Source organism: Siniperca chuatsi, linkage group LG14, assembly GCF_020085105.1.
Source record: "Siniperca chuatsi isolate FFG_IHB_CAS linkage group LG14, ASM2008510v1, whole genome shotgun sequence".
In the NCBI taxonomy this organism is placed as follows: Eukaryota; Metazoa; Chordata; class Actinopteri; order Centrarchiformes; family Sinipercidae; genus Siniperca; species Siniperca chuatsi.
Window position 1 is genome coordinate 5,805,343 of NC_058055.1, and position 138,315 is coordinate 5,943,657.

Here is a 138,315-nt window from a genome sequence, read left to right on the forward strand (position 1 = left end):
CTTGAGATATCTTAAGATAACACAAGATTAGTTAAGAGATAAGATTTCATTTTAGATTTTATTATAAGATTTTTCCGAGAATGTCAGATGAGACAGCAGCAGCAGAGCACACAGACTGATTACACAGATTACAGATAAAAAACATACACAGGTATAATACTCGGGGAAATGGAAAGTAGTGGTAGTACTCAGTGACTCCAAAGTGTGAATATGCTACTGTGTGAATATGAAACAGGGTAGCTCTGAAAAAGAGCGTGCATGCTCAAAAATCTTTTGCACTTTATTCTTGTTATCTCGACTATCAGGGAAGAGAATATACAGAATGTAGCATCCAGGTCACAGCTGCAAACTTACAGTTACAACCAACCAAAGGTGATTTAGTTTAACACTCCCATTCTCTGGTGTGACTAAGTCTTGCTGCTGCAGGTCAAAGACAAAGACCCAGATATAGAAGCGGTTTGACAGTAAAGTCTATTTATAATCCCTCTATAATCCTCCACTCACGGCCGACTGTGATCCACTGTCTTCCCTGGAGGAGACGGAGAATACAGTCCTACTGGGTCTATCAGCTCAGGGCTATATCTGATTTACTATTGCAGCTAATTGGAGCTACACTGTGCTAATTAAATCATGGAGCCACCTGGCGTGTGACGTGCAGTGTGTGTCCTAACAGAGATGAAAACTTCCCACTCCTGTTTATGTAGACATTCCAGATGATATTCCAGTTGATTTTTTATTATCTCCATATGCACAAGCAGACTGTCCCATGTCTCATTTAAAGCAACCCATAACATAAGAGCATCGGCTGCCTGGGTGTCCTGAGCTCTCCGCAATCAGGACCATTTGAAAATGTCAGGCTCCCTTGTTAGCAATTTAAACAGGCAAAGAGGTAATTACACCATTTTCATGTTGCCACCCTTGCTGCCTCCGACACAACTCTGACACCGTGCCCCCGTGTTTTAATACGGCCGACAGGAACATTACATTCCTCCGCTGCTATGAAAAACTAACTGAGCCATATTAATACCCCCCTCACCAGCCTCCATTCCCACCGCCTCCCTCTCCTATCTCTCTCAATCACCCTTATCTCTCTCTCCAGCCCTCACCTCCTCTTTTATTTCCAAGACAGTCTATCATTTGGGAAACACGGCGGCATGATTGTGGCTTCCGCTGGAGGGGGAGAGCCGAATGCTATCATCACTCCCAGGGCCATAATCAATAGTGTCAGTAATGGCGATGGCGGGAGGAGAACAGTGGATTGCTGCGGGGTCCATATTGGAGGGCTTTGTCTTTTCTCTGGCTCTCCCCACAGCCCTGCTAAATTATTCTGCAGGCGTTCCCACTGTCAGCCTCACTCCACAGGGCTGCAGGAGGGGAAACACTATTCTGTTGTAAAGACTTTGGAGATCATGTTGCCTGTTGAAAGGCCTCCAAAGATATAGTTACTGGCAAGTGTGTGCTAGTATATCAAAATATGTGAATTTCTACCTCTGAGTAGTTTCAGCCATGCTATGTGTTTGGTCAGAGATGCATTCCAGATGTGCCAATGTTTCCCAGTTAAGTAATAATCTGCTACATTTCATCTTTCTATTAACATCTTCACTAATTGATGTAACCCTCTTCTTTTTACTGGGATTATGGGCATTTTGGTGCAGCCTGCAGTACTCAACCTGTACATAATGAGTTACTATTGCTCCTGTAATCATATAGAAATGCCCCCACTGGTGTTATTACCATATTTTTTAAGAGCTAGAATATTATGTTTCATTTGCAGGACAGATCCTCAGAAACATTTTCATGGGGAAAGGATTTATTGCACGCAGTATGTCTCACCAACATTTTGTGCTGCAGAGGAAGTAAATCACACATGAGAAAGACACCAGTGGGATAAGCTCACACTTTGAAAATCATTCAAGGCAGTAAATCAGACAAGCGATAATAATGATCCATGCTTGAGGTTGAACCTCAGTTTTAGTGCTGGTGAACCATCACCACAGAAAAAGACGACTTCGCTGTTGTGTCTGTTCAATGTTTGTGTGTTTTAGTTAACATCTGATGTCACCCTTTAAAGTTATAATCCTTAAGATTTTCATGTAACCAAACACGTTTTTGATACTATTTATGGACGCCATTTTCTCAGCAATAGCCATTCAATGTATTTACACATTATAATTTTCATTGTCAGTGGCAGGCTCAGCCAATCCCACACAGGATTCAAATTTTCTTTACACCCACACGAGGGATTCACAGGATACGATGCAGCATGTAATCCAGGATTACTGTTTATCTCATTGATATCTTTACTGGTTACTGTTTACTCTCCTACAGCCGTACCAGAGCTGTATTAAGTTACTGCTAAAGCCCCACATTTTCTACTCCTGCTAGTTCACATTGCAAACATTCAACAGGCAAAATACAAGGTGGCTTTTTATTGTGAAGCAGCCACAGGAAACCAAGGTTAGCACTGACAGTGATCATTAACAAATGCATCATCATATTGCAGGAAGTAGTGGAGCAGTCAGGAGCAGCCGCGGTGAGCTGTTAGATGAAGAGCTGCAGGCGACGAGCTGCACACCTCCAACTTCTCAGCCAGGTAACCAACTCCTTTCACTGGGCCCTGTTATTGTGTAGAAAACTACTCACACTGTGTGCAGCATGAAATCAGATCGTGATTGCTCATGGCATTATGGAAAAAGGCGAATTCAGGGCTCAACACTAACTTTAAAAGTGGTTGCCAGGTTGGCAACCAGGCATCAGCTTTTCATTGCCGAAGCTGAAAATATGGTTGCTATTTTTAGTCACCTTATATTTTGAGTAATTAAGATACTATGCAGTTATATGTCAGCTTAATAATGAAAATGTGACATAAAAGAATGTTGGAAAGTAACCAAACCAAAGTTTGTATTTTATCTGATACTTAACAGAATTTGAATCTTTAGTGTTATCAGTTAACGTGTCCACCCTCAATTCCTGGTATACAAAATACCAGCATTCGTTTGTGATGTCGACGGGTTAGTTAAACTTTTCACCCCACAGTCAAACAACTTAATTTGCTTCACCACTGTCTCTAAAGCTGCCTTGATAAGAAATTTGCTCTTCGTTCACCTCGAGGTAGAGCGCAGAGCGCAGTGCACACTTGCAGAGGCAAAGCGCATCAAAAAGTATACGCATCAAAAAGCTAAGCTAACTAGCACTTAGCTATGTTTGTAAACTATATGCCTATTCACAAACATGGCAGCCCCATCTGACTGCTGACATTTCGCCATGCATTACTTTTCCTGGCAAGATCGTGGTATGTTTATAAATGTTATAGAGCTCAGGGAAGTTTTTCTTCCATCACTCTCTACCTCCCCTGCTTGCATGCCCCCTTACTGATTTCTTATTTTTTTGCGTGTTTGTCACACTTAAATGGTTTAGATCACTATTTCACACAGGGCCATGTAGGTTTGGATTTTGTTTTCCCTTAATAATAACAACCTTCATTTAAAAACTGCCTTTTGTGTTTACTTGTGTTATCTTTGACTAATATTTAAATTTGTTTGATGATCTGAAACATTTAAGTGTGACAAACATGCAAAAAAATAAGAAATCAGGAAGGGGGCAAACACTTTTTCACACCCCTGTACGTCGCATACAGCCCATTGGTTGTGCTTTGAAATGTCAGTGGCAACAAAGGTCAAAGTTGAAATCATTTGAACTTTGAGTGCAGTGCTTGGTGGCAATTTCGAGCCACCACTCTCCCCATAGGAAAACAAGTTTTACCGCTGATCATGTGTGGGGGCCTTAAAACAGATGCCTGTGCGCGCACGCAAGTAAACGCACCACTGCAGCGTTGTCTGGTTCCAGTTCCAACTGTAACAGCAATATTTAAATATCACTAATGCCACAAATATAAAAATGTAATTATTTTGGGGTGCACGGTTTGCTGTCCTTATTTTTTACATGTTCAAAAGTAGGGGTGTCACAATTCGATTTTCGATTTAACACTGATGGCTATGCCAGTGTTAGACTATCGTCTGTCAGTACAAAAGTTCTCTGCTCAGTAGAGACTTTCTTGGTTTCCACTACTTTGCAGAATTGGAGTTCTGAGAATTTAGACAGCGTGAAACCTCTCTTCAGAGTTGCAGCTTTGTAATTTGGCCCAGTCCAAGTCCAGCGTTACCTCCTGTACTCTGGTCCAGACAAGGCGACAGGCTCCCTGGACGATGAACGCATGGTTAGTGGGTAATTGGCGTGGTGGGTGAAGAGAGGCTCCGGACTGTAAGGATGGGCGCCGGACACACACGCAAGTAGGCGTGGGTGGACAGAAAAAAAAATCCTGGGAGAATTACCCATCCTGCTTTTCTGCTTGAAATCGAAAAGTGGTTGCCTCTGATGGCAACCAAAGGCCAATAATTTGCCAAAGGCAACTTGGCAACTGTTACCGTCGAGTCCTGCAATTACTGAATGACTTCTTTATTAAAATAACGTGAGTTTGTTTGGGTGCACTGTAAACGGATACAACAGAAGAGCAACTGTTGCTGTTGTTTCACCCAGAATTCTGGGACCTGGAATATTAAACCGCACTTGCTGTTACCACCAGTAACCACGAGTGTCCCCAAATCAACCAGGACTGAAATCTTAAGGATTATAACAGTGACAAAGTCTCCTACACTCCCTGATGCATTTAGCTCAAATGTGATTTAAAGTTATTGTATTCTGAATGAGTAAAAGTAAATTAAGTCTCTGGCGTGTGAGGAGGAGCCCTCTGGGTTATGTATTCCAGCACTGTGTCATGTCATCATTCAAGCCAGCACTGTATGAGCCATAAAGCTCCAGGCAAACTGCTGCTCCCTTGCCCCCCTGGCAGTGTTGAGAGGTGTGGAAGAGCAATCTGTTCTCACAGGGGAAGCCACAGAGAAAATAGGGCATCACAGTCAAGACTTGTGAGAAGCCACAGAGGACCTGCGTAGAATTAGACAAGCAGGCCCCAGGCCGTCAGGCTGCACCAGCGCAACATCGCAGTGTGCACTTAAAAATGTGCTCAGACTACCTTGTAATGTTAACAGATGGCACATTTTTGCCGTGCTTTCATCACATCTGAATTCAAATGCCCCCAGATGGAGCTTTTCAGCTCTGTGTGCGATTCATTTTCTCTGAGTGCTCTTACAAGACTACTCGTGACAGTCTCGTGACAGCAGCGTACAGCCGTGGTACTGCTGCCGAGTCAAGGTGTTTCTGGGGTTTCTGATCCCTTCATTATTAGCTGCGAGAGAGCCACGCAGAAGAATGCACCTGATTATTCAGCTGTGGAGCAGAACAGCTTCACTTCAGCACAGGAAGCGCCGCATTATTTTGAAGCTTTTTGCCATCCTGTCGGAGGACGGGGAAAGGTGCTGGTGGAAGGGGGCGGAGGAAGCAGAAAAGATACAATTTCACAGCTGAGCACGCCTGCTTGGTTCTCCAGTGTGAGTGGGGAAGGATTTCACACCTGAGGTAATAACAGAGCGGAGTTAGAAGATGGGATACAATTTTTACACTGCTATCCGTCTGTTTCTTTTCATCAGGGAAGACGGTGTTGCCCTTTACAAGCTCTTAAACTAGCACATGCTTTAAAAGAGCAACACAGTGTCACTTAACTCAATTTGTGCTCATTTTTCTCCATTTAGCCCTTACTGATCTGGTGAGATTACTTGGTGCAAGGGGTTGATTTACAAGTATTTCTGTGTCACTCTGTAATGACTAAATTGAAGATTTGTGTTTGGATTTCAGGGCTTTTTGTAATCAAAGAAATTCTTCTACAAACTCTTAAAATGTTAAATATCATCATCTAATGATGAACTATTGTGATTTTGTTCATTTTACTTTCCTTCAACCTGCCATGTCTACCTGGACTATACTTAACAACCAGTGACCAGCCTGACCTTGTTGGCTTCTTCTGCTCTTTGGCACAAGGAAAAACTGATCAGTAGAGATCTTGTTCTCAAAATGACCACCAAGTCAGTTTTCCAGTCAAGAACAAAGTGTGGGTGGTACTTAAAACACATATCGTGGCTGCACTGCATGGTCTACTGAGGCTATTGTTAGTGAAGAAATTCATATCTCTGCCTCTTTCAGAATGGGTTTTTCCTGGTAAGATTGTTGAATGTCAGACAACCAGAGTCTACAGCCAAGTATAATGTTTACCATGTTACCATCTTAGTTTGGTGTGTTCGCATGCTAACATTTGCTCATTAGAAGTTTAAAAACAAAGTACAGCTGAGGCGGATAGGAATGTCATTAGCTTTGCAGGTATTTGGTCATAAATCAAAGTATTGGACAAATTAAAATTTTGACTGGATGATTGCGCTAGCTGAAAAGTTAAAGGATCACTAAGTGATTACAATTTATCATGAGGGGAACACAAATGCCTGAACCAAAATTCATGGCAATCCATCCAATAGTTTCACTCAAAACCACAAATGTCAACCTCATGGTGGTGCTAGAATAAAAGTCAGGGGATCACCAAAGCCATTAGTATTCACCGTCTGGGACCCATGATTGTTTGTGCCAAGCCATCTAGTAGATGTTGAGATATTTTGCAGAATAAATGAAAACTGTGCTAAATTTTATGACCATACATACCGTATATGTCCATACAATAGTTGTTGAGCTATTTCAGTCCGGACCAAAGTTTTGGACCGATCGACAGACTGACATTGCCATCCTTAGAACCACGCCTCTAGCGTGGCTAAAAATGACCAATCTAGTGGGAGGCCCTTGCTGTTTGATTTTAAGGGATTGACACCTAAACCACATGAGGACTTTTGGACATATCTCATTGTGAAAGTGATGCCTTCTGTGTTTTCCTCTAGCAATCTGGGAACATGAAAGCAAAAAACACAATCCACTCACAAATGCAAAGTAAATCCCTGTCAACAGGTACAGCTGTGACAGTATTAAAGTGATTTTGGGTGAATTTTCCTTTTAAATTATTGCAGTGCTGTAACCAATCAAGGAGGTTTCTAATCTTACATGTATGGTGAACACATACCATTTCCTTAGTTTAGTATTTCCACAACTGATGACTTGCAGTGAAAAGGACATAACCTGCTAAACTGATACTTTAGTCTGCCCAGCACATGCACACACAAACACACACATACCTGAACATCCATTCTCACCAACAATAATGCACTTACGACCATCTTCATTTTTTCCACTCTCACCCTTTGACCCCGCTCCCTTCCATCGTTATGCAGAAGCCATTTCAGCTCATTAGGTGTCAGTCAGTCAGGAGGCTGAACACAGTCCTCAGCTGAGGAATCAATCTGCCATACCTACCGGCAAAGCAACACACACACACACACCTTATAGCTGTGGCGGAGGATAATCAAAACCCATAATTGCTTTTTAAATCACAACGTTAATGACAAGATCTCTTGATTGTAATGCATTGTAATCACGCCATTAATATGGATATGACTGCAGCATTGGGAGCCATCTGTTTGGCTGAGGCAGTGCTGGACGTTTTTCAACAGACGTGCTCATTTCAAGGACTGTATTTTGGCCAGCGACCACAGGCAACATAATCAATGTGAATGCCACCACCAGCACTAGGAAACGAGGGACCCAAATTGATCCATCAATCACCTATTCAGACAATGTTTATTCAGCTTTGCCTCACTTCGCAGTTATTCACACTCGCAGATGAAAGCTCCAATAAAAAAGATGGCAGGGACTGGAGAGCAATAGCACGGCACAAAAACAGGCTCTGTTTACACAGGGCTTTAGTGTTCGCTTTTGGTGAGGTAGGTGATTGCCTTGGGTTACCTCTGGGTGGAATCAATTATACAAGCTTTTTAAAAAGGCCGTCTTTGGTCTTCACAGGAATGTGCGAAGCGAGCAAGCTCCCGAGGTATCTAGCATTATTCCTTTTTATGTTCTTACATCAAACTTTCTCTTTCCTCTCAAACTTTTCCGTACTTACTGCTAGAGTGGAAATGTGGGGCATTTGAGATGTTATTGCCAAACTTCAATTGCCCCCCTCCATCCCTTTCCTTCCCCTTATGACTAATGTATTTCCAGTACAAAAGCATATGTTGTTTTTAAAGAAGCTCTGCAGCAACTCCTGGGTGCTGTCACCGTGTTTGTGGTACCGGGGGGGGGCGACAAAAATACTCCTCATTTTGCCTCGGGGTATTTCTGACAGCTTCACTTTGTGCTTTAGCATTAAAGGAATGAGAGAGCCTAACCCTTGCTTTGTTGTGACATGGGTCTCTCTGCGAAAGTCTGGGGAGGCCAGCGGCTGGAGGAACGGGCTATATGGGTTATTAGTTGCATCCCAAGAGCGAGAGAAAAACTGGAGCCCACATTTGTCCAAAGGCTTCACAAGTGGAGAAGAGAAAGCATTGCAATTGAAAATTAGGACTCCAGAGCTTAATCAAAATATGAAAAAAGCATGCTCTCAAAGAAATCAACATATCAACAAGGAGATTTTGCCATTCACCGATGCTTCATTGCCTAATTTCTTTTACAGAATGTGTACTGTGCTTCGTTAATTCCAGTGATATAAATAGTCTAGACAGTGAAAACTGTGGGATGTCGATGTAACTGCTCCCTTGATGATGATGATAAATGCCAGACAGACTTTATGTGAGAGTGACTACAGACACGTTTTCCTGGTTTAGTCATATACATTGAAGAAAAGCTCATTTGGCGATAAAAGCAGAAGCAATAGGGGCCCTTACTTATTGCATACAGCACTTACAGTTTATGCCTTCCCTGCACCCAATTTGCAATAGTTTCCTGGAGTTACAACATTTTTGTTACATCTTCCTACTGTAGCTTGAAGCACAAGAATATGCAAACCACATGCTGTCTGTTACATCTCCTGCCAGGCACTGTAAATTTGAGCCTTTTTGTACCTGCTGAAACATGGGAGTTTTGGGTCTTTTTTAGTCTGTGGTTAATTGGCAAGCCTGCCTACACTCCCTCAGAGCAGAAGACAGTCTGTGGGGAGGAGGGCAACCAATGCAACGCATCTCATCTCTCTGCAGATTTCTTCATCTCTTGTAATTAATTGCATCTTTAAAAGAACAAAATGTAAATACGCAGCTGACACACTGCCAATTAATTTTAAATCGCCGTCTTCCTGACGCTTTCTGCTCAACCGAGGGGGAAATCAAAAGTTATAGAGGGTGTTATGAAAGCTTTAACAGTGTCCCTTTGTTCCTAGCAACACATTGTGAAAAAAGCATTCAGGCCTGACAAAGTGCTCCTGCTCCGTGTAATCAATTCCCTCAGCTTCTACCAGCCGAAGAAGACGGGGTGGAGGGAAGATCTGAGAGAAACCACCATCTCACTTGTCTCTCCTTGTTCTTTGATCAGGCATAACAAGCTTCTTTTCACATCGAGGAAATGTAGAAAAAAGACAAAACCACCTTATCTGCGCAAGACAAATATTCATTCGCTTGGTTATGTAGTTATGTAGTTATGTAGTTGGTAATTGAAAGGTCAGTAATCAAGGTCAGTAATCATTGACTGTGATCACTGTAAGGCTAGCAACCATTCCAACCAAATCTTACCAATAGTTATTAATCACCACACCCTCTGATCTATATTCACCATCACCCAGCCCATTCGCACTTTGCACTGCTGCACATACAGGAACCAAAATAGCAGGTGTGCTTGGAGATGCCCACACAGTCTGTGCGGCCTAGACCTACCGCTCTGCGTTTGTCGTTGCCTTTGTGCAATTAAAATAGGGCCCTAAGAGTCTCCAGTCATGCTGATGGCTCTGTGATAGCTGTGCTTTGAGCTAAATAAAAAAAGTCAGTAGCATTCATCCGCTGGGGATGAGTGTTTGTTTCATGGCAATCCCTCCAATAGTTGTTGAGATGTGTCATTGTGGACCAGAGTAGTGGACCGACTAACCAACTGAACAACGGACAGACTCCATAGAGCCACGACGACAGCATGGCTAAAGGACAGGCGGAAAACATAAAAGGCATTCATCTGCAATAAAAACGGTTTACTAAACCAACATGGGCAAAGACAGAAGCAGACAAATTAAATTATGTTATATGAAATTAAGTGAAAATGCTCCTGGAATATTCCGAATTCCAGTGTGGAAAAGACACAGATGAGACATCTGGTGCTTTTGTCTCTGTACTGTAAAAAGACTGAACTGTATGAGCAACCTTGCTTCCAAATTGAAACAGTAGGTTTGAAAAGTTAAATACCCAAAGAGCACTAGAGAGACAAACATTGTCCTTGTGGATGGCTAAGCAGTAGTCACAACAGTATGTGGGTGTTTTACTGCATTATACCTGAAGTGCCTTTCTCTCAAAGAGCCACTGGGGCCAACAGGGAAAGAATGCTCTGCTAACCTCAATGACTCTTGTAACAAGCTGAAGTGGGATTTTCTTCTGCCTCTTAAGGGCTCATCTTTTATTACTAGCAAGTAAACAGATGCAAATAGACCTGTGATGTGAATTGAAAAAGCTGGAGGTATGTTATACCTAGCTAAGTGCATTAAAAACACCAATCTAAAGAGGTAGAGGCATTGTTGTGAAACTCACATCCTTGGCTAACGTGCAAAGGCCTGGGAAAGAAAGGACAACACTGCAAATAAGAGAATCAGCCCAAAGTCCACAGACCCTGTGCACCACGTTGCACTGAATCACAATTATCATCATGTGTCTAAACAGAATTCTTAACAAGAAATTAAGGTCTGGTTACCTCTTTGGCCATCAAATAACACAACTCTGTTGTCTATAATGAGCAACACCAACAGAATTTGATTTTAAACAAATATCAAGTCAGTTTTTGATCACAATAGACATACTTTATATCCCTGTAGGATATTATCAGATCACTAGTACAATGTCTGTGTCTTTTACACTTCCTCCAAAGAGATTAATCTAATACAGTGACTCCAATTGGGCTGTGTGATGGTGTAAACAGCTAAAAAAGAGCTGTTGCCACTGTGCTGACATGATATCTTACTTTAATATGACAATCAGGAGCTGAAAAGCCACCTCATAAGATGTGATCCTCTAAACTTCTTGTTTAAAAAATATTCAAAAAGTCCTTTGTCCACATGAACTCAGCTATGTCCTGATTAGTATATCATTTGTCTGACTTGAGGTCATGCTTTTGTGTCAAACTTGCAGGATTCTCTCAACAGATCCATCTGGCTGTGAAATATCTATAGATCTGTTACTTACACTGTATGGATGAATGGAGCAGCTATGTTCACATTCACAACTTAATCAGCTTAGTCTGTTTGATATGAATACCATCGACTTGTTAAATGGTCTTTGCGGTACGAGAGCTTGTGCTGAATTACAAAATGAATGTCATCATCAGATCTTTCCAAGGTAGCAGCCATCACACAACAAGCTCAACATGTTTTGTTTTACTGGATAAACCTTGCCCTGTCTTCACACTAAACATCGAGTAAATATATCTCTTTCGCTTCCTACTGTCTCCTCCTCAGCACCTTTTTCCTGCAGTTTGCAAGGGGTTGTATTTTGGGTGCGAGGTGTTAGAAGCACAGTGGCGATGCCAGTGAAAACAAAACTGCTCTGTGATTTCACCCTCACTTGCTTCAGGCATCTCTCACAGCATTGGGAAACTGCAGCAGCACAACAAACTGGTGCAGAGTGCTTCATAAATGCCTCCACAACAGAGAGAGAGAGAGAGATGAGGAACTCACATAAGGTTACAAAACATACTGTATATTATGTACCAGTTTGTATTTTATATAGTATTACCTTTTTAGAATTTCAATAAAATGTATATCTCCCTGTGACAATTCTGTCTTATGTACATGATCGTTCTGGTTGCTCATGCATTAGTGAAATACTGTGAATACAGGCAGGGAAATACCTAAAATGTCAATAAGAAATCATTTTCACGCAGGTTAGAACATTTGATTGTTCATAAACACTGTAAATCACAGGCCACATTACAATGTAACTTCTATAACAGTGATAGTTTTATATTTCAGCATAAAGTGTGCAAACCTTGAAAACTATTCTCAGGTCCTTCACTGCCTACTCTTGAAGGTTTATATAATTAATGGCTTTAGTCTGATGGGATGGATCTGTTATTTTTAGTGTGGCAAGACTGCCCTCTGGTGAACTACCAGGATATGTCTATTAGGATATGATGGCACAGCTGCAATAATATGGATTCATGTGAAGTAATAAGTGCAGTAAGTGAGTGGTATAAAAGAAAAGAAGGCACTTGCTTCAACTGGGCTCTGTCTGTTTACAGTCTCTTTCAGTTATAGCAGTTATGGGTACTGGAAGACAGTGGAATTGAAAAGACTTCAGAAGTCAACGGTGGTTTTGTGTGTTATGTAGTCCACAGAATTGTGCAAAATGTATTCAATCAGGATACAATTCTTTCTTGCAGCAAAATATGCCAATGAAGAGTGCATAAGAGGATTTGCTACTACAGGCCCTTTAACAACCTTATTATAGTTATAGTGACGGGTAATGTTACATGTGAGAAAGCAAGTGCAACAGACTGATGTGTGCAATAAGATGCTTTTACCATGTAAGCCACAAAGATGAGACCGACAGAGGCTCCGTAATTCAAAATGTTCATCTCGCCACATGCTCTGCTGTGACGACAAAGTCTGTTCGGTTTTTTTTGTGTGGAATATGTACTGACTGTGAAAACACATCTTCCTCTGGGACAACAAAGACTATCTATCTGTCTTGAATATGACCATGAGCCAAACCCGTGAATGTCTGCTACTAGCAGGGACGTTGGCAATACCACCTAAGTGGAGTCCAAGTCAAGTCCAAGATTAACCACAGCCGAGCCAAGACCGAGTTCTCTTCAAAGTCTGGACAAGGATTTTAACAATGCCCATTCAATCTTGTTGTTATTCAAGAGTTAAGTGTGATACAACCTAAAGAATCACTCACTGGATTTAAATGTGCAGCATCAAGAAATCACCAGTGGCGTAGTTTACTCCGAAATAGGGAGCAGACTGTTGATATCTGCGAATGTAGCTCTACTTCCAAACACATTTACTGACCTTCCAAATTCAAGTGAGCATGCAGCAAAGGCGGCCATCTTCAGACAGAATCACTGCGGAAAGGCTTAAATGACTAACTCCACTTGGCCTAATTGGTTGCACTTTATGTCATCTTTCATAAGAGTTGTACACCAGTGGTGCAGTTTCCCTTAGCCACACGGTCCGCCTCCACTGAAATTAACTACTGCCATAAGAAAAACTGATCACACACATTAGCAGATATTCCACACATTAACCACTCAAGGACATACAACTACAAAATAACATTGCATCACACTTCAGAATATTAAGCCAATCTCCACAGACCCATCACACCACCTCTCGCTCTTTCACTCACTCTCTCTCTCACACACACACACACACACACACACCTCAATCTCAGTCAGGGACATAAGCTACCATTGAGGACACTGAGGTTATATCTTCTGTATATTTTCTGGGAACTTGGGAGTTTTTGCAACCCAGGGGGAGTTTACATTCTAAAATGAAAAACCTACATATGGTGGGTATTTGACTGGATCATTGCAGTAGTTTTAAACTCAATATACTTAAATTTGCCTACTTTACACAACAAATAAATAAATTATACAGTAAGTCTTGTTTTCTCAGTGATAAGTAATTCTGGAAAAGAATAGGACTTAGATTTTTTTTTTTAGTTAATTTACTTGCTTGTAATCTTTAATATGCTCAGTAGCAAGTGACACGTGAAATCAACAACAATGTATTTGGAACACTTTAATGTATAAATAGGGATGAAATAAAAGATATTCAAATTACTGGTAGACAAGGTACATCATAGAAAACATTTAATACGGGGAATTTAGTAGCACAAGAGGCCTTTTCACAGCAGACATTTTGACTTGTCATAGTAGGAAAAGCACAGGTGTCACTAATAACATGAACATGGCGCCGCTCTGTTGTTTGTACCGGGAAGTTAAGCCTGTGACAGTGAGCCACCGTGCACAGTACAGTGCGTTCGGACATCACGGCTTCTCGAAAGCAGCAGCAACTTTATACAGTTTATGCTCCAACTGCTATAGCGGCCCCTTTTTAAATGATATGTATTGCTAATCGGAGGCATTTATTTTTTAAAATCATGGCCAATGACATGTCGTAGTTATTCCAAAAGGTTGAACTCTCCTGAAGCCATTTTAGGACCCAAACAGAGTCACGACCTCTGGAGCTCCCTAAACTTAAGAGCATTAAGTCAAAATCAAGTCAAGATCTGCTATAGCTTTTATTAAGCTAAGTTTGTAAGTAGGAGTAAAGGTGGAGGGTGTTTTTAAATCTTTAAATTAAGTCCAAAATGTCACTCTTAGCAGTTTGATAAATACAGCCCTGGTCTCCTCTCACCTGACACCGGCGCCGTCTCTCCGCCCTGTCCGTACAGCAGGTATTTTAAGACACGTTAGCCCCGACAGGTCTGGATACATTTTCACTGGCTTTCATTTATTTCTACAGTCCCTCAGCCTTTAGGCTGCACCAGCCAGTGGGCGCCCATAACGTTGCCAAGGCCTCTCTTCTCTTCCTCTGGGTCCGACTCCGTCTAGTAGTCGAATAACGCGGGTTCGCGCTGTTAGCAGTGAAGCTAGCAACTTCGAAATTCTCTCAAATATCACTAATTTGCAAAAAAAAAAAAAAAAAAAAAAATCGCCATTACCCGGGTAGCGACTGGCGAAAATCCTGGACGTAAAATTAAAGCTATCAATGAAGTCGTCCAGACCGGAGACTGTAATGGGCAAAATAAAGTTTGAGTCGAAATATAAAACGTCTTGAGACCAGACGAGATTTAGATTTCCAACCAAGGGAATAGATGGACACAACACAAACTCATCAACCAAAATGTTCACCGTTTGTTCCAAATACACCGTCAATGGACGGGTTTCTTTGTTTTATTACAAACACATACAATATAAAAGCGCTACATACTAGTTTAAGGCAACATTTTCAGTTGCTGAGAAAAAGGCCACACTGCTTACAGCTTAAAAAAATATGCCTACAGAGGTCAAAAAATGGACCCATTTAACATTTTCAGTATTTTACTTTCTACAAACTGACAAAGCACATAAACAAACAAACACTTTCTAAATAAATTGCAAGTCATGATTCATTTACAGGGTGTCAAAAAGGAGTCTGATGGTAGAGAATGGATTTTTGAGTACTTGACTTTAGTCCAGATTAAACATAGTAGAATGGATACACAGTAGAACATGTCCCATCATGTGCACATAATGAGAGTAACCCACAACCTTACATTGTCTGAAAGCCCTTGACAGAGGTGACATCAGTCTGAGTCCATTTGTTAAAGATGAATGGGTGTGTGTTGACAGAAGCCCTCTCAGGAGTGTGAATGTCTTTTAGAGGCAGTGTTTAGAGTTGTTGGTTTAGTCCAGTCCCCCCTCTTCCTCTAGAATGCGTGTGTCTGGTCTATAGTCCATGAAGGGTGGAGCTGATGATGTCCATGAAGGTGGCCTCTACACAGTAGCAGAGCTGAACATCAGGGTCAGCTCCACCCAATTCCTCTGCTGTCCTCTGGGGTAAAGTCAGCTTGGAGGAACCTTCCCCTGGAGCCACAGCCCCCTGAGGCTTCTCCTTCAGATACTGCAGTCCTGAGGCAGGAAAGCAACAAATGTCTTGTTCATGTTATTACTTAAACATTGATAGATCTTTCTAACTATATTCTTTATCATCTGTCTTCATTACATTGTTATGGTTCCGACTGATCTACTACTACAGAGTTGTTTGCAGTTTCCGGTACGTACATATCTCTAGAAATATTCTTCATCATATGCCATATCCACGTATAAACAATGCTCTCGTTGCAGTGAGAATGAGAGTAAACAACAAGGCACAGGCACAATGTGCAAATTCTGTCCATGTGACGTCACCATGTAGAGGTTCTGAATAAATGGACATCACTTTTTAAAATCTACATGCTACATACAGATTATCTATAGTTAGAGTTGCCCCGAGTCAATCTGCAAGATCAGTATTTAAAGTGTGGGGTAGTGACGTATGCGATTCTAATCTAATACACGTCTTTTTGTCAGATTCAGCGAATATCTCCTCACGGTCCGCTAGCTATCCGTTCAGTGTGTGCACTGAAAAAAACAAAACACTTTGTTTGTTTAGCTGTGTACAAAGTGGCTCGGACTGAGTCACACAACACTAGTCCAGCCATGATCTGTGTGTCAGGTAACGTTAAATGACTTGCCCTCCGACATTCAGCTTACTTTCTAGTTTGCCAAGATCTGCTGCTGTTGTGATGTTAGCTACAGTAGCAGGAGAGTTGTGAGTATCGCTGTCTGGAGCTGCTGTGCTGGCTCTGGGAAGCCGTCTCGTCCTCTCTGGCTGTTAGCTTGTAGCAGCAACTGTAGGGACAGTTTGCTAACCCACAACCTAGCTAAGCTAACCCACAACCGAGCTAACGTTAGTTACATTACTTGCTGTGTCGTTGTTCGCGCTATATCATGGTATTGGATTTCTCCAGAATCGAAAGGTTTCAAGTTTTGTTTTTTGTTTTTTTAAAATTGGATGACATCTGGCGCCCTCAGGATGGGATGGCCGTATATTAATTGTGGCACCTGGATGGAGCAGGCCAACAAATACAGAAATGTCCAACATTGCAGGGGCACGGGTTAAATCATTGCCTGTGGTGCTTCCAGCCAGGCAGAAAACTACTGGCAGTATTGGTAGAATAGGAATCCAGTGAAAGATCCTTGTGTCCTTTTCCTTAACCATCAAAGTACATCTTTTAATGATGCATTTTCTTAATGTAAGTGCAAATACATAATACAAATCATGAACTGATGAAAAGTGTAACCTGAACAATGGCATTTAACAAATTGTTATAATGCCACCTAAGTGACTAACTATACTTACGGGCAATGAGAGGGTCAATGTCCCTGGCCTTGGTGGCAACATCAGAGGCACAAACCTGGCCCACTTGTACTAGCAGAGCTGCCACATCATCATAGAGTGGAGGGAAGGCCTGGCAGAAGGCCACCAGGCATGGCAGGATGGGCATGAAGAAGGAGAACCGCTTTGCACGAGTCAGCACTAAAAAACAGAACAGACACACACTTACAGTACACACAAGAAATGTGTAAACAATAAATACAATGGCTAATAAGCTGGTTCACACTGTACATTTATGTAATGGGAGAGAAAATGCTGCACTAACAGCCAAAGGCCAGATGGTGGCAGCCAAATATAGGGATAAAAATATCAAGATAGACTGCATGACAATAGCTGATATACTGTATGCAGGCTGCACTGTGATTTAAAGTATACAGTGAGTCTGCTGGAAGAAAAATCAATGACGGAGACGTAGAAGAGGAAGGGTGACTAAAGAAGGCTACAACCAAAAGCATGAATGTATGAGATGTAAAGACAGGAAAAACAGTTCACTGACCTGTGAGGAGAGTGCCCATGACACTGATGGCCAACCGGGCCACACTGAGGGACTTGGGTAGGGCGTACTGGGTACACAAGAACGACAGCAACTGGATTGCAAAGATCTGTGGGGACACACACATTCACAATGGTTACACATTTCCCCCCCACTTATTTATGTAGCAAATATGCAAACAATCGGCAAAGAGCACCCAGTAGAGCCGCTTAAAAATAAACACGACAGTGTAAAACAGGCTCTGGCGCAAGTCTAGGATTTAAAGCCAGGAAAAAGAGAGGGGGGAGATGGGAGGGGAGGTTTGGAGGCCTCACCTGCTTTTCCAGCTGGGGCTGGGCCAGCAGCTCTGGGATGAAGTCCAGACATATATGGATGGAGGGGATGCCTGCCACAGTTAGAGGCAGCAGAGCTTGAGGGTAACCCTGACAGAGAGAGCCACAAAGAGAGAGAGAACAGGAAACATAAATCTTATGATAAAAACCAAGAATGATAACGAAGGAATAAGGAATACACAGTAAATTCAATCAAGTAGTCATTTAAGCACTTAAGTACATTTATATTAAACCTGTGTGTTTACACAAATGCACACAGCAGCTTCTGATTGACTGTGTGTACAAGGGTGGATTAGTGTGACAGAGGAAGGATTGGTTTGATGAAGTCCACCATATGGCCATCTGTTACTTCTGGGAGTGCTGCAGTCACTTACCGCTAATGCCATGGCAGAATGTGATGACTAATGGGGTCAACATGACTTGGCTCTTCTTGAAAAACTGACTCAAAGGTATTTTCAGCAATATGGCACTATCCACTCAACTACTCACACAAAGGGTATTTGCATAATAACATTACTTTCTAATGGCACAATTTGGGAGGAAGCAAGAGAATCTAGTCATGCAGGAATGTCATTAAGAAGTCAGAATGCCATAAAGAGCCCAAGACCACCGCAGGGTCAGGAACAACACATGCCCCTGTTGGTCTTGGATTCAGACCTGTTACAACACTGTCTTTTATGTTTCTGACTCTGTAAACCTGCCAGTCGTCCCACTGTCACAGGAAAACAACAAATAGCAAGCGCACAGCCCACTCTTTTTCCCCATTGTGTTACCTGAAAGTGAACCAACTTGGCAATGTTGGGGTCGGCAATGAACATCTGATGCAGCAGACAACAGATGAGACATTGCACCTCCCTCAAGTCACTGAGCAGGCCTCCCTCTGGCTCAGCGTCCTCCCCAGTCCCCCTGGCTCTCGGCCCCAGGCTTCCCTTTTTCGATTTCCCTGGCAAGGGGCCCCTAATGCTCCTCAGCAGGCTCTCTGTGTTGGCACCCAGCTGCTGCTCTTCGGAGGTTGGCAGACACACCTCCAGGAGAATCTGGACTGCTGCGCTGTCCTGGGGTTAAATAGAAACAGGTGGTTACCATGGCTAGGTGTAAAAGGTCATCTCTTACATATTTGTTTTTGTGTAATTTCACGCCATATTATTTCTGCATTCATGCTTAAATAGACTGAATGGCGTAATAGACAGAGACAAAATGTGTGTGAATGTGTCAGTTAGTGGTTAAATTACCTGTGCAGCTAGAAGGGCGTTCTTCAGCTCCTCCCTGGTGACCTCGGGTGTGTCTGGCTGTCCGGACACACCCAAGTTTGACACTGTCTGGTTCTGCCGATCAAAGTCAGCTGTCTCCTTCAGGTGGCAGTGTAGGTAGGCTTTTGAGGCCAGCAGGTAGCCATTCAGCATGTGAAGGACAATGTCCATCAAAGGAGGACACCTGGCAAAACAAACAACAAAAAGTTAAACCTGCAATTTTATTTGCTTTGGTATGAATTGCAGGTCTGGGGTCGCCTGGAGCAATTTGGCAAAGGTTGCACATCCACAAAACCTAGGTTCTAGATACAAAAATCAACAGGAATACAACGGAAAGGTGCTAGCACGGTGGAATCAGAGCTCCCTTAAGCTTCTTTAATAGTTTGAGGGATTGTTTTCACCTGCCAAAACAAACCAAATTAAAAGAGTAAATGCTCCAGAGATCCAATAAATATACTTGATGGAAACACACCTTTAATTAACTACAAACACTTGAATGAAAATACATTTAAATTAAAAAAACACTAACTTTTATGCATTTGTTTAGGTAGGAGATTCAAAAATCTCAACATATACTGTCATACAGCGATGATTATTTGGTGATCCTTAACTTTAAAACACTGCAATAAAAACTGTTTCTTTCAAGCTATCTGACACACATCTTAACCATTCTTGTATTATTGTGAAAATAAATGTAGCTAATTGTGTCCTTGTGGTGTAAATTTCATCATCTGGCCATGTCCTCATGCATGCAGCAAAAAAACCTATGACCACAACAAATGTGTAAATGCAGATACCCAATGCAGCATAAACTTACATTGGCAGAACTGCATCCGTGTGCTGCATGTGTCCATATATGGCATTTTAGGCTATGTCCCATAGTTACCTGTACACCCTTTGATCACAGCGCAGCACAATGAGAGGGTCCACCATCAGGTCGTTCTGAGTGTACCTCTGCTGCCTAAGCAGCTTAGCTGAAGGTTGGAGGGCGTTTACTGTCATCACCCACAACCTGCAACACAGACACGTCAATTCTAACTTTCATATCACACTAAGTATTAGGAAGTGGAGGAAATGCACTACCTGACTTGGAAGGTAAAAGTATGTTTGCCAAGCTTTTGGAGCTTCATAACTAAAATAATTTCATTTCAAATTGAGATGTGTGACAGTTGTTGAGTCTCGAAAAGACTGATACCACATGAAAAGACATTATGGTACTTTTTAAAAGGATAATAGTAAAATTTCCAGTTAACAAAAATATCATACTTATCCAGATGAACTACTAACAAACTAATCACGAACTGTCCACATTTTTTCCAAAATTGATTTATTGTATTTTGTAAGAAAATTACTCAAATGCTACTAAAATATGACATGAGGCACACTTCAGTAGGGGTTTAATGAATTCAATTACTCACAAATTAGCCTGTGGCAGCATTTCACCCTCAATCTCTTATCAGACCAATGCTAAACTATAAACAGCAGGGCACTCCAAGTCTCCCTGCAGCTTGCACACTGGCATCAATCAGTGAATCTGTGTGAAATTTGACCCTGCTGCCCTTCTCCTAGATTCACCAGAGCTTCTCTTCTAGCCCTCTGCAATGTTCAATACTACGAGAGGGAGTGAGGAAGCGAAGAGGGGGCAACAATCCCTTACATCTCCCTCATGGAGAGTCTCCCTCAGTTTTCCTGCCCTGAGCTCTTCATGTTGCAGACCCCTTTTGGATCGATAGGATGTCTGCTCAGAGCTTTGGTTAACTGTGCTCCTGTGGGCCCTGGGGCAGAGTGAGGGTCACCCTCTTCTGTCCAGAGAGTTCACTCTGGCTGACAGAGTTGCCTGGCTCAATACCTCTGATCTATTCACACAATAATCATTGCGCAAACAGCTTGGGGTTAAGGGCAACAACTCTTGTTCCACAGGTCTTCCTTTAATCCATTTACTCAGTCTCACAGCAACTTTACACAGCCTTGGGATAGACTGTACTACTGTTAACCTTTTACTGAAAAGGCTGTTGATTTTGAGCCCCGGTACCCAAGTGATGGCATTAATTTAAGGCATACTAATAATGGCTTAAGGCAGTTGTGTACCATATCCACTAAGCATATCAACTATCTGGTTCTTATATGAAATTTAAACTTGAATAATATAAACAAATTCAATTTTAATATTCAATATTCCAATTACCACAATGTATTATTCCCATGTGACATTCAGCAGTATTTCTCACTTGAGGCTGTCACAGTAGTATTTTCTATCCTTTGTCCACACCATCTAATCATGTCCAAAGCATGTACCTGCGGGGCATTACGGTGTTGAGGCCCATCCAGAGCTTGTTGAGGGTCTGCAGTATTCGACGAGGCACAGCGGGCTCCAGCAGCAGAGCCATGCTGGCTGTAAGGGCCTCGGCATAAGGGATCAGGTCTCCGGGTGAAAGCAGCGTTAAATGTTCCAGGATCCGCATCAGCCTGGGACTGCTAGATGGTAACTTCTGGAAGGCTGGGGCAGGGGGACAAACAGCTGAATTAGTCTGTGGAGCCTTGTTGTATTCCCTTAACTGATCTGAACAAAATGTGTACATAGTAACCCAATAGAAATAGAATAGAAACCCAAAGCTTCTGGAGCATCAGATAAATCCAGTGCAAGACAGTAGCAACATCTGGCATTTTGATGTTATGTATTTGACATTTGTTTAGACTTAACGGTGGTGAGAAGAAAATAAAACTACATCATCATCATCCTTTAAACTTCACACAAAAAGTGTGAACCAAAGCTAATAAGTGTGAAATGAAAAAAAGATACTGAGTAGGTCATCCACTTGAAAGGTCAAGTTCCACACCAACGCTGCAGTCTGTTGAGCCTGTTGTTCTAACTCAGTTGAAACCCCTTTTCACCTCCTACCACCAAGTCCTGGGAGGCAGAGGAGCTATTTTTCTATTCTTACCATACTTTCCTATACATAATTAATCCATTCATTGTCTTTCTTGTCACCATTATTCTGAAGAAGGCTGCAATGCAGACAGAGCCTAAAAACACAACCTGGATGCATTACAACAACACATTTGTGTAAAGTTGCATAAATACATAAATCAATTTGTAAAAAGATATATATATATATATATATATATATATATATAAAACATATATACATATATATATATATATATAGTTTATATATATATATAAAAAACACTGTACATTAACTTCTGCATTTTGTCAAGGATCTTTATCAAAGAAAAGCCAATTACAGCCTAATCCTCTAAACCCTGAAGGATTAACCACTGATATAAGATTTCAGTTGGATAATGGCTTTCACCTGTAAATGTATTATACAATATTAGTATAATTTCCCTGTTCCACTCAAGACTGGTAACACTACTCTCTCACCTTCACAACCCTGGCTCCTAGGTTAGGATCACTGGTGCTGGTTTATTTCCAAATGAGATCTTTCTGGATTTAGTTTGGCTCGTTTTAATCTGAGGTTTTTCTTTTACTTTTTTCAATCTAAACAATGTCGGTTTACCCTTTAATGTCATCTAATCAACCCATGTAGTGTCATTTTCTTTCTATTTACCTTGTGAATACATGGGGCACTGACTGTTAAAAGGACTTTGGTAATATTTCTCACATTTCTAAAAAAATCTGATAATTTTAGCAGAAAGGCATGGGAGCTCTAAATTCAGAACTACCAGCCTCAACCTTCTGCCCCAATCCTATTTCTTTCATCCCTAATTCCCACCCTTCTCACCCTGGTGTAGCTGGCTCTGAGAGTATCTGCAGGTGTTGCTGGGGAGCATCATCCTCCTAAGCAGGGGCAGGGTACCAGTCACCTCCTCCTCACACACCCAGTCTTCCACTAGACATAGATGAGGGTAGTTGGTGGCCAGCAGCCTCAGCAGGGCAGAGTGCAGACCTGGGAACAGGGAAAAGAAGGTTATTTCTAAGTTTATTACCGGCAAGAATTTTGTGTTTTTGAGCTTTTTTAAATTTTCTTTTTTCCTTTTTTTCTAAAATAAAAAAATGCATTCATTTCCAACAAGGGATACTTGCTCACATTCTGGCAGAGTAGTGATATTTACTGTGAAGTGATATGTAATGCAGGGTTAGAACTATAATCTTTGTATGTAACTTGTGTGCTCCCAAGTATGTAATACCATATTAGTAAAATAAAATATGGATATAGAGATGTAACCAAACGTTAAGTTCATGTCTCACCCCCTAACTCCTGCTGCAGTCCCTGGGCCTGGGTAACCAAGTATTTAATAGGGATCTGGTCCATCAAGGCTGCTGAGTAGGACTTCGGCTTCCTCTGCATCAGCGCTTCAAAAAAGAAAAAGAAAAAAATGGTGAGTAAAGCAAAGAAACTATAAGACAGGAAAGAGAGAGTGTGAGAACATAAAGCAAGAAAAGGACAGAGCATAAGTGTTTTATTTGGCAGTGTAAGGACGCCAGAGCCGCTGTGCCGATGCGTTAGAGGAGCGGAGGTGATTTTTCACTGACGTGGGTTCATTACCACTGCTGATGGGCTTCATTACTTCTTCCTTGAAGGCTGCGGGAGCACTTGGGTAAACACAGCAATTAAAGAGATGGGCATAAACTCTCACATAAATCTAGCCTAATGAAGGGCAAGAGGAGAGCTCGTCATGGGAGAGAATAAACACTGACTAGGCTAACTGCTAATGCTCAATCTAACCTACAGCTGTCCTAGTTAGCTCAGCTCCCGAAGCCATTGTACTTGGCTCTTTGTCAGCCCTCCATTTATTCTCTATGAAGCGGCCAACATTCAGTGCCGAGAGAGAAAAGGATGAATGACTGTACATCCAGAGTGAGAGCATATCCTACAACTTCACAGAGGACAAAAGCTGGCTTTGTCCTCTCACTGCATGATAAATTCCCTCCATCTCACAATGCCTCCTTCAGTGGAGGAGGTGACAATGGATGCACTTTAGACAGGCAGAAGAAGAGAAACTAAGAAATAGAAAGGAAGTGAGTCAACAACACATATGGACACAATTATTGTCTTGTAACATACCCAGTTGTTTGGTGCTCGCCAACAGGTTCTCCTCATAAGACAGGATGTAGTAGAGGATAAGAAGTTGGGTGGTGATGGAGTAGCGCTGTCGTCCTCCTCGATTACCCTCCCCCTGCTAACCAATAGTGAAAGAGAGAAGCAAAACAACAGCTTCAGTCAGGGATGGGCAGCACAATAGGGCTCTGCAGCAACAGTGAATGTGGAGATGGATACTTTCAAAAGATTTATCAGTAATATAAAAACCTGGAATGCTTGTAGTTGGCAGTAAATTGCTGGTAATTTCCATTTCAACAACCCAATTTACACTGACTTTAACTAAAAATAACTTCAGTGATTATTAACAAATTTATTTATTTGTTATTTTTAAACACAAAAGGGTTTAAAAGACAAAAACGTTCTACAATTCTATATCTATAATTAGATGTTAATAGTGTAATTTACATATAATCCATAACTCCTGAACCCAGATAGCAACAAAGAGGTATTTAATATAAAGATCAGAAGCAATTGGATCAATCTGGATGAAAAAAAATAATACAATGTGCAGTACAATAGAGTGTTACTGAATTCCAATAATAATTACTGCTATAACAATAACTAAGGAAAGTAAATCAGGGTTGGCAGAAATAAAGGCAACCTTCTGTAAAGTGCCATTAAAAAGAGGTAGAAAACTCCATCAATTCTGGTAACTTCAGAGAAAAATGTTGCCTTCGAATACTCACACATACTGTCAGATATCATCAAAAAGGATATGGAAAGAACAGACCACAAAATTGAACCTCAAATGCCATTAATTGCCTAGGGTGCAGTTTTAGGTTTCTGTAGCTCCCCTGAAGCCCTAGTGCTGACTCACCCCAGCAGAGCTCTGGAAGACATTTAGGATCTCCTGCTCAGTGATGGGCTGGTTGGTGGCCTCTGGGTTGGCCTTGGATGCTGGAGTGAGGATAGAGTTGATGTAGGCGTCAATTAGGGGAATCAGTTGGGTGTGGATAGGGGTGGTTGTTTCACAGAGCTGACGATAGATCCAATCCTGGAAAATGCACACAAGGAAAGCAAAACAGACTTAACACTTAGCAGCTAGTCATCATTGTGAGCCATCTAGCGCACATTTCCTACCTTGATGGACACTTTATGCTTGGTGAAGGATCGGCTCCGAAGCAGCTGGTAGATACAGTGAATGGGGAGGAATCCTGTGATGTTGGCACTTAGGTTGTTGGTCACTGCAACCCTCACCGCATGGGCTGTAACCACCTACATACCAGAAATAATAAACAAGTTATCTAAACAGCAGCAATAGAAAATAGACAAAGAACACCTTTAAATATACATTTGGTTTAACGTCACATTATGAGAATGTGCACAACTTTGTTTGAATGGAATTTCTGTTATCTGGCTCCTTCACTAACAAGCTCCATCCTCTACTGAGAGTGTGGTAACATGAGGCTTCTTGATTGCTAATTACAATTAGCAACAGATGTGATGCATACTACTAATAGTGCATACATCTACTGGCACTACCCCACAAGTAACAGACAAGATATGTTGACAGAAAACAGTGTTGTGCACCATGACAGTTTTCCATGTCACTCTGATAAGTTTTGTTACATTTCTTTCTTCTGTCTGTTTCAATGTACTTTCTTCTTATATAAAAGGTTTTAAGATCACATTATTAAATTAAGCCACCATTACACCATACATTTTTGCCTGACAGTAACCATGATAACACTGCTGGGAAATGATAAATAATGTACATTAAAGTGATTTATGGCCAACTGAAAACTTTTAGGACATTTTATTTCATTTTTGACAAGTTGTTAAATTAAAAAGTTTCTACATTCCTGAATTAACAGCAGCTCTCAATGGGGAAAATAAATGAGTGTGGATAAATAAAAAGCCTACACAAATATACAAATAAATCATTGGAATTAGCAGGTAGAAAATGTGCATATGGATGGACTGGAAATGTACGTACCTGTTCTGTGAAGATCTCCTGTGTGAAGATAGTCTTCATCTTGCTTAGAGAGCTGGGTTTGATGGCAATCTATAGAAAGTTGAACATTGGCAAAAAATAAAAAATAAAAAAAGATAAAGAACATCAACAAGGTAGTCTTACTGTGAGTGAAAACAACCTGCAGGCAACAGTACTAGTATTTTGTAATTCCCTCCTTTTATATTTCATAAGAAAAATTCTACATGGCAGGCACAACATTAAATTGAGAGGATTGCCCTAGGGGTGCAACAAATAGGCTCTAAATCCAATTACATTACACATCTTAGTGGAAAATACACTGAGACAGGAAAACTACTTAGCACACAGGCAGGAAACAATAGTGCACTTAATAAGTAATAAAACAGCAAAATGGCCACAGGGTATAGTGTCTTCGTAGATATGTGTATGCTGCAAGTGTTTCATTAGTGATATAGTCTTCGTATGCGCCACTGCTGCAGTGGAAGAGTGGGGCCAGTAGCTGGTCAGCCAGACTGATGTATTGATCACGGCCTCCCTCCCACCTACCACCTTACCTTCATCCCCAAAGTAGAGCACACCAACTCAATAATGGAGCTGAGCTGGTTGCTATGGAAATACATGGCAACCAGTAATAGCATCTCTCCAAAAGAAGCAGATACGCCTGCAGCACTGTAAGGAGGAGGACACACATATGCATGCAAGGCAAGTAAGAAAAGACACTTAGACTTGTCGTCAATCCTACATCTTACAGGACAGAATTTAATAAACTGATTATGGTAGTTCTATCAACCCACACACACCTTCTATCGGCCTGTGTCCCTTTAGTCACCCCTAAAGTCACTTATAAGACTCCGTGATGATTTATGCTTTAGGAACTAGAGTCCGAAACAAACACACACACACACTCACATGGACTGCTGCAGTTATAATTTGTCAGGCCCATATTAACTTAATTGTAACATTACAAACAAACAAAGCTTTGCTGAGTTTATCACTGCCTATTCCAACAAAGAACAAACAATTACAGTGGGGACATCAAATGCCTCCAAATAGTGAACATGAACAAACACACATTCAAGTATGAATTCAGACATGATTTACCACGTTTAACTTGTCATTTAACTTCTACAGCTCCTTGTTTATTCAGTGAGTATTATTGTTTCTGCCCTTTTTTATGAAGTTTCAATAAACTTTGTAGCTGATATGCTCTTCTGGAGTAGAACACCAGTGACCAAGACCATACCAGTGTAGTATGGTAAGAGAGGATGGTGTACTCTATCTGACTCCTACTGTATAATAATCAGACATTTGCTGAGGTCAATAACATAATGCTATAAACAAGCTAAAATGATGTGAAATATTAAATGGAGTAAAACTGTAGAAATAAATATGATAAAATAAGGAGCTTTGTCAAAATAACCATGGCTGTCAGAATTACACATCATGTCCTCAATATATTTATAAAATGTTAATTTCTTATATTGGCTAAAGCAGCATTATAAGACCATCACTTATTCCGTAAAGGCAACCATTCCATCATGAATGATGCCATGAGATGTGAGCATAAATGTTTTTACATTACCGTTTTAGAGGTTTATAGTATTAGTGGTGTTTTATGATTTTAGAACAGCTTCTCAAGTTAGTAGACTATTTAGACTGGCAATATAATTAAGACGAGTACAAACACTTTTTGCTTTGATGCAAATTGCATGCTAAACCCAGACACACCTTCCAGTAATTTTAAGAGAGGCACTGCTTTTGAGAAATACATATTCATTGTACCCCAGGTGACCGCTACATAATCTCAGGTTAATACCTTAAACGATTACATGGTGTAGTCAAGTGTTACAATTACATGTGGGAGATATTGTGATAATTATCACAGCACTATTTAAATATTCAAAATTTACTTAAGTATTTAAAATCCCATAGTAAAAAGTTAAGCTTGTTTCATTCAAGTAAGTAAAATGGGATGAACATGACAAAAAAAACTCACTATTCATTTGGCCAAGAACCACAGTTTCCCATACAATAATGCGCCATTATCATATATAGATTCTCCTTACCTCTCAAAGTATTCCTCCTCTTTGATCATCCAGCTGAGCCACATGACCATCAGCTGTTCTTGCTCTGGAGTGCTGGACACAGACACACACAGAGGATAATGCTCACACTCCATTTAACAAAGACAATATTTAATGCCAAAAGATGCAGAGAGGACTTCTGGCAAGCAGCGTGCATTGGCAGAAAATTTAAACTCAAGACCACTGTTAGTTGAATAGGGTTTGTGATTCCAACTTATTTGTGTTTGCTGAATAAAACAAAGACTTCTAAAAGTAGGAGTCAATAAGACTAGCTTTATGTACCTGACCAGAGTAGGGAAGGCCAGCAGCTTGCAGAAGGACAGAGAGACAAAGCGAACGCCGGCAGGAGTGGCCGGGGGCCGGCTGGTCATCAGCTGCAATAGCTGCTCTGCCTCTTCATCTGTAGGTCTGTAGAAGAATCACATTGAGTGTATTATCTTTTACACATAAACTTATTAAAATTAAAACCTTACAAATTCAAGGACGTTGGAACATTTTTAATATTTGTACTGAACTAAATAAAGCATTCTGAGTTAAAAACAACAGGCAAAACACTTACTTTCAAATTTCAAAATCAAACTCTAAAACAATCAAATACACATCAAAATCCTGATCACATATCAGGAGGGCTACTGTATCATCTTTGACCTACCTGAGGCCCGCGATGCCCATGAGAGCACAGTAGAGTCGGAGCAGAGCGCTGGCCTTCACCACATGCTCCTCTCTGAGGCCAGAGTACCCTGAGCCACCCTCCTCTTCCATATCACCGTCATTGGGCATGTGGGTGCTGCGTGAGCGCGGCAAGATGGCGACCAGCTCCAGCAGCAGCTGTCTGCGCATCTGCCACAGCACTGAGCTGCTTTCTCTCTTTCGCTGGCAGTACAAAGAGAAAGCGAGGGAAAGACAAGAGTCAACTGCAGTGCTTCCCCCCAAGTCCTTACATTAGGGCTCCAACCAGTGAATATTTGACATTTTTTGTATGATAAACAATAAACAATTAACTTTTAACAATTAACAAAAGTGCCAACAATTAATTTTCTGTCAATCAATTAATTGACTAATCGTCTGAGCACCAACTTAGATGCAAATTGTAATGTACAAAACAGAAAAGGCTAAATATGGACGAAACATTCCAATACATTTCAGAGCTTTATTGTCTAAAAATAAATAATATTTATTTAATATTTAACAATTTAAAAAAGGGAAACAAACAAATGGTGGCATTTGCAGTGAAAGGCTAATTGTGGGAAAGTATCTGCCCTCCATAAACTGCCAGAAATGCCAGCAGATGGAAAGATACATGATTCCATTTATCTTTTGTGATATTTTAACTGTTAGCTTAAATGTGGGACAGTTCAATTCAAGAACCAACAATTGGGAAAGACAAAAGAATGCGGGTGACACAAAACAAAGACACTGTGTATGAGCGCATAGATGTGTGTGTGTGTGTGTGTGTGTGTGTGTATATGTGTCCATAGTTTTTACACTCAGGGTGATTACATTACATGCACATTAGAAATACAGACCTAATCCTGACTAAGGAGATGCTACTCCTACAGACACAGAACATGTTAACACCTTATTCTCAAGGTTAAATCATAATTCATGTAAACATGACCTAGTTTAACTTAAGTAGACTCAGATAAAGTGTTCGCTTTAACATGGTGAGACTCTCACACAGTACTTTTGCCTCAATGTCAGGTTTTTGCACCCTCATCTTGGTGCGAGTTACAGTCACCTTAAAGGCAGAATAAGTAGGATTTGTCGGTTGCTGTTTGAAAACACACGATTCAAAGTTGGTCCCTCCTCCCCAGCTCAGAGAGCGCGCGCGCGAGAGAGAGCTAGAGAATGAATGAAGAGAGGGAGTGGAGTTTGCGAGAACAAAGCAGTGAATCAGAGAAATAAAATGTTATTTTCAGATTGTTTCAGAGCGGTTACATTCTAAAGCACAAATAAAAATCACCCACACCTTCACACAACCCTGCAGCAAGGAGCCACATTGACAGATTTTGTGTGAACGCAAACGAAGCAACGCTTCCGCCTCTGCTCTTTCTGTCTTTGTGTGTGTGTGTGTGTGTGTGGCTCCGCTCTTGGTCAAACAGACACCTGCAGCTCTTTATACATCCATAATCTCACATAGCCAGACCTATCTGCACACTCATCGTTGGAAATACATCCATGACACAGACAGAGAGCAGAGACAGACGGAGACAGCGATATAATCTGCTCGCTGTTTTTTTTTTTTTTTTTTTTTAGAGTCCCGACCTCACAGCCTGCGCGCTGTTATTGGCTGGGGGTTACACACCACTGCCCAAAGGTTGACGCCCAGAAACGTCCCAAACGCAGCAAAATAATAAGAAACTACAGGCAGAGGGCAGCGTCTCTGCAGATACAGATACCGTCACACACTTCTAGTGGGTCATAAGTGATGATTGAGAGGGATTATTTTTACATTGTTTTTTAGGAAAATCCTACTTATTCTACCTTTAAACTAGATTATTTTATAAGCACAGAAGATTATAAATATAGGATTAAGGACTATTTGACCACTAAATGCATATGTCCTGTTACTGAACACTGCTAATTCATTGTGTGATGTAATTTGCCATTTGTTTTAAGTCTCTTGCTTACTTCTTTTATGTGAAATTTTTATGCTGTTTGTTTTAACTCTTTACTGTTTTGTTTTAAGTCTGTTATTATGTGAAGTTCTTATGCTGCTGTCTTGGCCAGGACTCCCTTTGTAAAAGAGATTCTGAATCTCAATGGGAATATTTCTGGTGAAATAAAGGTTACGTAAATAAAAAAAAAAGAAAAAAAAAGAAACGTCCTCTGCTCAACATGATGAGACAAAATGCTCACACCTTTTCAAGATGCCGAAGTGGATCTTATTGCATTACAATCTTCTCTTTGTTGACTTACCAAACTACTTCTGCAACCAGCTTTGTGTCTACTTGAACAAATTGGAGTGTTTGTGTAATTAAATAACATTAAATGCAATACAGAATAAACCCTGGCCGCTCACCTGTTGTCCATTGCGAATAAACATGCTGAACCAGGTCCGGACTTTGCTATTGGTACCCAGTAGTAGACCGCTGACATAAGAAACTAGGGGACTGACTGCCTCATCTGCTCTATCTGGTTTATAGTCCAGAGTCAGAGCCACACCCAGACCAGGCAGGTGACACTCTTCCACCTGGGAATACACAGAATAAACAAACATACAGTAAATTATATTATTATATTAGTAAATTATTCTGATGGCATACGTTTTTGTTGAAAAAATAAAAAATAAATAAATAAGACACTCCCACTGAAATTGGTGGTGTCTTTGTGTGTTTCATTCTACAACCCACTCTTACTTCTTAATGTCGTCTGGTATATTCAGCAACATCTTGTTTGAAATATTTGAAAAAAACAACCATTTTCAAAATATGATCCTTAAGCCCATGGTGACGTAAACATCTTACTTTGTCTGACCAACAGTCCAAAACCCCAAAATGTTCAATTTACAATGTTATAAAACTTGAAAAATTCATTTCTGTTGATCGACTAATCGTTTCAGCTTTACGCCATTCTTTAGCATCCTTTGTCACTTGTCCCTGCATGTTATCTGCTCGTTTGAACGTTCTCAGGACATTTTTTGGTATCAGTATGATTCCTGTAGTTGCATCCTTCAGCAAGGCAATGAATTTCTACTACCTCCTGGAGCATCGTTCGATAACTGACCTTGTGCTGTAACCTTCTTGAGAGCAGGGGGGAAGCAAGAAGACAACTTTCTCCCTTCAGGGATAGTATCACAACATGAATCAGTAAAGAAAAAAATCTTCTGTGTATTTAACCTCTATGAAGTGAGAGTTGGTGTGAAATAACAGAGTCGATATAGTCGATTCAATTGGGAATTGTTTTGGTGTAGGGCTGCAACTGATTATTGTCATTATTACATTTTTTTTTTTTAAAGATTATTTTTTTGTCATTTTTGCCTTTATTAGATAGTGACAGCTGCAGAGAGAGACAGGAAAGGCAGGAGAGAGAGGATGACATGCAGCAAAGGGCCTAGGGTTGGAATAGAACCCGGACCGCTGCAGTAAGGACTCAGCCTTAATGCCGGGTAATACCGTGGTGAGCTACCGGGGCACCCCCCTTTTTATTATTAATTAATCTGCTGATTATTTTCTTCATTAAATCGATTAGTCGTTGGGTCTATAAATGTCAGAAAATTGTGACAAATGCCCCTTGTAATTTCCTAAAGCCCAACATGAAGTTTTATAATGTCTTGTGTTGTCCCATTAATAGTTCAAAACCCAAATATATTCAGTTTACTATCACAAAATACAAAGAAAAATAGCAAATCCTCACAATTAAGAAGCTGGAACCAGAGAATATTTGGCATTTTTGCTTCAAAGAGGGCTGAAACGATTATTTGATTATCAACATTGTTGTTGATGAATTTTCCTTCACATGACTAATCGACTAATCGTTTCAGCTCTATTTTGGAGTCAAAAAATTGCCTTGTGTTAAATAAGAGGCCTGTTGTTCAGAAATAACAGCTCAGTGTGTTTGCTGGCAAACAATTCTAAATTAACAATGCTGTTCAACACGTGGAATGTAATTGCAAATGATTGTATCAAATATGTTTGGATTCTAACATTAAGATCGGGTTTATGACACCACTTATGTTAAACCTGCAATAACTGATTTCTTTTTTTGGTCATTTGGAGGCAGCGGAAACATGTGTGAACATTGCCATATATGGTGAACTTTTTAGCAAACTGTTGCTTATTTACACATGCAGCAGTTACATAGCAACATTATCGTTCATTTGGAGTCGTGTTTATTTCCACCTGATGAATGTAAGTTCAATACTTACTCTCTTTTAGCTCTGTTTTTGGTCTCCACCAACTCCTGAGGGAAATATCTGGCTCTTTAGCTGCTAAATGCTCCACTATGTTCACCAGCTAGTCACTAACTTTTGTCTCTCTGCTGTGCTGAGCAGGTAGTGTACAGTGGGTTTTTAGAGCTTTTTCATTGAAAACAACACAGAGCAGTGAGATTGAACCAAACCAGTAAAATTGGGGGCCGGACAGCTAAACAATGAGCTGAAACTCATTATAAAAGCTCTGTAAAGCTGAGGGAGCTGCAGATTCGGGTGATAATTATCTGTAGGTTCATCACTACCAGCGATCCCTTTCACATTGTCATTTGATACATTGTTATTATAAAAATATCAGGTATAGCTACTTTAAAGCCATAATGCTTAGCATTTGAAAATTCTCGACCTTGGCACTTGAAAGGAGGCATAGATAAGGCCTTAAATTTCTTAGATGTTAAGAGAAGCTGCAAAATCATTTAAGACGATGTTACACTGAATAATTATGTTGAGATCAAACTTAATTTTTATGCTACCACGTTCCTGCAAATTACTGGCAAAATTCTGCACAACCATCCAGAAACACAAACGTTTTGTCATGAAAGCATATCACACAAACTGACGAGATGCTAACTGCTGCTGTTCTAACAAGTATTAAATTTAGTTCACACATGTAACATGGCAGCTGTGATGAATTCTCTCATCTGAAATAGATAACCTTTGGGAGCTTATGGATTAAGTGAGATTCTGGTGTTAGTTTGGAGTCCTGTGATTATATTAATAGTGTAACTGACCACCATAGCTCTGATGTTGAGGGCCTGTGAGGGGTTCATCTGACATAGCTGCCTGAGGGCTTCAGTCCTGCGTCGACCACCCACACTCTCCTCATCCTGACGCTCTCCATTCTTGATCAAACCTCTACAAACTGCAAAGACAGACATGCACATTTAAGTAAACAAGCAGCATACTTAGTAGTCCAAACATAATTTGGACTACTAAATTTCCTGAAATTCTGAATCAGGTGATTGGCTGCCTATTAGAATTTTCCCACTAAATAAGGGAAATACTATACAATAAAGGCATTTTAATGTTGGATGTCATGTTTGTTTAATAATGTAATCCTTGCTTAAAGGTCTCATGGTTTTCTGTAGATCACTGACAGACAATAACACTGTATCGTTTCACCAATGTCATGGCCAAGTCATGTTCCTCCATAAATACCCAAACCACAGAATCATGACTCAGTGATTTGCCTGTAAATAAGATTTAACAGCCATCAGAAGACAGCCTTATCTCATTTTCCTTGTACTTTTCTGCAGCTGACAGTTTAAAAGGCAAACTGTTTATGGTTGTATGGTATTATGACATGCACTGAAATAATATTAGTTTCCATCTCTGCCACTTCTGGATTATTTCATGTCATAAAAGAGGCAGTGGAGTTAGGTGTGTTCAGCGTGACAGATCTTGATGCTTCTAGACAGATCCAATTCCCACACTTCACCCTTTGATCAATTCATTTCACTTTTAATTCAATGAAACAAGGTATTTTCCTGTTACAAGCCAAAAGGATTCCTTGATGTTGACTGCTATGTAACATACACAAATACACACAAAAGCTATTGACTTAGCCCTGACCCTCTGTGTGATAAGGAGGCACTGACGACAGCAGGCCTTTTCTTATAATGCATCTCTCTAAGCACACACAGCACGCTCTGTGAGCCAGAGCGAGACAATAATGTTCATCATCAATCAAAGATAAATACATACACCCTTGGGCCAGTGGCATGGCTAGAATTAGAGGGGAAACAGATAAACTCAGAAAGAAAACATGTGATGGCAACTCCATAGCAATCTGCCTATAATTATAATGAAGCTATCACAGAAAGCTTCTGAGGTAATGTGAAGTAAAGCCCTATTTCTGCCACAGCAGGTACACTCACTAACCATATGAAGCTAGTACTAGCAATTAACCAGCCACTCCATCTCACATTATCAGCTGACAGCATGTGTAGTGTTGTGAGACAGATGAATTACCTTCATTGAAGCTGTCAGGGACATTGGAAACCAACAGACACAGAAACCAGTCTCCATTGCGGACATGAAGCAAAGCCTCTGCTACATCCACAATGGGCAGCAAGGAAGGCAGCTCTAAGAAAAAGGAAAAATAAACACACATTCTAGACAACAATTTGTCAACTGCAGAGGACAACATCACTGAAGTGGATAATTTTCAGGCTGGCATTACAGAAATATTAGGTAGTTTTTCCTAATACTGCTAATGTTTGCACATATACATTTGCTCCTCACTATCATCAAGCTTTGTTTCAATTTATGATATATATTCTTTATCCATGATGCACTTTCTCAGACTCCATTCTATAATGTCACAAACTCATATATGAGCTAATCTTGCACATGCCACCTGTGTTATTGGGGTCATTGTGGGTCTTACAATTCTCATTCTTGCAATGAGCACAATTGGGTACAAAAGCCATTGTATTCAACACCATCCCACATCCACAGCAGCTCTAGGTAAAACTATTAAGAAGATTGAAGGAGTTGGGTACCTGCTTGTAAAATGCAGAGGACATCAGCAACCTCTTCCAAGTAAACAGGGCTTTCAAAGAGTTCAGAGGACTTCAAGAAAAACTCTCCATTTGAGTCTGCCACCTGAGAAACAACAAGGGAAACGAGACTGCGGATCAATCATCCTAATCATCCTGTTAGGTCAAGATGAAAGTACTGAAGGACAATTACAGCACAGAGAAATATATAATTTGTCAGTCAATGGGAGAGCAGCTGACAATTTGAAATTTTGGAATAATTTCCGATTCCAACTTCAGCTTTGATGAACAAGTAAAGGAAACCGTGCAATCTTATTTCTTTCATCCAAGACCCACTTCCATAAGTAAGATATTTTTAATCATTCAGTATTTTGTACAGTCATTCATACTTTAATTTCTTATATTTATACAACTCTGTCTCCTTATATTTAAGCATGAAAGAAGTCTCTTCCACATCTCTAAATTATACAAAAGGCAGCAGCACAGAGTTAGGCCTCTAAAATCACCAAAATCCCCCATTTGTGCAGTGTCTTGGCAACCTATCAACAATGCTAGTTATCTGGGTAGTTAAGTGTGGCATAATAAAGTACTATCTTAAAATGTCAATGTCCTTTGATTTACTTAATTATTTGGGGACCTCTGACTGTACCTTATTCATGATAGCCAACAGTTCACTGAGGGTCAGACGAAGTCTCCTGAGGGGATCACTGTGTTCAAACTCCAGGGTCAGGCCATGCTGTAGCTGTGACACCAGGATGCTTTCTCCATTAGAGCCACCTGCCTTGTGCCTGGTGGCAGAAGAGACAACACATTGTGTATACTGCTAAAATTAACTCCCCGTGGGTTTTTGGAAAACAGTGATCAGTTGTATTGAGTTTTTATGAAGAAAGCTATGGATTTGATGAAAAAAATTGAGGCAGTTAATTCTAATCATTACCAGACTGTAGCAATAATCATATTTCCACGTGTAAGTTAGCTATACCTAAGCTGCTGCTCCTTTCGTGCATCCTGCTCCAAGGCATGAAAGTCAACAGACAAAAGCGCTACAATGGAGTTGACAGCTTCCACTCCAGATAGCAGGCGGAGGATGAGCTTCTTGTCCTGTGCCCAGGACTGGCTCTGATCAGCTGGAGCACATAAAGCCATCCTCACCAGGCAGGGCAGCAGCAGCCTCAGCTCTGGGTCACTTAGGGCAGCCAGGCGCACCACATCCACCTTCTGCATGGCTTCAAAAGCGTAGGAGCTGACAAACTGCAGCCCTGCACTGTCTGCCATCTCTCTGCAACTAAACCTTGAGGGAACAGGCAAAACAAACTGTTTAAAGGGCAGAATCGGGTGCCATCTGGAGCAAATAAAGTGGACAGTCTTCTAGTCGGAGCATATTATGGGGATGAGCAGATGCACTGATTTAAGGATTTAGCAAACACTACAGAAACTACAAAACTATACAAAGCCACGCAAGTAGAGCTCAGCTGACTGAAGAAGTTTGAGTTAGTCTCACAGTGGCAGTGCATTTATTTGTCTTTTTACTGACGTTAACGTTAGTAAATCTTTGGCTCATTAGGAATGTTCTTGTTAGATAATTTATCTAGAGGTTTGGGTAGTTAGTTGCTACAAAATAATGTTACGGTTGTTATTATCAAGCTAACAAGACAGCTAACAAACCAAGGTAAAAGCTGGCTATCGCGGATAACTAAGGCTAATGTTAGTGCTAATGCTAACTCATACTCGGAAGATTACATATCGTTAACTTTAACTGACATGGGATTTACTTACCCTAAGTCGCAACATTATATCGATTTATGTATAACATTCAGAAGTGTTTAATATGTCTTTTTAAAGCACAAGCAATATCGTCAGATACAGCTAACTATAACTAGGCAGCTTATTAACGCTAATAGCTAACTGGCAGTAGCTAACACTCATTCATATCCCCATTGCTTTTGGAGCGACTCTTAGCATGCTACTAGGCAGCTAACAGCTAGGCTAACTTGTCAGACGATAAAACTCGCATGTACTGTCTGGTCCGCCTCTGCAGTGTAAGCATTCAATATAAGTACAATAATTCGACAGAATAATCTTACCTCACTTATTAGGATGATACTTAGTCTTTTAAAAAAATAAATTTCACCATCGAGGCCTTCAGACCTCGGACTCGGTTGTGTACCGTCAGCCTCTAACGTTATTGGGGAGTCCTTGGCCAATAACAGAGAAAGAAGCGGTCTTGTCCTAGCTGTTGTCGGTAGGTTTATGGAAATGTCTTTGTATTTTTTTTAACGCCCTGCTTCTTATGGTTTCCGCATATCCACTTGGATCTTATCTTTATCCACAGTGGTTACTAGGTCAGTGTGACAGTGAGGGAAGTGGTCTAGTCAGCAGCGTGGAGCAGCGCTGACTGACTGTAGCACTGACAGTTACTGGAGGCAGTACGATACTCCAGTCCTGCCCTGGCTGCAGGCAGTGCTGTGATGAACATGGGCTGGGCTGATAGACACATTATAGAAGTATGATGGAAATATTATTTCATTTGCAGAACAAAGCAGTGGCTCCAGCAAACTTTTTTTTTTTTTTTTTTTAAGTTGTTCGGTTCTTTGGATACAAGTAACGGACACCGTGTCTCTATGTGGGGAAATAGCTGAAACAGAGCTAATTCGCCGGATCCAAGAGTATACCTTCTACACCATCAATAATGAATGGGAAATAGACAATGTAGATAGCCACTAGCATCCGGTCTTTTGTCCAAGCCCTTGTGCCCGACAGGCCTGTTATTTATATCTGGTTAAGCTGCAGAAATTAATATATATGGATACCACAAACAAAGGGCATTATTAATGTGTTGCAATCTACAAGTAGCATGTCTAAATTATAACATAACAGAAAAATGCAGAAAAATCTCTTAAGACTGAATTGCCAGCTGCTACTACAAGACCCAGGGGCAATTCAGCAGTTTCTAAGTAAGATATCGACTCAAACTATTATGCAGGGTTATTCCATGCCTTTCCCTGCTTGCAGACCTACTGTTCAGTAGAAGCAGATGGTTACTGCAAACAACCATGATTTCCCAAAAAGAAAACATGGCTCTGGACTGACAATAAATGTTCAGGGTTTTATTAAATATTTAATGTATTTATCTACACTCAAAAGTCCAAATACATTTTGATGGTCAAATTTTTCAAGCCAACAAATATTGGCAAATAAGCAAGAGCAATACCAGTGGATTTTCAATGGTCAAAGTACAAAGTAAGTTTCCCCCTCAACAGGCGAAATCCAGACAGTAGATCTTCCTTTTTGCACAAACACTGCATATCCAATGGGCAGCCATCCATAGCTGGTTAAAGTTCATTTACACCACACATTTACTTTCACAGTGAAGTAAAATGGGATTGGTCCAAATGTATCCATAACCAATCAGAAATGGTGCCAGAAGTGCCAGACCTCAGCCAATCAGAGTAAGGAGAGGTATAGTAAACTAAAGGGATGTGCTGAAAAGGACACTGCATGTCTGCCATTAGGACAACTGTTCACACATTCTAGCTCTTTTTCTTTCTCCGGTAAATAAAATAAAATATCAAACCTGTGGTCAGCTACCTCCAAGAGATGCCAATAGTTATCCTTCCACTCCACTATTGGTGTCCTTGTCCAATTGCACATCACAGTCCCCCTCCCCCAAAGCAATAAACACAAGCACAGGAAAATAAGTTGACGCACTTTATTCCTAAAACAGAAGCCACACCACCAACTGCTGGCATGGCATTCATATATAATTATTTATATATATTGCCGTTTGGTTTTTGTGTCTAAATGTGTGGTATAAAATACTATATACAACAATGTACCTCTTTATTTGAACACAGTGAAGTTCATTGCTGTACAAGTCCTCTGTAGCTACAGCTTTGCTGTAAGTCCTTCATGCTCAAAGGCATGGATCATAATTCTCCACTCTATTTCTTCTGTACATTGTGACAATACAAATATTCTTTCTCCATTACAAAAAATAATACTCTAAAAGCAACCTACTGGGACTTTATTGAATTTTTATGGGGGTTTTTTCCTGGTTGTTTTTGTAATTAAGACCATTACATATATCTTAGACCAATTGCTTTAAAGCAGGAAGGTGATATAAACCTTCTCCATTTTTTATATATAAAAGAGGTTAAGAAATAAGACAAATTATACATTTAAAAACTTACAATAAATAAGATAGATGCAGGCATTTCATTTGGATACTATTTCATCCAAAGGAATAAAAAGGAATTTCAGGTCTTAAAACCAAAGATCCATTCTTGAGATTTTTCCTTGATCAAATATGTCCCTTTTCCTCCAATAACATTACAGACAGACTTGTCTCTCCAATACAGACTGGCCAGTGACTGCTGCCATGCTACATACCATGACAACCAATCTGTCATTCTCTCACGTTCATTAATTGCGATTCAACTTCTGGTTTCCCCCTCTTCTTTATTCCCTTGTCTCTATGTGCATGTCTCTGAGTCACACGGACAGGACTGTCTCAACCAGTAACAGCCACGGGGGACAGGACCGTCTCAGCTTAGAACAGCCGTCTAATCCCATTTTGGTGTAGCATCCAGCTCCGTAATCTGGTCTGGTTCTTGCAGTTTTCAAGAAAACTTAACCCTTCTTGATGAAACCCCCTTTGGAGTTGTCACTTTCCTCTTCTCTGAAATGTTTCCCCTACATCCCCCCCCTGTAAGCGTTGGTTACAACATGTTCATGATGAAGTTGTACATCTGGTTGAGCACCACAAAGTGAATGGGTAGACATGATCGTCGGTCCTGTGTAGCCGGGTCACACGTCAACCAGGAGAGGGCGTTGTACTGTTCCAGCACAAATCTGTTCAAGCATACAAAAGAAATGCAGTTACTCTTTAATTCAGAGTTATTTATAAGTTGACACACTGGGTTTAAATTTAAAAAAAAATATATATATATATATATATATATATATATATATATATATATATATATATATATATATATATAAAAACAAGCCTTTATTTTCCAAAATTATCCAATCTAGGGCTATAATTAACCAAAATGCATGAGAAACTAAGTGCGCACACAGCATTTTGTATATTGTCATCATTTGTATGCAAAAAACTATTTCAGTCTGGATAAAATCTACAAAAAAATCCCCCTGAAAACACAGTCAGGAGGGTGGTAATAGTATTTTGTGCACTTGACTTGCAGCTGAGTGTATCCTGTTGTTTACCTGAGTACATCTGAGGTCTGATTGGAGTCGAGTGGGTGGGAGTGTTTGCTGTGCAGTAGTTCATCTGATTGCACTGAAGACACATGGAGGTGCAAAGAGGCCTGAGAGATGGAGCACGGAGAAAGAGGTGGTGTCAGTGGCATTATAATTAAGTTATTAACCTTTTTGTTACATCTCATCTAAATAATTATAGCTCCTTTTATAGAGCAGTAACTGAAGCAGTGAGTCTGTAGCTAATTCCAGAAGCAAGGGCTATCAGTGCAAATTTTCATCAAATTCCCAAATACCATTTTTGGTTTACACACAAGGGTTCAGTTACAGCAGGCAGAGTCACATAAGAAACAAAAATTCTACAGAACTGCTTTGCAGTTCATAAAAAAAACAGTTGTGGTTTTATGGGGAGTTGCATGCTGGACTATTTCTTGGCTGGGAGCAGTGGCTTCCTGGAGTCTTGCTGTCACAGTGAGGTTTCCAGGCAATCAGCGGAGACTCCAGGAAGTTACTGCGCCCGACCTAGAAATAGTCCAGCACGCAACTCCCCATAAAACCACGTGTATCATTTTTACACTTCTGTATTTATACTAATTAAACAAATGAGATATAACATGTTCATTTGTGAGTTCTCAGAAGTGCTAATTTTGTTACCTTTTTCCAGTCTTTATGCTAAGCTAAGCTAAGCTAATCAGATGTTGGCTGCAGCTTCATATTTAATGGACAGACATGAGGGTGGTATCATCTCATCTAACTCTCTGCGAGAAAGCATATTTCCCAAAATGTCAAAGTATTTCTTTAAGGAAAAGTAATTAACATCCCTACAGTGTGTTTTTGTTGTACACCTAATGCGCTGTGACCTACCTTAACTGTTCCACTAAGTTGTCGCATTTATTTTTCACCATGCACTTGTGTAAAAAGGCAGCACTAAAAAAAAAAAGCCTATTAAATAAACATGTGAGAGAGGCAGAGCCTGGTACCTTGAGGAAGAGCGGACACTGGTTCTGAGCCTGCGGACAGGCTGACCAGAACCAGTCGGGTAGTGAGCCAGCTTTAGCCGTGGAGACAAAGTAGCCAAGGGCCAGAGGCTGCTGCAGGAGGTTAGGAACCTCTTCATGAGACTCCATACGGTCCGTACTCTGGCCCTGCAACAAGGTAGAAACTCAAGGTTAGCTTGGTTTCCATATGTTATATCACATATTGTACTGTATGTCTTTGACTACACAATCAGACCATCTGATGTTGCTATATTCTGACTCATTTAACAACGTACAGAGCAATGGGACACATGAGGTGTGACATCAATCAAAGGCTACTTTCAATATTGCAACATATAGGGTACACACCATGACCTGTGTGCATGTACATGTTGTCTCACCTTACTGCCGTCACCTCCGTGGTGGTAATGAGAGCCAGGGGAGTGTACGGGTGAAGTAGTGGGCGAGATGTTGATGATGTCTGGGTCCACCAACTCGTTCTCCTGGTCCAGCAGGTCAAAGATCCCGATAGCATCGGACCCATCTGTGGAGAACAGGAGAATTATTCAGGTTTGCAAGTGAAAGAAGTGGTAAGATTTTATTATTTATTTATTTTTTTTTAACTGATTAGCTCTCGGTGTCTCTGAAAATCCATCTAAAACGAAATGTCTTCTCCTTCTAATCAAATATTAAAATACATATTTTTTGTGGCAATAACTTGCACGGTATACATTTCAGAAAATGTAATTTGGACATTGGCTTTTACCTTTAATGCCACGCAGTTAATTTAGCTGTTTACAGAGTATGGAACGTGAGTGACCATGCTTCATAATTCTGGCAACAAATATTTGCACAAAGGAAACAAGCTGAAGACGCTTGAGGGTGCTGTAGATGCACTAAGTATGTAAGCACACACTACTGCAAAACCGATTCTTAATAGCCTGGAAAAGTAAACAGGAAGGATTTTGAAACCAACAGTGCATATTAAAGGGGAAACACAGTAATTGCTGCATTTCCCTTTAACATCTGTGACTTTGTTTAAGGTCCAGCAAATAGGATGAGCCACAGTGAATAAAAAAAAAAAAAACGCAAGAGAATCCCAGGGAATGACTGCAAGATCAATGAAAGAGCACTGCTGACCAGTGGTGGCATTAAGAATATCGATGTTGGGGTCGATGTTGGTGTAATTGGAGCTGGCCACTTGGACAAAGGCGGAGGTGGGGAAGACCAGGATGTGGGTACAGGAGGTGTCCTGTGGTGTGCTCAGCTGGGACGTCTGCATGTTCAAGGTGGTGCTGCGGCCAAACACTGAGCCTGTCGACACCGAGTCTGATGGGATGCACAGAGGAAGGAAAGAGAAAACGGGTCAATAAACAGTGCGGCTAAGGAGAATGAAACAAAATGGGAGTCCTTGTCACACTCCTTTTATCTAGTGTGGGTAAAATCTTGGTAACTGGTCTCTGACCAAGCAAATTCTCCATGTTTGAGCCAAGGGCATCCTAAATGTAAAAAAAAAAAAAAAAAAAAAGGAATGTAACCTACTCAAACTCTGTAGCATTCAGGCAACAGTAAACTGAAACTGATGAATACGCCGAACAAATCACTGAAATGTAACCCTCAATCAATTTTTATAGAATTGATTGTAACCATTGGTGCTATGTTCTATAGCCTTGTGATTTGTTTAGTTTCCCTCTACATAACTAGTATATCATGACATCTACTGTACTGTGTATCAGAAGGGAGTTTTGAGCAAACAGAGGCATCAAGGAGAGACTTTTTTAATGCCTCCACAAGGATCAAAGTGGAGACATTAAAAAGTGTACTGGAGCTTATTTTTATGTCAAGTCCTTTCACCGATTTTAAATGATTTAATCTCAATGCAACATACTAATGAGAATGTAAATAATATACAAGCCCCCTCCTTGAACCGCCACCTTAACGTGGTGGAGGGGTTTGAGTACCCGAATGACCCTGGGAGCTATGTTGTCTGGGGCTTTATGCCCCTGGTAGGGTCTCCCATGGCAAACAGGTCCAGGGTGACGGGTCAGACCAAGAGCGGTTCAGAAGACCCTTATGGATTATTTAAAACCAAGGCCAGTTACGTCGCCCGGATTGGCGCTACGGGGCCCCACCCTGGAGCCAGGCCTGGGGTGGGTGCCCGACGGCAGCGCCTGGTGGCCGGGCCTTTCCCACGGGGCCCGCCGGGCACAGCCCGAAGGAGCGGCGTGGGGCCGTCCTCCCGTGGACCCACCACCCGCAGGAGGATCCGTAAGGGGCCGGTGCAGAGAGATCTGGGCGGCAGTCGAAGGCAGGGGCTTCGCGACCAGATCTCCGGACACAGAAACTGGCTCTAGGGACATGGAATGTCACTTCGCTGGGGGAAGGAGCCTGAGCTTGTGCGGGAGGTTGAGCGTTACCGGCTAGATATAGTCGGCCTCGCCTCCACGCACAGCCTGGGCTCTGGAACCCGTCTCCTCGAGAGGGCTGGACGCTCCATTTCTCTGGCGTTGCCGGGCGGGGAGAGGCGGCGGGCTGGTGTGGGCCTGCTCATAGCCCCACAGCTCAGCCGTCACGTGTTGGAGTTTACCCCAGTGAGCGAGAGGGTCGCGTCCCTCCGCCTACGGGTGGGGGACAGGTCTCCCACTGTTGTGGCGGCCTCACGGGCCGAACAGCAGTGCAGAGTACCAGGCCTTCTTGGAGTCCCTGGGAGGGGTACTAGACAGTGCACCGCCCGGGGACTCCGTTGTTCTACTGGGGGACTTCAACGCCCACGTGGGCAACGACAGTGACACCTGGAGAGGGGTAATCGGAAGGAACAGCCCCCCTGATCTGAACCCGAGCGGTGTTCAGTTGTTGGACTTCTGTGCTAGTTACAGTTTGTCCATAACTAACACCATGTTCAGGCACAAGGGTGTCCATCAGTGCACGTGGCACCAGGACACCCTAGGCCGGAGGTCGATGATCGACTTTGTTGTCGTATCATCTGACCTCCGGCCGCGTGTCTTGGACACTCGGGTGAAGAGAGGGGCGGAGCTGTCAACCGATCACCACCTGGTGGTGAGTTGGATCCGCTGGCGGGGAGGAAGCCGGACAGACTTGGCAGGCCCAAGCGTATCGTGAGGGTCTGCTGGGAGCGTCTGGCGGAGCCCTCTGTCAGCAGGGTCTACAACTCACACCTCCGGGAGAGATTCTCCCAGATCCCGGGAGGTTGGGGACATTGAGTCCGAGTGGACCATGTTTTCCACCTCCATTGTCGATCGCGCGCGGCTCGTAGCTGTGGTCGCAAGGTTTCTGGTGCCTGTCGCGCGGCAATCCCGAACCCGGTGGTGGGCGCCGGAAGTAAGGGATGCCGTCAGGCTGAAGAAGGAGTCCTATCGGGCCTTGTTGGCTCGTGGGACTCCCGAGGCAGCTGACGGGTACCGGCAGGCTAAGCGTGCTGCAGCCCGCGGCGCGTCGCAGAGGCAAAAACTCAGGACTGGGAGAGGTTCGGAGAGGCCATGGAGGAGGACTATCGGTCGGCCTCAAAGAAATTCTGGCAAACCGTCCGACGGCTCAGGGGGGAAGCAGTGCTTCACCAACACCTTGTGCGGTGCGGGTGGAGAGCTGTTGACCTCGACTGGGGATGTTGTCGGACGGTGGAAGGAATACTTTGAGGATCTCCTCAATCCCGCTGTCACGTCTTCCGAAGAGGAAGCGGAGGCTGGGGACCGGAGGCGGACTCATCCATCACCCTGGCCGAAGTCACTGAGGTTGTTGGCAAGCTCCTTGGTGGCAAGGCTTCGGGGGTGGATGAGATCCGTCCTGAGTATCTTAAGTCTCTGGATGTTGTGGGACTGTCTTGGCTGACACGTCTCTGCAACATCGCGTGGTGTCTGGGACAGTGCCTCTGGACTGGCAGACCGGGGTGGTGGTCCTCTGTATAAGAAGGGGACCGGAGGGTGTGTTCCAATCACAGAGGGATCACACTTCTCAGCCTCCCCGGTAAGGTCTATTCCAGGGTACTGGAGAGGAGAATTCGTCCGATAGTCGAACCTCGGATTCAGGAGGAGCAGAGTGGTTTTCGTCCCGGTCGTGGAACACTGGACCAGCTCTATACTCTCCATCGGGTGCTCGAGGGTTCATGGGAGTTTGCCCAACCAGTCCACATGTGCTTTGTGGATCTGGAGAAGGCATTCGACCGTGTGCCCCGGGGCGCTTTGTGGGGAGTGCTCTGGGAGTATGGGGTCCGGGGCCCTTTGCTAAGGGCTGTCCGGTCCCTGTATAACCGGAGCAGGAGCTGTGTTCGCATTGCCGGCAGTAAGTCAGACCTGTTCCCGGTGCATGTTGGACTCCGCCAGGGCTGCCCTTTGTCACCGGTTCTGTTCATAATTTATATGGACAGAATTTCTAGGCGCAGTCAGGGGCCGGAGGGTGTCGGTTTGGGAACCACAGGATCTCATCTCTGCTGTTTGCAGATGATGTCGTTCTGATGGCTTCTTCAAACCGGGACCTGCAGCATGCACTGGGACGGTTTGCAGCCGAGTGCGAAGCAGCTGGGATGAGAATCAGCTCTTCCAAATCTGAGGCCATGGTTCTTGACCGGAAAAAGGTGGTTTGCTCTCTTCGCGTGGGTGGGGAGTCCTTGCCTCAAGTGGAGGAGTTTAAGTATCTCGGGGTCTTGTTCACGAGTGAGGGACGGATGGAGCGTGAGATTGACAGGCGGATCGGTGCAGCGTCTGCAGTGATGCGGGCGCTGTATCGGACCGTTGTGGTAAAGAAGGAGCTGAGTCGAAAGACAAAGCTCTCGATTTACGGTCAATCCCACGCTCCTGCCCTCACCTATGGTCATGAGCTTTGGGTAGTGACCGAAAGGACAAGATCGCGGATACAAGCGGCCGAAATGGGCTTCCTCCGCCGAGTGGCTGGGCGCTCCCTTAGAGATAGGGTGAGGAGCTCAGTCACACGGGGGGAGCTCGGAGTAGAGCCGCTGCTCCTCCACGTCGAGAGGAGCCAGCTGAGGTGGCTAGGGCATCTGATCCGGATGCCTCCTGGACGCCTCCCTCGGGAGGTGTTCTGGGCATGTCCCACCGGGCGGCCCGGGAAGACCCAGGACACGCTGGAGGGACTATGTCTCTCGGCTGGCCTGGGAACGCCTCGGGATCCCCCCGGAGGAGCTGGAGGAAGTGTCTGGGGCGAAGGAAGTCTGGGAGTCCCTGCTTAGACTGCTGCCCCCGCGACCCGGCCCCGGATATGCGGAAGAAGATGGATGGATGGATGGATAATATACAAGTAACATCTTCAACTGAGCACCAAGTAACAATTGTGATTAAAATAGACTTAATGTCTTAATTTTAAAATATTGATTGTACTTATTGCATAAGCTAAACTCACAGTCGTAGGTTTCCGCATATGAACTCTATAATCATAAAAGAAACTAGATTTAAAATGTCCCAACAGCTGTTAGGTTTAGTGCCAACAGCTCTCTTAAGTTTAAGTTCCATGTTGCAGTGATGTAAACCCTCGCCGAGTCATAGTCATTTGAGGCTAACACAGCCTTGCTAATCTCTTTCAGCTTGAAGAGCTTTTTTAGAAAGGAGCTGTCCTCAGCCCAGCATCGCTCAACACAATCCTGGTATGATGCACTGACAATCCCCCACTCGCTTCCCAAAATAAACCCATTGATCTGACTCTCCATCACACTGCTTTGAGATCAATGGGCATCTGAGAGGTAGTGCTTTATGAGCGAAAGGTACATCATCTTCCCTGCCATCAATCTGCTCTGGACAAGGAGGGGACATGCATTGTGATATGCTGCTGCCATCCATCACGCCCTCTCACACACACACACACACACGCACGCACACAGACAGACATGAACACAACTCAGCGCTGCCTTTCTTCGTAGAGTAATGTGACTCAGATGAGAAGTGTACATTAAAACAGATATTAAGTGCATTTGTAATCTTTGTCAAATGCACACACTGTACCTGGCATGATGATAAAGGATCCCTGGGGCTCCATGGCAACCAAGCACACACTGAGGATGCTGGGAGTATCTGAGGCGGAGATGCCACACATTCGACACATTTCCTTTAGACGGCGACTCAGTGACTGGAGGTTTCTCCTGCTCAGCAGAATACTCCAGTCTGGAACATCAAGGGAGGAGAGCAACAGGGATGAATGAACAAGTGACACTTGAATGTCTTGAATTTTCTATTTCTTTGGTCATGAAAAAGCATTTTAGCATGACAGTCCTCCTTACCTTTTAACTCTCCGTGTCCTATCCTGCCCAGTCGGCCAATCACCACCCTCCAGGGGACTGATGTCATCTGCACCAGTCCTAAGCACCAATCCCACAGCTTCTGCAGGCCGAGCCGCCGAACAGAGCCCTTTTTCCTCCGTGCCCTGTGGAACATGCATTGACACACATCAAAATCACTTTTCAAAGTATTGAGAACAAACATTAAAAGAAGTTAAGTGTGCATACATTGCGCTTAGCCGTTATTCAATAGAGCTGGTTACAATTTTGAAGCTCTTCAGGAAGGTGAATCTCTTCTCAGAAATGTGTGGGCCTGTGCAGACCATGCATGACTGACAGCTGTGTGCTTTCCCTCTCAAGCCTAATTTATACTTAAGCGAAAAGTGTCATTTGACAGCTAGCATGACATAACTGATGCAAAAATCACAGTTTTTATATCAAGCAGACTCATTTTAAGTGTCGGTGATAGCTGTCACGCACATTTTGTAAAGTCACAGGCATTTGTTGTGCAGCTGTGACTGAAAGTGAGATATTCACAGAGAAAAATGAGAAAAATTAACCAGTCAAGAATGTAGAGAATGATGGCAAGTCGTTCTCAAACATGTGCAACACTGAGTGCTATAGTGTTCTGACAAATGCGACGGACCAGATTGTTAAAATGACTTTCTCAGTAACTGCACTAAAAACAAAAACATTGTGTGACAGCTAGTTGTGTCACACCTGTTAAGGCAAGATAACTACTACTGGTAGGTTTTAATATCATGCAGATGGTGGTAGTCCTACCTGTTGGGCACATCTATGTTGATGATGCAGGTCTCCAGGAGCTCCCCATACAGGTCAGTGCATGTAGCCAGGAGCCAGCGTTGGTCGTGGGACAGACAGTATCCTACAAATAGCACGTTGTATTTCTGCGATGCCTCCCCAAATGTCTCCCCGAGCTCTGTCTGCTTGTCTTTTACCGGTGCAAGAATGAACGGAGGTGTATACAGACGCAGCCACTCCGGCCTCTAAAGATTGGGAGGTGAAGATGTCAAGATAAGGGATTTAGGATAAATGTTCAACACTTCTACACAAATGGATAAAAACTGGAAATGCTCCAGATAAGTAAATTTTGTGCACGCATGACTGGCTGCTGGACTTTCACAGCTTCAGGAAATCCTTTCTTTGAATCCTAATTTCTGCTGAGTTCACATTCTAGGTATCTTTACAAACAAAAATGTCCCTTGTGTCACTCCCATTGTCCCATTCATATCCTAGTTATCCTGGCAAGGCAGCCCAAGGTTTGTGTTAAAAGGGAAAAGGTAGCACTGGCTGCAAGGAAGGAAGTCAACTGAATTAGGTCCTGATCTAAAGCTTCCTTGTGTCTAAACTTGGAGTCGAGATCCCATAATGGAGGTCTCAGGGAGCTAGCCAAGCAGATAATGGAAAGAAAACTCTGGAGTAGCAGAGGGTTACAAGTTCTCTTGGTCCTGTTCCAGCAGAAGAAACTAGGAGGATGGTTAGCACTAAGAACTCTAAATCTCATTGGTTTCTTTCTTTTCAGTGGCAGACTGAACACAGCCGGGGCAAAAGGCTGGGTCAAATCAGGTCAGGTTCATGTCTGGTGGGAGAGCTGAAAGCAACTGAAATGCTGCTGCTAGGGCCACAGTGTCAGCCTCTGTTTGCTTGCCTATCGATCAGAGGACAACACTAGCATGTTAATGCCAACACACACAGCCGACAGGGTGCTGCTACTGATCAGCTAAAGATCTCAACTGGAACTGCATGCTGGGACACCACCTTTCTCTGCTTTACAAATGGATTATGTCAAAACAGAGTGCAACTGCTATAACTTGGCTATGTGTTGTATTTACCTCTGGGCTCTTCAGTGCGGTGTCAATGGCCAAGCCTGGGCCGAAGCCTGTCAGTGACTTGACATTGGTGGAGGTGGGCAGTGGCCGTCTGCACTGAGCGAAGACAGAGAAGGCTAGAGACTTGAGGTGCTGGGCGTAGATATGACGGTCTTCGCCTCGTACTGGTTGAAGCAAGTACTGGCAGGGGACAATCTGAGGTAAAAAGACACAAGTTGTTGGACATAGGCAACCTACTGTATGTATAACACTCCCTCTACACTCTCTCCAACAATGCTTCTACAAATGTATGATCTACTACTTAGAGAGAAGTGGCAAGTGAGCATAAAAAAGTAGGCAAAAATGTGATACTTTTTACGGTTAATTTTCAGTTGTGTAACTTAAAATACATTAATAATTTACATAAATGTACACTAAGTTACCAATATATAAAAAGCTCTGTACACTGCAACGTAATCCAACACAACTCGGTATAAATTAAGGCTGCCCCCTAAACGTTGATGATTCGAGTCAGTTGGGAAGCCCCCAGGTTGAATCTCAGCTTGGCAGTCGAATCACTGCACTTTTTCTCAAGCTGTGTCATTGTACACAGAGTAACGCAGGATAACAGCACAACAGGCTGTGAACTTTTGCAAACCGAGTCATGTCTCAAAATGACCTACTTACAAAACTAACTGTGATGGAAACAGAGAGGAGTAATGCAACAGAGGGGAGAGTGATGCATGACGAACAAAGGCATTAAAACGTTGAGTCTTACGGGCAAAACATAAGGAGTTGTTTAGTTTGGGGCGCCTGCTCTTCAGATGCGCTGAACTGCACTGTAACTGGGCGGATAATTTCTCAGAATTATAGGTAATGTGTATTGATGAAAAAACATTAATAATAATTATCGAGTATTTATAAAAACAAAAAAGTATCTATTCATATGAAAAAGCAGGAACCACAAGCACATGACAATTCTGATTCCGGTATAGCCCTAGTATAAATACTACCATTGTGAAATTTTGAGAGGTGAGAGGTGTGAGAGGTGTTGATTCTCTTTATGGTAATTTTAAGGCTGGTAGTAGTGTTGGATTGCATTATATTATCTTGTTTATGCCCCTTAGTATATAAAATAAAAGGTAGAGATAATATGAGAAACACCTTCCAACACGTCCAAAACACAAATAGCCTTAAATACGTGCCATAAAACTTTATATATAAACATGTTACGCAGTCGCAACAACAACTAAACAAAGACAGTATTTATTTCTATTGTATTACATTACATTGTTAACGTGTTTCTATTTGTCTGGTCATTCAGGGTACACTGTTAGTAATCATGAACAATTTACTGCTTCTGATGATGATGGATATGTTAGTAATGATGCCACTGAGTACAATCTGTTAACCATTAAGGAGTAATTGATAAACTGACATTAAATACACAATTAAAGCATTTTCACTTATGCAGTTACCTTCATGATATGGTCAGCGATAAAAATGTGGCTCTCCTGGTTTACTTACCTGTACAGAAATAGAATTGCGGATGTGTGGGGGCAGGAACTGAAGCATCTCAAGGTAGCAGCGTAGCAAACCCAGTGTCCATACACTGGAGTGGGCCGGCACTGGCCCCGGGCCACCGTCGGCCTCCTCGTAGCTAAAGGGGTCCACAATGTAAACAACAATGGCAGGTGGATACGTGATGGCGTGGGACTCCCCATCCGTGGGCACGCCTACCTTCTCTCGTTCCAAAGTGCTGGGGAAAGCACAAGATCACATACACATTATTAAATCAATCTTGTACTCGGTTCAGTTCTTAGTTTTTGTCCTTGGCTTCTGAATGACAGAGGCACACTCAAGACTACTGAAAATTATCATTACACAAAAATGTATTTAAATAGCAATGATCAAAAATATGCTCTCAAAATGGTACTCGAGTGTCGCCTCGCAACCTCTTTTCCTTAGATAAAAGTTACTTTATTATAGAATCATTAGATTATTGTTGTGTCAGATCTCACAGACAGAATGAAACTGAACAGTGATTTCACAACTTTGAAATACTTAAAATACAGTAGAGCAATGCTTGGTGTGACTTACTGTCACTTATGAACAGAACTAATCAAATACATTCTGCTTTTTTTTTTTTTTTAATCAATGGTGTGGATTGTGTGTCCTGCAGTACCTTTCAGGAGGCTCTGTGGGCCCCTGGGCCTGGCTGCTGGAGTTGTCCCCTGAGGTTCCAGTATTCTGGGTGCCAGCCTGCTGTCCCAGCTGTCCACTCTGGGGGCCACCTCCCGGGCCTTGGCTGCCCATGCTCCCAAAGGGGGGAAAAGAGCTGGGCTTGGCAGACGGCATCCCGCTGCCAGGCTGGCCTGAGGATGTCACCAGGCTGCTGGATGACGCAGAGCCATTTGCAGACCCACTGTTGCTGCTGCTGTTGTTGGGAATGGAGGAGCCTGTAGCGTTCATGGAGCCCTGCTGGCCCAGTGAGCTGGAGGCGGAGCTAGACAGTTGTGTAGATGATGACTGGCTGGAAGAGGGCGGGGGACTGGGCTGTGTGAGGAGGGAACTGTCCAATGACTGTGATGCGAGGTATGGAGCTAAAGGGAGAAAGCACAGCATTGGACTTTTATTAATAACATGAAACATGCTTTGAGAAAATGAAAAGACACTCCTTTTATTCCATTTCAACTTGACATCCTCCTACACTGATTTCAAGCTCACTTTCAAGAAGTCAAGGCTCTCTAGCTAGCCTTTTTAAAACTAAACCAAGTGGTGTCGAAGGTGGAAACACAGCAACAAAGAACTGACTGAGCCCAGCATTGAGCAACAGAAGAACCGGTGACCACGTAGAGTCAAAAATGCAGCAGTAAATCAGACGTACCGAGGTTGTGGCGGCACACTTGTGCATAGAGTTTGAGCTTAGTGAAGGCATCGCTGTTGCCGCTGGCAGCCTTGAGAAACCAGTCGCTGACGGGCTGATCCACGAGGTTCTTGGCTCCATTGCCGCCAACAAGGACTATGCCATCGGGGTAACCTTTGGAAATGGGCCGGTGCTGGCCAAGTCGACATGACTGTAGAAAAACACAGATACAGGTAAAGCGGCAAAGACCACGAGCATGTGAACTGGTACATAAAAGTAATTTCATGTGACAATAGTTGCAGTTGTGTTTGCAGTGCTTTTTTCATTGATCGGGTCAACAACAAAATATTTTTACATGTTCCCAATACAAAGTGATTTTTCCATCAGGAATAAGTCTTAGATAAACTGAAGTGTTTGCACACTTCTTCAGAGTATTTACCTCATAGACAGCGGTGAGGTCTCGGAAGAAGCTCTTGGCGCCGCTGAGGAGGGCCTCGTTGTCAGGACAAACCACCAGGTACCCAATGTCCCGCTGGGAGCCAAAGGGATCCAGCAACAGTTTCTCCCAGTAGGGCAGACCAAATGGAGACAGCACCACAAAGTCATACTCATAACCTACCAGGAAGGTGGGGATGGGCAGGGGCTCTGGGGACTCGTCTGTGCCTGTGGGAGTGAGGTGGAAGGAGGAGGAGAAAGAAAGAAAAAAAGACCAGTGAGCGAGTGCTGTTAACAGGTAAGGTGTCAGCGACCCTCCCTCCTTCGTCAGTCCTCCACTGTGCATCAGAATGTGAGGTCACCGAACAGAGCTGACAGCTCCTCCCAACAGAGCTGACATCTGGACCACAGCAGAGGGACCACATTGCCTATTGATCTGACAACATCCAGAGTTTTTCTACCCCAAGACACACACATCCCAAATGTCACGCACACAAACGCCAAATGTTGTTATCACCCTCACAGTCATGGATTTGACCAGCAATCATTTTGAAAGCCTTCACTTGCAGGGAGTTTTTCAAAGAATCTTATTCTTCGCAGAATAATCTGAAACCATTGAATATGTGGTGGAAAACAATTAAACTGGATGGTAGCAAAGCATCAGTCAGAACTATATATGGATAAACTTCTCCAGTTTGTCCCCAGCTTTACCGTAAGAGCCTCGTCCAGCCATCTTGTGGAACTGCTGCCAGGTGAGGGGACCCTGAACGCCCCACGACCTTACCGTCCTCTTCTTCTGGATTGCGTCCTGGAGTACGGGCTGGAGGGACATCAGCACCCGCAGCACGTCCTGGGAGCACAGTGCACTCACGTCCACTGCTGGAGAACAGATGAGTAAAGGGGAAGCGAAAGATTAATCACAACATGAGAAACTCAACACTGGCTGCACAAACCCCCCCCCCAAAAAACAAAAACAACAAACTCGAGTAGACGTGTCAGTGAGTCCTAAATATAGTTATTGGTAAATGTCCCAATCTGTAACGTTTTGACTATATAACTTACAAGTATGAGTTCGACTTATATGAATAATAAGCACTTGTGTTGTGTGTTTCTCAACTGATGAAGTGAAAGTAAAAATACTATACTAAATATTACTCCAATGTTTACAAACATTACAGCTTTGGAGAAATTACAGTATGAAAAAACAACAACTTTAGTTCGGTTTAGTTAGTGTAACACATGCTGTTTAATTTGTTTGAAGAATATTCTCAAATACAAAACAATCTAAGGTAGACTATTGGCACCACGAAAACAAAATGTTTCAAATACATTTTTGGAAACATTTTGCCATATGAACCCCGATAAATACATTTTTATTCTAGTTTGGTTTTCATAGTGAATAAATGTTTTGGATGAATGATTATTTGCAAACTCTTTCAACATTTTAATAGTTAAATAAAAACAGGCTAAAAAACTACAATGGCCTAAAAAATGTAATTTGGTGTCCAACTGAGCCAATTTGACAGTCTAGAAGGCCATATTTCTCACCGTTTTGTTTAGCCCAGTGGTGCAGGCAGGTGCTCTTGACTAGCGCCTCGTCTACCTTGCCACCTGACATGTTGTCCATGAACTGCCTGCCGTGCTCCAGGGCCATGTAGCAGTCGCTGTGGTAGTCCCTCTCCTCCACCCTCACACAGGGCAGTACAGAGGCCCCGCCTGGCCCCCGTGTCACTATGTCATGCTCCAGGGTTGAAATGGGCGAAAAAGGGTTGGTACACTGGTCCTGCAGGAGGAGAATCAGCTCATCTGGGACACGGTCACCCCTCCCAACTCCAGTTCTCTCCAGCGAGGAGAGCCGCAGCTCCTCAAAGCGCTTTTCTGCCTCTCGGCTGACGTCTGAGCCACGGCCGATGATATCTAGCTCATCCTCCAGGAAGAGGCCTGAGCCATTGCCGTAACGCCGGTTGACCACGGCGCTGAAGCCGCAGGTGCAGAGTTCCTGGGCCTCGCCGATGGGGTCGCTCAGGTACACGCCCACATCAGCTCCTTTTATGTTCATGTTACATACGCAGATGCAGCAGCTGTCAAAGTTGCAGTCCTTGAAGAGGTTCATGACTGACTCTGAGAGGATGAGGGTGACGTAGAGGCTGTGGGCCTCGGGGATAGAGGGTACAGTGGCCGGCTCTACTGAGTTCAGTGGTCGGCAGGTGGAGGGGGTGGACGCTGGCGAGTAGAGGTCGGAGTTCTCGTACTTTAGCGAGCCCTGGACACTGGAGGGGCCTCTAGGTGTGCGTGGGGTGCGTGGTGTACGTGGGGTGGGAGCAGAGAAACGTGGGGTGGCAGGTGAAGGCAGGATGCCAGCGCCACTATTACTTGGTGGAGCACTGTTCGACATGAAGGGCGTGTGGGTCTGAGGGGTGTAGGTCTGGCTATAGTCCTGGTCCATGGTGCTGCCCACACTAGGGATGTTACTGAGGTCAGAAAGACAAAAGAATATGAATTAGATAAAGGCACTAGAAAAAAAAGAAGGCACTACAAGCAGGGCTATTCAATTACAAATTCAATTGGGACAAATTTTAAAACCAGGAAATGTTGATGGTCAGACATTTTCAGCAGCTTTTGGTAATGACACATTTGAAACAAATGCAAATGAATGTAGTAAAAAATAGCAGGCGTTTGGAGATGGCGGTAAAATAAACTTTCCAGGCAGGGTTAACAGACAGTTTTCATTGTCAATTTCACAGAACTGATGAATGTCATTCAGGCTTACATAAAATCATATTGTGAATATTACAGTCCATGTTGGCAATTATTTGTCAACTAAGAAAGCTACCATGGCTTTTGCCCTGTAGGTCGACATTGTTGTTTGTTTTGTCACCTGACAATTACGGGGTTGCTGCCGCTGGCTGACAGATTACACTCCATTTAAACAGTTTCGGCCCTCGCCGTTACGTGTTAAGCAGTGCACCGGCGCACTGAAATGGAGTGGACCCACTGTCAATAGCCAGATGTTTTGAAAAGCTACTAAGTGTAGTCGGAACTCACATAAGAAAACGTTCATTTGTGAAAGATATAATTGGCGGTGTCACTACATCTGTAAACATCTTGCCCGATCGGTACTGCGCATGTGCAACTCTCAGGAAGCGAGTTGGCTCACTCGTGACCTACTTCCATACACTATATGTGTAGTTTACTTAAGTACTCAGAGGTTGCTTCTGGGCCGGATGGGGCCCGTGGGCCGCCAATTGAATAGGCCAGCACTACAGTATAAAATGGGGCCGGGGGAGTCCAGGGATGCCCAACAAAGCCCTATTAGACAATGAATAACTATTCTAATCACAGCTTCCAATATCAACTTTATTAATTCCACATGTTCATCACAGTAAAAAAACAAACAAAAAAAACCTCAAAAATCTCAACTGTGGTCTTGATTTATTGTACATCTAACTGTGGCATGAAAATAAGGAAGACGCCCTGCACTAGTTCACAGAACATATTTGTTTTCCCAGGTCTTTGCTGAAACCAAAACAGCAATGTTCAGTACATTGCTTCAAATAACAATATACTGTTATCCAATGGTCTCACTGCATTTGCGAAGATAGTTCAAGTAATAAGGCAGTAGGGCACAACAACATTCACTACAAAAGGAATGCAGAGTGGGCTTAGACTGCACACGAGAGAACAAGAATGCGGGAGAGAGAGAATGAGAAAAGGTTAGCAAAAAGAGGCAGAGGGAGAGAGAAAGACATTCAATAAACATTTCAATGAGTGTCCCTCTGAGGTAAGGTTTATTTTTGGGCTGGCAAGCAACACCACTGAGGAAGCAGGGAGAGAGACTGTATGAGAGAGCAGGGGAGAGGGAGAGAGAGAGAGGAGAGTGAGCACATCATGTCCCTAGCTCTATGTGGGAACAACTCCTGGCACAGACCCATTAGAAGGAAGTCCCAGCACAACTCTCTCTCCTGCAGCCAGGGCACGTTCAAGATGGGATGCAGACGCGCAGCACAAACACAACATTATAAAGATCTTTACCAATGACTCTTTGGACATTGGCCAAGCTTAGTCAAGTGCCAATGGCTCTCTCTCCCTGCACAGCCCACCTTAACCAGGCTTAGCACTCCAATTACACACTTGTAAAAAAAAGAGAAAGAAAATAATAAGCCCTACTCATATTAAAAGTATTTAAAATCTGACCACCTTTGTTGCTTGTTCTGCTCTACATTTCCTGTCATGCACCAGTGTACTCCAATAAGAGAGAAATGTTCTAAAAATAATCTTAATAATCAGGCAAAAGTATAGCCCCACAGCTGCCATTAGCTCTGCTGAAAAAAGAACGAAGTCAAAATTTCCAGCTCAGCCTGAACCTGCTGGATAAACTGTATGCTGATAGTTCACTTTCCAGTTATAACCAACATGTCTCACCTTTCTTATAAGCAAAAAATTTTCAATCACAACCATAAATGAGGAAATGCTTTGGCATTTGCTCCAGGCCAGTTTATTTGTTTACAGGGTTTGTGTTCTTTGTTTGAAACTGATTGGTTTGTAGTGCATTTCATGCAATAAAATTCAGCCAAACACACAAAGTAAGGTTGACATTGTTAAAAGCTGAGATAAGTGCATCATGGTGAAAGTTTCTGCTCAGAGTAGCAAGATTAGATATAGATCAGTGAACCCCTCAAGTTTGGTGAGCTTGCCAGATTTCATGTTCCCGGATCAATACAACACACAGGTATAATAAATTCAAGTCCATACAAATGTAATAAGGGTCGAGTGCCCTGATTACAGAAAAGCACAAATCAATAGAACAAAACACAGTTTGTTTTGGGATTTTGCTGATAGGAAATTCCCATGATGTGTGTGTGGAAAGCAGCAGAGGTGTAGCTGTGTGTAGTTAAAAGGAACAGTGACCGATATACTTGAGACTCCAAGCTGCTATGAGCAGTGAGGTGGCATGGAGCCGCTGTGGGGGCCCATCTCACCAATTCAGTGATGATCCTCATCTTCAACCAAGAAGGCATTTTACACTCATTTCCCTGCTCTGCCTGAGGCAGCCATGCATGGGAAATTGAGCAGCCTGCTAAGGGGGTGTCCGGGGACAGACCAGAGGGTGTGTGGACAGAAAGGGAACAGAGTATGAGTATATGCTTCCTTGCACACAAAAAGCAAAACCAGCCAGCACAGCCTTGGCGTTTCTTAATTTCTAAATTAGAATGCCCTAGTAACCTGCTGCCTAGATCATCATGATAAACTATAAGGAATCTTTGAAACAACCTTGATAGGAATTATACAGAAATAAGGCATGTAGACGAGTGTCAGCAATGCCCAGTATTAACACCACTGAAATCACTTGATGTGCTTCTGTTAAGCGTTAATTTAAGTGAATCATTTCACTAGTCGCATGGTACTGCCTACCCACAGTTGCGGTGTTACTCTCCTATTAAAGATCTCAGCTGTGTGATAACAGCAACACCTGAGGACTTCTCTGAACATGACAAACACCCACTCATTAAAAACCTCAGTGAAAAGGACTACAGCGGCATACCTGTCCTTGTTGAGGAAGGTCATGACAGGCACAGGGTTGAGCATCTCCCTGCCCATTGTCCAGCTTGATCGGTAGATGCAATCTTCTGGTATTTTGACAGGTGGGAGACACTGGCTGGGTAATGTCTTCAGAGGAGCAAACATGGAGCAGCCTACAAACACCTGGCACAGCTCTGGCTTGTACACAAATGAATAGTCCTACAAGATGGACAGAAAAGAAGGCATAGTAAGGTGGAAAAATAATTCCAATAATTACAGATCCTTGCAGAGAAAATCTGTTTTTGTTTCCTGTCCTGAACACACAATACATACTAAAGATAAATAAAGATTCCTTTAGTCTTTGCTACGTTATATTCCCATAAATACATCTGTGGGAGCTTCACCTCAGTTACTCCAAGTATATTACTCGTACCTGCTAACACAAACATTTTCACTATCTTTTTGGAGTTAAAACATGATGCAGAAAATGAAATATGATGTATGCAGTGATATCATCTACTCATTAGGATATTTCAAAGTGCTGGCAATTTATAGTAAGTTATATAGCCTGTATTAGCAATTCCTGTTTGCAGTGTATACATGGATATACAAACAAATGGGACAATAAGAAGCATCTTCTATGATTTCATACGTTTGCGATGGACATCAGAGACATGATATCCTCGGAAGTGTAAGTCACACTGCATCAAAAATATGTGTACCACAGTTGAAAACGTCTGCAGTGAAGCATAAACTGCAAAGCAGAGGAGAAAATTCCCTAAACCTCATATTATCCTCAGGTCTGTTGTAGGACTAGAGAACTGGTAGGGATTTAGTGCGTTGCTCATGGACACTTCAGCTGGACAGATGCATGTTGACATAGGGAAGAACCCTGTAATCTGAAGGGCAGTCTCATGTAACCCAACTGCCTACAAGTGAGCATGATGAAGAACATACTGTATATCCACCAATAATCATTCACTTTGACTTATGACATCCGCTGGTTCTGGCAGTAAATTAGACCTATTGACTCAGTCGGTTGTAACAGACACTTTAATACCCAACAGATTTACTGAGTCTCGACCCACCTTGATCTCAGATGGCTTGGGGCTGCAGAAGCTCTCCTCCACCTCAATCTTGAAGTGACCTAGAGATGAGGTGCCATCCAGCGTGGTCATGCCTGAGTTGGGATCCATGCTGCCGTACTCCTTGCTGCACATGTTCATGGGTGAGTAGCCCATGATGTGCTGCTCGAGGGAGGGAGGCGTGGGAAACATCTGGTGCAAGTCTGCTGAACCTAGTGGGAGAGAAGAACAAGGGGCCATCAGAATGACAGACTTCGATTAAAATGTGTTTGAAGAGGAGCAAGAGCACAAGGTATGTCAAAGGTCTATTCCAGCACAGCCTTTATCACACAGCGCACAACATGCTGATAATGAGATAAACTTAATTATGTTTTGTTTCCAATATCTTAATTGCCCTACAAACAGCACTTTGAGATACAAAGCCTATCTTAAGATAACAATTATGTGAATCATGTGGATGACTTCAGGTAAGATGTGTGTAAAGTGTTAGGAATCTGCTGTTAACAGCTTCTGTCAAGATGCTTGCTGATGTATGTTTTCTTGTTCTGCAACCAGATATGACAAGCAGCTATCTTTCTAGGCAGCTACCATGTAAACACAAAACAGATGAATACTTAATATACATGCTTTAAGTCTAACAGGCATCTCGCCCACGACTGATGAAATGTTTACATAGTTTGTCACAGTTACCTTGGCAAGTTCGTTCGCATATTTTTCTTCACATATTAGCAACCATATTTACAGGATCAAGCAGAGCTGTTTATGCAAAGTTGAAAGGTGGGTAAACACAGGAGCACCTGCTTTAAGACTACATTAGAATCACAAGTTTCCTTAATAGGTGAAGATATGTATATCGCTATGTAAAAGATAGCCAGAGACTGTTTGGTGAATATCCAAAGTGCAAACTCTCAAACCATTTTTGTAATTGCAAGATGCTTCCAGGGGGCTAACAAACACAGTTCATGGTAAATGGGCAGAGTCTAGCACTGTGCAGTATCTGTTCATAAAACTAAAGCAAAATGGTTGATCTGAGACCAATTTGCTTCACAGTAAAATATAGAGTATCCTTAAATTCTCATTAGATCTACATTAGTGTCCCTGAGCTCAAACCTAAGAATAAATAACTAAACGGAAAAAACAAATTCAAGTCAACAAATTGGGTGTAATTTTAATGCAAGACTCTGGTGCTCACAGCATAGTAACAACAGAGACAAAGAGACAGCAGCTACAAGATGACTCTAAGCTCTTAGTTGTGAGCTAAACACTGATGCACTGTGAAGTTAATTACAGCCATATTCACCACCACTAGGTGGCAAAGCCAAGGGTGAGCATCAATGATGCTTGAGTAGCAAAAGTCTTAATTTTATTTAGTGGATTAAAAGGATAGGATGCCATTTCACTTCGCTGAAATTGTGAGCTAAGGGAATACTATGTTTAAAACTAAAGTGGCTTCTGGCAAAATCTCAGTGTACCATTCTTAATTTTCAAGGGGCTCACAGGGATAACGAATCTGATTCTAGATTAACACTTCAGGTAAATCCATCCTTGAAGTTTAAGGAGACACGGCACACATCAGTGCTCAGGGAAAAGAGAGACAGACATCAGTAGAGACAGATGTAGAGATACATACTAATGCAGGATACAGGGTCCAAAGTGGATGGCTTTGGTTCCTTGCTGCCAAACTTCTCGTCCGTTCCATTCACTGGTCGCCTGGAACCAGGCTGTAGACACACACACAAAAAGTATTTTAGCACCTGACCATTTTGGTAACTCCAAGTTCCAGTCAATAATACTGCTCTAAATTTATTCCTGTCATATTTCTCACACCTATGGGGCCTGCAAGTCACTATCACACATGACATCTTAGAGTAACCGCAGTGGGTAGTGAGAATTGTCAGCTGATGATGGGCAGAGTGAAGACACTGCTCTGGCACATGAATGGCAGTGGAAACACACGCAAACACACACACACACACACACATATTGTGCCAGACCATGCTGTGTAACGAGATATTCATTGCAGTGTGAGCCAAAGAACTAACCGCCAGATCATCCTCGTCCGAGTTGAAGAGGTTGTCCAGGTCGTTGATGGACACCACCAGGTCTGTCTCGTGGATCAGGCTGGTTGAAGCCATGCGGTTGTGAGCAGCCGCCCGCTGAGCATCTGTACAAACATACATACTTACTGTTAATACTAAAATATCTGGATTCTAAATTCTTAATGTCCACAAGTAGATTTTGGATGCTTTGGAACTCAACGAAAGGCAAAAATTTTGCCTCGAGCTATGATTGTTTATGCTAACTGACTACACGGATTGGCTTCAATTTACTCTCTATTCAATCAATTCAGGAAGCAGATTTTCTTCTACATTCAATTACTGAAATGCTCATGGCATGACAAATCTGTTATGAGATATAAATTAAAAATAACTGAGAAAGAATGTTCCTTATTTAGTGAATGAATGTAGTTTCAACTGACATGTAAGAAAGACTCAACTAAAAGTGTAACTGACAAGTTTCATTCAGTATGCTAACTCCTCGGATCTAAACACCAAGATACAACGTGCACCCTTAGGCCACACTGTCTAGGTCTTGTGAGGGTGGCAGTATGACTACATGTGTTTGTGTGACAGCAGCGAAGTCACAGAAAATAAATAATTTAATGGCCCCTTACCATCTGATGGACCTGCTCCTCCATCTTCACCCTGTGAGGAAAAACAAAGATGGGAAGGTAAGGAGGAGGGACAAAAACACACATACCCGTGGAACCAGACAGATCCACCAAACAGTTAATATTTGATTAAACAATGCTCAGACTGTACAATCCAGACAGATACATTGTTTATAATAATATGACACTGATCCCATGTCGATGAAGCTTTTTCTTGTACTTAATGAGGGCCCATGGCTGAGCAGATTTCATTACTGTGTTGACATGTGGGTGTGTGAAATCCTTTGAGTCCATAACTGTGATTAAGAACTATACAAATAAATATGACTGGGCCTGAGATCGGATACATCACAAAACAGCATACGGAAATACACAAAAAAAATAACACGTGTCACTGAGCAGCCAGATTTAACTTGGGGTTCCTTTCTCCAATCAAGGCAATAAATAAATAAATACATAAGTAAATAATAACAATAATAGTAATAATAAAAGAGAAAATTGGACAGAGGGATTGCTTGTCTCTGCTGTGGCAAATAAGATTTCCAGTGCAGATCATAGTGATATCATGATTCAAGGAATGACCTCTTAGGCTCCAACCCAGACAATATGTGGGAGGGCTGGCCTTCTGTGTGTGTGTGTGTGTGTGTGTGTGTGTGTGTGTCAGCTCTTGGGTTGTGTGTTGTGTGTGCTGAGCAGTTCGAGCTAGGGAACAGGAATGTTATGTCCTAGCCATTGATTTCATTACGCTCCAGGGTTTTCCTCTGAGTAATGCAGGGTTTAATCTGTCTCCCTTAAAGGACCAATTCACAGCAGTGCACAACATCCGCACCAAGGACACAATCTATAGGTGGTAATAATGCCTTAACCCCTTGTCAATAACTGTCCTTGGGTGGGAAAGCGGGTATGTGTGGAGTCTTTACATATTGCAAAAGTTTGTTTGACTACAAGAAAGCATCCAATCACATTTTTCCTCCGTTTTTCCTCCACCTGCCACTTGCTGTCCTCATTTATCTGAGGCTTTTTCCATGCATGCATCTTCTACTTCAGAATTCAGCCAGCTAAACATAGGCGTACCACTTCTGTGCAGTGGTAGGGTCATCAGATGATGGTCCTTTACAGCACGTGTCACATGGCCTGCAACAGAGTCAATATGAAATCTTCAAACTGGAGAGTTGTCTGATCGATTGAGATGCTCATGTACCGTTCACACTAGGACTCAGCACTCTATAGTGAGCCACCAGTCTCACAATAGTCTAGTGAGCACTGAATGAAGATGATGTTGTGAATGAAATGAAACAGCTTGTTGAGCTCGACCCACTCACAAAAAAACTGGGTAAAATGGTTAGGAATAATTACTACTGGAATTATAAACTTTTATCTTGATATACTAAATTCATCCATCAAGAGGAAATTCTCTTGGTGCTGCAGGTTACATTCCACATCAGCCAGGAGGTCAGGTGTGCTGCAGCTACAAAGAATGAAAAAGATACTCAAGGAAAAAGGCCCCAACACTATGGTATTATCCATCTTAAGTAAAAATCGGGGAGGAACACCCACATGTATGGGGTGGATATACACACACCACATAAAGCAGACAGTGGAAGGGCTCCATTGCACAGATAGCTCTTCTGGGACACTCCACTCCATGGAGAGCTGCCCATACCCTTACATTCCAGAACAGACCGGGGGGACAGAAGAGAAGGAAAATATTTGAGTGCGCTTTTTAAGCTTAATGGTTCAGTGAGCCAGGTTTGTTGCCGTGGTTAGACTCCAGGCTCTGTGAAGCTTTGATGCAAACATGCAGCCAAGGAATGAACACACACATTAAATCTCCCTTTCAATGCTGGGGGCGATCCACAGCTAACAGGTGGCCCTTGTCTGGAGCTGCAGCCAATTACCCCAGAGGCAGAGGCAGAGCAGAGGAATATGGTGGGAAGAGAGAGGAGGGAGAGGGCAGATCAAATAGGAAAAACATAACTTAAAAGGAAATTGGACAGGCTAACTATTTGGTGTTCCTCTGGCCTCAACTAACAATGGGGATTCAGGGATAGCTTCCTGTTCAGTTAGACTTGGGCAGTGAAAGCGGATGTATGCGGAAAGGGGTTGCACCATTATTTTTAGTGCTGTATTGCTGAGGATGCTGATGGCCTATTTTCTACCTCGCCTGCTCCCTGATCTTAAAACGAGCCCTCTTGTCCCCTTTTTACCCCGGGCAACTAGTGAGGAAGGCGTGGATGAAGTGGTTACTCTCCATTCTGCCTTTTATGAAGGCTTCACACCGCTAAGCATTTCACAAACTGTCACTGCCTTTTCTGCATTAAATCCAATGGGGTGTGGCTGCAAACTGGATTGAAAGCAGCCAACTTGGAAAAGGCACTGTGCGTGGCTTATTTCTAGGCAGAGCGGAGTTCAACGTGGACTGTTTTTCAGGTCAACCAGTCACAATATAGAAATGGCAGGGTGTCAAGTTAAATAGAAAAGTTGAAGTTTATGACAAGAACCGCCAGTATTACAAGTGGTAGCAGAGCTGTATAAATATCCCACCATAATACTAGCTACGCTAGTGGGTGATTAATCTAAGCTGAATCATGATGCTTAAATATCTTGTGGGATAATCTACCCTTAATTGGGGTATTTGTGGTCTGAAATATGAAGCTTTTATCATAAATTATTCATGACTTGCAGTCCCTAAAACACAGACAGACAGAGGCCATTATGACAGGATGTCCTGAATACCATGTGGCATGTTGGTCACTGTGATCAAGGTTCCAAGTTAAGTTTAGTTGTCATTTCAACCGTAAAAATTACAGTTAAAATGAAAGAACATTTTCAGGGAACAGCAGCAAGACAAAAAAAAAAAAAAATCTAAAATGTATGGGTACATCAAAACTTGAGCGCAATAACAGATCTGAGTATGTTCAAATAACATGCATATAGCAGAATAAAGAGTTGGTGTGGAGTGTATGTTGTGGGAGAAGCAGTTAAATGTTTGTTGTTATGGTAACAGGCTAAAAAAAACCTGTTTTCAATTTATCTGTATACCATTTAGTTGATAATGCACATGTTGGAGAAAATATAATAGTTGTACCATGGCCTTACATTTTACCTGGCCTCTGTCAGATGCTCTTGTCCAGAGCAACAACAAGCAAGGAAGGTACAATACAGCCATTAAATACTAAATGACGTAGTCGAGTGATACTCCAGTTCACAAACATTCCTCGTGCCTTGGCTGGCCTTACCTTATGTTTCTTGCCTGGCTCACGCTCCCCGCCTGCCTTATCCTTCTTGTTGGAGAATGTGAACTTGACGTCTCCTTCCTCAAAGGCGTAGGGGTCCACCTCTGGCTCGTGATCTCCGTCGGTTATAGCAGCAGACAGGTACTGGTTCCTCCTGGCTCGATACATTTGAACGCGTTCTTCAGACACCTTCAGTGGCCATTTAGATGTCGACATCACCCTGAGAAGATGGAAAAACTGAGGTGTGAGGACTCTGGAGTAGCGTTAGATGACCATCAGAGAGATTTACAATTCACAGGCAACAGACACCACCTAGTCATTCCAATTTTACATTCCAAGAGCTATATTTCAATTTCAGACAATTTTAAAAGAGCACTCTGATCAGTTACAAAATAACAAAGACGAGTTGTATGCGAGTAGAGAAGTAGAAAACTAACTGCTTCAAATGATTCTCTGTTTTACATTTTGGCAATAGGAACATTTCCTCAACTGCTCTGTTTTGGCCTGATGCTGTCTGATATCATATGTCATAGTTGCTACCATGTTTATCTGCAGAAACAGAAATGGCAGCAACTGCAAACCATTCTGACAGCTGTCTTGCAGCAGAACTGAATGCATCATGTTTGTTGTCAGACAATTACATTTCTAGCAGATTTATGGAAACGTGGTGACTGCAGCACTGACTGCTCATACACTTACAGACAGACACATTTATCACTTGTTACTGGTCACTGTGACATGGCTCGCCAAAATCTCTGATGTGGCTATGACTGTGGCCTACTTGTTCCTTATATGTAACAGAACAGGGAGGGAAGGAAAAGAAGAAAACTACTGGCTGATGGGCAGGAGAGGAGGGGCTGACCCAACTTATGTGTTATCCCTCCTCTTCACTGCCTCCTATATTTCCCTGTACTTCTGTCCTCTCGTCATGCCTGTCCAGCTCTCATGTGAGGTGATGGTGTGCAGTGGCCTGGGCCAGAGATTAGCCGCCATTCAGAGCTGTGGCTGGAAGGATTACAGCTCACTACAATAGCCCGTCCAAGCGGCTGGCCCCTTGGGATTGCATAACCCCGCTGATAATTCCCACTACGGCCACCCTACTGTCTGCTGGTCACTCTGCCTGCCTTCACACTGGACAAGCCCCCTTGCTCTGTCCATCTGTGATCCTATTCCTTCCTAGCAGCTTCTTCTTGGTGCAAGTTTCCCTCCAGTGCCTGCCAAACTGATAGCTAGCAGACAGCATTTCTTTCAGCTTCAACTGTATAACAATAGCAGAGGTTTATCTTTATCTAACCCTATCATTACTCTTCCTCTCTCCTAGCTCCGGGGTGTGTGTGTGTGTAGGAATCAATGAGTAGTGCTGGCCAAGCACACTGGTGATGTATGATGTCAAAAGGGCACATAGCAAGAGATTAACATGCTGTGTACAACTAAGCGCTATACTGAACATTCTGAAGCCGAGAGAGGGGGAGTGAGGTGGGGGGATCTGAGAGAGAGAATGAGAAAGGGGGAGAAGGTGGGTTTTGCATCATTACTCTTTCAAAAACTACTAAAAGTGCTCCAAAGCGTCCTGAGGCCACTCTGTAACAGGGGAAAAGGTGGGAGGGCTTGGATGCCTAACTGCTTAGTCAGTCTGCAAATGGCTGACACCTTTAATCGCCGTGTGTGTGTGTGTGTGTTTGTGAGTGAGAAGGCAGTGAATAGTGATTGTTAATTGGCAGGTGTCACTCACTCTGTGACAGACACCAGGTTGTCCTGTGATGCTGAGGTCTCGTCCCTTAGCTTGTCCCCTGGCAGCAGTGGCGTGGGCAACTCGGCTTCTTTCCTACGGGGTAGGTTGAATAACCTCCATGGTGCGTGGGGGCTGTCCTCCTCCAAGTTGACCGCTGCTCCCACGTACAAAGTGGGCTCAGGAGGCTCGGAGTAGGTCGAAGCGCTGGGGTGGGAGTGGGGCTGATGGGAGTGGAAGTGCTGATTCAGTCCCTCTGGCTCCTCGCCACCACCCTTCACCCCGACTAGGCAGGGCTCCGGGGGTGGCTGGTAAAAGTGTTGGCTGTTGGGGGTTGAAGGGTTCTTCATGCCTTCCCCTGACTCCTCGCTACGCTCACAGGGGTGGGGGCTAAGTGGTGGGGGTTGGGGGGAGTTAGCCTGTTCAGATGGCCCAGCGCTGACCCCCCCACTGTGGAGCTGGGGGGCTTTTTGGATGGCGGACACATCCGCCGAACGTATACTAGGGAATCTTCCTCCATCCTGGCCCCTCATGGCCAACCTTTGGCCTGCTGACGCCTCTGTCTCTATTGAAGCGTCGTCGCTGGTCAGGCTGCGATGATGGAAAGGTGTCTGGGGTCTTTTCTGCTGCTTGTCACCTTTCTCTGGCTTCTCTCCCCCAGCTTTGTGCTTGGTAGGAGGCTGGGAGGGCTGGCCTGCTGACTGAGCTTGGCCTGGGGTGCTGCCTGTTCGCTGCTTCACTGATTTATATCTGCAGGGGAGAGGTAAAACAGGGAAATGTGGTGAGACTATGAGGCACTGGTGACACTAAGCAAAACGGCAGCAGAGACAGAGATAATCTATCAAACCATGAATATGCACAATGAATTTTTAATTTTCATAATACACAGAGATCTTGTGCAGATTATGTAAAATCTCCCTCTAAACCCTCACATCTGCTTCTTCTACAAAACATCAATTAACTCAATTACTCTCACCTGCAACATAGCAACCCCACTAATTCATCTCATATCAATTAGCAAAAAACACTTACTTTAGACAACAATTAAGTTGAATGAGTGTAAAACAGCAATACCTAATCCACAAATGTTATTGCATAATCATAAGTTTATTTATTATTTACACTCAAACTCATGTCATGAATAAAACGCATCTTCTGCAGCCTATACATTAACTCAATAGAGAAAATAAACCAAGTGCTGTCAGTAAAAAAGAAACAATATCTTACTTAGCTCTACTGCCTATTTGGCTAGTTCAATGAGGCTGATCAGGTGATGCATTACACTGGAATACACCATACCAAGGCTCCACCATGGTCCCTGCCCTGTGGTCCTACCTGCTCTGAGACCACCTGACCTGCCCACAGCCAACCAAGCCATTTCACACACCTTCTCTTACCACTGCCACTGTATGTCTCTTAGGTCAGCATCAGTGTTAGCTGGGTTACCACTCAGCCTACTGCTGTGGTTATACATTTAGGTGTTGACGGGGGGAAGCAGTGTCTCTATAATGGCCCAGGGTACTAGGTGTGTCCTGACAATTAGATGTCAAGATAAGCAGACACACGGAAGGCTTCCATCTACAAAGCAAAGCTAATGGCCATTAAACCTGGCAATGCACAGAGGTTCCCATTTCTGTGTCGCCAAAGTGCTGGGTGGCTTCCAACAAATTAACATGCTCCAGCTGACTGGCCCAATCCACTCTGCTCTCGTCTGCGGTCCAAGCCAGCTCTCTCCCTAGGTGGAAAAAAAGCCTAGTGCAAAGGATTCCCCAATGGACGTATGCCCAAAGTTGCAAGGTATCAACCTATCAAAACACACACAAAATTCAGTTTAGATAGTTCTTGCTCATTAACCATAAATCTGAATTTTCTTTCTATTAGATAGATAGATCTATTAGATTAGGTTCAAGCTGCCCCTGTGGAGGCCAGTCAAACATCCAGCTCACTGATTGGACCTGCAGTCTGCAGTGGATGGCACAAGCTTGTGTTTACATGTACCCTTGTGAGTAAAACAGCTGGTTGCAACTGGGGTTGGCCGGGACAGAGGATAAGCTGAAGACTGAGGGATGCAGGGGACAGTTGATTTGCTGTTTAATTAAAAAAGAATGAGGCCCCAAAGACAGGCATTAAATTAAAATGTGATGAACAAGAACATAAACAATCAAGCTTTTCATGAGGCTGAATTTAGAAAATAGTCAGACAAGAAATAATACTGGTGTGCAGATATAAGCATGCACAACAAACACAAAGAATATCATTGACATTAAGGTGTCAAACAACAAATCATATGCCTGCATGTGATGAGGGCGTTAGTGTATTCTTAATGTGGGTGCTTTTGCAATTGAAATACAGAGGGGTTCATGCTCACTGTAGCCTTTCCCTGCCTATGTCCTGACAATATGCATCAACTGTAACGGTGCCTATCTGTCCTAGTAGATTAAAAACTACAGTGACATTTAAACAGATACATATGAACTAATTCGCGCACGCTCCTTTTCCCACCACAGTATCCCTTACGTGTGCCATCAGAGCTCAATCTATTCTTTCTCCCTCAAATTATTCCCATCAATGTTGGAATAAAAATGTCTGACTAACAGAAACACACAGCAGAGGTTTCAGCCCTGGCACAGCTGTCACTTAGACAAAATAGTGATGAATTGAAATATATGAAGAATAATATGCTTGTCATAGTCTAGTCGTGGATGTAACTTGCACATATTTTGCTGACTATAGCTCTCGGCTGCCGCTGTTCAAAGCGCCGTACTCTGTATAACCACTTTGAAATGTCTTTGAGCGCACATATATGATACCTGCACATACTGTACAACCACATGGAAAGTGACTGACCTTGAACAGCTGCAGTATGACCTCTGTGAAGGCTCCACAAAATCCCAGGCTCCCACTTTCTCAGTTAGCTCCTCCTCACAGGTACCGTTGGTTGCGGCTGAGAACTTCCGCCTGGGGAGAAAAAAAACACAACACAACTTTGAGAGACAATTCTACTGAGGGCTAATTTCGACTGGGGGTATAGCCACTTCCTCAGCTCTTTTTCATACAGCGTTGTACATGGGAGAAGACACATCCTCTTTTTTCGGATAATTTTTAAAACACAAATCCGAAAATTATGACACAAATCCTATAAAGTGCACAGCCCTTTCCTTTGGTTTACAGAAGCGAATGGTAAAAGCTTTGTGCTGAGGTTGATTTCATCGCCCTGCTTGGAACAATAATATTTTGGCTGACAAGCCAACAGCTAACTCCAGCCGACAATCTGTGCTTGGTCAAGGGGCGACAGATCCTGGGTTGCTCCCAATGTGTCAGATTCACTGATGGTGAATAATACAACAGACCATGGACAAAACTGCAAGCTAACCCTTACTTTAATAACTTGTGATCATTATCTCCATCTAGGTTTTTCTGGTATTTTTGTAAGATTTATGGATGAATATCAAAGCATTATTTAAAACGGTTTGACACTTAAGACATCATTGTAGTTATATATGACAGATGTGCAGTCAGAACATCCAGGAAAATAACACCAAAAGGCAAACGGGTCAGAGAAAGTGGTTGTGCAGATTTAAAAAAATAAAACATTTAACATCATTAGGGAATGTTCAAGTATTGACCAACTTCACTCTAATGCCAAGCACAAAAGCCTGCTTTCACACATCATTCACAGTTTATTTTAAATAATTACCCAGGCATGGCATCTGGGCCTGTGTAGAGCCTTGAACCAGTTGAAATAGTAGGATTAATTGTATTGTTTTAAACTGAAAATGAGATTTCCAACTTTCTAAGAATACTTGAACACTGCCACACAACCGTGCTTTTCTTTCCTCTGCTTGTTACAGCAACAACTTGTGAATGCTCATAAAAAAACAAGGAGTACCGTCAGGAGAGGCTGACTGGTTCTCCCTACTGAGATGAAACAGTCAACAAATGGTTTGAGCATACTATTGATTAGTGCTGCACAATTAATCGAAATATTATCAAAATCGCAGAAGCTGCAATTTTTTGATAAAGGTAAAATGTGTGACAGAACAGCATTAAAATGTAGCGCAGCACAGATGCCCTGGCCTGTAAATCTTGTTCTCCAGATGTTTGTTTGGTACAGACCTCAACAAATGTCACATCATCATGATTTTAGTAGTTTTTTCCAGAGAAAATGAAAATTGTGAAGCAAAATCGATCATTCCCACTAATCGTGAATCATATCACAATCGTAATATCTGTCAAAATAATCGCAATATGATCTTTTGACCATATCGTGCAGCCCTACTGTTGATGATTTTACAGAGCACAAGATATGTAGGAAGACAGGTGAGTAGACACTCTTATGGAGGTTGTTTTGGTGTCTTATTTGTATGCTTATCTACTTAATTTACATAAACTATTACCATCCCACATCATTTCTTAAACTCTTAACCATTGTTAGCACCAATCTATTTGTGTGCAGAGATGACAGCATTGTCCAGTGGCCCAAAACTAATGCCAGAAAGTTGACTCTTTATAGTAAGTAAGAATATATACTTTCTTCCAGGTAATACCCTGCTTCATATTCAAACACCTGCATAAACTCACACCTTGGAGTTGCAAAAAGTCCTTGACTGTTGGCACTTATGTCAGTAGTTGATATGATGAACTGACTGGTTGAGAAGCAATCCTCTTCCCTCTGATGTTTTCCCAGTATCAGGGAACTCTCACGGCCTTTTTAATCTACCGCTGGCCCAATCAATACACAAAGAAAATATTTTGGGTTCTGGCAATTTTCATTTATAGCATGGCTAATAAATCTATGCTACTTTCTAGAAACAATAACAGACGTACTTGTTCTGGGCTCGGTTGATATTGCACTCTTGCCAGACGCGCTCCACCACCTGACTGGCTAGCCGGCGTGGAATCTTGCCTCCATGGTGACTTGTTCTGTCCACACTGAACGCGTCAGTTGACGAAGGCATCTTAACCCACTTCTGGGCCGAGTGAGAGTCCACTGGAGAGGGCAAGAGCAAGGTTAACAGACATTTGACAAAAAACTACCAATTTAATGATACAGAACAATTCAAAAGCAAGCCTCGCCCTTCAGACTTAACTGAAGTCTTAATTGTCAGGTCTTATAAATTTACACTGTGTTTATACTGCTACCTGTCTGTGCCTCCTCAGGCGATGTGGGAGGGGTGAGGGTCACCAAAGACATGGCGGGCTCTCGCTGGGAAGCAGGCACTTGGTGGCCACCCGAGTAGACGGCAGTGCAGTGGGAGGACCCCACAGGGGCCACAACAGGGATGTCTGACTGGGGTACCAGCACCAGGCAGGCTGGGTACACCATCCGCACACCACCTGTACACACAGAGGCGGCATGTTCAGAAGCCAAACCAGTCAAAACCAAAGCAGTCAACTCTACATTTGAAACAGGTAATCTCACAAAAGATTGAGTTTAATAACATATATTTTAAAAACTGACCTACAAGGACCTCCACAGAGGCCAGAGAATCATCCTCCCAGTCCATGTCCTCCATCTTGTCCTCTAAAACACCCTCCTTGGCTCTAGGGCTGATGGGATAGAACTGGTTCCACTCCTCAATCAGCTTCTGGGTGGGGGGGTCTGACATCTTGAACGACTGGCCAGTAAGTGTCCCGTTCAGGCCAAAAGGACTCAGGATCACTAGCCAGAAGAAGGAAAAGGGTGAGGGCAATGTTAGTCAGCATAAGGACATCTTCAACTCTGCATCATTTGCACAACATAAATCTTCCCTCAATCTTCTTTCCATTACCTCTGCATCCTTTTTCCTCCCACAATTCCCTTTTCGGATTTTTTGTTCTTACTTTTATTCCTCTGACCTTTCCTCATTTCCTTGCTTCTCCTTCCAGCTTTATCCATTTTCTACACCCTTACCCTACTTCCTTTTTTTAATAAATCATCCAACATTGGTTCCAAATTTTTTGCTCAATTTTGAACCTCTCATTTCCTAGTCATTTGTCTCCTCTTCACCAAACTTAATTTCTACCCTTTCGCTCTTCATCTCTTTCCTTCCTACTCTTTCCATCCTACACCCCCCGCTCCTATCTTGTCCTAATTCCTGTTGATCATCAGTCCTTCCTTATGCTGTTCCTAGGTTGCAGCCTTCAATTCATACTTCCCCTAATTGCCTGTATTTTGTCTTCCTATTTTCACTCTTGCAACAAACTAAGTCTTCGTATCTTGATCATCTTTCCTTTCTTTCTTCTTCCATATGCTTTCCTTTCCCTGTCATTCTACCATCTCCAGCCGAATCAACAGTGCTCTGACCTTTCCAGAGCACCGCTGGACCAAGCAGGCCCCGGCTGACTCGCCAAATACTTATAGAGCAATCCCAACGCCAATTATTGGCAAGCAGTGGCCTCTCAGAGCCCATAAACAGCGGCTTATAAAAAGGGCCACTCCTCTGCAAACACACTTGACTGCACAGACATATGAGAGTCACACAGAGAGGCCGTAAGTCTGCTTATACAACAGACCTACATCCATCAGAGAATGCAGATAGAACCGTAAACTGGCATGCATAATGCAAACGAATGAGCATAGAAACCATATGCATATGAACTTCACACGCATTTATATCCATTCTCTTTCTCTTTGTATATCATACATTTGAATGTGGAGAGGTGGTATAAATGGTTATACAAACAGACTGGCTGGCTGGGTGGGTGGGTGTGTGAGTGAGCATTAGTTAATATCCCTCTCTGCTATGCTTTTCTAGTGTGTCATTACTAGACTGGATGGCCCCTGTCCCCAGGTATTGATCCTGCAGCTGGACCAAAGAACAGTTTCAGGATGGGAAAATGGCGGCAGACAATGGAAAGAGTAGGAAAAGGAAGATGAGATGCATTAGCAGTGTTTCACCTCATAAATCTTCCAACACTCAGTTTTAATCCTTAAGATTGTCAGGAAATTAAATTCCATTTTTTATACTATATCATTTATACTATTTATGGTGCACATTTTATCTGCAAGCAGCCAGTCAATATATTTACATTTAGTAATTACCTCTCTATAAAGTAGTTTTTATTGGTAGTGGCCGAGTCTGCCATTACCACGCAGGATTCAGATTGCCTACCTACGAAGGATTCACAGAACAATCTAGCATAATTTTATCTGATTGATATCAGCCTCAGTGTTTACTGTTTACTCTCTTTACACTATCTAAACGCTGTTATTAATGCAAACCAAACACTTCCTACTGCTTCACATGAAAAGCATTCAACTGGCAAAACACAAAACTGCACTAACACGGGTGGCTTTTATTGTGAGGCAGGCACAGGAAACTCCATGTATTTATCACTGCAAATGGCGCTGGGTGCCATCGTGCATTAAAAATGCATCTACAAAACAAGTTATTTTTGGCATTTTTTCATCAGCTGATCAATTTTTACAAGGGAGTAATGTAACAAGGAGGAGCTGTTAGATGAAGAACTGCAGGCGACATGCTGCAAACCTCCAAATCAGCAAGCTAACCAACTTTATTGTGTCCTGCTGTTGTGTGGAAAACCACTCGCGCCATGTGCAGCATGAAATCAGATCGCGGTTGCAATTATTACTGTCTGACTTCTTTATTAAAACAAGGTGAGTTTGTTTGGTTGTGCTGTAAACATATACACCAGTTGCTCTTCTGGTGTATTTCTGAGAAAGTAGCTGATCAAGGACTGTTTGCAGTAGTATTAAACAGCACCTGTTGTTACCGCGGGTTTTACCAAATCAACAAGGACTGAAATCTTGAAGATTACAACTTTAAAACGGTCAGGTTTGGAAATTAATGGTGGTTTGTTTGGAAAATCTAATATACAGACCCAACACTTCTGGATATTAAAAGGTAGCGACTGGCAGGTGGTGGAGGAAGCGAAGTAACAAAGTAGAGGAGTAAGAGCACTGTTTGGTACTTGGAGAGATAATATTTTTTACCCTGTCAAATGAACCTAGGTGGTATTCAGAACACTTACATACTGAAACATTTTTCAAAGCTGAAGCATGAAACATGTTGTCTAGACACAATGTATCCTAGATGCCCCTCAGAATAACGTTTCACCTCAGCCTACAGAACATTACCCTAGAAAAAATTACCCCACAGAGGGGAGAACAAAAAGGTTATTTATGTTGCAGTACACAACATCATCCAGCTATGGTTGATCATATTAACCTTAATTAAAATGAACCCCACTCCTTTTCCCTTTCATTTCTGCATTTCTTGATGCACACACACTCAGACCTGAGGCCAGTTGTGGAAGAGAGATCAAATTCAGCACAATTATGGAAATGGTTTACCATTTTCCCAATCACCACCCCACCGCACCCTCCCCTCCATCCCTTCTGCCTCTCTCTCTCTCTGACTGTGAGTCTATCTCTGGCTCCCTGAAGACATGTCAAATGTGCTCAGATCAGTGTAATGGGCTGAGAGTTCATTACATTCGCTCTGCGCCCTTTTATGAGGTCACATCCTGGAGAGGTCTGTCTGCCGGAGCGCTCTGCCGCACAGAAAACCAAGCTTGGCAGAGGTGAGGGGAAGAGAGGGGGAGGAGATGGATGGATGAAGGGGGATGGAAGTTAGCCCTTCCTCGACGTTATGCTTGGTTAGCCAGGAGGAGATGCACTGCGGCGGTGAAAACACACACCTGCGCATAGACACACGCTGCACTCAAAGACTAAACACGCAGCCTGTGCGGATCGTAAAATACACACACACTATGGAGACACAAGTTTACATATAAATCAGTGGTTCTCAACATGGGGTGCAGGTACCTCCAGGGGCGCTTCAGGGTGCTTCCAGTGTGTCTCATCAAAATGAGAATTAATATAATTAATAGTTCAATTTCAAGATAATCTACAAGAATTGAGTACACAATCAATTTAACTGAAGCAATGTTATCTCACAATGGACAAAGAGGTGTGTGTCTGTGTGGAGGAACTTTTTTAAATTTAACAATTTTAAGTAGTCCTGAACTACATGACTGGGAAAATAGAAAGAATGATAATTGGGTAAAGGCAGACATTCACTGAACAATAAAATTAGTCATAAGTAACTATCTACTAGGTGGTGGCAAAACCCATCAACATCCCTATAGGAACCCATACGCCAAGTTCCAATAATCATTTTATTTTTATCGAAGACACTAGTCTTTAACTAGATGGAACATTTTCACCTCCCTTCAGAAGAGCTCCAGAGGCAGTAAAGGGGTTGGCTATACAGGAATTACTGTGGTGAATGGAGGAAGTGATCACTGTTATTACTCTGGAGGGGGCGAAAGGAGAGGGGAGGGCTGAATCACATCTATCTAACTATATATGAGAAGTTAAAAGAGGAAAACTCCTCAGGGTTCATGTGTCACTCAACTTAAATTTTTGTAGAAAGAGCAAATTTTAAGTTTTTGATAGTAAAATCATTGTCCGACTCCTGTCAAACTCTAATCAAAAGTATCACAGAGTGCTCTTTGTCAGTTTTCTGGGCAGCACTCATTTCTATTCGGAAACACGTGGGTTTAAAATGTGTGTATTATGTCAAGTCAGATTCATGTGGCATCTTATTAACTAAACAACAGGGTCCATTTATGTGACATCTGCTAGAGGGGGAAGGATCCAGGGAAGATAGCAAAGTACAGATGAATAATCCTTGATACAGATATTCATACAAACTTCTTGAAACAAATACCAACAGAATAAGTGTGTGATACATTTGTGAAATAATTGCATTCTAATAGTGTTGTTCAGAAAGCAGACTATTTCCTTCCCTCTTCACAAAATAAGTCAAAATGTATATAATAGGCATTAGATTAACATTTCTATTTGTGAGTGGAAATACAAGCCAACAATGGCTTTGGGATTACATAGTGTTTGGATTAGGGTGGGGTAATACATTTAGAGCCAATCATTAGAGCCACACATTATTATAACTACACTATACTATAATTTAAAGTGACAGATGTTTTTCTTTTTGAACTGGCTACAAGCCAATCTGTAATGAAAGACAGCCTGACAGAAGACTGTATATGCATCATCTTGGCAACAGCACCCAACACAGCACACACACATCTTACAAATATATTTTATTCAAACAATTACACTTAGAATTTAACATTTACAGGAAACTATTTTTTTGAAAAATGCTTTTGAGAGCGTATTCCCCTTATTTACTCTAGTAAACACCACCTTATCTCCTTGGGGCAACCGGCTGGGTGCTTTGCTCAACAGCCTTAAGTTATTTTGAGCTAGGTGAGGTCCTGAAGATTAACTTGTGTTTTAGTAGATGCTATTTCTTAGATAAATCGCAAGTAGTAATGCGTGTACAAAAGCATTTTTAGATATTTTGTGGTTAAATTGGCTTCCTGAAAGTAAAAGCAGCTGCAGCACATCCACTAGATGTAAGAAAATGACCTTTCAATATCTGATTAGTATTGCCAAGTTGTTTCTTTGGCTATTCTTTCATAAATGGGACCAAAGAAGACTTTGACTCCTTACACTGGCCCAGTGATACATGGTGCTGTTGTTGGTTGACAAATTTATATAAGCTTTTTGTTTACCCTTCACAGCAGAGATGTAATGTTTTGTAACTGTGAGTGTGAAAAAAAACTTCTCTCTCAGCCAACAATACAGCATTATTCCTTTTAAAATAAATATTTAGCAAGGCAAAGCCAAAGAATGCACAGTTGATTTTTATTAAAGTTTTAAACTCAGACAACTGCTATAGTGCCATGAGGAAAAGACAGGGGCATTCTGCAGTTTGGTGCATTTTCATTGATTAGAAGGCTAATGTTTGTCAAAATAAATAAATAATATTATTTGGTAATTTATCACAAAATGTATTTTTACTAGGCTGCAGCATATAAAACATTCTGATCAGCTGACTACATTTTGGATAAAGTTGCAAAGCAGAAAAAACTGCACTAACAATAGGCTTCCAGTCCTTCTGTCCTTGCTGTCTGACTGCACAGGCATGTGTACAAACGTGCAAATGTCACAGGGTTTCTACTGGATTCTGTCGGCTAATTGCAGCCTTTTGTTTTAGAATGAGAAATTCCAAGGCAGTATTGAAGCAAAGAATCAAAGAGAAACCAAAAAGCAAGACATTGTAGTAGTATTTATTTCCTCTGTCTGTTCATCTGTCGCATGCAATATTTCAGACACCACTGATCAGATTTTGACAAAACTTGAGGGTAATAATGTGTCTCACCAACTGCATGGCACTCCACTTAAGGGTCAAATGAAAGTGACACATTATAGCACTGTACTGTTCATTTGTTTATGCAGCTGCTGAGCTACTGATCAGACTTTTCAGAATCAGAAATACTTTATTGATCCCCGAGGGGAAACTGTTTCGTTACAGCTGTTCACTGTCACGTCAATGCACACTTGAGAATAGGAACAGAGGAGGAAGGAACAGAAGTACTAAGCAAATCAAAATATAATACGCTATAATACAGGTAAGATAAATTAAGTACAAAGTGAATATAAAGTATAAAAGCTAAAATAAGTGTTAAGTGCCAAAGTGGATTTAGAGGTTGATAAGTATGTACGGTATAATACAATGTAATAATATAAGTAGTAAGTAATAGTGCAATAATGAGTACTGTCCAGTTAAGTGTAGCTTATTAAGATGATTATGAGACGATGGATATTGCGCAGCAGTAATAGAGGTATGAAAAAATATCAGTAAATAGGGAATTTTAAGCTGAAAACAGAGTATATTGCACAGGAGTATTAAACAGAGAATATTGCACAATTATTTCAAGTACTGCAGTGATGTTAATGATCCAATGTCCAGTTTAGTGACTTAATCCTTATTTTAGGAAACATGTGTGTACCAGCACCAAACTTTTTAAAATGACGTCCCAAAGCAAACTTGCCACATAATTACATATCAGGACAAGGTTACATTCTGTCTTGTTTCTAAATGGCCCAAAGTGGGTTGCGTCATTCACAAAGGATGCTTCCTGTTGTCGTGTAAGATGTTTGCTTTAATTGTTTTAGCTCAAACAGTGCCTTTGAACTTTTCCGAGTGCAGTCTGAGCTGCTCACAAAACTGCCAGGTGTAGTGGACTGGAGACCCACCTTGGAAGGGGCTGGAGGCCTGCTGAGCCAGAGTGAGGTGCTCCTCCGTCAGATGGTAGACAGGCTGGTGCTGGTTGATCTCCACACTGGTGCATACGTTGCTCTCACCATGCAAGAAGAAGGTGAAGGCGCAGGAGAGGTGCTCGCTGTGAGGAAGGAGAGAGAGAAAGAAAGAGGGAGATGAGTCGTTTGGGATCATACTACTTTAATATGCACCTTTGAAAAGAAGTATTGCTTGCAATGAAATAACTCCAATAGAGTGTGAGGTGGAGAAGTGCCTGCTGTGGGGAAAAGGGAGCAGATCAGATAGTCTAGTTCATGTTCCTGTTCACAGAGTAAGAAAGAGAAAAAGTTGGCAGGGAGAGGAAAGGTAGAGAAAGAAAATATGATTATAAAAGCCTGTGGAATCTCTCCTCTCCCTCATATTCTGCTTCAATATGACAGAGAGTCTTGACAGAAAGATGAAGCCAGAGACCGATACAAGGGAGTAAAAGAAGAAGTTACTAATCTGTGCACCCTCTGGTGATACAAAGACGCCTTATAAGCCTGTAACAAATTGTTCTGATGGCTGGACAAGTCCATATTCTGATATCGCTACAGACAATAATGAAGTGTCATCCTTCCAGCATAATGTTAAATCCCTTCAATAAATGGCACATATGGGTGAGGAATTTGAGTTCAGAGACTTAAACAGCCTGCATAGAGATGAGAATGCAAGTAAGTCAACATAGCGATGCTCACAGGTGGTATGTGCGTGCAAGTGTGCTTCTGTCCATCTAGTGTGGATAGCGCTGTGTGTAAAACAAAGGGGCAAGCCCTGACTAACCCTAGCTTTCTAGCCAATACGTTCAACTACAACAGTACTCTCTCTCTCTCTCTCTCTCTCTCTCTCTCACACACACACACACACACACACCAGTTCTTCTGCTTACAACAATGCCTGCCTGTGCCAGTCTGACCTCAACAGCACACAACAAAAGTGACAAGTTGAAGAATAAACGGAAAGCAAGGAAGAGGCAGACGGAAGGAGAGAGGGGCAGAGCAAAATGCAGGCCATTGTCTGCAGGCCTTCCTCTCTCTTTCAGCTTGGTCTCGTCCAACATACACACACGCAAACACACACAAATGCAGACGGTACGAGAGACAGCGCAAGTGACGGATGACCAAATGAAAGTGGACGCTGTGAATTTGGAAGTGGATCAAAGAGGGTTGCCTCCTCCGAGGATTTGGTTAAGCAAATATCAGTCTTCACTCCCTGTCTCTCTCTGGCACACCTACTCTGCAGAGGATTAAAGAGAAGGAGCAGAGAGGGAGAGCAAGGCAGATAGAGAGATGGAGAGAGAGCACTTCAATAAGATAATACCACCTACGTAGGGAAGAGCTGCCCTAAGCCCCCCAGAGCTTTCATTCGTCTTACACTTATTTTTTTTTTCTGTAAAAATTAGGTGGTGCTAGTTAGTGAATGGCTATGTATGTATGATATTAAAATTCTACAGCTGGAAGCAAGTAGGCAAATGAAGGTGAGTCAGAGCAAGAGAGAGAGACGTCCTCAGCAGAGCTACCAAAACATGCATGTATTCAGGTATTGGACTGCTATCGCCATGAAATTTAAGGATAATATAATACTTACATGCGTATGTGTACATTGAAAGCGCTATTGGTCACTAATCATTCCTCCTGTTTATACTGAGCAATCCCTTCCTAACGTGACTACAATGGAAGTCATGGTGGGGGGTTGGGCGGGCAGTTAGTGTGCAGTGATGTTGATGAGGTTTTCAGTGTAGCGAGTCCCCGGGACCCACAGGTGGTCATTTGAGTGAGTCCCATGGAAATTGAGTGGGTCCCCAATAAAATTTCTGTTTTTTGACAAATTGTAGTGTTAAACTTGGGTTTGATGTTATATGGTGATAATTATGGTTATTCATGTATGTTGAAAATGTAATCGGAAAATTCAACAAATAAAATCCCAAATCTGTAAATACAGTGCAGACACACAGCAGCGGACAGAAAGAGGAGGTCATATTATACAGAGAAATATTTTTTAGCTTTTTCTGGGTGAATAAATGTTAAAAAGGGAAGCTTAAGGGCAACTAGAATGCTGAGCTTTCAAGTTTTATCAGAAGTCATAACACTGTCAAGCACATCATTATTAAAGTAGTTTAAAAACACGCACACAAAGGGCAACATTTACTGCATACTGCCGTTAGAAACTGAGTACAATTAGCTGAAAATTAGCCTGATCAGCCACCGTCAGTAATCAATACAAACACACATTATTAGACTGTAAAACATTAATCAAACCAATAACTAATCGCAGTCAACGTCAGACAACCTTATCATACGTTAGCAGTTAGCTCCTAGTGTTCAACGTTAAGGTAAAAAAAGTCAATTGCCCAAAATCAATTTTCACTTGCCCCTGTCCAAATTGTTTTCATTTATTAGCGGTCATCAAATAACAACAAAAGCCACAGTTAATTGTCATGTTTAATCTTTATAAATAAAGTAAATGAATCAGAACAAGGACACAGTGTGTCATAGATGCAAAGAAACAAACATTCTTGCATCGAAAATGGTACGACAATCCCCTCTCTTTTTCCCCAGAGATGGACTCCTTAACTGTGAGTGAGTGATAAATTATCTAAGTTAACTTTGTCTTTACCCATCGCCATTTTCTCTTGAGTAGGATGGGTATCGTTAGGATTTTATTGATACTACTATTCTTATCGATACTCTTATCGGTTCTTTATATTACTAAATAATTGCGTTTTAAAAAAGCTATTTTTAAAAAATGAATAAATTCAGAACAGGATTAGAATTGAATATATTAAATATACCTAAATGTTGTTTCTAGAGCAGCAACAGTAACGTTTACATCAGCAAAGTCACTATATAAACTATAAAGAAATCTAAAATGTCAGTCAAATAGATCTTATTCCTGACATCAAAATACTGAGTGATGTTCTTCATTCTTTCCAAATTTTAGAATTTAGTAATCTCCACCACGACCTGTCTGGCATGCTTACCGCAACGCGTGCGTGTGGTGTGCAGCGAGCGTGAAAATACTGCAGTCTTTAATGATTTAGCCCCGGGGGGCCGTTTACTACTTATACTTATTTTGACGCCTCAACTCGCTACCAGCCTCCGTTGCTCCAGTCCTGGGGAAGGGCATGGAACCCAACCACCTGGAGGGTGTGTGAGATACAGCAAGCAGAAAAATAAAGATGGGGGTTAGAATGGTAGCCAGGCATGAGTCCTCATCATTTACACAGCATGGAGCTGAATACTAGAAGCAGCGGCAAACTTGGACTGAGACAAGCTCGAAAGGAGTGTTGGGGTTATTTTGAGGCTCTCTTGAAAGGAATAAACCATTTTTTTAGGAGATGGATGAGCTGGTTAGCCTGTCAAGCAATGAGAACGTTGTTTATGTTGTCATTACGAGAATGCATAAACTGACAAACAGGCCATCCTGCTAATATAACACTGAGGTGTATTTATGTACATGGAGGAAAATAGGGGAAATGGTCTAGAGAACGACAAGTGGAGGAAAGGAAAAGCAAGTGAGAGATAGACTATAACGGAGTGAGACAAAATGCGTTGTTGTATTCTGCAGATGTCAACGCAACTGCAGTCTACCATTCTCCTTTCACACGCAAAGAAAACCTGACACTACACATTCACACAGATCTTTGTTTGCAAGGCACTTGTAAGCTTGAGGTAGAGGGCTGCCATCTGTGGCTCAACAGACAGAAGTACAACCCAACTCTCACACACTCACACACACACACACACAGTATCATACCAGATTCAAATCAATTCTTTACAAATGTGATTGTACAGATTGCTCTGTTGGTGTCAGCTGATTGGTGAAGAAGATTAGCAGACATGCCAGCTGTTGCCATTAAAATTGTCACATGCTAAATGATCACATTACTATCCAGTAGTGATTAGAAGATAACTTGTTCTATATGTATCACTTTACATATTTACATGTCATTTAATGGTTCTGAAATCTGTCTACTTGTATAAACATCAAATACACAGTTGAGGCACAAAAAAAGTTTCAGTGATTTTTTCAAACTGGAAATAATCCTGTATGCCAGCCTTATTAAATGTTGTGATTTTCAAACACTATTGGCCCAACTGAACCCGACAGAGGGACGGTTCAAATATCAACAGGTGCTTGGTTAGCACTTGGCTAAGCAAGCACCAAAACGTCAACAAAAACATCAACAGCACATGACACATTTGCTCACCACTGCGTCTCTCACTGACACACACAAAAGGAACAGGATTTAGCAAAGCTTGTGCTGTGACAAACTGCAGCACAAGACTATTGGATCTGTCTGTCTGTCTGTCTGTGTACAGGAGTGTTCACTGTCCTGTCCACACATGTGACATATGCAAGCACACAGCATTGTGCCAAATTCAGTTCTGCAAACATCCATGGCCTGCTGGTGAGGCAAACACACACACACACACACACACACACACACGCCCCAGCACGTGGGCTACACATACACTGGCAAACAACAGCTGCTAAGCATGGTGGGAAAGTGTGTTTGTGGTGAGCAGGTCAAGTGTAGGCATGGGGAAGCCAAAACACTGATTCAACATGTATTTTCCTATTTATTTTTACAGGCCGATGTTTTCAAGACATGAATATAGGAGACTATTTCAGTGATTTCTAAAGATTTATATGTTGAGGCCCTAAAACTTTTTAACTCAAGATAAAAACATACACGGTTATTTTTGGATATAATTTAGTAATAAACTCAATTGTTATGAAAAAAAGGTGAAATCTTGAAAGGAATAGTTCAACATTTTGTGAAATACGCTTATTCGCTGTCTTGCTGAGAGTTGAGATGAGAAGATCAATAGCACTTTTGTGTCTGTACAATAAATGCGAAGCTACAGCGAGCAGCCAGTAGGCTTAGCTTAGCATAAAAACTGAAAACAGGGGGGGAAACAGCTAGCCAGGCTCTGTCCACCTGTAACAAACTCCACCAGGCAGCACCTCTAAAGCCAACTAATTAACATGTTATATCTATCTTGTTTGCTTAATCCGTTCAAAACCCAGAGTGTAAAAACAACAAGATGCAGTTTTACGGGGGGGTTGTGTGCTGGACTATGTCTTGGCCTGGCGCAGTGACTTCCCGAACTGTTCTTTTAGATAAACATAGAAATCCATATAACATTCCTTAACTACAAATTAAAATCATAATGAAATTATGATTCCATTTGAAAGCTATTTCTTATTTTGCCTAAGGGTCCCCAGGAACCCCCTGAGGAACCCCTCGGGGGCCCCTACTCCATGACACATTGTGTCTGTTAAAGTAGGTCGAATCTGCCTCAAGACTCAGGTTCTCAGGGATTTTAGAATGTCACCTCCCCTTAAGCAAGATACTGCTTGCTCCTAAAAAATTAAATAAATAAATAAAGCCAAAACCCAGGCCAGTGTTGAGTACCACAGAAAACTGCATGTGTGTGATTAAAACACCACCTGTCAGCAGCACACTGTGCATGAGCCAATGGACACAGAAATCCCTCTTTAAACGACTAAATATTTCTCATCTCGTTTGTTTAAATGAAGAATGGAGAGAAAATATAGCAGTATACCCAAAATACTGAGTTTAACAGCCTTCAAAACAACTAGATACTTGTCAGAATATCATGTTCCTTAACTAGATGTGTGGGATCTCACTTCACGTTTTTATCTCCGTCTCTCTCTTAGTCATGTTGAGAGAGGATAAGAAGGAGGGAGGGCTGCCGTTGTAGCCTGACAAAAAGCCACAAGATCTTTTAATCATCTTCTCTCTCTGTCTCCACCTTTCCTCCCACTCCCCTCTCCTCTTCATCTATAAGTGGCAAAAAGACGGGGATGCTCTCTGATCTGCTCTCCGTTTCCTCTCCTCTGCGCCACACACAGCGTACGCTCGCTCGCACGCCACTGTAGGCACTCCCTGCTCCACCTCTCCGATGCAAATGGTCAGTGGCCTTTGGCTCAGCAAGGACACAATAAGACAATTCAGTGAGGATTTGAAGCAGGGCCACATACAAAGGAGGGCAGGTGGGCACATTTGCCTTCAGCTGGCATGCCATGGAAATGAGGTGCCAAAGGCCGGCGGCGACCTGCGCAGCAGCAGCAGGGAGTGAGGGAGGGAGCCAAGTTGGACTGACAGCCTCTATCATTGTCACATAGATGGTCTGCTGCGTAGCACACAAACAGATGATCAGCCATTTTACCATCCCAAAGTTTTGATATAGCATTTATCTACAAAAAGGTATGTGCATTACAGCTTATTTCTTGGCGGTATACAGAATAGGCCTTTTGACATTTTACTTTATCCAAAAGCTTATTCACTGTACCTGCACCGACTGACACACCGAAGCAGAACAGTGTCCTCCCATGTCAAAATTCAGACTGCTTTTCAATTTCCTCAAACATTTCTAAACGGCACTGGACACTATATTACACATTTTTTGCCACAAATCTCAAACTATCTAGGGCTGCAACTAAGGTTTATTTTCATTAACAATTAATCTGCCGATTAAATTCTCATCGATTAATCGTTCAATGTACAAAATGCCAAAAACATTTGAAAAATACCCATCAAAATTTAAGTTTGAAGACGTCATCTTGGCCTCTAAGTTATATTAACTTAAACTTTTGTTCTTAAAATAATTATTTCTTATCTACGGAAAACATTTTTTTACTATCTGACAAAAATGGTGGACAACTGCAATGATGGAAAGAAACAAGATTGTTCTTTCTGAATAAAACAATGACACAACCTCATTATCTTCTGCGAGTTATCTGTACCAAGGCTTGCCAGCAGATTCATTTATGGCTTGTTGTTACAGCGAATGGCAGCAAAAGCAGTTGTCCATGTAAACCTACAGGGACAGAGCATCCCAATTCATTTACTGTCTGAGCTGCTATAAATGAATGAACACTATAATTTTTGTATCACAGGATTATGATGTTCCTGCCAAATTTTCATGGATTAGTGGAATTTTCATTGAGATTTATTTCCCTGATCCTGTCAATTTTTCTGCACTATTCTAAAATATGTTGGTTCTGTTCTTTAGATATTGTTACCCAACACAATTGTGCCTCAGCTTGACATGATTTTTTGGTTGTCCTCTTTTGTTTGCTTCAAGGTGAATTGTTTTTACAAGCCTCTCGGGGAGTTTTACTGACATAACTTAAAAGGGATTGTTGCAGTATTTTAATCGCTATTTTTTAATCAATCAGTTAGTTTTAGCTAGTTGGTGCACCAAAAAAAAAAATCAACAACAAATCATTGTGTCACAACTGAAAAGGATGACAGAACTCTATCACTGACCATTAGCTACTGAACATATTCCAGCTGAAGAGTTGCACACTTCTTTTCAGGCATCAGATGAATGCATGCACACACACAGTTACAAAGGCAATATGAAACGTGATTTAAGGTGAATCAAAAGTGAAAAAGAAGCCACGGAGCCTGAAGTATAAAAGGACGGTTCAGGGAAGATATGAAAATAGAGAGGGGAGAATGAGGAAGGAGGCTGCAGAGCTGTGACATTCCACAGATGTTTGTTGGGCTTGGCTGGCCACGCTCTAAGAACTGAGCTTCCGTTTAGCTCATGTACACTCCCTCAGCACAACAACAACAACAGCAGCAGCAGCAGCAGCAGCGGCGGCAGCAAGTGTCCCTACTGCTGGGAATAGTCACCCGTCCATCTCTGGCCATTCTGCATTACTGGATACAGCAGTCACCTCTGGTTGTTGTTACAATCTGTAGCATATAAACATGTTTTGACGGGCCATGTGCAGCTGAAGTGACGTGACGTGCTGGCATAGTTTCTGGCACATTATTAAACAATGTTTCTGGAACTAAAGCTTACAATAACAATCAGCCGCCACATGAAGGATGAATTGTTTTGACGATGGACAGTGACGTAAAAGAGCCTTGCCCAGAAGCCACGGTTAGTTATTAAAGCTTTTTCTTCAAAAGGAACAAGGAGGCCATTTTTCTGAAAACTGGTACTGAGGAGTTTGCATTGTTGTTTACATGATAGTAATAATTACACATCATCAGAATATTTCAAGGCGGGAAAAAAAGAATGAAGGTGGTAAACAGCATGGAATTAGAGGACACATTTCCAGGGTGATATAATCTTCCCTACTGTCTAGCCACCTGACCACTGGGAAACAACAGCACTGTCTGCTGCCAAAGTAACACAAGCACACAAACACACAGAGCCCTGAGAGACGCACCAGCACCGGCTTTAGCACACAGTTCACACAGGAGACTAGGAGCTAGAGAAAACACTAAACTAAAACTCTTAAGGCCAGCACATTCACTTACACACACTCAAAGCTCTATTACTTTGAATTGATTTCCCTCTGCCAGAAATGGAGAGGGGGTGAGCCTCTTTATATATGTCAGATTAAACTTGGAAGGGAGAGAGAAATGGAAAGAGATAGAACGACAGGTTCACAAAAAGAGGAGAAATCCGATCCTCTGCAAGTCTATCATAGCCACATACAGATACAGCCGGAGCCGACTAAAGATAATACTGACATAACCCTGACAACAAGTCAGGTTCCAGCTCCCTCCCTGTTTAGGCTATATCACACGCACACACACACCCCAGGGTTCCTCTAATACACCTGCTGTCAGCTAAAAAGCAACTGTCTCAATCTGAGCCAGATACCTTTGCTCTTCTGAAAAAAAAAAAATTTCAGTAATTACGCTCATTACCATGTTCACATAATCACTCTGCAACTGCATCGTGATTGTTACACGACATCTGTTCCTTCTTGTGAAAGAGGCACTTATCACTGCTGTGTGATCTGCATTTAATTGTCAAAATATGCACTCTATTCAAAGAAGATAATATACTTGCAAACAATCCTACTCTTTAACTGTGTAGCATAAGACATTCTATCAGTGAAAAACTACAGTTATGGTATTATGTAAAAAGGATGGAATTTTAAGCCTGTTTCAAACCATGCTCACACTGAGTCATTAGGTCATCGTGCCCTTATTAATATGAGTTGTGCAGTTGTAATAATAAAAGGTTCATCACCCAAAGACATGGCCAATTAGTCAGCCTCATCCTGGATTAAAGCTGGGCTTCTGCAGTTAACCCACAAAGGCAAGGCCTGGTTTGGCCTTCTTCTCTCAAATTAACTGATATGCTTTTTGAAAATAATGTTACACTGTAGTTAGTGTGGTGTAAAAAAATTTGACAACCAGCTATGACACATTCAACACGGAAATGTAACTTAATGCCATGACCAAATTTTAGGGTTTTCTTAATTGTATCCCAGAGAAACAAAGAAAGGTCAACAGGGCGACTTAATCTCTTTGTTTTACTGAGCAAATGAATCCACTTGCAGGAGCTCTGTGACTGAAATTAATTGACTTCAATATCAGGTTAACAGCTAAACCTTGATTGAACTAGAAATTACTTCAAATTAAAAACACAAAAAGTGTTTCTGATCATGGAATCAAACCTATTGCACTTTTAATACACTGAAAATGAACCACATTAAACCAACTGAGCTTTGAAGAAAGAGGATGAACTATGAGTTGCTTTAGCTGATGGCTGCACGGTGTTGTCTATACAGTGAGAAGAAACAAAGACAGGATCACTTACAGCCCCCAAATCTTGGGCTCTATTGTAAGGATTACGTATTCTGCAACCCTCAAGGTTGTCTTAAAGGTCGAATTGGTAGGATTTAGTAGCATCTAGTGTTGAAATTGCAGTTTGCAACCATCTGAATAGCGCTCAGATCATCCTCCCTTCCAAGCGTGGAGGAGAAACTTTGGAGGCCGCGAAACTCACGAAACTTGCAAAAGGCCCCATCTAGAGCCAGTGATTGGTTTGTCCGTTCTGGGCTACTGTAGAAACGTGTGTGCGCAACATGGCCACCTCCGTAGAAGGGGACCCGCTCCCTCTGTACATAAAAATGGCTTATTCTAAGGTGATTATAAACTAATGAAAAAATACTTATAATACTTATCCATTTCTGCCAATAGCGCCTCCTAAATGTTACATACTGGACCTTAGTATGTAAGTATTCTTTGGTATCATGATTAGCCTATGCAGTGAATTCAAACAGAAACTTCCATTTGGCTACTACAGATCTGTTTGGAGTAACTTTATTTCAAGGTTTCTCTGGAGTTCGCCATACCCTGTGGTGAGGTTCCAGTAAATCTTTTAACATTTTTGGCTAGTTCAGTCTATAATGCAGCCACCTTGTAGTCTACAGCGATGAGGTGAAAGGTCTAACACCATATAAGGTATTAGCGTTAAATGTGGTCATCTGTCTGAACCTCTGGATTAAAGACAGTACAGAAAAGGACAGAGAGGAATGGAAGAGGAGACAGGGAGGGAGCGATGCCTGACGGATTAACTATGACGACTTCTTCAGACCTTTGCTTGGCCCTGTACTCTGCCATAGCCTCTGGTCACATGGCAAAATGTGGAGGAATGGGAGGAATGCAGGGTACAGCTGCTGTGGAGGCAGGAGGGTGTAAAGAACAGGGGAACTGAGAGGGAGCAGAGGAAATGTAAGGACACAGGATTCCCTCCATGAATAGGGAAATTTGTCCCTGCTGCTTCACTTGAATTCCACTGCAGACACAAATACGGGTTTCCTTAGTGCTACAATACATAAAAAGACGAGGACGCTTGTTAATTTCAGTAATTAGAGATAAATTCTTTGTTCTCTCAGGGCGTCTAGCTGGCATTGGAAGAAATGACAAAGGCATTCAGGAGCGGAAATTGGTCAAAAAATATTACAATAAAAGGTGCTATGAGTTTTCTGATGGTCTCTTGTTTCAAGGGTTTTGTTCCCTGTGCATACAGTGTCATGAGATATGTTAATCAAAGTCATACTGGCTTCTGTAAACCATAGATCTCATTCCCTTGGAAATGCTATACCTTGTTCAAAATGCTAGAATCTATCTATCTATCTATCTATCTATCTATCTCTATATCTATCTCTATATCTATCTATATCTTGATCGATAGATAGATCTATCTATAATCCATCCTTGTCGACTGTGTGATACCAATTTTTTAAAAGGAGAAATGGTTTACTTATTTTTATCAGGTAATAACTTCATGAATAAATATAGTTTCAACCAGTGCAGTCAACATAAATACTATGGTTTGCCTTGAGGCTGACAGTTCAAATGCGGGTATATAGTTAAAATGGGTATATTAGCAGACAAATTGTAGGGTCTTTGTAAGGTCAGTGATGCTAAATACTTTGATTTAAATTGTAAAACTGAAGTGTTGCAATGGGAAATGGACTATTAATAATATATGATTGTGGCGCAATTAAGGAAATTACCCATACCAATGAAAAACAAAAGTATTTTCCTTTAAGAGCCATATTTATCTTCTGGACAGGATCTCTCCAGCAACATAATATATCCAGAGTGCCGGGTCACATGGTCCCACAGCCCAGTCTCCCTGGAGTTCCTGTTGCTAGAGAGACTGATGAAGTATAGGGAAGCCCAAGGGGTAGAGGGTTGAGTGCTGGGGGCTGGGTACTTAGGAGAGGTGCTGAGTTGTCCTGTAAATTTGTATCAGCAGTATTAGTATATATACAACATGTAATATATGCAGTTTTTTCTTGTGTCTTTCACCAATAATTCTATTGAAAAGCTTGTGTGCCAACTCCTCCACTGCCATCGGTGTGGACTGGCTTGCATGCCGATTGTTGACGAGCATGTTTGTGTGCCCGTCTCCCTGTGTGTTTGTGTTGTGCTGGGAGCAGGGAGGGGATAAATTTAGCGCTTTAGCCCCAGACTGGAGGCAGTGGCCCTTTATCCTGCACTGTCCTACTTAACAGAGTGCTGCTCTCTGCTTCCGCCTGCCACAGCGCACCAGGACTCACACACTCACCTCCCAACATCAGGCCAAAGCAACAGACGAAGAATGTCCTCAGCCACATAACACACAGTCATGCAGAAAATGTTTGTGCAGGCATATTTGTTATCGTATAACTATGTTTTACATTAATTCATTATCATTTGCTCTTGAAATATGAGCTGATGAGCTCATTTCATAACAGCTTGATTTGTTAATGATGCTTTCAGTCAGACACCAACAACTAAATGCACAACAGAATACACATATTTAAATACAGTGGAGTAGTAATCTAACACTCTCCTGATTGCAGTGCAGTTTGAGTACATTGCAGATCTTGTAAATGCTGCTTTTAATAGTGAGTGCAGAACAAGCAGATAAAAAGAAATGTTATCCCCTTTGTCCTGATCAAATTGAAACATCAAAGCAGGCTGGATTTAATGTTGCTCTGAATTTCAGTATTGCAGCCAATTAGGAGCAAGTCAACGAGTTAGTCTGCCTTAAACTGACCAATAGAGCGCGAGCATCCCGCTTCACCTTGGAAACACACAATCCCATGGTGCATTTTCCTGCTGCCATGACAACCAAGAGGAGCTCTCCCTCCTTCCCTCCCTGTGTGTTCTCTCCCACTCTCTGTTTCCTGAAGCCAGTCTACCTAGCAGCATAAGGTTCACAGAAACAGCCACGCTGCACAACTTGGAGCCGCGTGTACTACAGACAAAGAGAATTACTGTCAGCTGTATCAACACATACTGCTGCATTTGCAGTTCACTTTAAAAACAAAGGCTTCGACCAATCAATGCGCGGTGATTTATTTTTTAAAAATATTACAAACAGTTAAGTTGTTTTCAATATTTTATTTTAACTTCATTCTTGACATATTTCTTTTTCTTGCAGGCTCACAAAAATTGGGAGTCTCTGGAAAAAATATGGTTAATTCTTCATAATAATAAAATAACTACTAAAGAGGTCATCGTTATCAAAGTTTGAAAATTCAGTTTTTCACATCAGGCTAAAATGAGAAAGGAGGTGGGAGGGGGGTGCTTGGTTTAAACATTTCAACACAGGCGGAGGTCTGGGGCTGAGGTTACGATTAGCGATATTTGGCATTTTGAAATAACCGGCATCGGCCGATGTCTGCGCTCATGAGGCCGATTTAAACAAAAAAAAAAACACATCCGCAAGCAGCCTCGTCAGTGTGGCTGCTGTGTAACGATGTTAGCGCTCCCCCTTGCGTCAATTTCGCCATTCTACTGGCAGACGTCAGTGAGTGCTGTGATCCCGTGGGAATCGTGCAAATGCTGGATGTAACTTTACCTGAGAGAAAACGGTAAGACTTAAAATTCATAGCTTTCAAAGCTCAATATATTTAATTGGCCACTCTCAATAACATATACAGTGTTTACCGTATGTATAATTAGATTGATTCCGGTCTTTTAGTGAGAAAATGTGAATAACGTTAGTTGGGAATTGTAACGGCAGCAAACCTTCAACCAGCTGAACTAGCTTACAGGACTCGAAAAACTACTGTATGGGCGTCCCAAGTCACCACTCCTTCTCTTGACGAGCCCGGGTCGTAAAACATTTCAGATTTGTCATTTGGGATGGTTGTGGGATGGTAAGCAAGTGTAACTGCGAAGCATGTTATTGATGGTGAGCCTGTGGTCTGCCATTGTTAAGCACGTTACATAATCATCAATGGCGCTCATATACATGATCATGATAGAGTAGACAATATGAGCAGGGTGTGCAATGTGAGTGAACAAAGTTATTATTTTTTAATGTGTTTGAACGCTTAGATTGGCTATTTGGCTTGTAACCGAGTCTGTCAACAAACATACAAAAGTATGCTTTGGGAAGTGGTGAAAAAGTTAGTTTCGAGCCCTGTGCTATAACTCTGCTATAAATGCTTGCCTAAATTTCCTCAGGCACCATCATCTTTTCTAAATGTTAACATGTTTCTCCCATCCTAAATGAAAGCAAATCTAATCTAAAACCGTTACTGGCTAGATTTAAATATAAATTATGGTATTATGTATAGAATAATGCAGTTGAATGACGTCGCTTCTGACATACTGTACTCCGCTCTCCCTTAAATACCATTCACTGGGGCTGCTCGATATATCGTTTCAGCATCAACATTGTGATGTGTACATGCGCAATAAACACATCGCAGGGCGTGCGATGTCAAGTCAGGCAAATTAACTCAAACACATCATGCTACAACTTTTTTGCTGCTTGATCGAAAAGGAAAACTTGCAAGGTTCTCATTTTCTATGGCTAATCTACAAGAGAAGTCTGTCTGATATAACATAATTTACATTGATTTAAGACTGCGACTCTGACACCAGCATGGACAGGTGGAGAGGTATTTGGGGAAAACAACATGTTTCTTAATAAACTTTTTGACCTGTGTGTCGCATGTTATTTACATGAAATGTGCCATTTCTAACAATGTTCAAATGTATGCTTAATCTGCGTGGTGGAAGATGAACAGGCCTCCCGGCGCAGCCAAGGATGGTACAACTCTCAAACTCAAGCAAGTTTGTGTGTGTGTTGTGTGCGTTTCTTACATTAGGGCACAGACCAACCCTGTGACAGTAACTTTTTAACCAGCACCGGGACAAGGTGCTACTGATAACGGGAATGTACGTGCTCAAAAGCCGCTTTGCATGCCTGAACGCCTGCTTTTAGCATCCAGGGACATTATCTGTGACAGCAGCCGCATCGCGTGCATGTTTACAGGCAGGTGACATGCAGACTCTACATGCACCGCGATCAGTTCGCTATGTGATCTGGTGAAGGGGTGCACTTGATCAGTTTATCAAACCACCAAAAAAGTGTAGGCGACTAGGAGGGCCTGCTTTGGTTGTTTGAAAAATTGATTAAGTGCACCCCTTCACCAGAGCACATTGAGAACTGATGAAACTCTGTGTAGCCAAGAACCCTTAAATCGGACCAAATATCAGACTCGGACTCTGTAATATCAGATGGACTTTTCTTGTAGATTAGTCATGGAAAATGAGAACATTGCAAGTTTTGCTTTTGTATCAAGCAGAAAAAAAGTTGTAGCATGATGTGTTTGACTTAATTCGCCTTACTTGACATTGCGCGTCCTGCAGTGTGACTATTACACATCACGATGTCGATGCTGAAACGATATATCGAGCAGCCCTACTGTGTACTTAGCATTACTTTGTCCCACAGAAACAAAAACCAACATTGCTTGAGCCATTCAATAATTACAAACACCACAGCCCTACATCAATAACAGCACTGGAAACGTTTCACTGTCAGACCAGCTGGTCTGGCCGCAGTAGAGACATCAAAAAAAACATAAAAGGGGTCTAGTAAATTTCCTTCACAGTTTTGTGGTGCTTTGTTTGTCGAAATCCCAGCGTGGCTGGAGCACAGCGGAACACACCAAAGGGAGAGGAAAAACATCCTTGACGACAACTAAGATTCAGGGTGGTTGCACCACTATTTATAACCTGCCCAGTCTGCTCCGTGACAGTAAGGGGGGGTGGAGGGAAGGGGAGCGAGAGTGTGAAGAGAGAGAGTAAAGAGAGAACCAGACACACAGACAGAGGGTGGCCTGTGAATTCCAGAGCAGAGGAAAAGACCATTGTTTTTTTTTTTTCCCCTTGACTGGGGCCCTCTGTGATCAGCGTACTGGGTAAAGGGGCAATAGAGCTAAAAACAAGCCATGAATATAGCTTAAAAGAGAAGTAGCTTGTTCTTCAGTATCATTTTGCCTATTCTTTTGTCTATTATTCTGCCAGTTAAGTGAAAATCTATCATACTTGTCCTGAGAGATGAGCCATTGTCTACAGATGCAAGGTTCTGAAAGAGTCTGCATTAAAGCTGGTAACTCTGATCTGCCACCCCAAATTATGATGAAGACAAGCTGACAGCAGATAGCAGAGTTCTGGCCGTTTCTATCCTGGACAGAGCAACAGGCCCGCAAACAAACACACACAAGTCTGTGCACACACAAGATTATGTCGCTGCGTGGCCCCCGTGGTCACCTGACTGGGAAATCTGGCAACAACACCACAACTACTCTAAAAACAATAACACACTGACACATAAAATACAGCTTCAAGTTTGCTAGCTATCAAATGCATTAAAAAAAAAAACAAGCTGATTGATTTTTCACAATTTAGAGGCTAATGTCTGCTATCTCATCCAATACTGCCCTGCAGTTGTTACACATGCAAGCATTAATCAGTCACACCTTACACTACAATTCTAATTTTCACCCCCACTCAAAAAAAAAAACAACCTACATTTGAGCTAGCAAACAAGCTGCGTGTTAAGCAGGGTTCAACATTAAGGTTTTTGTCTAGATGGGTCAGAAATCTACTTGCCCCAAGTCAATTTTTACTTGCCCCTATGCAAATTGTTTTATTTATTAGCGGTCATCAAATAACAAAAACCACAGTTAATTGTCATGTTTAATCTTTATAAATAAAGTAAATGAATCAGAACAAGGACACGGTGTGTCATAGATGTAAAGCAACAAACATTCTTGCATGTCGAAAATGTCAAATCTTATTCCTGGCATCAAAATACTGACTGATGTTCTTCATTCTTTCTAAACATCAGTCAGTATCAGTGCTTCCTCCTGTCCTCTGTCCCTCTGCTGCTGCGATTCACTGCAGGTAAGTTACAGCTGGTAGAGGGAGGAGGGCCAAATTGTAAGATTCGTGGCAAACTAAACTAAACAGTTACATACATAAGTGTGGAGACAGGGTGAGGGAGTTGGCGGGGGTGCTGGGCAAAAACTGCTACAGTCATTTTCTCCTCACTACCCTGTCTTATCAATAAACCCAATACCAAGGGCAAGAAATCCAGCTCAGCAGAGAGGAAAGAGGAGGTGGAGGATGTTTCAGTTGTACACAAACATACTGTGAGAGGAGAGATAGGAGACAGACAGTGCTGGCACTCCGGCACAACAGCCCCTTACAGTATTTTTTAAAACTCGCATATCACACCTGTAATGTAGTGTACAATGCAGGGATGTCCTGAGCTGATCCACAGGATTGGGACTGGGGCCAATCCAGACATTTTTTTGATACATCAATAATGTTATATAAAGTCTGATCCATTTAAGATCCTTTGTTTGTTTGCCTTGGGTACAACAGCTGTCAAAAGTGCCCAATTGCTCTCCATACAAAGCAACCTGCAAGCAAGCTGAGCCGCTTAGGGTTTAAAAACAAGTTTATTTTGCATATATTTGAGATACAATTCGAAACTCCTACTGTTGATTGAAAGCAGCTTTTTTAAGCTGGAGATAAAGAATCACTGTAGAGCACCACACAAGGCGAAGCATGTACTGTGCAGCTTAATATTAAAGAAAGAACAGAAATGTGCTCAAATAAAAATTGAATTGGATAAATAAAACATGAGCAGGAAATCCCAGGTACAATATATGCTATTTCATATCTGCCTCTATCCAACGCAGCCATATGAATCCATAAATTTGAATCAAGTGCTGCCCAGTGGGAACCTCTAACCCTGGACGTGTGGGTTCAATACTACACACTGAACTACATACAAAAAACTGTCAAGTCTGTGTCTGTTGGCGCAGTGCTCGGCCTGAACTGCACCACACCACATCAAAGCCTAACAACAACAGACATAACATGTCTAAAAGGGCAACGGTAAGAAAGAAAAGCCAAGAAAATACCCATTTACATAGCGCAGGCACTGCCATAAAAAGGAGAGACAACATGGATAAGAACTCAGCAGAACAAGTGGTGCCAACGTACCTCTTGTTGATGGGCTTCTCATCCTTCTCGTAGGGTTTGACAAACCACTTGCCGATGCGCACAAAGCTGCGATTCATGAGGCAGCGCTCCAGCAAGTTGTGGATGGCTTTGAACAGCAGTGTGCGACATTCGTAAGAAAGGCCGTTCTCCCACAGCCCATCGTCCTCGGCTGGAAAACAAGAGGATAGAGACAGAAAAAGGTGAGGAGAGTGGAAAGCTTTAAGAGTTTTTGTGCCGTTTTTACAAACCTTCAAGAACTCTCCAGGGCAAACAATGTCAATCTTGACAGCATAAAAACTCCATTTACAATTACAGTGAGAATGGTACTGCTGTGGTTGGTAGAAGCATGGCATAAAGCAGGGTTACACTTGTTTTGATGGCACAGTCACTAATGGGGATATTCATCAATGTTTGCGAGATTAAGTATGGGAGCACCAACTGTCATACCAAACATATCTGTATCACCGATATCAAGTGTTGAAGTTAAAAATATTCAATTTTAAAATCACCCAGCGTTACTTTGTTTTAAGTTTAAAAAGTGACTCATAAAAGGTCTCACTGGTAAGTGTTTTTTTTTTTTTTTTTAAACAGCAAACCGCAAAAACTTTTTGCGATTTTTTCATTTTGAAGAACACACTTTAATTTGAGAAAATTGCTAGAACACCAACATACTATAACTCTCCACGTACAGTAGGTAGTTCAAGAGGAACTGAGGCTTAAGCATGAATATGTATACACTGTTTGTGTTTGTTACTAAACATTCCATGAATTCAGTCCCATGGATTAGATTATGAAACACCTTGCAATTCCAGTCTTTCTAATAAACACACAGAGCTGTGAGCAATTATGTTTCTAATGAAACACATAGGAAACTCAGAATAGGATCTTGTGCATTCACTTGTAAGAATAATCACTGAAGGAGAATGACAAGCCATCTTGAAGGACCTGCCAGTTAACACTGGACACCTTGATACAGAAATTGTACATTTCCTGGAATGCAAAACAGTAAGTCATATGTAAAGTGACATCTGAAAATCACATCACAAAAAGATGGCAAACAGGCAATGAAAATGCAAACCGTAGTGTTCTCACTGAGACACAGAGAGAGGTTAAGTAGAAACCTGCTACTGCCTGCTTTCAGGCTGTGGAGGTTTCAGGTGCTTTCTTCTCCTCTGCACATTCAGTTTTAATACCCAGATTTAGGAGTGTACACAAATTCACAGTTCAATAGTACCCTGATTTTGATTTCGGTGCGGGGGGAAAACCCAAGATTTAACTTCTTTCATTTTTCTGTCTTCTACGAAACTGTATATAGTAACATATCAGCTGCAATAAACGTGTAACGTCCCTGTCACCGTCATTGTTGCTGTTTTAGCTAGTCGGTGCTTGAGCACCATGGGAAACCATGACGATGCATGATTTGTGATGGTCTTCTCTGGACTCTCTTTTGCGTTGTTATGCAGGCTGGGATAACCAAGCAAGCACAATTTAGCTGACAGAAAGCAACTGACACACTGCCAACACTCTCGGGTAGAACTTGCACTTTCGAGTTTCTATTCCACACCTGCAGTTGGACTGTAATTAAAACTGTGTTAGGCTCACAGGGCTGTAATTATTTGGTTCATATGGCGCACCGAACCGAGACGAGTCACATACCAAACTGGGTGTCCTGTAGCAAGCTGTTCAGGATGAATAAATGTACCGTTACAACCATATCAGAGTTGCTTTCTGAATCACATTCTGCGCTGGCCTGAATGCTGGTCTAATCTCATTAACAGCCACTGCTCACATCTAACAGCACTTAAGCTTCTTTCAGTCAAGTCTCCAGCAAACATCTCCCCAAGTGTGCTGTCTCTGCCTGAGAACAGACGAAATAAATACCGGGTGTGACCCACCCTTCGTGTCAGCTTGGCATGCACCAGGGAGGCACAAGCCAGCCCAGAAGCAAGTTAATCAAAGTTTATTCAATTATTAAGTGAACCCTTGGCTTGCTGTTGTAATGTGAAGGTAGGTGAAGATATTTTAAATTTAAATGATTCCAAGGCTATCAAAATACGAAATTACATTGATTTCCTTCCTTAAACAAGAGAGACACCATGGGCCCTGTGCCAGCCTAGCAGGTCTGAGAAGCTTGTTTAAGGAGATGCTGAGAGCTTTTATGCTTTTCCTGAAATTAAGCAAACACCCAGCTATGTTGCATGGATGTAAATATAAACATCTGCTGGGCAAAAATGTAAAAGGAGTGTCAATTTTAATTCCTAAAAAAGGAAAATAAGGTATCGCAACCCCATCAAATCCACTTTCAAATGCCAGCACTCCACTAGACACAGCAAGTTCAGCTAGCATTTAAAACATTACATTCAACCAAAGGAAAACAACCTCAGGCTAGCTGCAAAGTAAAGGGGCCTACATGCCCAATGAATTTGAGAGCAACAAACTAATTCATCAGGTTCACACACATCTTGAGGGATCAGATCAGGAACACAGAAAAGTAGGGCAAAGGCAGGAAAAAGGAAGGAAAACAGCAATTTCCCATTAGATATTAACAGCAACTGCAGAATAAAAATCAATCACCAACAGTATGAAGCCATTTAACTTTCTAGAAAACGTAGATGTGAGTATGCATGGGATCAAGAGCTCTTTTCACCAATTCTGCTTTGAGTAATTTAGCAGCTGGTCTGGCTATCCTGAGAGACATGGCAGGCAAGAGGGCAAAAAGTCAACAAGAAAAGAAAGCCGGCCCACCGAGGCACGGATTAAGAGAAAGGACAGGAAAAACAAAAATACGATTTATGTCAAACTCCAATGCTGAAGAAACAGATCAGTGTGACTGATAACGTTTGAAAGAGAGAAAAATGAGGAGAGCAGTAGGGCTCAAATCTATGGCAAGAGAGACATCAACCCGGGTGCATTTTGCAGTGAAACCTGTAGTCCTACTTCACTTCTCTGTGGATGATGGCTTCTGTAAAACTGGCAGAAACCTCCCTATACCTACTTTTACATCAAGCATCATGGCAATCCCATCTGCTTTACTCTGCCAAGACCACATCTGCCCCGTACATCCTCCTCCTCTCTGTCGCCTGCTCCTCCTCAGTCTCTCCCTCGAGCGCCGAGCAGCTCTAAAACAGGCGTCTGGTTTACATCAAGTGTTCCTAACGACTTGATGTTCATCATGCAATGTCTGCTGAAACACTCCCCGCTTCAGACAGACACAAAAAATTGCAGTTGAAATCTAGTATCCATCCATCCAATAATTTTCAAAACAAAACCAAACATCCAGGGCACGGGGGACTCTGCTCCGGGACAGACGGGACTTGGCTTCGCCATTTTTAAATGGAGGAATGCCCATGACAGATGCCTTTGAACGCAACCTGCCACAACGACACAGTAACAAAATCCTTGTTGCACTTGTCTTCCCTAGCCTTGGTTGAGACAAAAGCAAGAACAGAAGCCTCAGCTCTCAACATTGCTCCACATCAAAACAACATCTAAAACAGCAGCATCTTATGACATTCCCCTGATTGGAAAAACACTTTTCACTACCGAAAAATAAAAGATAATCAACAGATGTAGTCAACTGAAAAGTGAGTGGGTCATAATTTGTAAAAGAGCATTGTTTGACACTTGATTAATCCACAGAGATGCAAGCTGCAAAATAGCGAAACATTGCACAGAACTATTGAACAAACAGCTTGTTTAAAAAATGTATTTTCTCTTACATCTGTGACCCAAAATTCCAGCTTGGTGACAGATCTGTGAGTGCACATGTGATGGGGAGCGGGGAATGGTGTGCGGTGGTCAGTGCGCAGGGCGAAAGATGAGTGGCCTCATTTAAACACAGATTTATGAGCTCAGCTGATGGCTGGGACACTTTCATGTCTCTGCCTCCTGTGCAGCAGGCCCAGATGAGCTGACCTTTATAAGAGCTCTTAAGCGGGTGCACAACGGTTCTATCAAGAATATTCACAAATACCTCTTGCAAGGAAACACCTTTTGACACAAAAGCACACAACACCTTTCCTATAACATTGAGATACAATGCAGCATCAGTACGCTGCTGATCCTAAAAACATGCCTAAATATCACAACACAACACTTGAGTGTTTCTAGGGTCCATATAAACTGATGAGAAAGTTAAGGAATTTAGTAAAGGCTGAGGAACATTTTTCGGAGGTCCCCTCCCCAGTTGCTCATCTGTGTATAAGCAATTAGAGCAGCAGTCGGTCATTAAACAGCAAGATTAATGCCTTGTGATCGACTATGCTCAGGGGGATTCTACCAAGCCTGGCCAGAAGGTTTTCTTCTCTCCTCCACTTCCTCCTCCTCTTCCTACTTATCTGCAAGGAAAGAGGGAGAGAACCAATGGTGCTCTGTAAAGTCTCCATTACTAATTAATGAATATTTCTTGAGCAGAGAGGAAAAAGAGAGAAAGAAAAGAGAAGAGAGGGAGACGGCACCCATGGGCCAGAGTCCCTGCACTGTGCCAGTCAATGGAGATCCATCAGAGGGAGCGAGAGAGGAAGATGGAGTAGGAGGAAAAGAGGAAAGCGGAGGGTGGTTCACAGGCAGGAGATTAGCCCTGGAAAATTGATCCCCAAGCACAAAAGCCATCGGCCTCCTCTACTTTTTGCTCCTAAGAGCTGGTCTGGGTGTATCTATTCATCACTCTCTGCGTTGCACACTGAAGTTTAGAACCATCTTTGAAGGGAAAAAAAAGAGAAAGCACCACAAATCCTGAGCCAAGGTTAACCACATGTATTACTGACTGATTATCTTTGATACACATCCACAGCAAACCAGTGTGTAGTCCCAACAAACGTTCACCAAAACGGAGTATTTCCAGTGTTGTTTAAATAGTATAAAAATTGCGAATATGTCATTTGCTGAGACAAATTAAAGAGAAAATACAGCTTTTACAGTATTAAGAGGATGCTTAAATGTCATTCCAGAAAGCAATGTTTTCTGTCCCAATTAGTTATTCTAAGTCACTTCCTTAATTAGTTTTAGCCATGGCCAGTACTTCATGGCCCAGACTATTCACTTTATAGCTTTTGGACACCCTTTGTCCATGTTTACAGCTGAAGTGCAGAGATTTCAATTTTTTTTTTTTTTTGACTTTCACAGGCTGTCCAAGTCAATAACATTTGGAAATTCTAAAGAGTGAGTGAGGCATTTCTCCTTTCTGAATCCTTGCCTGGGGCATCCACTGGGCTGCAGTGCATACAATGGGCCTTATATCCCTGTGGGACTGTATCTGTATCACATTCATTTTTGTGTGTCATCGCTCCTGTCACTATCCAAGAAACCAAATATGCCATTACAATCTTTAAAATAGGATTGCAAGTGCAACAACAGTCAGACAACAACATAACTGATGGCTTGACATTTTGCTGTAAGAATTTGGCTCTGTAATAAATATGATCCTACATTTTAATATTGTCAAGTCATAAAGATTAACGCTTAAAATTCACAGGCATGTTTCTCAAAGTGGGAAAAAGCTGATACTGGTCAGGGTTTGACATTAACCATGCCCGATGGCCACAAAAAGCTACTCTGTGGCCACCAAATACTCAATGTAGATGGCCCCCTGTGGCCTATACTACGAGCCTTCTCCAACGCAACATTACAGTTCCACAAACATCCCGATTCATTTGCGCCTTTTAGTTCAACATGCTATTATTTGATCTGCGTTGAGTTTAAATTTTACCTCAGCAGTAGCCAGCGAGCAATACTCATCACCGGCTAGCTAGCCGTCTCTGTCGAGGTTACTAAAGTATGGGGTCTACTAAGCCTACTCAAACTGCTAATGCAATCCTTACAGACGAACCAGAAACACAAAAGGCAGACATTTTGGATATGCAAAATGGCACGGTTGGTTTCGTTCTAATCTAGTTGAGCAATCTAGCTCGCTGCTCTACTTACTAGCGTTTGCAGTAATGTTCTGTTAATTTGAAGCTATCTACCTCTTGCTCATATAAACCTAATCAGATAGCTAACGTTAGCTTCCCTTCACAGCCATGGAGGTGGAGGCAAAATTTAGCCATGGAGATGAAGGGAAGCTAACGAATGATGTTTGGTGTCACGCACACTTGGCACCAGTTTTATCTGTAAGAGTTTTATTTTAGATTCAGAAACTGTTTCCTGTATTGGATACGAGTTTGCAGGAATAGTCTTATGATTATATGGAGAGCAGGAAACGGGTCTATTTCTTTTCGCTACAGGCTCGCTGATGATCAATGCAAACTTGTGCCACAAAAAGTGTACACTCCATACTCCACCAACCACATGTTGGATGGTCAAATAGCTGTCTTTTCTGGCATAACCCGACCCTAAGAGTACCAACTTGCCAATAACTTTGTTCTGCTCATGCTGTTTTTTTACCCCCCCGGAAAAAGAACTGACAATCAACAACATCTTTCTCTGTTTTAGGGTTTACGTCTATTTTACAGAAAATCAACAGTAGATCGAATCTTTCACCTAGGTCAGGTGGCTTATCATAAAGTCACTGTACAGACAACAAAAATCCAAGGCACTGAAAAAAAGCAGACATAATTTCAACAGATGTATTGGTATTTGAATGCTGTGGAGATTTGTTGTCAACAAACATCTGTATTCTGCAGGTAGTGCTTCAAACAGAGCATCTCTCACAGATATGAGGGCAGTTCAATAATTTTGAAGTTGTGAGATCTCCACAGAAGACAAGAAAAAAATAGTCTGACCGGTAAAACAGTGAAACTTTCAGCCAACGCGGCCCTTAGAGACTACTGAAATATGCCCTTTGGAACTGGATATTCTGCCCTGAGGTGCAAAGCAGGGTTGTTTTTATTTCACCCCTGATTCAAATAGGCACAGAGGAGAGTGGTCAAACAAGAACAAAAAAAAAAAATCCTATGAACTTGGCAAAGCTAGAAATATTTCACAGAATTACTGCACACCAGCAAAAACCAAAACAATTGTCAGATCATGGTAGAAAACAAGCTCACAAGTGCTGCTAAATTCCCTCAAATCACTGGATAGATCCCAAACAATGTGTTCATCATCAACTGGTGGAGGAGATGGACATTTTAAATGCAATCCTCTTCTTCCCTCCCCCACCATTTCTCTCTCTCCTTCTCTAGAGATCTGACAACACCCAGTGATGAATAGATGCGTAAGCTCCAGGGACCACGGTGGCGATGGCTTGCTGATAACCTGTTCTGGACAGCAGTTGACCGTCTCTCCCCATTTAACCTTCGCTTTACAAAAAACAACAATGTATTAATTTTTGCTTTGATTTTTTTCACCTTCAACTTAATCAGAAAAAGTAAAGAATGACTGCAATGTGAGGCCAAGCACTCTAGAGTCACATGCAGCTGAGGGAACAGTGAACTAGGAAGACCCAAGAGGGAAACGCGGTGCCAGACTGCCAGCAGTGGAGGCCCCAGAGGGACTTCGTCGTATAGGGGAAGGACGCTATGGAAGGTGAGAAATGGGACCGGGACAGACTAGTAAGAACTCTGTGGAGAAATGTACCACAGAGCAATTACCCTCACAGATAGACATCCACTAATTTCTATGCAAAAAAAGATCAGTGGGTCTTTGAGGGGAGGAAAAGGCAGCCATTTATCTTTTGCTTTGGATGCTTCTGGTCAGGATATTCCACCCGCTTTTGAGGGGAGAGGACGATGAAGAGAGCAATGTGTTTGCATAAGAATACATGCCTATGCTGGGAGGGTTGGGGGGTTAATTCAGCAATTGCATTCACTTGTTGGGAATAATTTCTGTGCATGGCCAGGGGAAGATTAGAATTGGTTTTCTCGTTGTGTTAGAACTACCAAGGCGGGTTGTCCAATGGTGTAGAGTAGGGGCCTGGTGGTTTCCCTTACGTTCCTTCAATGGTGATTAAGTGTCAGACATTAAAAGATCCTTCAAGTTTTCCGCCCTTCACTACTCTCATCTCTGTAGCTCACTCCTTCTCTCCTCATCTCCCTGGAGAGAAGGGATTACTGGCACACTGGTATACAGAAATGGCACTTGCTCAAAATTAAAGACTTTCACAGGCCGCTAATCTAATGAGGGTGGAAGGGGGTGGGGGAATGAGCAAGCGCCATTTCAGCTTGCCGAAATGAAAAGAAAAGAGCGGATTTTCATGTTTACCGCCAACATTGCACTAAAGACTAAAAAGAGGCTGAAAACACAAAAAGAAAAGAAAAGCTTTTAAAAAAATCCCAAGAGAGGCTAGGGCCAAAGGCAAAAAAAACTGAGTGTGGCGGTTAAAAGGCAACAACAGTTGTGACATTCCAGTTGAGTGCACGGGTTGGGCTGGTCCTGCCATTGTCTGCCCTGCCAACGCTAGCTGGTATTTGTCGAGTCGCACCTCCACAGGCAGAGCACCCGGGAGAGTCCACAAACGGAACAGACTGTCAATCATCATCCTACTTCTTGGGCTACACACACACACACACTGACAGAGCAGTGATCTTTTTTTTTTTTTTTTTTTTTTTAATTCTATCAGCATTCACATGATATCCTCTTATTCCCAATTAGATGGTCAGAGCGAAAACCAGCAGGAATCTGGGGCCTTAGCAAAAGGACTGACAAGTCCACTGCACTAAGGGCCAAATTATGCAACGACATGTTGTTTGAGACAAATATCAGTTTCTCCTGGACAACATTCATAGTGTTGCACTCTGTTGTTCACATGAAAAGTGACAGAAATAGCTGTTTAAACAATGAAAAGAGAACCAGAGAAGGTGTGAAGTGGGTATAAATGCCCCCCCCCCCCAAACGTGGGAAAGGTGTGGGTGACAGGGTTTTCTAAAGCTAGGAAAATGTTCACTTTCAGGTAAAGCCATCTAGACAGAGGTCCCGTCATCCCTCCAGTCTCGACTCAGCTGTGTTATCAGTTCTCAGGACACACCATCTTGAACACACTGATCGGAGGTTGGGGAAGGAGGACGAGAAAAACAAGCCCTCTGGCTGACTTCAGATCCATCTAAAGAAGCTGCTCTGCTTCATTTCACTGGCAGAGCCCCACAGCAGCTACAGGAGGGGGAAAGGCTCAAGGAGGAGGAGGAAGACGTCTTCCACTAGAGAGATGGGAGCAGCAGCTTCCAAACAGGAAATACGGATTACACCGCCCATCTGGGAACCATTCACACCATGACACAGTTGAGTCAGGGTCCAAAAACACTTGAGGAACATGGGGAGTGGGGAATGTGAAACGTTTCATCTGGTGCTCAGGATGCATGTTTCTGTGACCGTCCACGTCAAGACCATTCTCAAGAGGAATAGATGCCCTGTAAATGTGTTTTGTTTGTTGTTGTTTTGTTTTTGTTGAATCAAGAATTCAAGGAACACCACATCTAAAACAAGACCTGCCAAGAGTCCTGCCAAAACATGATTCATCATTTTGTTTTAAAATACCTGGAAGGAAGATGCGGCGCAGATTTTGTGGTCAATATTCATTATCTAATTTCTATCTCCTGATACAGAAAATACATATTACATTTAATCTCCCCAAAGCCAGTGTAAGAACATAAGACAGACTCCAAAAATTTCCAAATATAGAGTCTCCATACCACCCCCTCCTACTTGAAATGTAGCACACTCCATTAGAGGGCCTGAGCCAGACGCTCCAGGTAATTACCAGGACCCGTTAAGCCTGAATGAGCTGCCCATCGTAGCCTTCAGCTCCCATTTTGAGTCCACTTCAGGCACAATGTCCCATAATGAAGGAGGGTCACAGACGGTATGTGCTTGGCTTGGACTCCAAAGTTCAATCTACATGGCAGAGAGCATGAATAAAGATGGCCTTTTCCATCTTCCACCTCTAATGCTACTGTTACTGAAGAGGGAAAAGAAGAAAGTGGGGGGTGGATGCATTTGCCTCGTTTCTGCATGGCCGCTCCCGCATGCTGTGTTTCTCACTCAAGTTATAATCAGAGACGGAGCTCAGTTTCCTATACCTTCTTCCTTTCTTGTTCATCCTCTGTGGAATGGCGACTTGACTTTAGATTACTTGTTCTACTTCGTCAAAATAAAATGCAAGGTGCTCCTTCATTTGCTGTAGGGCAGCGGTCACTTAGATATGATAACCTCTCTAGATATGATAACAGCGTGATGCCCAGTGTCTCCAGGGAGAGGGAGCAGCCCTACAGGTGTTGGCACTAACAGCCTGGCTGGCTAACTTATCAGTCACAGGAGGGTAATAGGGGGCATTAGGGAGGTATCAGATCACACAGATTTTAACACTTCCCTGAGGCTCTCACTTACAGAGTATCTCCCCTGTGCCTACCTGACAATCAAGCAGTGAAATCGGTATCATTTTTCATTGTACAACCAATAACGTATCTTGACAAGGTGAATGTTCAAGTTCTTTTACAAAAGCTGAGAGCCCTCTACACTTCCAGCTATCTTTTACAGCCATCACTCTTTCAGCTATATAACCTTGAATGAATCCAACAAAAGATGCATTGGTAAGGAATTTCATATTCAAACTATTTTTCTTGCTAGAGCAGTGACTCAGAGACATAGAACAGCAGTCCTCTCCTCTCTTTTTAATCATCTAATTTGCCAAAACAACTAGAAAGACTAATGTGGCTGACTATCTGCCTAACTATCATGCAGCAGCAGGGTAAATTAACTGCGTTTTAACTATAAGAAACACCTGTGTGTCAGAGAGCACTCTCCCTGTTCCCTTCAAGTCAATCACTGAATCCATACAAGCACCCTGGGTGTTGTTCAGTAGCTGACCCTGACCTCTGACCTCCATGTAGTGAGGACACAGCATAAAGAGAATGTACCTCAAACCCCCAGGAAGTGTGCCGGGCTTTGAAGCCAATTTGACACAATGGCCAAACCGTGGACTTACAACTTCCAGGTCCGTTACGTGATGCACAGGGGCCCAAAAAGACTTTTTACGTATAAGAGCGGCTGTAAAACGATAGATAAATTTTTTCAGTGTCACAACCACTGCAAAATTACTCGTTTCACCATCAGAATTTGATCCATTTGGTCCGATAACATTTGGAAAGTCTCGAAGAGCCGCACGATTAAATCATTTTATTCCCATTCAAGTTAGCGGAGGGCTAACCCGGAAGTTAGCTGGCTCGGCTGGTGGAGTCTCTAGTGCACTTGCTCTATGGGCCCCAAGATGCGGAAGATCCAGGTAATTTTCTACAGGGAAGTCAAACTTTTTTGGCTTCATGTGTCACTGAGCAGCTTTCATAGCAATGAACGGGGCCCCGCCTCCGACGCTGTATCCAGATCTCTTTATACATCCGTTATGTACCTGCATAGCTTAATAAAACATACATTAGTATTTCCAATTGACATGCCCTTATGTGTATGCCAAGGGGCCCCCACCTGCAAGCTCGTGGTGGATGAGATCGGCGAAGTTTGGGTCATCCCCCCACCAGAAGAGCCAAAGCTCCCTCCGGCCCTGCCGCTGGCTGCGCCGCCATACACTTAGCACGTCGGCCTTCAGGCAGCGGCTGAAGCTGCATAGGATGGGGTCCTCTTCTGTCACTGGGAAGAGGATGGGTGCAGAGGTGGGACCCTGCCACACAAACCTCTTCCATTTGATCCCTGTCAAGTCAGCCTGCAAGACAAGGGAGGGGGAGAGAGGGAGAGAAAGAGATTTTTAGCGTGCAGAGTCGCTGCTTCAGGATTCACTCAGCACCTCTGAGTAAACGTGCTGAGCAGAGTGTAAAGAGTAGGTATTAATCCTCTTTTATGGGGCAGTTCTCCCACCAACTACTTCTGACAACAAGACACCCAGGCTGTCAAAATTGAAGAAATAAAAACAAACAAAAACGGACAGAAAGGGGAAGACTGAAAGATACACAGTAGATGGCAAGAAAATAGAGCACCACTGTGTGTTGATACAAAAAAGAAATTGCCCCCAAAAATTGGGACATTTGTTTGTTTCTGCAAAGTACTGTGTACTTGTGCTTCAGGTGCTTTCAATATCACCATGAACAATATGTTCGAAACACAAATAGGAAAAAAACTAATGTTGGTAAATGTGGTCTCACCACCTTAATCCTCATTATTGGTGAGTGCTGGGGGGATGCTCTGCCTTTCTATAAACGCTGTCTGGCTTTTATAGAGAGAACAAAACACACAGGAAAAAGCCTCACAGGCAGTAAATCACTGGCGGGGTTATTAAGTGTTAAAGCAGAAACATTGCGCTCCACTGCTAGCTAACACTGCTGTTTATCACCCAAGCGCGGACAGACTACCCATGTCTACCTAAACACACGCATACACAGTCTAACTACCACAAAATACACCAAGGATGCCTTAGGCGTACATCCCCATTTCCACTGGCAATCTAGTTCCTCTATCTATCCTTGTAGACATTTCAAGTAATCTGTGCGAACATGGAATGTTCATTTTCATGCCGTTTAGTCCTATGCCGTTCAGGCTGAGTTGGCAAACTGTCGCTCTGTATATTCAACCAATTAATCCATTACAATTCAGGGGATATCTTAACTCAAGTGCAAAGGCGCTGAGCCTGAACAAGTGATTACCCGTGGTTGTGGCGAAGCGGTGGTCTTTCGCCTGGCTAGGGATAAGCTGGGAGATTTGTGGTGTTAGTTGTGATGGTGGTGGTGGGGGTAGGTTGGGGACTGTCAAAACAGAGCATTGTGTGGCATCAGCCGGAGCAGAGCTGGATCACAACAACACGTTAGTAAGCCATAAGACGTAGTGAGCACACACAAGTGGACAAATCATTTCTAAACCTGAGGTTTAACATAGTCAAAACTATATTTATTAGGGCTGCCCCCTAATAGTCGATGAAAGGAGTCTTAGTCGACAGAGTTTTTATTGGTCGGTTAGTCGCAGAAAAAAAAAAAAAAATATATATCGTCAAACTCCATTCAGGAGCTGCGCCTTGTCGTTAGGGCCGGGACAAAAGTATCAGGGGGACGGTTGCAACACAGACCTTTTCTCTTGTAACACACAAGTCGAGAACATGCTGTGAAGTCCAGTTCTCTTTATACATCCATGTGAGCATGGCATAGCTCTTCAGTTATAGCTGTAGACGGTTTTCACCAGTTTCCTTGTAACTTTGGGAGGATGTTAGACATCTGTTAGACCTATCCGTAGGTTAAGTATAAGTGACGGTTTAATTTAACATACTAGCCTAGCCAGGGTAAAGTTGACAGAGACAGGGGAGGGATGAGGTTATACTGTGTTGAAATAAATTAACAAAATGTTCAGTCTCCTTGCTGGTTTTGTCGTTAGCATTGTCGTTAACAGGCGGCTCACTTTGTGCATGCGCTTGTAAAATCTGTATTATAAAGGCTCATTATTAAGTTTTGTTGGTTGTTGTTTTGTATTTCTCTGTAATGTAGAACAGTGTTAACAAAGTTACTTATAACATTCTTTCTCAGCCCTGGAACTCAAACCATTTTCTAATGCCCCAAAGAAATATATTTAAATAATTAAATTAATATCATAAATGTGCAACGACAAGTCGACTAATGGCTTAACCTAACGACTACTAGACTAGGAAAATCTTTGGTCAGGGACAGCCCTAATATTTATGACTCATGTACATGTCCAGGTAATACACCACAGCAGCATACAGGCTATATTGTTATTCCACAGTTATGGAGGTATACACTGTATGCTTCATCAATAAACAGAAAACGTGTTTTAATTTGTTCTCCACCACTAACTCAAGGGAAAAAGTGGCTGGTAAGCATACAAAAGCCCAAGGTTGCATTGTAGTGTCATCATAACTTTACAGCAGTTGTCGAGATGCATGATCAAAACATCATGATCGCTGATGAACAATCTGGCTCCTAAGGAATTCAAAAGCTGCTACACATGCTGAGAACAAGGTGCAAACAGCAGAGCTAGGTCTGTGTGTGACGACAGAGCTAGAGCAGTTAGGCTGCTCCTTCCTGCCGGAGTGTGAGAAGCATTACACCTGCATCTTGCTAGGAAACATCTGTGCACACAATGCAAAGGGAGGGTGGGGACAACGGTTAACTGTGAAACCAGATCATAAGCAGTACAGATAGGCAATTAGCAAGTGAACACCCCCATCATCTTACTGACCGGTCAGTCCGCAATGGTATTGTGTGTTTCACTGTATAAAAAGGTTTGTTCATAAGTGCCCTACAGATTTTATTATGGGCCTCTCTTCCTCATAGATATTGGTTTCACACTTTTAGACGTGATTATGTGCTGCACACAGACAGCCAGGCATCAAGCTGGTGACAGTGCACCGATACCTTGATTTGAATTACATGACTCTTATTCAAATAAATGTTTCGGTAACTCTTGCCCTTTTGTAGCCAACTCCACACTTAGTTGTGCCTAAAATTATTTTATCTACATTAATTATAATTACTTGCATTAATGTTGTCTTCCTATTATCCAAATTTGCTTGCTCTGTCTGAAATACCCCTTAGAAATGTACTTCATGTTTTAAAAAAAAGGTGGCTCACAAGCCTTATGAGACGACCTAACTGTAACCAACAACCACTTAATACAAGGGAGATGTACATTACCATTGCTCTTACAGGCCAGATCTAATACAGTAGTGAACAAAAGTGGATACAGTTACTACATAATTCTTTGACACTGTTATTGTCAAGGCAGAGTGCATTGTCTTGTATTTGCGTCATAGAGGGTTAAAAGGCCTCTCAACCTAAACATTTCATACTGTATCTTCTTCTATGTAAACGTTAGCCTACATTTACAAGAACATTAGAGGCAAGGCAATGCAAACTGATCTCTATCCAACCAAATAAAATTTGAGAACAGCAGTTAAGCGGTTACAATCTGTTCTCAAACAATTAGCCCATTAATTGATAAGTCAATGAAATGAAAACTAACCAATGACAACTATTAAATAAGTTATTTAAGAAGTAATAAAAAAAAAAACATTTGCAGGTTACAAACTCTCAGCTGACAAATACAGGTTTAATTAGTGTATACTGTTGCACAGATAATTTACAAAAAGTAACAGTTGTAAGGCATTCTTCAAATTCAAGCAAACAAGCAACTCCACGCACATGTGGTCATGAGAAGGTTAAATAATTTAACAGCAAGCCTGGTATCAGGCGACTTTTAAAATGGCATGCAGAGACAACACTGGCATGCTTCTTGTTATTAACTACAGTTACTGCAGTACAACTGTACACACGGGGCAACTTAAACCAACTGACCACATCTGTGGCACTGAAACTTTGACCTGGTTCATTTCTGAGATTTAGCTACTGTAGTAGCAGTCACAGCTAAAATACTGATTAATGCTGCTGCTGCTGCTGTGCTGTTAATGTGTAAATGAAATACAACAGCCTACAAGACTCTTCATCTTACATTACAGTTCTATTCATCACCTTTTTTACGACTGTTTCTGTCACTATCAGGATGTTTGCATCTATGCTGCAGTTTCTCTGCCTGGTAGGCAATTGTATACATTATGAATCTTTTCTTTAGAATATATATCACACCAAAACATGTTCACTACAGCAACTGTGGTATACAGGAAAAAGTGTGATCAAATGCTGTGTGTTAGTGTCAACAAGCAATTATCCTCAGTAATGAATGACTTATTGAATGTATTGTGTTTATTATTTTAGGGCTATATGTGACATCTCCACCCTCACTATAAAAACATTATCATTAACAGACACTACATTACCAAACTGTCATACATACCTCAATTCTTTCTAATCATTACTCTCTGCAATAAATGATCACAGCAGCTACATCTCACACAACACTACATTATGATAGTTTAAGACAGATCCTTATCTAAAATATGAAAATAATATCATGAAATCCATTCAACCACTAAGTGCTATTAGTGACGACTATCATCTGTAAGAACACGATTGCTAGTACAATCTGTAGTTTGGTTTCACTGGAGAAAAGAAGGTGCTGCAAACGTTTGTTGTAGTGCAATGACAATTTATGCGATGCATAATGCTGACCAGATGCAATGTGGAGTTGAAAAGTGATTACTGACATTCAGAACTGTCTTTTTTCTCTTCTGCACTGTTTGGATGCTAGAGAGCACAAGGCCAACAAGTTTTACCTCGAGTCCTCACATTTCCAGTGAAATGCGTAGCTTAATACTGTGTGGATGTGGTGAGAAGGTGGACTTAAACTGGACCCAAACTGAAACTCCCATCAAGTTTTAAAGTGACTACACTGACTTTTGGGAGGTTTTGGTCTGTTGGTAGTCTTACCAAATATACAGTATGACTACACGTTTGAGAAAAGGAAGAAAGTGAGGATCTGAAGCAGCTCTAGAGCTGGATGAGTTCATTTTAATAAAACACGTCAAAACCTGCTAAAACTTATTTGGGAGAATCAGACAAAAACATCTGACATCAAACAGGTCTTTCCCAACAAGACTTCAAGTAGAATCTGTTTTGTTTACACAGAAAATATTTGTACTGCTGATTCATAATGGAGGTAACAAATGATTAAGTCTGAAAATGTGTTAATATAATCTATCATTCTACAAACGGAATAAAACCAAATGTCCCTGTTGAAAAACTAAAAGTTTATCTTTCAATTTGCCCATTATCAACTTGACACAGATGTTTTGTTAAGGTTTGACAACATTCTGGGTTTCAAACAGAAAAACAAAGACTGATTTCAAGCATTTCAAGAAATGTTTGCCTTGCAATTAACTCTAGCAACAAAATGCATCTTGTACAACTTCACCCCAATAAACATTTACTAATTTTTAGTTGAACGCTGTAAAAACCTTTAAATAGGATTTTAGAGGTCTTCGAATGGACTACTTCTTAAACAAGCAATCTCTCTATTTGCACAGATGTACAGTAGGCTATATTATTTAGGAATTTAAAAAAATTGCATTTTCAATAGCATTTAAAAAGTTACGGTGTAGAGACAATGTAAGAGTCACACTGTATGGAGTTTGTACCTCTGTTCCGTTTTTGTTGTCAGAAATGTCACAAACCAGATTTTGCACAAACTAAATGATTGTGTATTAAACCAAACTGTGGACTTAAGACAAAACATTAACTTCTGTCCCTACATATCCCTGAGCTTGAAGAGGCAGAACTGACAACTCTGACAAAGACTAGACACATCAGTAGTCCATTCCTCATCAAGGCAACTATCTATCAAGATAAATGTGCCTTCTGCAGTTGTTCTGTCTGTCCTTTCAAAAGAAATTAGTGGCAGCCTGTGTGCAAAACAAAGGGTGCCACAGATATCTGTGTATATCAGATATTGTTCATGCTTTCCAGGCTGTGCGCATGAGTGTGCCTCAAACACTTGATGCGCTGCTATGAATCTACAAGGTTTTCCCCCTGCCTGTGTCTTAGTAAATGCTGAAGTATGTGAGCAACTGCTTGTGGGTCATGAGAAGTTTTATCTTTGATATGCTAAAGCCAAAAATCACACTGCTGCATTAGCAGGGAGTCTAAGACCAAAGCCACTGGCTACAGGCAGGAAGTTTTCCTGAGGTGCTGCGTACTCTGGGGGTTATGACCGCTGATTTTGCCAGCTGCTCACCTTCCCTCTGGCCACTTAGGGTTCTGGGTCTCAGTAGGGAACACTGTGTTCAAAACAGCTGCCTTCCTGCGTTTCAAGACATGAGACAAGCAACAGGTGAAGCTGCTCAAATCATGTTGCAGATGCCCCTCTTCTATCAAGTTTCTTTTCCTGTCTGTCACTTCTTTCCCTCAGTTAACTATGTCATGGAGCAAACATGAAACTACCAAGTGTGTGTTTGCATTTGATGCAAATTCATCCGTTTCATTTGAGCTACTTGATACACAGCTCATTAATTTAGTGTATGCCACATTCAATGCAATGACCAAACTCAAGATTTTTGCACAGTTTTTTTTAAACGTTAGAACTTACTCCGATGCTGAAATGCATGACAGCTCAAACTGCAAATTTCATGAAATGCCAGCTACATAGGTGCATAATTATACAGGAACAAATAAACTGAATTTACACCCCCAGTTCATTTCCAATAAGCCCCCTTTAAAATACAAAAAAAAAAAAAGGGGGAGTATGCAACAAGTAGTATCATACTTTGGAGAAGACTATCCACTGAAAAATGAAGGGGGGAAAAGTACCACAATGTGTTCGCATTCTTTCACCATAAAACCACAAAGTGGAGTCTGTTCAGCAAGTGAGTCATAACAGCAGTGGTGTTATGCTTAGTCTCAGTGTGCAGGAAAATGTCAGCCAGACAGGCACAGCACCACAACTACCAGCCTGTACCTTGCCTGTCCACTGTAGCCAACGCTGCCTTCAAGTGCTGCCGTAAACATTGTAATTACGAGTTCAGCAAACACAATCGACCCAACTAAGTAGTATTGAGAGAGTGGGGATTTTCTGCAATGAAATGTTACCTTTAGGGGACAGACAGCTTGGAAGCTGTGTCACTTCACAGTAAAAGCGGTGTAGTATTTCAATATATTGTTATACTACATTCTATGTCAACATTACTACTGATGCATTTCTCCTCCTTAACTTTTAATATTTTTTGCATACATATATTTACAAATCAATTGCTGCACTTTGTGGTCTTTATCTTCTGCCACTGCACCACAAAGTGGTTCTGTGTCATTTGATCTATAATAAAAATCTACTTTTTCTAAGGGTTACATTTTAGCATTTGACAAATCACATCTACAACTTCCAACTGTGGGAGCATGATGTTCAGAGGAGCTCATGGAGTTGCATTACACTCTTCAGCTAACCTACAAGTGAAGTTGTAGTTAAGCCTGCTGACAAGCCAATAAACTGCAACAACAAACACATTCAGACCATGTTCTTGATTATCCGACCAGAGCAGGAACTGTACACTCAAGAAACACCTTTAGATATGCTGCAGTGGCTAACATTGTGTGGACTACACAGTGAACGCTCACTGCACTATTTATCTCACAAGGGTTTTGAAGAATACCTGTGAACTCCAAGTGGGTTGGAGCACAACTACAACTATTTAGGGTAATGTCAACTGGCCACAACTGACAACATGATATGATGAAAAAGATATTCAGAGACAGACAAGGGGGGGACATTATACAGTTCATCCCTATCTATAGTGTGGTTTATAGTAGTAGAAAGTGCAGCTTAGATGTGTAGCTACCTAGGTGTTTGTAATGCCCAGGAATGTATGCCAGAGATTATATAATCAGCCTGGGGCCTGTGCCCTAGTTGGTGTGAATACTAGAAAATCAAGTCCAAGGAGATTAAGCCACTGACAAACAAGATGATGACATATTACATAAATAATTAACGTTTGCAAACAAATACCGTTACCACAAACAATCGTGTTACATGCTTGTTGCAAAAAGAGCTTTGTAGGGAAAGCATGAGGGGCGTTCTTTTATCGACAAGCTGTGCAAGTTGGGCATTGACATTCGTTCCTCCAGGAGTGGTCAGATAAACAAAAACACAGTGTTTCACAGCAAATGCACAGCGGTTTCCCCAAACTCTGCGATAGAACTTAACGCTGCGAACTGTGCATGAGGTGTTTGGTTTACGGTTTACCACTTAGGTAAAACATAGTGGAAATGTAATGAGAACGAGATGGCAAGTTATTAATAATAAACAAGGTGTTGAGGCGACGGGGAGAAAGTGCAACAACAACTAACTCACTGGGAAACACAGGCGTGCTTTTGGCAGTCAAATGCACAACAGTTATTTGCTAACAGGCGATATGTTGCTGTGTCTGTCCTGAGAAATGTAGTAAATGAAGCTTAACAAGCGAGTGGCGTTCACCTTGAGTGTTTGGTTTGTGAATAGAAAAATGGAAATGTTGCAGAAAGAAGATTATAATAGACAGACTGTTATAACTAAGTGACAAGGTGTTAAAACAAGCTAATACAGTAACATTAGCGAACTAGGATACCTCGTTGTCCTGAAATAATGTCAGCTCGACAGGGCCGTAAGCCTAGCTAAGCTCCTATCAACTGATGCCTGTGTGGCTAACGTTAGCTTAGCCCCTGTTCAGCTAGTTAAAAATGGCTGCTTTCCTTTAGTTTTAAATCTCTTACCAGACAGAATAGATTGGAATGGCAATCCTCCAGGCTGGCCCCGTTTGGTACATAACAAGAACTCATCCTTCTTCACTGCGAGATCCAACTCTCCATCATTTCACTTCCCGGGAAATAGAGAACAATTTGTCGATTTGTGTTTTCTAAGATGTGCAGGCTTAATCAACGAGAAATATTTTTTGTAACATTTGGCTGGAGGATAGTTAATTCAACAACCTTCCGATTGCAGTTCCCCGCCGGAGCTAAAAGCGGATAAAAGAGACTGTGTGGTCTTTATGTAGACATCTCAAAAGCACACAGTAGAAACAAATTAAAGGAAGCGAAAAATGTTCATAAAACAAAAAGAAAAGGAGAGCAAAGAAGCAACTCTCCCCCTCCCCCTTAGCCCTAAAACGGTCTCTGCTTAAAAAAAATAAAAACGTCCTCTCTTACTCCTCCATCGCAAAAATTAGTCTAAAAACGAAATACATCCTGTAAAAACCTCTCGAAATCTGGCATCGGCCTATATTTTTGCGGTTATTTCGATCATTTTTTCAGCCTCGGTTCCTGTTGGTTTCCATTTGAATTCATGGATTCCTTTCTTTAATGGCGGCCACAGGGACAACTCTGCCTTCCACAGCCTATTGGCTCATTCGTGGTCAAAGCTTTGTCAAGCTAACCAAAGATAGACAAACACAAATACAACAGTGGGGGAGATTTCCGGCAAAGTAAAAGTAAAGAATTATGTTATTGACTATTATGACTAATGCTAAGAACATAGCTTTAGGATAACCTAAAGTTGTTATATATATTTAATTAATGAATAATATATGATTTCCTTTACGTACTTGGGGTCACAAAAAGATGCTGCAACAGGTTATTTTCGATGCGCATTTTATTTTGATAGTCCTGACAAGACGTTCCGTGTTTTAGTATGGCCGACTTGACAGTATCGTTGTCATGAGGGCTGTAATAACACAAAACTGATAGGTATTGCCGCTAGGCCAGCGCAAGTGGCGCTACTGAGCAACAGATTTTGTTACCAATGATCAAACCCTATAAACTTGCTCACTTACACAGTGCACCACCTAGCGCATGTGATGTTGCACTTGCAATTGAAATGTGCAACCAAGATGCATTGATGCGCCCTTTGTTTTGTTTTTTTTCAATCAAATACATTAATTTGACCTCAGTTTCACAGAGTGTGAGATAATGAAAGCAGTAAAATCTAACATTTATCAGGTGCAGAACTGCCGGAATCAAACAAATGCATATTAATGAAGAAAAAGTAAGAAGCAATCACATCAAAAGGACATACTCAGAACACTTCAACAGATAAATTTAAAAAAAATAATTTATTGACTCATTTACAGAAAAGGATGTGCCAGTGTGCTTCAATACCTGGCATTAAGAAAGCTATAGTCAAAGGTAAATTACATAGAAGGGCAAGGTAATGAATTATACAAATTCAAAGTCAAAGAGAGAACCTTAAAAAGTGCCACAAGAGGCAATAGTTTAATATTAGAAAACCCAAAGACCAAAGCAATTTTATTCTTGAGTAAACAAAGCTCAAACTGCTTTTTACTGACTCCACAGTGTCAGTTGTTACTTTGTGACAAAACTTCAGCATGGCTGAAGCACACACACTTATCCACCTTTTTATTCACATATTGTTTTAGATGAGGAAAAATAAAACCAATACATTTCAGAGTAACATCATCATATTTTTTTCCCCAGGTTTCAACTCATCAATATTTTTACTGTAACTGTTATGCACAACAGAAATCTATCTATCTAACGTAATTAGTCACATTCCATCAGCTAAGCTTTATACGATATATTATTTATTTGTTTTTCTTTACATGATTTTTTTTCTTGCCACTGCCTTAGAGCAGCGACCACACAACCAGCACGTTGCTCAAGGGCACTTTAACAGGATGGATGGATGTTTTCAGGATACTATCTGCATTTTTTATTTTTTTGCATTTGTGGCTGCAGCCAGAATTTCCTGCTAAATCATTTTTTACTCAACCCAGTAAGTTGTATATCATTAAACTCCATAATATTTTGCTCTGGAATATGCTCAGTTATACTTATAATTTTTCCAAAATATTGCAAAACATTGCACAATTGAGTGCTGCACTTCTGATCTCATACAGTCAGCATCCAAGCTGGTGTTGGGCCAAACCAAAAAGGCTTAAATTACAGCTGCAAATTGTGAGAGAAATAAACCAAACAAAATCATTTTCCCCCTATTCTTTTGGCTTGTATGTACTGTGGGCTGCATTAAGCTTAAGGCTAACTGATTTTAGAGGGCCTCTGTGTCCAGTTGAATTTGCATTACCACTGGGTATAGGAGTTTTCCTCTGTGAGCTGTGCATGCAAATAATTGTTACAGTCAGTGCTATTGGAGCTGACATTTAAAGATCATATCAACAATTAATCAAATCTTTATACTGTGGATAAAAGATTATTCCAAATTATACTGTACACACAATTTTGTGATGCAACATTGTTCTATTCTTCTATCACTGTCTCTCTTTGTTTTTGGTTCAAATATTCTGTTTTGTACAATCAATTCTTCAGGCAACTGAGGAATTTGAACTAAATTCAGCCAACAGAACTTTCCTTCCATTTTTACCCCAAGGCGCACTCCCAGCCAGAATATTACTTCCTCTATTTCTAAGTGTGAGCGCTGCAGGTTTATGGAATATTAATAATGAGTTTTTAGCAAGTCCTTGTCCCATCACTGTGCAATGCCTCCTAATTATAATACAATGTAAGCTGTCTTTAGTCATGGTAGTTTCTTTTTAGAAATTAATGGCAACTGGTTGGCCAGCTAGCCCATTATCCTGTTATCCTGTGATTCACTAATGAATAATTACTCTCCCTTAAAGTGCAACTTTTATTTAATAGTCTCTTCTAATAATACCTCTGCTTTTGCCATGTAATCGCAGCATTACAAAAGGTCTCTCTTATTCTAAAGTTTTGTTATTTTTATTAAGTAATTGCTGCCTTGTAGTTTTTGTAAATAAGCTGTAAATATCTGTGATTGTGTAAATACATCAGAGCTGTACTATAATTTGTGACTGTTCTTTTCTTCTGTGCCCAGAATTATACAATAATATAGAATCATAAGTGGCATTTCCCGTTTGCAATACTGAAAGTGAGAGCTGGGAAAAACGGGCCATAAAGGTGGTGATGACAGCAGGTCCTGGGGGCAGAAAACAGCTGTACTGTACCAAACAGCAGCGTGTGAGGAGATCAATTTGTTCCAAGTATTTATTGGGAGGATGACTTGCAGAGGATAAACTCAAGGTGGACACTTGAAGACAACATTCTTTTCAACTATTTCTTCTATTGTCAACATACAGTGTTTGTTCATTCTATAACTAGAGTCCACACTGCTCCCAAATCAAAGTAGCATCTGTCCCTCACATGAAAAAACACAAGAAATATTAGATCTAAATGATATGATCCGGCATCGATATGTTAATTATGCAAACACTTACAAGTCATTACCAATACAATGTATAACGAGAGCTTTGTGCTTGTATTGTACGGTCTCCAAGGCCCTACGACATTAGCTTTGTGACTTTTGTCTGATCCCGAAGGATTGAGCAGCTTTCTCAACCTTAAATCTCCCCATAGGAATGAATGATCTCACATTCAGTGCTTCCCACGCTTTATCAGCACTCTCCTTGATACAAAAAACAATAGTGGCATGATACCATCTGTATGAGATTGTTTAACAGAAAAATACATCTAATAGCACAGCGGATGGGCACAGTTGTCATAGCAGAGTAACTAATGTGAATATCAGATTGTTATCATATCTGGTGATGGTTTTCTCTCACTTATCTCCGACTCCTTCTTATCTAAGTCCCACAGAGACATTCTGTCATATATAGCAGCACTCAAGAATATTGGGGAAATGGAAGTGTATGGAGTTGGCCGACTGCTCTTTTGACATTTGATGTGCTCTGTGGTCCCTGCCATTCTGCTATGGGAGCATTTGCCAGAGGGCCCTGTCTCACTGTTGTGTAACTAAATCCTGCATGAGAAAGTGAATAATAAATCTGAGATTTAGCCAGAAAAAGAACATGTGCTGAATTTAATGAGTGCCTATGGTCAGATAAGACATTAACGTGTCGGACAGAAAATTAGACTCGGTATTCATTTAACATGCTCAAATAGTAGAGCATGAAACGCGTGATAATACAGTACGGAGAAATGTGAGGCTTCAGCCACTCATATGTTTGTTTGTGTGTGTGTGTGTGTGTGTTCACGCACGTGTCCTATGACCTTAGACGCAGGGCAAGAGACAGGACAAACAGCGCTGCTACTGTAAGATCATCACAAGAATCACGTGACATATTTGAAAAGCTTTTTGTAAATCAATAAAATTGACCACCCAGACAGGAAAAGGTTTTTGCCTTCACTGGCAGACACAGCTGCGGCATCCAGCAGATAAGAGCGCGACTCCGAGGTCCATAGTTCAACAGCTTAACTTGTGTTTACAGAGGCTAAGTGGTAATATCCCATTGTTGGCCTCTGCAGAGGAGGAATAGTTATAAAGAGGGTCAACAAGCATGCCATGTTCAAATAAAGTAGCCCTCCTCCCAGCCCCCATGTTAAAGCACACAGAGATATGTGCTCTTTGCTGCCCCCCCCCCAAAAAAAACACACAAACATATATACACACTGCCTATTGACCTTTTTTTCCCAAGCACCGACAAACCTAGTCTGCAAAGATGAATTGAGAAGCGCTTTTGAAAATAATGAGAATAAGCACTTCCTCCTTTCCTTTCCATTCCTTTATTCACATGATGGCACTTGGCCCTGACTGCAAAGTTATTAAAAAGTGGAATAAAAACATCTTGAGAGCCAAGGTTTTGCTTGAATTACAATAATATAATGTTTTAAGATCCACAAGACTGATCTGAAATATAAAAGCACACAAGATTCAAGTATTTACTGTATTTGGTTCATATTCTCTAGATGGTGGCCCTTTCGTAATCGACATAAAAAAATAAAAGTAAATAAATACATACTGCTCAGCTTTTTTTTCCTTTTTTCTGTGAAATAGCCACAGTGTCTTACTGAATCCAACTAAGAAATTCAAAACTATTATTTTAGCTTACATAAATGTAAGAAATATTGCACTTATACAAGCAACAATAGGGAAATTCCACTTTTTTCTGTATGATTCAAGACATTTATAAAGATGTCATCTCTTCTTGATGATCCCTACAGAATAAACTTTTGAATGGCTTATACACCTTGAAGTAGAAAATCCCATCAAGAAACCCTGTCTAGAAACCTCATTATAATTTAATGAATGAAATGGAATATCTGGCATTGATGGCTGGTGGTGTGAGCTGGAGGCCTGCAGGTTCAGTAGGTGTTGCTGGGATGGTCTGATCTCTATCAGATCAAGTATGTAGGGGGGGCGGCTGATACTAGGCGTGCAGAAGAAAAGGTCTAACATGTTATTTGGTTTGTAAGGCAACACCCAAATCAGCAGGTTCTGTTGTGGAGTAAGAAAAGAACAAGTTTTTAATAGGCAGAAATTGCAGCCCAAGTTCAAGTTCAATGGTTCAAGTTCTGCTTTACTCCAACATTATAGCCCATTCTGCTGCCACTGTAAAAAGAGTTGACACTGCCTAAACTTGAATGGGAACCTCCCAGCCCCTCCCACATACAGGCACAAGCACAGAAATGCCAAATTGAGAGTTCTTCGTGTGACAAAGTGGGAGCAGCCCCCTCGTCATTAGCTTGAGAGGGCTGCAGAGTGCTGAGGATGCAGACAGGCTGGCTCCGTGCCCTCAGCCTCCATCTGAGCAGCCGGGCTAGAGTGTGTAAAGGCTCGCTGAGTGAGGGGTCAGGCAAAGCAGATTGCAAATCAGAAGCGCTCTAACCAAAAGCTATAGTGTCCTGGTAGTTTTGCAGGTCAACAAGGAATTATAGCATGAAAAAACTGCTTGCTGTCTGTTTGTAAACTGTCTTAACAAGGGATGGATAAACTTCAGTTCTTTGTCAGCTGACACCTGCTCAAATCCAACTCTACAACCTGCTGCGTAACAGGACCAGTGTGCTACAACACGAGTCTCTTCAGAACGACGTCAAACAGCGCTATTCAGATGGAGTTAGGCAGAGAGCTGCTCTTTGTTGAGTCACTTCTGTAGTTAAATAGTGTGAAGTGCTTGTCAGCTCAGTTGTTGGAACAATGCTATGCTTCTCTATCTGGGTTGAGGTCTGGCTAAGGTTAGCGCCATGTTCCCTCCCTTGATGGAGCTGAGGGTTAGCTGTTCGGATGCTGCCCCTGCGCACAGGAACATTCCAGGTGCACAAATAAAGCCATAGCTGTGCCTTTGTTGCAGTGCTGACTAGACAAGAGCCTTTCTGCAGGGCTGCTGCCTTTAAAAAGACGAAGTCGTGCATCCCCGCTGGTAAATGATCTGACACACTTTTTCCCGCTGCAGTCTTTTCACAAGCCCTTGTTGTTAGGCTGTCGTTGTTATTCTCCCTCTCCCTTCCCGCCTTCTTGGTTCCTTACCCTCCCTCCCCCCTCCCTCCTCTTTCATACACTTTTGCACACACATTGCAAGCAGATGGAGGAAAAGGTGTCTATATCGACAATATTTTCCCCCTTCTTAAACAGCCTTCCAGCCTGCAGAAACAGCATGGGATTAATAAATTCAATATGAATTGAAAGCTAATGAAATGTGCACCCCCACCTCTCCCTCTTGACTGCCAGTCGCTGGGAAGAAGGCTGAGCACAGAGCTCCTTGAGACTAGCCAGGGAGAGGGAGAGAATGAGATCATTGTCACAATTACACCATCAAAAGCAGCAGTCAGCAAAACCATAAAACTGGCCCGCTGTCAGGAGGCTGACCTGGGTGACTGGCTACAACATGCCCGGCATTCCTCTATGACATGGTACTTTGTCATTTTCTTCACTGTGACATTGGGGGACGGGCCACATCCGAGCAAGCAGCATTCACACTGTATTTCAGGGTGGTGTAATTATTCAGGTTTACAATGTCTGCTTCTATTTGGAGTTATTTTTCCAGAACATGCAAGAATATTTGTCATGATAGTTTCTATCTTGGAAAATAGAGAAATTAAATTTAAAAGGACACGTGTCATGTACACTAAGATGTTGCATGCACAGCAGCTTGTGCCATAATAAAGGACAAAGCAGCCACAGGAAATACATCCAGGTTTGCAGACACTGCAGTTTTCCCAGCATCCATATGGACTGCTGCAATTAGATCAGAAACAGAAGCAGAGAGAGAGACAAGCAGACAGAGAGAGAGAGAGAGAGAGAGAGAGAGAGAGAGAGAGAGAGAGAGAGAGAGAGAGAAGGCAGGAGGGGGCAATGAGACAAAGACCAATGGGGATGTTAGAGTTCAACTCAAGGGCATGCTGAGTGGCATGGAGTAGTGTGGCCGAAGGGCTGTTGATGTAGTGGAACTCCTTGTGTAGAAGGACCAGCCATGTTTCCAATTAGAGCAGCCTCGGTCCCTAATCGTTTAATTGGAGGCTGTGTGTGGGATGGAGGAGGCTCCCGAGCCCATGTGTTCTCCTCTCCTCCTCAGCTGATTGATATAGAGGCCTGTTTACCACCCAGTAGGCCTCCAGTCCTCATGATAAGATTTCATTGCCCCATCAGCACCCCCGCCCCCTTCTAACCTCGCCCCTTAGCTTCCTGCATTGAGCTCATTACATTAGCTGATCATGCTGGAAAAATGCAACACTCGTAGAAATGTGTAAATTAAAGTGGCGCTGTGATTGATGGTTATTGCCAACCTCTATTTCAAACAAACAACAGATGTGAGACACAATGACCCTTGTTTGAGTCACTTAACTCGTGAGGTCCGAGTCTCAATTCAATTTCCAGCTCATAAATGTCAAAGTCTGAGCTCCCAAGTCAAGTCAACTCACAAGTAGGTTGTGAAGCAAGTGAGGTCATTTCTAGTCAATATACTGCATACATTTAGTTCCTGATGAAGAGTCTGTTATTACATGTCAGAAAATTCAAAGCCCTCATAAGTGTCTAATCAAAGCCTATATCATGTGACTCATGCTTATGTCACAAACTATATTTAGTGCTTAAATACATATAAATACTACACAAATTTTCATTAATTCCTACCTAATATCATTAAGTTATAAAATTATATTTTCCCTAAAACTGTAACATTCTGAAAACAGATGAAAATAACTAGTTTAAGTTATTTTAATAATCCTTCTATAACTTATATATGTCTATGAAATGTGACCTAGAAATTCTAGAAACTAGTTAATTTATACTAGCAATGAAAGGAATTTCACCATTTTAAGATGCATAATAACCTTTATTAAAGTTTTATTTGTGATAGTTGTTTCAGCAGTTTGCTTAATTCACCAGAAATTCAGGGGATACTTCTGGATTCAGGTCTGTAAATGAAGATTACATTTTAAATAAGCATAAACCATTGAACTAACAAATGATGAATAAAATGTGAAAAGAAATTTAATTTCATTGCAGTGTTTCCACATAGTGTTGCCTGGGAAACAACTTCACATGGTTCTAATCATACAGAAAAAAAAATCAGTATTTTAATTTTTTTTTCTTTTCATTTAGGTAAAGAATGACTTTTAGACTATTCAGAACAGACTGTAACGTTCATGCAAATACATTTTTAAAAAAGAATTCCGTGCATCCATAGGGAAATAAACAAAAACACAACCAAGGATCCAGCACAGCACACTCATCAACATTTTATGGGACATCAGTCAATATTCATGAGCAGGGTTTATTTGAACATGCTAGTTATTGGTTAATACGTTTACCAAATGCAGCATCCAAGGCCTCTGTAAACAGTCTCTTCCCAGTAGAGAATACTGCCAGATACGGTATCTTCTGCTCAGTGATCAATAGATGCAGTACATTAAATCTGTTCTGGATGTAAAGAACAGCATAGTAATGACTTCTGATTATTAACACTAACTAGAACTGACACTGTAGTGAGGACTGTAGTGTATGTTTCTATTAATGCATGCAATAATACTGTGTACATGCCATTACTTGCTCAGTGCAAGCCAAGCAGGTAGTTTGATACAGGTTGTAAGCTGCCATGAAGACATCCGCCAGCAGAGACTAGATTGCTCAGTGTGTGTGTGTGTCTGCGGGCGTGTGCATCAATGTACATGCAAATGTGTGTGTGTGTGTGTGTGTGTGTGTGTGTACATATGTGTGTTTGGAGTCATTATTCACGGTGCAATATGCCATAAATACTCTCAACATAGCACATTCACACTGCAATGTGAACACTTGCTCAACACTCATGCATTATGCATGTCTGCATCTGTGTCTTACATTTACTGTGTAGAGTGTCTTGTTCTGAGGGGCAATATGGTTGGCATACTGTAATGTGTGTGTGATCAGCTTGCACCATTTCCTGCACTGAATGGACTTACTAGACATAAATTCAGAGTCTCAGCTTGGATGTATTGTCTCATATCACTATTTTAACAATAATAGTGTCCACCTGAAGGAGTATCTGAAAAAAGGTTAATTTTAAGAATGTATGTTGTCAAATTGTCTGCCTTGATCATGTGAACTTTCAAATTATGTACGAAAAAGCAGAGCCTGGAAATTATAGCATAGTTTACAGCAATACTCTCCTTTTTAAAGCTTCCATCACCCTAATCTCAAAACGACTGCAGATCAAATTAGAAATGTTTAACTTATCATTCTGTCAGTTTATCTGCAGCTTGTGGCAGCTGCAAAAAGCCTGCATACATACTGTAAGTGGTATAATTTAGTGTCAAATGGTTCTTAAATATACTCCACTTGTGAACAAGTGAAAGAGACCATTTTGGCTGAGGGTATTTGGTTTGCAAATCAGATATGCCCTTACATGTTTGAGTGCTTTCATGCACAGTCGGCTGACTTTGCTTTTTCATCATCACCACAGCTTTGACTGGGCCACTGCTACTGAAACCTGAAAGTTGACTACTGCAGGTTTTACCCCCCACAACAGGTAGCACAGACAGCACCAGTAGATTTGTCTGGAGCTACGTAATCTCTTTGTGTTCATATTGATTAGAGATAAACATCTGCCCGGTAGTATTAGCCACAGAGGCTCTGTGTTAATGTGGTTTTGAGGACATATTAAAACATTTTATTGCACAACCACCCCACCACCCACCCACAGACACACACACACACACACACACACACACACACACACACACGGTTAATTTCTCTGTCACTCTGTAGCCTTTTAACCCTGACCAACAACATCACAGCACCCCTGCTTTCCTCCATGCAATGCACTGTAGAGTGGAGGGTAATGCAACAAAATGGTATGTAAAATATATATTTTGGTAATTAATTCAATTTTATATATATAGCGCCAATTCATAGAAGTTATCTCATTGCACTTTTCCTATAGAGCAGATCCAGACTGTACTCTTAATAATATTATTTACAGAGACCCAACAATTCCCACCAAGAGCAAGCACATGGAAACAGTGGCAAGGAAAAACTTCCTTTTAACAAGCAGAAACCTTGAGCAGAACCAGACTCAGGGCTGGGCGGCCATCTGCCGCTGCCGGTTGGGTTGAGAGAGAAAGAGGGAAAAAGAGCAGGAGGAAAGAGAGCATACAGTAGCACAATGCAAATTCCACATAGAATTTTATAATAATATAATGGTAAATGGTAAATGGACTTATTTGGCGCCTTTCTAGTCTTTTCCGACTACTCAAATCACATTCACCCCATTCACGCACATTCATACACTGATGGCATACTACGTGCTCATCAGTCCAAGGTAACTAATCACTCATACACCCTCACACACCGAAGGCACAGCCCTCGGGAGCAATTTGGGGTTCAGTGTCTTGCTCAAGGACACTTCGACATGTGGGCTTCCAATTGGTGGACGACCCGCTCTACCACTAAGCCACAGTCGGCCCCCAAATGGTAATGGTAGTAATATTAAAATTAATTAAATAATAATAATAATTATGATAGGAATAATAATGATAATAATGAGACTAATAATAGTAATTGTAGCAGCAGGTGTTGAGCAGGGACATGGGGGCAGTAGGTGGCTGGCAATCATAGATCCAAACTCTGCAGCTCTGGAGGCAGAAATACCTGCAGAAAGCGACAGAAGGAGAGAGGAGAGAGACGAGAAAGCACAAAACTACGGGAGAGAGAAGATGTTGAGTTAGCAACATGCAGTAATAGGATAAGGATGAATTCAGATGGAGAGGGAGAGGAGGAGAGAGGTGCATCATGGGAAGTCTCCCGGCAGTCTAGGCCTATAGAAGCATAACTAAGGGATGGTTCAGGACTTACCTGAGCCAGCCCTAACTATAAGCTTTATCAAAGAGGAAAGTCTTAAGCCTACTCTTAAATGTAGAGATGATGTCTGCCTCCCAAACCCAAAGTGGGACCTAATTCCACAGGAGAGGAGCTTGATAGCTGAAGGCTCTGGCTCCCATTCTGCTTTTGGAGACTTTAGGAACCACGAGTAACCTTGCATTCTGGGAGCGCAGTGTTCTAGTCAGGTAATAAGGTACTATGAGCTCTTTAAGATACGATGGTGCCTGACCATTAAGAGTTTTGTAAGTGAGGAGAAGGATTTAAAATTTTATTCTGGATTTTACAGGGAGCCAGTGCAGAGAAGCTAATATTGGAGAAATATGATCTCTTTTCCTAGTTCTTGTCAGTACACATGCCGCAGCATTCTGGATCAATTCTGGAGAGTCTTAAGGAACATATTTGGTCAGCCTGATAATAAAAGAATTGCAATAATCCAGTCTAGAAGTAACAAATGCATGGACTAGTTTTCCTGTGTCATGTGCCTGATTTTTGCAATGTTACGTAGGTGAAAAAAGGCAGTCCTTGAAGTTTGTTTCATGTGGGAGTTAAAGGATAAATCCTGATCAAAGATAACTCTGAGGTTCCTTACGGTGGTGGTAGAGGCCAGGGCAATGCCATCTAGAGTAACTATCTTTAGATAACGTGTCTCAGAGGTATTTGGGGCCAAGTACAATAGAGTTTTTGAGTTTAACATCAGAAAATCCAGGTTTTTGTGTCCTTAAGGCATGCTTGAAGTTTAGCTAACTGGTTAGTTTCATCTGGCTTGATCGATAGATATAATTGCATAACAATGAAAGTTTATGGAGTGTTTCCTAATAATATTGGTCCAAGCACAGAACCTTGTGGAACTCTGTGATTGACTTTGGTGTGCACGGAGTATTCATCGTTAACATGTACAAACTGAGATCAATCTGATAGATGGGATTTAAACCAGCTTAGTGCGGTTCCTTTAATGCCAGTTAAATATTCCACACTGTAATAGGATGTGATGGTCAATAGTGTTGAATGAAGCACTATTATTTACAGCATTATTTTCCATTAAGAGTATTTTCAGCACCAATATAATGAACCTTGTTCTTTCAAAAGGTCCCGTCATGCATGAGCACTGAAAACGCTGTTTCTTCATCTGATGATGTAGATAAAATTGTCTCTTTCATTCAAACTATCCCTTGACAGACTTTTTTTTTTGCATGGGTACTGAAGAGGCAATAGTGTCTCTCTGTTGAAATCAGTTTTAATGATATTCAGATGACATTTAAAGACCCAGAAAGTCTGGGATTCATTAGATGTTTAAAATAACTTCATTTAAAATAAACAGAACTGAACCATTAGATGAATAAACAAAATGTGCAAATAAAAGGACATTTCTTTGTACGTTTTAAAGACTCCAGACGCATAGCTGTGGTCAGAGTAGGAACCTCTATTGCAAGGCTATTATGCATTAAAACTACAGCTAAACTAACAAAATTAAAACAAAAGAAATGTAATATTTAAATATTTCAAAAAGTTTAGAAATGTGTAGTCTGTGTCAACATACACAGACAGAAAAATATGTTGACTGGCATTTGACCACATGATTTTACATTCTGTCTGTGAACATTAGGGCTTTGTACAAGGCTTAATTGTGCAAACTTCAAGTTACTCAAACTCAGAACTACTGAGTTATGGTCATTTAAACGTATCATGTTGCTGTAGTGCCACCTATAGATGAAATGCCATCAAATTTTGCAGGATCACTCAGAGTTTATACACAGTTTACATGTGCTATCCAAATGTGGTTGTAATTGCACAATGTGCAGAAAAGTTATGAGAGCAGATATGTAAAATAGGCCACACCTACAAGAATTTAGTCAACAATCATATTATCAAAAAATGAATGAAAAGCTTTTTGAGCTGATCAAAATATGTTATGTAGCACATTTGGTGAGTATTGGATGAAAGCAACAAAAATAGCTATTTTAGGCACCATTTCATTATACTTTTGAACTTAACAGTTGGGGTTTAACTGCAGACCTTGTGGGATCAGACCAATAGGGAGGAGGAAAGAAGCTCCCACTGAGCCTGTGAATGCAATTTCCATGTTTCCCAAACCATTAGTCACAGCAGGCAGCCATGCAAACTGGACGCCTATTACCTGCGTTTATCAGGGTGAGCTCCAGCTGAGAGTCAGCGAGGTCTTGCTGCACTGAGCTCATGATTAACCCTTCACAGAACACAAACTGACCTTGAGAAATAATTTAAAAACCCTTGCTCAGTGGCCTTCTCATGCCTCTTTTGACATGATACAAGATCAGCAGTGAAAAGCCCAGTATTGGTGTTAAATCAGACCAGTACTGAGGGAAACAGTGGTACACTTTGCTACCCCCTATGACTTTGAGAGATTAAAAAACAATGGCCCAGCTTTGCCTTCTTAAGGAGAGGAGATATACATCCTGAAAGCGGAAAACATAAGGGTGCTGGAAGGCAGATATTAAAAGTAGGGATTGTGTAATTCCAAACAACTGCCTTGATTTAAAGCACCCACACAGGTGTTTTCAGTTGTGTTGCCTGATGACACCTCTTCTCAGGACAGTGTGGGAGTGTACAAACTGGGCTTGATCGACATCTCACTCATTCTCCTGTTAGTTGTGTTGCACCTGTTAGGGCATCATTCTTATTAGTACATAGAGTTTTGTGACGTCACGTAATTCCCAGGATGGCAGCACCTAACTTCGGCCTTCAACAACTTTAAATAAGCCAATACAACAAGTCTTTGCATTGCTTAAATGACAAATCCAGCTCTGTAAATCATAAAGGTTGTAGATATTTTGGCAAAGATATATTTTTTCTTTAAATGGTTGATACGTAACACATACTGTAGCGCTCTACAGGGATATTAAATCTATGTGTGTGTTTGCGTGCGGTGGGGCAGTGCATTTTAAATATTGGTTTATACTACCAGATTTTACTTCCCTATAGATGAAAGAACCTAAGAGGAGAAGAGTGAGTGCTAAATAATTTAGGGGAAATGTTCTTGGAATTCTATGAAGACTTCTGTAAGACAAGTGGACATTTTCGGACAGTCTTGCATGCAATTACTGTTAGCCTGCACTGGAAGTGATTACTGTAAACATACCTTTTGAAATGAACCTGGAGCAAAGTTCATCTAGTCAGTACTCATGAGTTATCATATGCCTGAGCAGAAACTAACTTTCAGATATAAATTAACTCCAGAAAGCTTGATCCAAATTCTGATAACAAAACCATGCAGTTGGCAGTTAATTACAGTATTTATATAATAATTATTACTCTCCAAAGCGACATGTGCATTTGGGGCACATATCTGAATGCAGGTGATCCTTGATAATCAACAATTAATCTCCATCACCACCAGTTTTTATGAAGTCCAGTGATACTGTAATTTACTATTATTATGTTAGTAGATGTAATGCTCTCATCAGTTTGGGATTGTTACCAGTTATGACTGGCAACAGGTTAATATAACTAATTAATATAACATACCACCTGGTGCCTTTCCACCCATTACTACTGGTTGCTCCTCAGACATAGATCCTCACGTTGTGTCTGGTGGCTTTTAAAGGTCCAGTGTGTAACATTTAGGAGGAGCTATTGGCAGAAATGGAATATAATATTTATAAGTATGTTTTCATTAGTGTATAATCACCTTAGAATAAGCCGTTTTTATCTACAGAGGGAGAGGGTCCCCTTCTACGGAGGTCGCCATGTTGCACCACCATGTTTCTACAGTAGCCCAGAATGGACAAACCAATCACTGGCTCTAGATAGGGCCTTTCGCATTTTTTGCGGGTTTCGGCCACCATAGTTTCTCCTACACGCTTGGAAGGGGAGGGTGAGGCGAGCGGTATGAAATTCTCAATTTCAATTTCACCGCTAGATGTCCCTAAATCCTACATACTGGACCTTTAAATAACAGGTACTGGCACTCTTCACATCTACTGATGCTTGATTAGAATGATAGAGATCAGAGGTGGCGTGGCAGAGTGACTGGGAATAACTCCTCAGGCTTTTTGTTAGGGTGTGTCTGTGTGTGTTCTTCTTCTTCTGTCCTCATGAGGAATAAATGTCTGCACAAAAGTGAAGATACTTTGCTAGTTTGCACATACAGTACACAATCAGTTGCTTTAGGGGTTAGGGGTATCATCAAGCAATGATTTTCAGTGCATTACAGGAGTTCTTTTTGCAATGGGATGGCAATCTCAGTCTGTTGGTCGGAGGGTCAGTCGTTCAACCACTTTAGTCCATGAAATTATGTACAGACATTCATGGTCCCCAGAGGATGAATCCTAATGACTTTGGTGATCCCTTGACTTTACCTCTAGCACCACCATCAGGTCAAAGATTTCACTTATCCAGTGAAATATCTACACATCTATTTTTGTTTGAATAGTCCAAAGTTTTGTACGATATCCATGACTCCCAGACAATGAACCCTAATGACTTTGGCAAATCGCCTAACCTTTCCTCTAGCACCTCCATGAGGTTGACATGTGTAGTTTTAAGTGAAATGTCTCAACAACTATTGACTGCCTTGAAATTCGGCACAGACATTCATGTTACCCTCAAGATGAACTGTAACAACTTTGGTGATCCAACTGAAATCACCTTTAGTCACTCCTTTTGTAGTAAAAAATATTGTCAACGTGTTTTCTGTTCTGTTAATAGTTTTTTATTATTAAAAAATCAAGAAAGAAAAGTCTTTGGGGAAATTTTAGAAAATGCTCCTTTTTGTCTCAGCCAGCTGGAGAGGGTGTCGGTGTCTGTGTTTGATTGACAGCAGCTGGCAGGCTGCTATAGATTGCAAGATTTGATTTGCTGTATCGAAATGAGGTCACCATCTACGAATATGGAACGGTATTCTGTCGAATTAATTATAAAATATAAATTTCTCCCTTTTGGTTTCTGATGGAGAACACAGGACAAGTGATTTATAGAGCAGATATATATGCTGTAGCAGACAAATAAAATGCGATTTATTTTCAGTTGGATGTTCTATCTATATTTTATCATCTACCAAAGAATGGACTTCAACCTGTTGCTTTCAGCTGTTATTTTACATGTAGGTAGAGAGAGCAGTAGAGATACACAGTAAGAACAAGAGACAGGGTTTTTCTGTTCAAGAAAAACAAAGAGAGTTGTGTCTGTTACTCAAAAGGCAACATGTCGTGTAGTTTTTCTCCCTCTGGGCAACTGAGGCTACTGCTGGTAGAGAAATTAATTTCTGTGCATCTTCTACAACCTATTCCTCTGTGCAATATTGATGCAAAATGATGAATATGGAAGGAAGCCCAAGCTGTGTGAGTCTGAGGGATCAACCCAAAATCTGTTAAGTGTTAGATAACTTCTAATGGTTAGAACAAACCCGTCTGTATATCTTCAAAAGCCCTTGAAGCTGTGTCTTTAGAAATGCCTCTGTTACAAGTCATCGTAGCAGCTCTGTGCTGTGTGAACAGGTAAATGAACACACACTGAGAGCCTTGCTGGAAATAGACTGACTGTTACGCCTACAAGTTCAATTCTGAATGCTATAATTAGGCTCAGATATTAATGAGTGTTAGCTGTGTAGCTATGTGTAATCTTAGTTGTCACACATGCTCCAGTTATTTCACTCCTGGAACAGTAGCTTCAATTTTGCTTTCACTGGAAAGAGCAACCTGGAAGATCTGAAGTTGCATTTGATTAACAATGCTCCCATTCATATTTCAGGTTTTTTGTCATTGTTTACTTTCTGAATGTTAACACTTGCACGTTTGATTAAAGCTACATTAAGTGGTTTGTCGGCTCAGCCCCCCCCCCCCAGACAGCCTCTTTTCCCTTTGTTTCTTATTCCTGTCAAACATATTCTCCCGTCTCTCTCTCTCTCTCTGTCTGTCTGTATGTCTCTCTCCTTTGTGTGTCTGTCTCTCTCTTTCCACCCGTCTCACTCACCCCAGCTTGGAGGATACCAACTGAATGTCAGTTCAGGGAGTGTGTTTAGACGGATTTCTGCTGGGGGAAATACATATTTAATGCAAATCTGCAACTGTGCCTCTTTCAACCTCAGTCATTCAGCCAGCCTCAACACTCCTCCCTCCTTCACCTCTCTGGAGCTAATGTCCCTTCCTATTCCTTGCCATCCCTCCATCACCCCACATTGAAACAAAGGGGAAAAAACCTCATGCACTTGCCTGTGTTTTACAACTAAGGCTTTAGCAGCAGCCAGGCTCACATAATGCAGGAGCATACATCCGGGCTAAATTAGATTTGCAGCGTGCCTTTATTTATTTATTTATCTTTCAACAACCGATTAGTCTCCCATGGCCCCCGAGTTTCATGCTAGACTTAGCATTTCAATTCAGCACACATCTAGCTTTATCCTGGAGCCAAATAAGTGTCTGTCTCCAGTGGGAGTTTCAGCCCACAAGAGCGCAACCACTTCTGTGCGTGGTGGAGGGGTGCGTGAGGACGGGGTGCGTGAGGACGGGGGGGAAGGCACTGCACATTCTCTCGCAAGGATGAAAAATGACAATGAGTGGTCGCCATGTGGGGAACGAGATCTTCTGGTGTAGACGGCAATGCAATTACGGCAGACAAACTGGACAACACGTAATACCCTTCCCTTCTGTGTGCGCTACAAACCGCTGGAGAGGCAGTAAGGCTCCGCTCTTCTCTTCTTCTTCCTTCACTGCTCTCCACAACACAGCCCCAGAAGCATCAGCAGCAGCACAACTACTGAAGGGGCTGAGGGGGGCTATTTGTAACAGGAAAACACCTTACCAGTACATCTTAATGACAGGTGACAAATGAGCCTCAAGTTCGACTGGGTTATTCCCTGTTCATAAATCAAGGCAAACTGCAGACAGGGGTGTATGTAAGAAGATTGGTTTACTCACTGCTCCAGAACAAACCTAAATGACACCAATGAAGCAAGCAATTTAGATCACAGATGTGGGCAGGGGGAAGTAAAATTCTGCCTGTAAGCACTCTGTCACGGCAATAGTAGCTCACCTTTACAACCCACAGAGTGCAAGCCCAAGTAAAACACACTACATGAAATGTTCTAATCACTGGAGTGCTGCCGTCACAATTTCAGGCTTCTATTCAAACTTCTAAAGTTTGACCATGGGAACTTGTGTGCAAAAGTTACTAAACAGGAATCCCTTCTGAATCACATTAGAATTCACCCCTTTAAATCTCTTCATTCACCCTGCATCTTGGGGTTGTGGTTATGAACATCTGGAACACTCACATCTCTAATACTCCAAGATAAAACGGGCTAAAAACCTCGCTTCTGATTTAAGGCTTTTTCGTTTGGCCATCTATCCTCCCAGAGCTCCATTTTTACTCTTCCCTTGTCCTCTTACTCCAGGCTGTGTTGGATGAGACGGATGCTTTTTGCCGGACTTTTCATTTGCCAGTGAGCTTGGCACAGGAATAATTACCTGTCTCTATGATCAATTACCTGATTACTCACCAGAGACGCACAAGAAGTCTGAAGAGCAGAGCCTGGGCCTGTGCTGTAGTGGAGGACGGGGTTGCTGCACTGCCTGCACACACAGTACAGATTCACAAACATAGACATATAAAGAGACAAACATGTATACTAAGCATACATACACACTCCATATAGATGGCTCTGTCTCAAACACATCACACACACACACACCTAGAGGATCGCATTCTCCTTGTGTTATCCAGGCAGCTAAGCAGCTGACAGAGTCAAGGACACTCTGACTGGTGGGCCATTAAAAACACAAGGAAGTCATTAAGAATGATCCTGACACACATCACAGCAAGAAAGCATCCCAGTGTGGGGCAAAATAATCCCCCTAAACTGCCTTGTTACGATGAGAATTGTTTACCTGAGGGCAATACATGAAGAGAAGAGAAAAGAGTAAGCTGTTAAAAGGAAGCACTGAACACACGTTTATGTGATATTCAGATATTATCCCCATGGTCTGAAAAAACACTGGAGTCAGATTATCATCATGTTGTGCAAGGCCGCTGCAGTACTCCTCATGATATACAGCTTGACCTCTAAATAACATTTACGGTGATCATCCACACACATACACACACACAACGCAGGAGGAATCACCATGACGTCCCCTCCATCCACCGCCATGTCACATCTAATCCCACAATTGGCACACAGAAGTATCTTACCTAATGCTTGGCTGTGAAGCAATGTGTAAAGAAACCCCTGACGGAGAATATTTGTTCATGCCCTGTGCATATATTTGTCTTCTGCGCAGCATATGACACACCACACAATCTGTTTCTCTTAATCACACAGCAAGACATTTATTCAAACCCAATCTGCCCTTTACTGAGCAGACTAGACTACACCTAGTCCTCACAGCAAATGTAGATTACACACCTGTGTGTTAGCACATATGTAAAGGCACATTCAGGTGAAAGCTTATCTGTAAAAATGCAGTGTTTTGAGTTTGAAGGCCAAGTTTTAAGGTTTTAACATGAAAAACCAACAATTGGCGTTCCAGGGTTTTTACACAACAGCAATATGTAATGAACATCTAGAGGGGGTCACCAAAACAGATCTTGTTATATTTCATCCAAAATAAACCGGGTGCAATCTAACAATAGTCTTAAAAATTACCAACTGCCAGTCCAAAAAGACAGTGGTGTGCTCAGTGGGTAGATCTTGGGATTCAACAAAACACTGGAGCTCTAGCAAAAAAAAGAAAAAGAAAAGAGGGTTAAAATCTTCAAAATCAGAAGACAAGAGCTGAGCCTGACCTTTTTATGCAGTCATTCAGAGGTGTTTCCTGATTGGATAATTGGGAAAACAGGTGGGAGATAATGAGCATCATTCTGAAAGTACTTCCCTAAAACTCACAAAAAAAAAATCAAAAAAATCAGACAACTGAAAATAAAGGTAAACATAGTTATTGACTCCAATGAAAAACATACCATACATGAGTTAGTCTGTGTTAAAATAAAATTTTGTTTCACAAAAAGGGTGGTCTGAATCATTGCTGTTGTGTGCTTCCTAAAAAATGTTTTGTGTCATGGGGCTGCTGTTGCCCAATGTATCTAGCCAGGACACATCGCTGAATGAATACTTAAAAAGGCCAGACTCCGGTATTGACTCCTGATTTGAACCCTAATGTAGACATGTCAAGGTGGAAACTGTTTAAAAAAAAAAAAAATACTGTTTCATGAACGAGCCATGTACCCAATAAAGGCTTTTAATCAAAACCTGCATCACACATGCTCCTCTACACGTGAGTTTGCTTTTTTGTACCTGTTTAACAATATCATATGGTCTTTTTGTCCAGTCACTGCACATGTTTACACCATTACACAGTATAGGCCTCACACAAACATACGTGAACAGACATAGACTGTATACTGTGAGATCAGTTCCTGAGGAGTCAGCTCTTTCACTCAGAGAAAATAACGAAATCTTTCCAATCAATTTACTCCATTTCAGCCAGTAATGAGAATTGGCAGGCTTGAAGACAGCAGCTGCCTTCCAGTCATTGCTAAAGGAACAAAACTCCCAAGGTCTGCATGGGAAAGATAGAGTAGCATACACAAGTCAGGGGCTGACTCAGAGGCACTGGCTGCTTCAGCAGGGCCCTGCTTTGTACAGATTCACTCCACTCGATAAGAAGTCTCTCTTGAATTAAGTTGAATTAAAATCACTCCAGATTCCTGAAAAGAATAACTAAAAATGAATGAATTATTTAAAATCTCTCTCACACACTAAGTTTAAAAAAAAAAAAAGACATAAAAAAAAATCACACAAACATACAGCCATTCCTCAGACATACTGCATCTTGCACAGTTTGGTAAGTCACTCACACAGACAAAGCTCTGCTCAGGGGCAATCAAAGCTATGAATAGCTCTGGTTAGTACACACAG

General features: G+C 41.8%; 2 protein-coding genes across 5 annotated transcripts; both read right to left on the reverse strand.

The window, feature by feature from the left end:
* Positions 1-14,863: 14,863 nt before the first annotated feature.
* On the reverse strand, positions 14,864-38,494 carry ints2 (integrator complex subunit 2). 3 transcript variants are annotated; one of them, XM_044222260.1, is made up of 25 exons: positions 37,610-38,494; positions 36,508-36,816; positions 36,175-36,313; positions 35,529-35,631; positions 34,996-35,109; positions 33,756-33,886; positions 31,117-31,287; positions 28,747-28,967; positions 28,377-28,502; positions 28,077-28,148; positions 26,565-26,679; positions 26,014-26,082; positions 25,158-25,292; positions 24,895-25,071; positions 24,042-24,153; positions 23,225-23,329; positions 22,758-22,922; positions 21,307-21,508; positions 19,898-20,023; positions 18,994-19,195; positions 18,535-18,816; positions 17,744-17,851; positions 17,433-17,538; positions 16,901-17,077; positions 14,864-15,627 (listed from the first exon to the last, which is right to left on the reverse strand). In XM_044222260.1, exons 2-25 carry the CDS (start codon positions 36,798-36,800, stop codon positions 15,446-15,448), a joined length of 3,633 nt encoding a protein of 1,210 aa, XP_044078195.1. In that variant the 5' UTR covers positions 36,801-36,816; positions 37,610-38,494; the 3' UTR covers positions 14,864-15,445. The 3 variants fall into 3 exon arrangements, with proteins under 3 accessions (XP_044078195.1, XP_044078193.1, XP_044078194.1); XM_044222258.1 differs by having other exon boundaries at positions 24,042-24,156; positions 37,610-38,490; XM_044222259.1 differs by lacking the exon at positions 37,610-38,494 and adding an exon at positions 37,302-37,557 and having other exon boundaries at positions 24,042-24,156.
* A 726-nt stretch (positions 38,495-39,220) lies between these two features.
* Positions 39,221-117,686, reverse strand: med13a (mediator complex subunit 13a). 2 transcript variants are annotated; one of them, XM_044222257.1, is made up of 31 exons: positions 117,278-117,686; positions 117,062-117,164; positions 108,402-108,636; positions 97,056-97,224; positions 79,405-79,550; positions 72,793-72,993; positions 72,474-72,668; positions 72,159-72,321; positions 70,179-70,289; positions 67,335-68,081; positions 65,606-65,822; positions 62,370-62,400; positions 61,738-61,859; positions 61,326-61,416; positions 59,699-59,907; positions 58,633-58,829; positions 54,639-55,561; positions 53,802-53,969; positions 53,095-53,318; positions 52,677-52,866; positions 51,975-52,392; positions 51,317-51,548; positions 49,814-50,005; positions 48,744-48,967; positions 47,964-48,106; positions 47,689-47,847; positions 42,863-43,051; positions 42,124-42,266; positions 41,726-41,890; positions 40,755-40,855; positions 39,221-40,376 (listed from the first exon to the last, which is right to left on the reverse strand). In XM_044222257.1, the coding sequence occupies exons 2-31, from the start codon at positions 117,125-117,127 to the stop codon at positions 40,244-40,246; spliced, it is 6,504 nt and encodes a 2,167-aa protein (XP_044078192.1). In that variant the 5' UTR covers positions 117,128-117,164; positions 117,278-117,686; the 3' UTR covers positions 39,221-40,243. The 2 variants fall into 2 exon arrangements, with proteins under 2 accessions (XP_044078192.1, XP_044078191.1); XM_044222256.1 differs by having other exon boundaries at positions 117,062-117,686.
* Between the last annotated feature and the right edge of the window lie 20,629 nt (positions 117,687-138,315).

What these genes read in the sequence shown, in the direction of transcription:
- ints2 (XM_044222258.1), bottom strand. Translation starts at nt 36,800, where the DNA reads ATGGCAGACAGTGCAGGGCTGCAGTTTGTCAGCTCCTACGCTTTTGAA. An exon ending in CGAAAGGAGCAGCAGCTTAG is followed by an intron (nt 36,314 to 36,507) that starts GTATAGCTAACT and finishes TTCTGCCACCAG; the next exon opens with GCACAAGGCAGGTGGCTCTA. An exon ending in CCAAGTTGGTTCACTTTCAG is followed by an intron (nt 17,852 to 18,534) that starts GTAACACAATGG and finishes TCTCTCTGTCAG; the next exon opens with GGTTACCCTCAAGCTCTGCT.
- med13a (XM_044222257.1), bottom strand. Translation starts at nt 117,127, where the DNA reads ATGAGTTCTTGTTATGTACCAAACGGGGCCAGCCTGGAGGATTGCCAT. An exon ending in CCAAGCCATCTGAGATCAAG is followed by an intron (nt 58,830 to 59,698) that starts GTGGGTCGAGAC and finishes TCCATCTTGTAG; the next exon opens with GACTATTCATTTGTGTACAA. An exon ending in CCGCACTGAAGAGCCCAGAG is followed by an intron (nt 48,968 to 49,813) that starts GTAAATACAACA and finishes CCCAATCTTTAG; the next exon opens with AGGCCGGAGTGGCTGCGTCT.